Source organism: Oncorhynchus keta, chromosome 6 (genome assembly GCF_023373465.1).
Source record: "Oncorhynchus keta strain PuntledgeMale-10-30-2019 chromosome 6, Oket_V2, whole genome shotgun sequence".
Lineage (NCBI taxonomy): Eukaryota > Metazoa > Chordata > Actinopteri > Salmoniformes > Salmonidae > Oncorhynchus > Oncorhynchus keta.
This window is the reverse complement of record NC_068426.1, coordinates 15,914,010-16,058,188: the sequence shown is the minus strand read 5'-3', so window position 1 is coordinate 16,058,188 and position 144,179 is coordinate 15,914,010. Positions and strand designations below refer to the sequence as shown.

Sequence of the window (144,179 nt, the reverse complement as noted above, 5' to 3'; positions counted from 1 at the left end):
AGAGAGAGAAAGACACAGAGAAAGACAGACAGAGGGACACGTGAAGATAGAGACAGGAGGGGAAACATAATCACACAGAGAGAGAGAGAGACACAGAATAACACTAAAAGAGAATAGAAACACAGAGAGATAGACATGGACGGTATTTAATAAATATGAATATATTATCAATGTGTGGTGAGTACTGAGAAAGATTGGACAGGGGTGACCCAGTTGGGTGTGGCAGGGCGGGGCAGGGTTGCGTCCCCGGATTAGCACAGGATAAATGATCTACCATCTCTCCCTCTGCTTCTCTCTGTCTCATTGGCTGCCTTTGACATCCCCGCCGACAAGGTGGCAAAACCATCAGCATCCATCTGATCCTTCCTTTTTTATATCCCTTAGCCTTCTCTCCTCCTCCTGTCTCCCCTCTCCTTTCAGGACATGAAAAGGAGGGAGAGAGAGAGAGAGAAAAGGAGAGTGCATAGACTATGGAAGGACATACAGATCCTATTGGGTCCCTCTAATCCAGAGGAGGCTCTTTTCTAGTGAAGAGGCTTTGCTCTATGAACAACATCCCACTAACCAAGACAGGCATTTGCTCAATCACCCACGAAAAGCATTGCAAGAACATTTTTAAAAAGCAGCACAAATGAAAACTCAGAAGTTGAACTTGTGCATGGGTCCTCAGAGGACTCAGAGATGGGAGTTGAGGAAAATGACGGATATTATGAAGACCCTATAGAGAAAAAGAAGAACAAGAAGAATGGCCACCCGTCTTTCTGTTTTTCCCTCCTTTTTGATGGAGGGAGGTTTTTAGCATGTCTCTACAGAGAGAGGAGCAGAGCGGTGCAGACAGGGAAAGAGGGGGGTGTCTTTTCTTGTGTGCAAACTCACTATGTGCATTGACAATGGAAGACCTCACAGTATAACCACTGGGTCTCTTCTGTACCGCACACACAGTCAGCCGTACAGTAGTACCATTCTAATCCACCTGGCTGTTCTCCAAAAGCACTGGTTGTTCTGCCTGTTTACAACAGGCAGGTAGATCCCAGGCTGAATGTTCTCTTAATGCACAACAGCAGAATTCTTATGTTCAGCTCTTTAGTGTGAAGAGCACCGCAGCCAATTCTCTGATCACTCTTCCAAAAAGACCCCTCAACAACCCACACACATTGTTCTCACTGGCCGCTCTGAGCAGTGGTGTGTGTGTGTGTATGCGTGTGTGTGTGTGTGTGTGTCTCTTCCTCCCGACCACTCTTTCTCTGCCTCTTTCTTTCTTTCTCTCGCTCTATGTTTCGTCACACATGAAGGCTACTTATATATAACATGTTTAACAGACAAAATGGCCTATATAAATATATATTTTTAATGATGATTTCTAACAGGAGATGGAGACTGTAACATGTAAATCTCTTCAACAATTTCCCATTGCTTTCTTTGGGTAATGTTTCTCTTGTGTTTGGTGATTTGTTTTGGTCATTGACTTTGCTTGATTTCCCCCTCCACACAACACAGTCCTGACAAACAAACACACAAAGAAACACATAATACCTGAGATATACCTGAACTATAACTGAACTATACCTGAGATATACCTGAGAAATACCTGAGATATACCTGAACTATAACTGAACTATACCTGAGATATACCTGAGATATACCTGAGAAATACCTGAACTATAACTGAACTATACCTGAGATATACCTGAGATATACCTGAGATATACCTGAGCTATACCTGAGCTATACCTGAACTATAACTGAACTATACCTGAACTATAACTGAACTATACCTGAGATATACCTGAGATATACCTGAGATATACCTGAACTATAACTGAACTATAACTGGACTATACCTGAGATATACCTGAGATATACCTGAGATATACCTGAACTATAACTGAACTATACCTGAGATATACCTGAGATATACCTGAGATATACCTGACCTATACCTGACCTATACCTGAACTATAACTGAACTATAACTGAGCTATACCTGAGCTATACCTGAACTATAACTGAACTATAACTGAACTATAACTGAACTATAACTGAACTATAACTAGACTATACCTGAGATATACCTGAGCTATACCTGAGCTATACCTGAGATATACCTGAACTATAACTGAACTAAAACTGGACTATACCTGAGATATACCTGAGCTATACTTGAGCTATACCTGAGATATACCTGAGATATACCTGAGCTATACCTGAGATATACCTAAGCTATACCTGAGAAATACCTGAGCTATAACTGAACTATAACTGGACTATACCTGAGATATACCTGAGATATACCTGAGATATACCTGAGAAATACCTGAGCTATAACTGAACTATAACTGGACTATAACTGGACTATACCTGAGATATACCTGAGCTATACCTGAGCTATACCTGAACTATAACTGGACTATGACTGGACTATACCTGAGATATACCTGAGCTATACCTGAGATATACCTGAGATATACCAGGACTATACCCGAGATATACCTGAGCTGTACCTGAGATATACCTGAGACATACATGAGCTATACCTGAGCTATACCTGAGATATAGCTGAGATATACCTGAGAAATACCTGAGCTATAACTGAACTATAACTGAACTATAACTGGACTATAACTGGACTATAACTGAACTATAACTGAGATATACCTGAGATATACCTGAGATATACCTGAGAAATACCTGAACTATAACTGAACTATAACTGGACTATACCTGAGATATACCTGAGCTGTACCTGAGATATACCTGAGCTGTACCTGAGATATACCTGAGCTATACCTGAGCTATACCTGAGCTATACCTGAGCTATACCTGAGATATACCTGAGATATACCTGAGCTATACCTGAGCTATACCTGAGCTATACCTGAGCTATACCTGAGATATACCTGAGATATACCTGAGATATACCTGAGCTATAACTGAACTATAACTGAACTATAACTGGACTATAACAGAGATGTAACTGAGATATAACTGAACTATAACTGAGATGTAACTGAGCTATAACTGGACTATAACAGAGATGTAACTGAACTATAACTGAACTATAACTGGACTATAACAGAGATATAACTGAGATATAACTGAACTATAACTGAGATGTAACCGAGCTATAACTGGACTATAACAGAGATGTAACTGAACTATAACAGGGATATAACTGAACTATAACTGAGATATAACTGAGCTATAACTGGACTATAACAGAGATGTGACTGACCTATAACTGAGATGTAACTGAACTATAACTGAGATGTAACTGAGCTATAACTGGACTATAACAGAGATGTAACTGACCTATAACTGAGATGTAACTGGACTATAACAGAGATGTAACTGAACTATAACAGGGATATAACTGAACTATAACTGAGATGTAACTGAGCTATAACTGGACTATAATAGGGATATAACTGAACTATAACTGGACTATAACAGAGATATAACTGAGATGTTACTGAACACTAACTGAGATATAACTGAACTATAACTGGACTATAACAGAAATATAACAGAGATGTAACTGAGATATAACTGAGATCTGAGATATAACTGAGATATAACTGGACTATAACTGAGATATAACTGAGATCTGAGATATAACTGAGATATAACTGGACTATAACTGAGATATAACTGGACTATAACTGAGATATAACTGAGATCTGAGATATAACTGAGATATAACTGGACTATAACTGAGATATAACTAGACTATAACTGAGATATAACTGGACTATAACTGAACTATAACTGAGATATAACTGGACTATAACTGAGATATAACTGGACTATAACTGAGATATAACTGGACTATAACTGAACTATAACTGAGATATAACTGGACTATAACTGAACTATAACTGAACTGTAACTGAAATGTAACTGAGATGTAACTGAACTGTAACTGAAATGTAACTGAGCTGTAACTGAGATATAACTGGACTATAACTGAACTATAACTGAGCTATAACTGGACTATAACTGAACTATAACTGAGATATAACTGGACTATAACTGAACTGTAACTGAACTGTAACTGAAATGTAACTGAAATGTAACTGAGATGTAACTGAACTGTAACTGAAATGTAACTGAGATGTAACTGAGCTGTAACTGAGATATAACTGAACTATAACTGAACTATAACTAAGATATAACTAGACTATAACTGAACTATAACTGAGCTATAACTGGACTATAACTGAACTGTAACTGAGATATAACTGAGATATAACTGAGATATAACTGAGATATAACTGGACTATAACTGAACTATAACTGAGTTATAACTGAGATATAACTGGACTATAACTGAACTGTAACTGAGATGTAACTGGACTATAACTGAGATGTAACTGAGATATAACTGAGCCTCAATTATTTATCTCCAGTTACACATCTCACTTCCTGGTTGGAGGTGCAGTTTATAATACAGTAATATTGGATGGGATAAAAATGATGGTGTGTGTTGTATGTGGGTGGTTGTGCAACTGTGAGTGTCTGTGTGTGTGAGTGCCAGGCTCTTGAGATTTAGTGCAATGGTGTAATGATGATATGCAATGAGAGTGGGTTTGTGTGTCTTTAAAATATATACAAGCCTAGTAATAATTTGCACTGATAGCATTAATACAGGTATTGAGTGAGAATCAGACAGAATACAACATTAATTCATGCAAACACTAGTTTGCATTTATTTAAACATTGTTTAGAACTTTTGATTTGATGTTTAAAAGAGTGAAGTTACAGGTGGAAATGACCGTTCATATTAATTGTTCCTTTATTTTGGCTCACTTGCTTTCCCCAGTGAGAGATGGAAAGTGTTCATGTTTTGGATTGATTATGTATTGTTAACTGCTCTCGCTCTTTCAGTTTTACTCACTTTGAAGTCTGTATATTTTATTGTATACTTTTTTGTTGTTGCACATTGTCAGTTTTGGGGGACTGGCCAGAACTATTGTAAATACAGAGATGTTGGGGTCGTGTGGGGTGTGTGGGGCGTGGGACTCTGGCCATGCACACTGCTGATTGGACATTAGAGAAACCATCAGAGCCTCAGCACTGGGACCTGAGCCCACAGCCCTGCAACAACCTCTAATACACAGGAACACGTCACTTTGGGTGGGTCTCACACACACACATGCACACACACACACACACATGCACACACACACACACACACACACATGCAGACACACACACAAGAACAAACATTCTACATGAATGGAATAATATGCTATCAATTTGTTTATTTGAAAAATCTAATGTATTTCTTATTCTCTGTTTGTCATCCATATCATAGTGTGATATTCCTAAACAGAATATATATTCATTTTTACTGAAAAGACTGATGATAAATTACGACAGAGTCAACTGATGCTGAAAATATGTTTAAAATTATTTATCTTGCAAAAGATAACAATATCAAGCAAACTAATATGTTTCATTTCAGTGAATTGCTTGTTGTAAATGAGCTATAAAAACAATACAATAATTAAAATAAGCTTTCTGAAAAAAAGCAATGTCATGGCACCTTTTTGGGGAGGGGGGTTGAAGAAGATTCCATGTTGTTATTTGGTACCAAGCCAGAAAGAAACCATGCAAGATAACATTGGTCCTCAGCCTGGGAAGAGGAAAAATACATTTGGCCTCCAGGGGGTGGTCAAATGTCATTTTTGTAAGAACTACTCTGCGGTCTCCAATTTCACCTACTGCAGGCTCTTATCTTCTCCAGTTACACCTACTACAGGCTCTTATCTTCTCCAGTCTTACCTACTACAGGCTCTTATCTTTTCCAGTCTCACCTACTGCAGGCTCTTATCTTCTCCAGTCTTACCTAATGCAGGCTCTTATCTTCTCCAGTTACACCTACTACAGGCTCTTATCTTCTCCAGTCTCACCTGCTGCAGGCTCTTATTTTCTCCAGTTACACCTACTACAGGCTCTTATCTTCTCCAGTTACACCTACTACAGGCTCTTATCTTCTCCAGTTACACCTACTACAGGCTCTTATCTTCTCCAGTCTCACCTACTGCAGGCTCTTATCTTCTCCAGTCTTACCTACTACAGGCTCTTATCTTTTCCAGTCTCACCTACTGCAGGCTCTTATCTTCTCCAGTCTTACCTAATGCAGGCTCTTATCTTCTCCAGTTACACCTACTACAGGCTCTTATCTTCTCCAGTCTCACCTGCTGCAGGCTCTTATCTTCTCCAGTTACACCTACTACAGGCTCTTATCTTCTCCAGTTACACCTACTACAGGCTCTTATCTTCTCCAGTTACACCTACTACAGGCTCTTATCTTCTCCAGTCTCACCTACTACAGGCTCTTATCTTCTCCAGTTACACCTACTACAGGCTCTTATCTTCTCCAGTTACACCTACTACAGGCTCTTATCTTCTCCAGTCTCACCTACTACAGGCTCTTATCTTCTCCAGTTACACCTACTACAGGCTCTTATCTTCTCCAGTTACACCTACTACAGGCTCTTATCTTCTCCAGTCTCACCTACTACAGGCTCTTATCTTCTCCAGTCTCACCTGCTGCAGGCTCTTATCTTCTCCAGTTACACCTACTACAGGCTCTTATCTTCTCCAGTCTCACCTACTACAGGCTCTTATCTTCTCCAGTTACACCTACTACAGGCTCTTATCTTCTCCAGTTACACCTACTACAGGCTCTTATCTTCTCCAGTTACACCTACTACAGGCTCTTATCTTCTCCAGTCTCACCTACTGCAGGCTCTTATCTTCTCCAGTCTCACCTACTGCAGGCTCTTATCTTCTCCAGTTACACCTACTGCAGGCTCTTATCTTCTCCAGTTTCTCCTGTGTGTGTGTGTGTGTGTGTGTGTGTGTGTGTGTGTGTGTGTGTGTGTGTGTGTGTGTGTGTGTGTGTGTGTGTGTGTGTGTGTGTGTGTGTGTGCGTTCAGTGAAGCCAGAACACATGGCACTGCAATGTGTGAGAGGATGAGGTGAACCCCCCCACCTCCTTACATTGTAAACCACTTTGAGCTGGAAAATCACTATTCAACAAGTCCTTCACGTGTGTGTGGCCTGTGAGTATGGGTGTGTGTGAATGCTCTGGCAGGTCCCTTCACCTGCGCTCTGTGCTGATGTTCCACCCCACCCTCATGGTGTACAGCCTTTGTTTCATCCACATGTTCCTCACTGTGGCTCAGCACTTCAGGTCACAACAACAGTATTCCATTACTGTTTGATTTATGAGCACATGATACCGTCTGAACTGGCTCCTCATAGGGTGGTTTAGCGCAATGAGATTTGAAATCCCAGGACAACGGATGGATACCTCTGTTAAAGGGATGGGATTACATAAGAATTTACAATAATACTAACATTATCATAGGTATTAACCACAATACCTGGGTTTCCTCCCTTTAAGTCCGTGTTTAACATCGCTGCTCCTCCACTACCCCCAACAGAACACATTTATATTGTTACCCTGGTCCTCCACTACCCCCAACAGTACACATTTATATTGTTACCCTGGTCCTCCACTACCCCCAACAGTACACATTTATATTGTTACCCTGGTCCTCTAGTACCCCCAACAGTACACATTTATATTGTTACCCTGGTCCTTCACTACCCCCAACAGTACACATTTATATTGTTACCCTGGTCCTCCACTACCCCCAACAGTACACATTTATATTGTTACCCTGGTCCTTCACTACCCCCAACAGTACACATTTATATTGTTACCCTGGTCCTCCACTACCCCCAACAGTACACATTTATATTGTTACCCTGGTCCTCCACTACCCCCAACAGTACACATTTATATTGTTACCCTGGTCCTCCACTACCCCCAACAGTACACATTTATATTGTTACCCTGGTCCTCCACTACCCCCAACAGTACACATTTATATTGTTACCCTGGTCCTCCACTACCCCCAACAGTACACATTTATATTGTTACCCTGGTCCTCTAGTACCCCCAACAGTACACATTTATATTGTTACCCTGGTCCTCTAGTACCCCCAACAGTACACATTTATATTGTTACCCTGGTCCTCCACTACCCCCAACAGTACACATTTATATTGTTACCCTGGTCCTCCACTACCCCCAACAGTACACATTTATATTGTTACCCTGGTCCTCCACTACCCCCAACAGTACACATTTATACTGTTACCCTGGTCCTCCACTACCCCCAACAGTACACATTTATATTGTTACCCTGGTCCTCTAGTACCCCCAACAGTACACATTTATATTGTTACCCTGGTCCTCTAGTACCCCCAACAGTACACATTTATATTGTATCCCTGGTCCTCTAGTACCCCCAACAGAACACATTTATATTGTATCCCTGGTCATCCAGTACCCCCAACAGTACACATTTATATTGTTACCCTGGTCCTCTAGTACCCCCAACAGTACACATTTATATTGTTACCCTGGTCCTCTAGTACCCCCAACAGAACACATTTATATTGTATCCCTGGTCATCCAGTACCCCCAACAGTACACATTTATATTGTTACCCTGGTCCTCCACTACCCCCAACAGTACACATTTATATTGTTACCCTGGTCCTCCACTACCCCCAACAGTACACATTTATATTGTTACCCTGGTCCTCCACTACCCCCAACAGTACACATTTATATTGTTACCCTGGTCCTCCACTACCCCCAACAGTACACATTTATATTGTTACCCTGGTCCTCTAGTACCCCCAACAGTACACATTTATATTGTTATCCCTGGTCCTCTAGTACCCCCAACAGAACACATTTATATTGTATCCCTGGTCATCCAGTACCCCCAACAGTACACATTTATATTGTTACCCTGGTCCTCTAGTACCCCCAACAGTACACATTTATATTGTTACCCTGGTCCTCTAGTACCCTCAACAGAACACATTTATATTGTATCCCTGGTCATCCAGTACCCCCAACAGTACACATTTATATTGTTACCCTGGTCCTCCACTACCCCCAACAGTACACATTTATATTGTTACCCTGGTCCTCCACTACCCCCAACAGTACACATTTATATTGTTACCCTGGTCCTCCACTACCCCCAACAGTACACATTTATATTGTTACCCTGGTCCTCTAGTACCCCCAACAGTACACATTTATATTGTTACCCTGGTCCTCCACTACCCCCAACAGTACACATTTATATTGTTACCCTGGTCCTCCACTACCCCCAACAGTACACATTTATATTGTTACCCTGGTCCTCCACTACCCCCAACAGTACACATTTATATTGTTACCCTGGTCCTCCACTACCCCCAACAGTACACATTTATATTGTTACCCTGGTCCTCTACCCCCAACAGTACACATTTATATTGTTACCCTGGTCCTCTAGTACCCCCAACAGTACACATTTATATTGTTCCCTGGTCCTCCACTACCCCCAACAGAACACATTTATATTGTTACCCTGGTCATCCAGTACCCCCAACAGTACACATTTATATTGTTACCCTGGTCCTCTAGTACCCCCAACAGTACACATTTATATTGTTACCCTGGTCCTCTAGTACCCCCAACAGAACACATTTATATTGTATCCCTGGTCATCCAGTACCCCCAACAGTACACATTTATATTGTTACCCTGGTCCTCCACTACCCCCAACAGTACACATTTATATTGTTACCCTGGTCCTCCACTACCCCCAACAGTACACATTTATATTGTTACCCTGGTCCTCCACTACCCCCAACAGTACACATTTATATTGTTACCCTGGTCCTCTAGTACCCCCAACAGTACACATTTATATTGTTACCCTGGTCCTCTAGTACCCCCAACACTACACATTTATATTGTATCCCTGGTCCTCTAGTACCCCCAACAGAACACATTTATATTGTATCCCTGGTCATCCAGTACCCCCAACAGTACACATTTATATTGTTACCCTGGTCCTCTAGTACCCCCAACAGTACACATTTATATTGTTACCCTGGTCCTCTAGTACCCTCAACAGAACACATTTATATTGTATCCCTGGTCATCCAGTACCCCCAACAGTACACATTTATATTGTTACCCTGGTCCTCCACTACCCCCAACAGTACACATTTATATTGTTACCCTGGTCCTCCACTACCCCCAACAGTACACATTTATATTGTTACCCTGGTCCTCCACTACCCCCAACAGTACACATTTATATTGTTACCCTGGTCCTCTAGTACCCCCAACAGTACACATTTATATTGTTACCCTGGTCCTCTAGTACCCCCAACAGTACACATTTATATTGTTACCCTGGTCCTCCACTACCCCCAACAGTACACATTTATATTGTTACCCTGGTCCTCCACTACCCCCAACAGTACACATTTATATTGTTACCCTGGTCCTCTAGTACCCCCAACAGTACACATTTATATTGTTACCCTGGTCCTCCACTACCCCCAACAGTACACATTTATATTGTTACCCTGGTCCTCCACTACCCCCAACAGTACACATTTATATTGTTACCCTGGTCCTCCACTACCCCCAACAGTACACATTTATATTGTTACCCTGGTCCTCCACTACCCCCAACAGTACACATTTATATTGTTACCCTGGTCCTCCACTACCCCCAACAGTACACATTTATATTGTTACCCTGGTCCTCTAGTACCCCCAACAGAACACATTTATATTGTTACCCTGGTCCTCTAGTACCCCCAACAGTACACATTTATATTGTATCCCTGGTCCTCTAGTACCCCCAACAGAACACATTTATATTGTATCCCTGGTCATCCAGTACCCCCAACAGTACACATTTATATTGTTACCCTGGTCCTCTAGTACCCCCAACAGTACACATTTATATTGTTACCCTGGTCCTCTAGTACCCTCAACAGAACACATTTATATTGTATCCCTGGTCATCCAGTACCCCCAACAGTACACATTTATATTGTTACCCTGGTCCTCCACTACCCCCAACAGTACACATTTATATTGTTACCCTGGTCCTCCACTACCCCCAACAGTACACATTTATATTGTTACCCTGGTCCTCCACTACCCCCAACAGTACACATTTATATTGTTACCCTGGTCCTCTAGTACCCCCAACAGTACACATTTATATTGTTACCCTGGTCCTCTAGTACCCCCAACAGTACACATTTATATTGTTACCCTGGTCCTCCACTACCCCCAACAGTACACATTTATATTGTTACCCTGGTCCTCTAGTACCCCCAACAGTACACATTTATATTGTTACCCTGGTCCTCTAGTACCCCCAACAGTACACATTTATATTGTTACCCTGGTCCTCCACTACCCCCAACAGTACACATTTATATTGTTACCCTGGTCCTCTAGTACCCCAACAGTACACATTTATATTGTTACCCTGGTCCTCTAGTACCCCCAACAGTACACATTTATATTGTTACCCTGGTCCTCCACTACCCCCAACAGTACACATTTATATTGTTACCCTGGTCCTCCACTACCCCCAACAGTACACATTTATATTGTTACCCTGGTCCTCCACTACCCCCAACAGTACACATTTATACTGTTACCCTGGTCCTCCACTACCCCCAACAGTACACATTTATATTGTTACCCTGGTCCTCTAGTACCCCCAACAGTACACATTTATATTGTTACCCTGGTCCTCTAGTACCCCCAACAGTACACATTTATATTGTATCCCTGGTCCTCTAGTACCCCCAACAGAACACATTTATATTGTATCCCTGGTCATCCAGTACCCCCAACAGTACACATTTATATTGTTACCCTGGTCCTCTAGTACCCCCAACAGTACACATTTATATTGTTACCCTGGTCCTCTAGTACCCCCAACAGAACACATTTATATTGTATCCCTGGTCATCCAGTACCCCCAACAGTACACATTTATATTGTTACCCTGGTCCTCCACTACCCCCAACAGTACACATTTATATTGTTACCCTGGTCCTCCACTACCCCCAACAGTACACATTTATATTGTTACCCTGGTCCTCCACTACCCCCAACAGTACACATTTATATTGTTACCCTGGTCCTCCACTACCCCCAACAGTACACATTTATATTGTTACCCTGGTCCTCTAGTACCCCCAACAGTACACATTTATATTGTTACCCTGGTCCTCTAGTACCCCCAACAGTACACATTTATATTGTATCCCTGGTCCTCTAGTACCCCCAACAGAACACATTTATATTGTATCCTGGTCATCCAGTACCCCCAACAGTACACATTTATATTGTTACCCTGGTCCTCTAGTACCCCCAACAGTACACATTTATATTGTTACCCTGGTCCTCTAGTACCCTCAACAGAACACATTTATATTGTATCCCTGGTCATCCAGTACCCCCAACAGTACACATTTATATTGTTACCCTGGTCCTCCACTACCCCCAACAGTACACATTTATATTGTTACCCTGGTCCTCCACTACCCCCAACAGTACACATTTATATTGTTACCCTGGTCCTCCACTACCCCCAACAGTACACATTTATATTGTTACCCTGGTCCTCCACTACCCCCAACAGTACACATTTATATTGTTACCCTGGTTACCTGGTCCTTACCCTGGTCCACTGGTCCCCCAACAGTACACATTTATATTGTTACCCTGGTCCTCCACTACCCCCAACAGTACACATTTATATTGTTACATTTATACACATTTATATTGTTACCCTGGTCCTCTAGTACCCCCAACAGTACACATTTATATTGTTACCCTGGTCCTCTAGTACCCCCAACAGAACACATTTATATTGTATCCCTGGTCCTCCAGTACCCCCAACAGTACACATTTATATTGTTACCCTGGTCCTCTAGTACCCCCAACAGTACACATTTATATTGTTACCCTGGTCCTCTAGTACCCTCAACAGAACACATTTATATTGTATCCCTGGTCATCCAGTACCCCAACAGTACACATTTATATTGTTACCCTGGTCCTCCACTACCCCCAACAGTACACATTTATATTGTTACCCTGGTCCTCCACTACCCCCAACAGTACACATTTATATTGTTACCCTGGTCCTCCACTACCCCCAACAGTACACATTTATATTGTTACCCTGGTCCTCTAGTACCCCCAACAGTACACATTTATATTGTTACCCTGGTCCTCTAGTACCCCCAACAGTACACATTTATATTGTTACCCTGGTCCTCCACTACCCCCAACAGTACACATTTATATTGTTACCCTGGTCCTCTAGTACCCCCAACAGTACACATTTATATTGTTACCCTGGTCCTCTAGTACCCCCAACAGTACACATTTATATTGTTACCCTGGTCCTCCACTACCCCCAACAGTACACATTTATATTGTTACCCTGGTCCTCCACTACCCCCCAACAGTACACATTTATATTGTTACCCTGGTCCTCTAGTACCCCCAACAGTACACATTTATATTGTTACCCTGGTCCTCCACTACCCCCAACAGTACACATTTATATTGTTACCCTGGTCCTCCACTACCCCCAACAGTACACATTTATATTGTTACCCTGGTCCTCCACTACCCCCAACAGTACACATTTATATTGTTACCCTGGTCCTCCACTTCCCCCAACAGTACACATTTATATTGTTACCCTGGTCCTCCACTACCCCCAACAGTACACATTTATATTGTTACCCTGGTCCTCTAGTACCCCCAACAGTACACATTTATATTGTTACCCTGGTCCTCTAGTACCCCCAACAGTACACATTTATATTGTATCCCTGGTCCTCTAGTACCCCCAACAGAACACATTTATATTGTATCCCTGGTCATCCAGTACCCCCAACAGTACACATTTATATTGTTACCCTGGTCCTCTAGTACCCCCAACAGTACACATTTATATTGTTACCCTGGTCCTCTAGTACCCTCAACAGAACACATTTATATTGTATCCCTGGTCATCCAGTACCCCCAACAGTACACATTTATATTGTTACCCTGGTCCTCCACTACCCCCAACAGTACACATTTATATTGTTACCCTGGTCCTCCACTACCCCCAACAGTACACATTTATATTGTTACCCTGGTCCTCCACTACCCCCAACAGTACACATTTATATTGTTACCCTGGTCCTCTAGTACCCCCAACAGTACACATTTATATTGTTACCCTGGTCCTCTAGTACCCCCAACAGTACACATTTATATTGTTACCCTGGTCCTCCACTACCCCCAACAGTACACATTTATATTGTTACCCTGGTCCTCCACTACCCCCAACAGTACACATTTATATTGTTACCCTGGTCCTCTAGTACCCCCAACAGTACACATTTATATTGTTACCCTGGTCCTCCACTACCCCCAACAGTACACATTTATATTGTTACCCTGGTCCTCCACTACCCCCAACAGTACACATTTATATTGTTACCCTGGTCCTCCACTACCCCCAACAGTACACATTTATATTGTTACCCTGGTCCTCTAGTACCCCCAACAGTACACATTTATATTGTTACCCTGGTCCTCCACTACCCCCAACAGTACACATTTATATTGTTACCCTGGTCCTCCAGTACCCCCAACAGTACACATTTATATTGTTACCCTGGTCCTCCACTACCCCCAACAGTACACATTTATATTGTTACCCTGGTCCTCTAGTACCCCCAACAGTACTCATTTATATTGTTACCCTGGTCCTCCACTACCCCCAACAGTACACATTTATATTGTTACCCTGGTCCTCTAGTACCCCCAACAGAACACATTTATATTGTTACCCTGGTCCTCCACTACCCCCAACAGTACACATTTATATTGTATCCCTGGTCCTCTAGTACCCCCAACAGTACACATTTATATTGTTACCCTGGTCCTCCACTACCCCCAACAGTACTCATTTATATTGTTAGCCTGGTCCTCCACTACCCCCAACAGTACACATTTATATTGTTACCCTGGTCCTCCACTACCCCCAACAGTACACATTTATATTGTTACCCTGGTCCTCTAGTACCCCCAACAGTACACATTTATATTGTTACCCTGGTCCTCTAGTAACCCCAACAGTACACATTTATATTGTTACCCTGGTCCTCTAGTACCCCCAACAGTACTCATTTATATTGTTACCCTGGTCCTCCACTACCCCCAACAGTACACATTTATATTGTTACCCTGGTCCTCTAGTACCCCCAACAGAACACATTTATATTGTTACCCTGGTCCTCCACTACCCCAACAGTACACATTTATATTGTATCCCTGGTCCTCTAGTACCCCCAACAGTACACATTTATATTGTTACCCTGGTCCTCCACTACCCCCAACAGTACTCATTTATATTGTTAGCCTGGTCCTCCACTACCCCCAACAGTACACATTTATATTGTTACCCTGGTCCTCCACTACCCCCAACAGTACACATTTATATTGTTACCCTGGTCCTCTAGTACCCCCAACAGTACACATTTATATTGTTACCCTGGTCCTCTAGTAACCCCAACAGTACACATTTATATTGTTACCCTGGTCCTCCACTACCCCCAACAGTACACATTTATATTGTTACCCTGGTCCTCTAGTACCCCCAACAGTACACATTTATATTGTTACCCTGGTCCTCTAGTACCCCCAACAGAACACATTTATATTGTTACCCTGGTCCTCTAGTACCCCCAACAGTACACATTTATATTGTTACCCTGGTCCTCCACTACCCCCAACAGTACACATTTATATTGTTACCCTGGTCCTCTAGTACCCCCAACAGTACACATTTATATTGTTACCCTGGTCATCCAGTACCCCCAACAGTACACATTTATATTGTTACCCTGGTCATCCAGTACCCCCAACAGTACACATTTATATTGTTACCCTGGTCCTCTAGTACCCCCAACAGTACACATTTATATTGTTACCCTGGTCATCCAGTACCCCCAACAGTACACATTTATATTGTTACCCTGGTCCTCTAGTACCCCCAACAGTGCACATTTATATTGTTACCCTGGTCATCCAGTACCCCCAACAGTACACATGTATATTGTTACCCTGGTCCTCTAGTACCCCCAACAGTACACATTTATATTGTTACCCTGGTCCTCTAGTACCCCCAACAGAACACATTTATATTGTCACCCTGGTCCTCTAGTACCCCCAACAGTACACATTTATATTGTTACCCTGGTCCTCTAGTACCCCCAACAGTACACATTTATATTGTTACCCTGGTCCTCCACTACCCCCAACAGTACACATTTATATTGTTACCCTGGTCCTCTAGTACCCCCAACAGTACACATTTATATTGTTACCCTGGTCCTCTAGTACCCCCAACAGTACACATTTATATTGTTACCCTGGTCCTCTAGTACCCCCAACAGTACACATTTATATTGTGACCCTGGTCCTCTAGTACCCCCAACAGTACACATTTATATTGTTACCCTGGTCATCCAGTACCCCCAACAGTACACATGTATATTGTTACCCTGGTCCTCTAGTACCCCCGACAGTACACATTTATATTGTTACCCTGGTCCTCTAGTACCCCCAACAGAACACATTTATATTGTTACCCTGGTCCTCTAGTACCCCCAACAGTACACATTTATATTGTTACCCTGGTCCTCTAGTACCCCCAACAGAACACATTTATATTGTTACCCTGGTCCTCTAGTACCCCCAACAGTACACATTTATATTGTTACCCTGGTCCTCCACTACCCCCAACAGTACTCATTTATATTGTTACCCTGGTCCTCCACTACCCCCAACAGTACACATTTATATTGTTACCCTGGTCCTCCACTACCCCCAACAGTACACATTTATATTGTTACCCTGGTCCTCTAGTACCCCCAACAGTACACATTTATATTGTTACCCTGGTCCTCTAGTAACCCCAACAGTACACATTTATATTGTTACCCTGGTCCTCCACTACCCCCAACAGTACACATTTATATTGTTACCCTGGTCCTCTAGTACCCCCAACAGTACACATTTATATTGTTACCCTGGTCCTCTAGTACCCCCAACAGAACACATTTATATTGTATCCCTGGTCCTCTAGTACCCCCAACAGTACAAATTTATATTGTTACCCTGGTCATCCACTACCCCAACAGTACACATTTATATTGTATCCCTGGACAAACACACCTCATTCAGCTCATTGAGGGTTTGATGATTAGGAGACAAGTAGAGGACCAGGGTAACAATATAAATGTGTACTGTTGGGGGTAGTAGAGGACCAGGGTAACAATATAAATGTGTACTGTTGGGGGTACTAGAGGACCAGGGATACAATATAAATGTGTACTGTTGGGGGTACTAGAGGACCAGGGATACAATATAAATGTGTACTGTTGGGGGTACTAGAGGACCAGGGTAACAATATACATGTGTACTGTTGGGGGTACTGGATGACCAGGGTAACAATATAAATGTGTACTGTTGGGGGTACTAGAGGACCAGGGTCACAATATAAATGTGTACTGTTGGGGGTACTAGAGGACCAGGGTAACAATATAAATGTGTTCTGTTGGGGGTACTAGAGGACCAGGGTAACAATATAAATGTGTACTGTTGGGGGTACTAGAGGACCAGGGTTACAATATAAATGAGTACTGTTGGGGGTAGTGGAGGACCAGGGTAACAATATAAATGTGTACTGTTGGGGGTAGTGGAGGACCAGGGTTACAATATAAATGTGTACTGTTGGGGGTACTAGAGGACCAGGGTAACAATATAAATGTGTACTGTTGGGGGTACTAGAGGACCAGGGATACAATATAAATGTGTACTGTTGGGGGTACTAGAGGACCAGGGATACAATATAAATGTGTACTGTTGGGGGTACTAGAGGACCAGGGTAACAATATAAATGTGTACTGTTGGGGGTAGTGGAGGACCAGGGTAACAATATAAATGTGTACTGTTGGGGGAAGTGGAGGACCAGGGTAACAATATAAATGTGTACTGTTGGGGGTAGTGGAGGACCAGGGTTACAATATAAATGTGTACTGTTGGGGGTACTAGAGGACCAGGGATACAATATAAATGTGTACTGTTGGGGGTACTAGAGGACCAGGGTAACAATATAAATGTGTACTGTTGGGGGTAGTGGAGGACCAGGGTAACAATATAAATGTGTACTGTTGGAGGTACTAGATGACCAGGGTAACAATATAAATGTGTACTGTTGGGGGTACTAGAGGACCAGGGATACAGATAAATGTGTACTGTTGGGGGTACTAGAGGACCAGGGATACAGATAAATGTGTACTGTTGGAGGTACTAGATGACCAGGGTAACAATATAAATGTGTACTGTTGGGGGTACTAGAGGACCAGGGTAACAATATAAATGTGTACTGTTGGGGGTACTAGAGGACCAGGGATACAATATAAATGTGTTCTGTTGGGGGCACTAGAGGACCAGGGATACAATATAAATGTGTACTGTTGGGGGCACTAGAGGACCAGGGATACAATATAAATGTGTACTGTTGGGGGTACTAGAGGACCAGGGTAACAATATAAATGTGTACTGTTGGGGGTACTAGAGGACCAGGGATACAATATAAATGTGTACTGTTGGGGGTACTAGAGGACCAGGGATACAATATAAATGTGTACCTTTCGGGGTACTAGAGGACCAGGGATACAATATAAATGTGTACTGTTGGGGGTAGTGGAGGACCAGGGTAACAATATAAATGTGTACTGTTGGGGGTAGTGGAGGACCAGGGTAACAATATAAATGTGTACTGTTGGGGGTAGTGGAGGACCAGGGTAACAATATAAATGTGTACTGTTGGGGGTAGTGGAGGACCAGGGTAACAATATAAATGTGTACTGTTGGGGGTAGTGGAGGACCAGGGTAACAATATAAATGTGTACTGTTGGGGGTACTAGAGGACCAGGGATACAGATAAATGTGTACTGTTGGGGGTAGTGCTGGACCAGGGTAACAATATAAATGTGTACTGTTGGGGGTACTAGAGGACCAGGGATACAATATAAACGTGTACTGTTGGGGGTAGTGGAGGACCAGGGTAACAATATAAATGTGTACTGTTGGGGGTACTAGAGGACCAGGGATACAGATAAATGTGTACTGTTGGGGGTACTAGAGGACCAGGGATACAATATAAACGTGTACTGTTGGGGGTAGTGGAGGACCAGGGTAACAATATAAATGTGTACTGTTGGGGGTACTAGAGGACCAGGGATACAGATAAATGTGTACTGTTGGGGGTACTAGAGGACCATGGTAACAATATAAATGTGTACTGTTGGGGGTAGTGCTGGACCAGGGTAACAATATAAATGTGTTCTGTTGGGGGTAGTGGAGGACCAGGGATACAATATAAATGTGTACTGTTGGGGGTACTAGAGGACCAGGGATACAATATAAATGTGTACTGTTGGGGTAGTGGAGGACCAGGTTAGCAATATAAATGTGTACTGTTGGGGGTACTAGAGGACCAGGGATACAATATAAACGTGTACTGTTGGGGGTAGTGGAGGACCAGGGTAACAATATAAATGTGTACTGTTGGGGGTACTAGAGGACCAGGGATACAGATAAATGTGTACTGTTGGGGGTAGTGGAGGACCAGGGTGGGGTTACTAGTTGTATGAATAGGGTGTCACAAGGATATGGGGTAAAGTGTGGGGTTAACAGACACACACTGGAGGTAAGAGGCAGAACTGGTCTGTGTTTGGTAACGTTGTTACATCCATCTCAAACATTTGGCGGTGTTAGGAAATATTAGGATATATGGGTGTTTGGATTGTGGTGGGCTGTATTTCGATGGGTGGGGCTAAAGGTTTGTAGGGAGGGGTTGTAGTGAAGGGGGGTGGGGTGTGTTTATGTTATGTTGGGATGGGATAGGGGTAGAACCTGGTATGGCATCACAGTGTATGTTGTAAGTCGCTCTGGATAAGAGCGTCTGCTAAATGACTTAAATGTAATGTAAAATGTATGGTCTGCAAGACTCAGAGTGTCTGGTTCTGTTCAATTTGACTTATTGCTGTGTTCTGCTGAAAGTCTCCCTGGTTGCCAAACACGAGACCATGAGCCATGAAACAGTCCTTTCACAGCTCTCTCACCTCTCTCTCCTCTCCCCTCTCTCTCACCTCTCTCTCCCTCTCCCCTCCCTTCCTTCTCCTCTCCTTCTCCCTTCTCTCTCCCCTCTCTCGCCTCCATATCGGCTACCCCCCTCTCCCCTTCCTCTCCCTTTCCTCTCCCTTTCCCCTCACACACCCACCCACACACTCTCTCTATGTGTCCTTCATGTCCTTCTCCTCTCCCCCTCCTCTACCTGACAGGCTCACTCTCTCTTCCTGTATCCTCGGTGTCTTTCTCATCTCCCCCTCCTCTACCTGACAGGCTCACTCTCTCTTCCTGTATCCTCGGTGTCTTTCTCATCTCCCCCTCCTCTACCTGACAGGCTCACTCTCTCTTCCTGTATCCTCGGTGTCCTTCTCCTCTCCCCCTCCTCTACCTGACACGCTCACTCTCTCTTCCTGTATCCTCGGTGTCCTTCTCCTCTCCCCCTCCTCTACCTGACAGGCTCACTCTCTCTTCCTGTATCCTCTGTGTCCTTCTCCTCTCCCCCTGCTCTACCTGACAGGCTCACTCTCTCTTCCTGTATCCTCTGTGTCCTTCTCCTCTCCCCCTGCTCTACCTGACACGCTCACTCTCTCTTCCTGTATCCTCGGTGTCCTTCTCCTCTACCCCTGCTCTACCTGACAGGCTCACTCTCTCTTCCTGTATCCTCGGTGTCCTTCTCCTCTCCCCCTCCTCTACCTGACAGGCTCACTCTCTCTTCCTGTATCCTCTGTGTCCTTCTCCTCTCCCCCTGCTCTACCTGACAGGCTCACTCTCTCTTCCTGTATCCTCGGTGTCCTTCTCCTCTCCCCCTGCTCTACCTGACAGGCTCACTCTCTCTTCCTGTATCCTCGGTGTCCTTCTCCTCTCCCCCTCCTCTACCTGACAGGCTCACTCTCTCTTCCTGTATCCTCGGTGTCCTTCTCCTCTCCCCCTCCTCTACCTGACAGGCTCACTCTCTCTTCCTGTATCCTCTGTGTCCTTCTCCTCTCCCCCTGCTCTACCTGACACGCTCACTCTCTCTTCCTGTATCCTCGGTGTCCTTCTCCTCTCCCCCTCCTCTACCTGACAGGCTCACTCTCTCTTCCTGTATCCTCGGTGTCCTTCTCCTCTCCCCCTGCTCTACCTGACAGGCTCACTCTCTCTTCCTGTATCCTCGGTGTCCTTCTCCTCTCCCCCTCCTCTACCTGACAGGCTCACTCTCTCTTCCTGTATCCTCTGTGTCCTTCTCCTCTCCCCCTGCTCTACCTGACACGCTCACTCTCTCTTCCTGTATCCTCTGTGTCCTTCTCCTCTCCCCCTGCTCTACCTGACACGCTCACACTCTCTTCCTGTATCCTCTGTGTCCTTCTCCTCTCCCCCTCCTCTACCTGACACGCTCACTCTCTCTTCCTGTATCCTCTGTGTCTTTCTCATCTCCCCCTCCTCTCTCATTCCCATCCTATCCCGCTCTCTTTTGCGTAATGAACTATTTGGTGTCTGCGTTATTATTTTAATCATGCATTCCACAGCACAATTTACTACCCTCCCCACACCTTTCTACCCTCCCTGGTCACCATGGCAATGCCATATTTTCAAGTTGTTTCCATTTTGATATCCCAATTACAGATGTGATCATGGTGGGAAGAGGGGGGCTGAGGAGGATTGCAGATGAAAGCATTGGGGGGAATTACAGAGACTGTGCAGTCATAAATTAGTCATCAATATTATGGATGGGAAGAATATTATGGATGGTATTGTGTGGTGCAGTTGGTAGAGCATGGCACTTGCAATGCCGAGGTTGTGGGTTCTATTCCCCTATGGGACCAGTCCGAAAAATTTATGCACACGCTGTATGCACACGCTGTATGCACACGCTGTATGCACACTTTCAGTCGCTTTGCATAAGAACGCCTGGTAAATGACTTAAATGTTGGGATGAGTGTCAGAAGCAGAGGGATATCTGAAAGTAGCTATAAACCTTTGGTCATTGCTACCTCACACCTGCTCCACTGTCGGGGGCTAGATAGATGATGGAAGTGTTTTGGCCCGGACATAAAAGTAGCATCAAATGCCCTGAAGCCATGGTAGAACAGTGGCTGCTTGATGGCCTTCCCTCCCCATTCACACCACACATGGACTGACGTTGAACCACAGCAGACTTCACACCTCTGTGGCACTGTGCCAGTCTCAGCTCTTCCCGATGTGTCTTTCTTTCACTTATTATTGTGGTTTCCTCTGTTCTGACCTCCACCATGTCTCACCTCCACCGTGTCAGTCTCACCCCAGAGAGAAAAGTCTCACCCAACACCCTCCGAGCTTTTACCATTATATGCGAGGGAACATGGGGTTTATGGCTCACTATGGATGCAGGCCTTCTCTGAGAAACTTGCTGATCCAACCTTATTCCGGGCCAACTTCTTCCTTGAATTCACATTAACACAGTGGCAGATAGGGTGTTTTCCTGCTGCTGTTGTGTTGTGGGTTGGCAGCGGGGGGTGTTTGTTTTTTAAGGAACTCAGTCCGACTTACTCGTGGAAGTTGTAATAGTAGAATGCACAAGGTGACATTTCTATATTGGGAAGTGCATCATCAGTTCCTCTTGTCATGTCAGTCATTTCATACCTTAGAGAGCTATTTATATACTAAACAAAAATCTAAACGCAACATGCAACAATTTCAAAGATTTTACTGAGGAAATCAGTCAATTGAAATATATTTATCAGGCCCTAATTTATGGATTTCACATGACTGGGAATACAGATATGCATCTGTTGGTCACAAAAAAAGTAGGTGCATAGATCAGATACACTCAGTATCTGGTGTGACCACCGTTTACCTCGTGCAGCACGACACACTTCCTTCGCATAGAGTCGACCAGACTGTTGATTGTGGCCTACGGTACATTTTCCCACTCCTCTTCAATGGCTGTGTGAAGTTGCAGATATTGGTAGGAACTGGACCACACTGTTGTACACATCAATTCAGAGCATCCCAAACATTCTCAATGAGTGACATGTCTGGTGAGTATGCAGCCCATGGATATTTTTAGCTTCTAGGAATTGTGTACAGATCCTTGCAACATGGGGCTATGCATGATCATGAATTTAGTTTTATTTAACCCTTATTTTACCAGGTAAGTTGACTGAGAACGCCTTCTAATTTACAGCAATAACCTGGGGAATAGTTACAGGAGAGGGGATGAATGAGCCAATTGTAAGCTGGGGATGATTAGATGACCATTATGGTATGAGGGCCAGATTGGGAATTTAGGCAGGACACCGGGGTTAACACCACTACTCTTACAATTAAGTGCCATGGGATCTTTTATTGACCACAGGAAGTCAGAACGTATAACATCCCATCTGAAAAACAGCAACCTACACTGGGCAATGTCCCCAATCATTGCCCTGGGGTATTGGGATATGTTTTTAGACCAGAGGAAAGGGTGCCTCCTACTGGCCCTCCAACACCACTTCCAGTAGCATCTAGTCTACCATCCAGGGACTGACCAGGACCAACCCTGCTTTGCTTCAGAAGCAAGCCAGCAGGTGGGAAGCACGATGGTATGCTGGCATACCAGCAGCATGAAACATGAGGTGATGACGGCGGACGAATTGCACGAAAACGGGCCTCAGGATCTCATCACGATATCGCCGTGCCTTCAGATTGCCATCGATAAAATACAGTTGTTTTGGTTGTCCGTAGCTTCTGCCTGCCCATACCATAACCCCACTTCCACCACGGGGCACTCTGTTCACAGCGTTGACATCAGCAAACCGCTTGCCCAGTTGGTAGAGCATGGCGCTTGTAACGCCAGGGTAGTGGGTTCGATTCCCGGGACCACCCATACGTAGAATGTATGCACACATGACTGTAAGTCGCTTTGGATAAAAGCGTCAGCTAAATGGCATATATTATATTATTATAAAATGACATTGGAGATGGCTTATGACAGAGAAATTAACATTCAATTATCTGGCTACAGCTCTGGTGGACATTCCTGCAGTCAGCATGCCAATTCCATGCTCTCTCAAAAATTGAGACATCTGTGGTATTGTGTTGTGTGACAAAACAGCACATTTTAAAGTGGCCTTTTATTGTCCCCAGGGATGTATACAAATTTGTCCACAAAATTTAAGAGAAATAAGCTTTTTGTGCATGTTGGAAATTTCTCAGATTTTTTAATTTAATCTCATGAAACATGGGACCAACACTTTACAAGTTGCATTTATTTGTTCAGTATATCTTGTCAGAAATGTCCAGATCAAAACACAGTTTTTTTCCCTAGGTTTTTTAGCCCATTTTGTAGTATTGTTCGAGTCACTCAAATATCACATGAATACATATTAGACATGGCAAAATGTATAGAATTTCAAGGAGATTTGCTTTAAAAGTGCAACATTTTCTCTGCACCCCATGACAAAATGTGTAGAATTGCAGGAAATAAGCTTTAAACCTGCAATCAAAATGTCTCTCCGCTAACAAGGTTTGTGTCATGAACAGTGCTTGTGCCCATTGAAGTACTGTACACGTGGCATGCTCGGGATGTTGGCCAGAGTGAAACGTTTTGGAACCCCTGTAGTGTCTGAACGGAATCGTGCCCAGGAGTGTGTGTCACAGGATACCATGTGCTTACAGCCGTAAGACAGGCCCGGGATTAAAGCCCAGTCAGACCTGACCCCATTAAGCACATTCCTTTGACCCAGTTTATCCATGGGCCGAGGCTTTTTTTGGGCCACCTTGGACTCAAGAGCACAACCGAGTACACTTCTCACTGCAACACACAGCTGCCTACACCATCTGCACAATGAGCATAATAGGTAGGTAGAGGCAGGTAGCCTAGTGGTGAATAATCTGTCGATGTGCTCTTGAGCAAGGCACTTAACCCTAATTACTCATTTATGTCGATCTGGAGAAGTGTCTTCTAAATGACTCAAATGTAGGTATGGTTGTGTGCATACCATTCATATAATATTATTTGTTTAGTTATTTAACCAGGCAAGTCAGTTAAGAACAAATTCTTATTTACAATGATGGCCTGTCCCAGCCGAACCCTAACGACGCTGGGCCAATTGTGCGCAGCCCATGGTACCCCCAATCACAGCCAGTTGTGATACAGCCTGGAATTGTACCAGGGTCTGTAGTGACACCTCTAGCACTGAGATGCAGCACCTTAGACCACCGTGCCACTCGGGAGCCCATTTGTGACATATAAGTGTTTCGGGCAAAGTACAAAGTACAGAGCAAATAGCTCAAATCAACACCATTGCTTATGATTCCTTTATTATACACAGTCGATTTATAAGATTATTATCACATTTAGCAAGGTACATTAACTTACATTACAGCATTTTCTGTGTAGGACAATGAGTTTTAACTCACCTAATGCCTCAAGAGGAAATGCCTGAGAGATATGTGTATGTTAAGTCGTCTATGTGTGGTGTGAAAACATTTGTAGAACATTACAAACCATGAAGAAATTAATACAAAATAACTTAGAACACAGGAAATGTCCGTTGTGTGTCCTGCAGACCAATTCCGTAATAAAGGCCAATCATAGTATAGCAAATGTGTATCATAATAAGCATTGTTTATACTTTCAGATACATAGTTTAGACCAAATGAATTCTCAAGCTTTCTCGTTCTCAGCCTGCACTGGCAGTCTTTCGCTGCGACTAATTGTTTTCCACCGTGGGTCTTCCAGATCATTTACATAAGAAAAGGACCAACCGCTCCATAACTTTAATGAAGTCACTGCGGAGGAAATAACAGGCCAATCCACAAGGGCATTTGCATGGGAATGACATGAAACCAACAACATTCAGGTTTCTTTTCCATGGATATTGTAGTAGCATGTATTTTTTTTTTATATAACTTGGCAAGTCAGATAAGAACATGTTCTTATTTACAATGACGGCCTACCCCGGCCAGACCCTAACGACGCTGGGTCAATTGTGCGCCGCCCTATGGCACTCCCGGTTACGGCCGGTTGTGATACAGCCTGGAATCGAATCAGGGTCTGTAGTGACGCCTCTAGCACTGAGATGCAGTGCCTTAGAACGCTGCACCACTTGGGAGGTCGAGTATGTATCGCTTACAGAGCTGACTGGAATGAAACTAAATATCATAAAAGAGAACACTGCAAAAGTATATCAAATACCTGTTGGCTATTTCAATTTGTGTGTCATGAATGAAACATGATAACTCTCTGGTATGAACAATATCACTCCCGGCACATAGGCTACCGAAGCTCGCAACAACGAAAAGGAAGTAACAGCTCTCCCCTCTTACATACACAATTGCAAAAAAATATCACAAAAATGGGTCGGGCGAATGCGTTGATTTTCATATGATTTTGACTTACAGCTCGAATTGGCCTATGGTTGGCCGAAACTGTGTGCGCGGAGGCGGGGCGTAAGCAGTGTTTGTTAGTGCTATTCGGCTCTGAATGTGTTGAAATATCCCTAGTGAGAGGTTACTTAGTGGACGGGGATAAGTGCATAACTTTTTGTTTCTAGTTTATTTTTCTTGAGAGTGATTTCTCGTAAAAAAAATATTTCAGCTCTGTGATTTGTACATCGTTCTACATCATTGGGAACAGCCTAAAGACAAGGGCAGAGACACGCAGTTGTTCCCGACCAGCTATCCACTTCATTTTTGGGGAGGAATTTACAGAAATATCAATACAATTTTGGATCTGGTCGTTTGTAAAGAAACTAACAGAACACAGCAGTAACATGATTTTCATTCATCTCGACAATTGAGTTTTTTCCAAGTGCCTTGACTGCAGACATCGAATTGAGAAGAGATTTGGGAGAAGTCGTCGAGGGTTCATGGACAAAGAGTGGAACGAATACAGCCAATGATACGATAAGTTTTATCTACATGCGTCCCCCTTCTTGAATGTGACAGGGGGGACATGGGACAAGATCATAGGACAACTCCGCTATATAATTGTATAGCCACTATATGCAATATGTTCTAGTGCTATAAAGCAAAGTTTTTCTTAGTATGAGAGTTAATACTTTATTGACTATTCTAGATTTTAAAAAACTGGTGTTTTTTTATTTGTATCGACTTATTCCATGAGACATTGACTTCCCACCGTCAGTCAAAGCGAGGTTTTCCTTGTAATATTGTGACCACATTTTTTTCACTCCTTCCCCAGTGAAACTGGTGTTTTGAACTGTTGTCCGTGTCAGATGTGGTCAGTGTTGCGGCCAATGGGTACACGGCCCAGTTGACGGTGCCAGTAAATCACCAGTTTAACCTTTTTGACACACACAACCGAAGGAGTTCGTTTATATTACGGATATTCTGGATGCCATTATGGAGTTCATATCCAGTCGCATTGCCCCACTTTGGCTGGTCCTGCTGGAGTGTTTGCTTCTGTCGACAGCAGAGGAAGGTAGGTCGGATTGGTTCATATGACCTCCTCTACAACGTTCTCAATTAAAAGGCTTCATGTACTGCTTATTGTCGACGAAACATGTACGGTGGCGTTATTAGGCCACCTAATAGCTTATTGAAAATATGATTTAGTCCAATTTTGCCTTCAACTTCAGATTGTTGTTACATTGAAACAGCATCACATATTACATTGTAACAACTGCACGTGCTTGTTACAATGTAACATGCTGGTTGTAAATCATCACGATGGTTAATCAATCCTACACTCCTACATTTTTACTGTGTCATATTTTTATTTGTATGAAGAATCATAAGCCTCCACTATTTAACTATTGCAATTAAACTCTGAGTGAGACTTCGCCATTATTGAAGATTCACTTGTTACAGTGTCTTTATATATATATATACAGTACACCGTACCAATCAAAAGTTTTAGAACACCTACTCATTCAAGGGTTTGTCTTTATTTGTACTATTTTCTACATTGTACAATAATAGTGACATAATAAGACATCAAAACTATGAAATAACACAAATGGAATAATGTAGGAACCAAAAAAGTGTTAAACAAATCTAAATATATTTGAGATTCTCCAAAGTAGCCAACCATTGCCATGATGACAGATTTGCACACTGGCATTCTCTCAACCAGCTTCATGAGGTAGTCACCTGGATTGCATTTCAATTAACAGGTGTGCCTTGTTAATTTGTGGAATTTATTTCCTTAATGAGTTTGAGCAAATCAGTTGTGTTGTGGTAGGAGGTAGGAGTGGTATACAAAAGATAGCTCTAGTTGGTAAAAGACCAAGTCCATATTATGGCAAGAACAGCTCAAATAAGCAAAGAGAAATGACATTCCTTCATTACTTTAAGTCATGAAGGTCAGTCAATATGGAACATTTCATTAACTTTAAAAGTTTATTCAAGTGTAGTCGCTATAAAAGATCAAGTCCTATGATGAAACCGTCTCTCATGAGGACCGCCACAGGAAAGGAAGAGCCAGAGTTACCTCTGCTGCAGAGGATACGTTCATTACAGTTACCAGCCCTAAGAAATGCATCTCACATCTCAACATCAACTGTTTAGTGACTGCATGAATCAGACCTTCATGGTCGAATTGCTGCAAAGAAACCACTACTAAAGGACACCAATAAGAAGAAGAGACTTGCTTGGGCCAAGAAACATGAGCAATGGACATTAGACCAGTGGAAATCTGTCCTTTGGTCTGATGAGTCCAAATTTGAGATTTTTGGTTCCAACCGCAGTGTCTTTGTGAGACGCAGAGTAGGTGAACGGATGATCTCCACATGTGTGGTTCTCACCGTGAAGCATGGAGGAGGAGGTGTGATGGTTTCGGGGGTGCTTTGCTGGTGACACTGTCAGTGATTTATTTAGAATTCAAAGCACACTTAACCAGCATGGCTACCACAGCATTCTGCAGCGATACGTGATCACATCTGGTTTGCACTTAGTGGGACTATCATTTCTTTTTCAACAGGACAATGACCCAACGCACCTCCAGGCTGTGTAAGGGCTATTTGACCAAAAAGGCTAGTGATGGAGTGCTGCATCAAATGACTGGGCATCCACAATCACCCGACCTCAACCCAATTGAGATGGTTTGGGATGAGTTGGACCGCAGAGTGAAGGAAAAGCAGACAACACATGCTCAGCATATGTGGGAACTCCTTCAAAACTGTTGGAAAAGCGTTCCAGGAGAAGCTGGTTGAGAGAATGTGTGCAAGCAGATATCAAGGCAAACTGTGGCTACTTTGAAGAATGTCAAATCTAAACCATATTTTGATTTGTTTAACACTTTTTTGGTTACTACATTATTCCATGTGTTATTTCATAGTTTTGATGTCTTCACTATTATTCTACAATGTAGAAAATAGTAAAAATAAAGAAAATACGTTGTATGTATAGGTGTTAAAAATGTTGACTGGTACTGGAAATATATATTTATGTATATACAGTTGAAGTCGGAAGTTTACATACACTTAGGTTGGAGTCATTAAAACTGTTTTTTCAACCACTCCACAAATTTCTTGTTAACAAACTATAGTTTTGGCAAGTTGGTTAGGACATCTACTTTGTGCATGGCACAAGTAATTGTTCCAACAATTGTTTACAGACAGATTATTTCACTTATACTTCACTGTATCACAATTCTAGTGGGTCAGAAGTTTACATACACTAAGTTGACTGTGCCTTTAAACAGCTTGGAAAATTCCAGAAAATGATGTCATGGCTTTAGAAGCTTCTGATAGGCTAATTGACATCATTTGAGTCAATTGGAGGTGTACCTGTGGATGTATTTCAAGGCCTACCTTCACACTCAGTGCCTCTTTGCTTGACATCATGGGAAAATCAAAAGAAATCAGTCAAGACTGGTTCATCCTTGGAAGCAATTTCCAAATGCCTGAAGGTACCACGTTCATCTGTACAAACAATAGCACCTAAGTATAAACACCATGGGACCACGCAGCCGTCATACTGCTCAGGAAGGAGACGCGTTCTGTCTCCTAGAAATGAACATACTTTGGTGTGAAAAGTGCAAATCAATCCCAGAATAAGAGCAAAGGACCTTGTGAAGTTGCTGGAGGAAACAGGTACAAAAGTATCTATATCCACAGTAAACAGAGTCCTATATCGACATAACCTGAAAGGCCGCTCAGCAAGGGAGAAGCCACTGCTCCAAAACCGCCAGAAAATAGCCAGACTACGGTTTGCAACTGCACATGGGGACAAAGATCGTACTTTTTGGAGAAATGTCCTCTGGTCTGATGAAATGAAAATAGGACTGTTTGGCCATAATGACCATCGTAATGTTTGGAGGAAAAAGGGGGAGGCTTGCCGAAGGACACCATCCCAACCGTGAAGCACGGGGGGGGGCAGCATCATGTTGTGTGGGTGTTTTGCTGCAGGAGGGACTCGTGCACTTCACATAATAGATGGCATCACGATGTAGGAAAATTAGGTGGATATATTGAAGCAACATCTCAAGACAAAAGCTTAGTCACAAATGGTTCTTTCAAATGGACAATGACCCCAAGCATACTTCCAAAGTTGTGGCAAAATGGCTTAAGGACAACAAAGTCAAGGTATTGGAGTGGCCATCACAAATCCCTGACCTCAATCCTATAGAAAATGTGTGGGCAGAACTGAAGAAGCGTGTGCGAGCAAGGAGGCCTACAAACCTGACTCAGTTACACCACCTCTGTCAGGAGGAATGGGCCAAAATTCACCCAATTTATTGTGGGAAGCTTGTGGAAGGCTACCTGAAATGTTTGACCCAAGTTTAAACTATTTAAAGGCAATGCTACCAAATACTAATTGAGTGAATGTAAACTTCTGACCCACTGGGAATGTGATGAAAGAAATAAAAGCTGAAATAAATGATTCTCTCTACTATTATTCTGACATTTCACATTCTTAAAATAAAGTGGTGATTCTAACTGACCTAAAACAGGGAATATTTATTAGGATTAAATGTCAGAAATGGTGAAAAACTGAGTTTAAATATATGTGGCTAAGGTGTATGTAAACTTCTGACTTCAACTGTATACACACTACCGTTCAAAAGTTTGGGGTCACTTAGAAATGTCCTTGAATTTGAAAGAAAAGCAAAGTTTTTGTCCATTAAAAGAACATCAAATTGATCAGAAATACACTGTAGACATTGTTAACATTGTAAATTCCTATTGCAGCTAAAAAGGGCTGTATTCTTATGGCGTACAAAGGCCCATTATCAGCAACCATCACCCCTGTGTTCCAATGGCACGTTGTGTTAGCTAATCCAAGTTTATCACTTTAAAAGGCTATTTGATCATTACAAAACCCAATTATGTTAGCACAGCTGAAAACTGTTGTCCTGTTTAAAGAAGCAATAAAACTGGCCTTCATTAGACTAGTTGAGTATCTGAAGCATCAGCATTTGTGGGTTTGATTACACAAAATGGCCAGAAACAAATAACTTTTTTCTGAAACACGTCTGTCTAGTCTTGTTCTGAGAAATGAAGGCTATTCCATGTGAGAAATTGCCAAGAAACTGAAGATCTCATGCAACGCTGTGTACTACTCCCTTCACAGAACAGATCAAACTGGCTCTAACCAGAAAAGAAAGAGGAGTGAGAAGCTCCGGTGCACAACTGAGCAAGAGGACAAGTACATTAGAGTGTCTAGTTTGAGAAACAGACGGCTCACAATTCCTCAAATGGCAGCTTCATTAAATAGTACCTGCAAAGCACCAGTCTCAACATCAACAGTGAAGAGGCAACTCCGGAATGCATGGAATAGCCTTCATTTCTCAGAACAAAAATAGACTGACAAGTTTCAGAAGAAACTTCTTTGTTTCTGGCCATTTTGAGCGTGTAATCGAACAACTAGTCTAAAGAAGGCCAGCTTTATTGCTTCTTTAATTAGCACAACAGTTTTCAGCTGTGCTAACATAATTGCAAAAGGGTTTTGTCAAATAGCCTTTTAAAGTGATAAACTTGGATTAGCTAACACAACGTGCCATTGGAACACAGGAGTGATGGTTGCTGATAATGGGCCTCTTTACACCTATGTAGATATTCCATTAAAAATCAGCAGTTTCCAGCTACAATAGTCATTTACAACATTAACAATGTCTGCACTGTATTTCTGATCAATTCAATGTTATTTTAATAGCCCAAAAATGTGCTTTTCTTCACAAAACTATGACATTTCTATGTGACCCCAAACTTTTGAACGGTAGTGTGTGTATATATATATAAATATGTATGTATATATTTGTATGTCTTTTAAAAACAGTCTAAGACAACATACCTACATGGATTCATTAAAGATAGAGGGGTGATAATAAATTAGGTGTGTGTGTGTGTGTGTGTGTGTGTGTGTGTGTGTGTGTGTGTGTGTGTGTGTGTGTGTGTGTGTGTGTGTGTGTGTGTGTGTGTGTGTGTGTGTGTGTGTGTGTGTGTGTGTGTGTGTGCGTGTGTGCACATTGTTGAATTTGTGCTTGTCTGTGTGTGTGGGAGCATGTGCGTTTTGGAAAGGTGACCCCGCCAGTCCACAGCCTGTATATATGCACCCTGCCCAGTTCTGTGGTGTTCCACTACCAATCAATCCTGAACGGCATGGCTCCGATTAGTTCCACACTGCATGCTGAAATGGAGACACCTGGTCCCTTCTATCTACAAACAATTAACATGGTGCTGTTTGACAGGCATCGATAACATCCGAGCACGGCTATGGCATTACAGTAGACTTGAAGGGATTAGTTTGGTATGCCTACTACAAGGTCACTAATTAGCCACAGTAACACCACAATCAATTCATGATTATGTTTCATTTTAAAAATTTCAGTTCGGGTCATTTTAGAGGTCTTGTTGTTCCCTGCCTCAATACGTTTTTGAACTATTACGATTCCCTCTGCATCTTAGCCCACAACGATACTCTGTAGGCTCGCTTCACTTACCGTTGAGAAGAGTTTTGAGGATCTAGGCTTAGACTGTAGAAAACCCACCTCTAACATCTGCTCTCTACTTTCCTTCTCGACTCACAACAGAAGGAGTAGAAAGAGAATCCGTGAGCTCGGAGTTAGGCTAATCTATTGAATGTGACCACTTTCCCTTAACTGTGTTAGGGTTTGAACAAACAGGGTAAAAACTGAAACGGGCGACTAGAAAAAGCTCAAACCAAGTTTATTCAACACACTGGGTGCCTCAGCTGCAAGCACAACTTATAAGTCACACTAGCACATATTTATACTTTCCGAATTTTTTTTATTTGAACCTTTACTTAACTAGTGACAGCCTACCCTGGACAAACCCTCACCCAATTGTGCTCCACCCTATGGGAATCCCAATCACGGCAGGATGTGATACAGCCTGGAATCAAACCAGGGTCTGTAGTGACGCCTCTAGCACTGAGATGCAGTACCTTAGACCACTGCGCCACTTGGGTCTAGGCGGAGTCTTCTCCTTGCATGTCTAAGATAAACAATCCTTCTCTGTTGCTAGGCAGAAACTCAGTTGGTTCCTCTTACTGGTATTGTCATGGCCCTGCCTAAGTCCAGGACCCTCATGGGCATGGAAGTGAGTGTGTATGGGACATGACTGTAGTCTGATGGTCTTCGGTGTGGCCCCTATGGCCCCCCTCCCAGCAGTGTCTTCTCTCTTCAACTGTTGACATTCTTTAGAGTTGAGTTCCACATCCCTCATTGTCCAAGTTCCACATCCCTCATTGTCCAAGTTCCACATCCCTCATTGTCCAAGTTCCACATCCCTCATTGTCCAAGTTCCACATCCCTCATTGTCCTAGTTCCACATCCCTCATTGTCCAAGTTCCACATCCCTCATTGTCCAAGTTCCACATCCCTCATTGTCCTAGTTCCACATCCCTCATTGTCCAAGTTCCACATCCCTCATTGTCCAAGTTCCACATCCCTCATTGTCCAAGTTCCACATCCCTCATTGTCCAAGTTCCACATCCCTCATTGTCCTAGTTCCACATCCCTCATTGTCCTAGTTCCACATCCCTCATTGTCCTAGTTCCACATCCCTCATTGTCCTAGTTCCACATCCCTCATTGTCCTAGTTCCACATCCCTCATTGTCCTCGTTCCACATCCCTCATTGTCCTAGTTCCACATCCCTCATTGTCCTAGTTCCACATCCCTCATTGTCCTAGTTCCACATCCCTCATTGTCCTAGTTCCACATCCCTCATTGTCCAAGTTCCACATCCCTCATTGTCCTAGTTCCACATCCCTCATTGTCCTAGTTCCACATCCCTCATTGTCCTAATTCCACATCCCTCATTGTCCTAGTTCCACATCCCTCATTGTCCTCGTTCCACATCCCTCATTGTCCTAGTTCCACATCCCTCATTGTCCTAGTTCCACATCCCTCATTGTCCTAGTTCCACATCCCTCATTGTCCTAGTTCCACATCCCTCATTGTCCAAGTTCCACATCCCTCATTGTCCTAGTTCCACATCCCTCATTGTCCAAGTTCCACATCCCTCATTGTCCTAGTTCCACATCCCTCATTGTCCTAGTTCCACAGCAACTTGCCTGCCCTATCAGCAACTGAAACTAGACTGTTGCTCTTGGCCTCTTTCCTTAGAAATATGAATATTCAGCAATAACATGTTTGAACAGAATATGACCTTTCGTCACTTTCCCTTGTCTTACTTAATAACTTTCCATACACAGAGTTCCTATTCACCCTTCATTGACCCCAACATATACATTCCTTATACATGTAAAGTCATCAATAAGTTGTAGCCATGGTAACATGAATAGGTATATTTCAAGTCAGAATCCAACAACTGTTAAAGATATATATATTAAATAATATTCAAACAGCATGTGATCATTTTTTAAGCGTTACATGCATGTGGTCCCTGGAGGGCTGTGAAGGTATTAAAAAGAGCAATGCTGGTAATTATTCATTTGGCCAAGTTAAGCTAGGCGTCCGTGGGGTACATTGGATTCGGTCCACAGGGTAAAATCCTCAAAAGGGCCCTAAACCCTCTGAGATTAGTGTGTGTGTGTGCGCGCGCGTGCGTGTGTGTGTGTAAATTATTAAACAAAGGTTGATCCCTGCGCATATCGTATAACAGATATTTAGTGCTCTTTGTTGAGAAGAGTTTGAAGAAAAAACAGACTTCCATCCCAGTGAGCCATTGAGCCAGTGAGCCTTCACAATCAGCCTCCATGATGAGCTAAACCTCAAAAAAACACCATCCTCTCTGTTGCTTTTCCTCCACCTCCTCTTTTCTCTCATCACCCCCTCGCTCTTTCTCTCTCTTCATCCCTTCTCTGTGGATAGAGCGCCGCGATGAGTGACATTCTGCTTCACAGCCCATAAACTCAGTGTCTAAAACCAGCAAACGCTGAAAGAATGTTTTTTATTCAGAATACAAGAGGCCCTATGTGAAAGAGTTAGGGCCTCGTCGCCCCTCCCCTGCACTCTTTTATTTTGTTACTCTTTCCATCGCCCCTCTCTCTGCTGTGTGAGCGAGTCAGTGCAGTCAGGACTTGCCGACTGTCTCCCCTGCCGCGGAAATGCGGATCTCTTCCCAGAAATCCTATTAAATGGAACCGATTTTTATAAGAAAAGGATTTGCATTTTAAGCAATCCTCCCCCCTCACTGACACCCCCAGACATCATCCTCTGTGGCTTAATCCCACGATTAGCCCCTTGAAGAGTTAAACAGGCATCCGAGTGACGCAGCTGTAATCTACAGGCCAATCGGCCTCTACTCCAGAAACACTTGTTCTCTCTCTCTCTCTCTCTCTCTCTCTCTCTCTCTCTCTCTCTCTCTCTCTCTCTCTCTCTCTCTCTCTCTCTTTCTCTCTCACACTCTCTCTCTCTCTTTCTGTTTCTTCACTCTCTCTCTCACACTCTCTCTCTCTGATGAAGTTGCCTCTGCAGACTGTGGCCTCGTCCTGGAATGGAAATGTGTCTGGTGGAAGGTAGTCTGGTGGAAGGTAGTCTGGTGGAAGGTAGTCTGGTGGAAGGCAGTCTGGTGGAAGGTAGTCTGGTGGATGGTAGTCTGGTGGAAGGTAGTCTGGTGGAAGGCAGTCTGGTGGATGGTAGTCTGGTGGAAGGTAGTCTGGTGGAAGGTAGTCTGGTGGACGGTAAGTCTGGTGGACAGTAGTCTGGTGGAAGGTAGTCTGGTGGAATGTAGTCTGGTGGAAGGTAGTCTGGTGGACGCTAGTCTGGTGGAAGGTAGTCTGGTGGAAGGTAGTCTGGTGGACGGTAGTCTGGTGGAAGGTAGTCTGGTGGAAGGTAGTCTGGTGGAAGGTAGTCTGGTGGATGGTAGTCTGGTGGAAGGTAGTCTGGTGGAAGGCAGGCTGGTGGAAGGCAGTCTGGTGGAAGGCAGTCTGGTGGAAGGCAGTCTGGTGGAAGGCAGTCTGGTGGAAGGTAGTCTGGTGGAAGGTAGTCTGGTGGACGGTAGTCTGGTGGAAGGTAGTCTGGTGGATGGTAGTCTGGTGGAAGGTAGTCTGGTGGATGGTAGTCTGGTGGAAGGTAGTCTGGTGGATGGTAGTCTGGTGGAAGGCAGTCTGGTGGAAGGCAGTCTGGTGGAAGGTAGTCTGGTGGAAGGCAGTCTGGTGGAAGGTAGTCTTGTTCGAAGGCAGTCTGGTGGAAGGCAGTCTGGTGGAAGGTAGTCTGGTAGAAGGCAGTCTGGTGGAAGGCAGTCTGGTGGAAGGTAGTCTGGTGGAAGGTAGTCTGGTGGATGGTAGTCTGGTGGAAGGTAGTCTGGTGGATGGTAGTCTGGTGGAAGGTAGTCTGGTGGACGGTAGTCTGGTGGAAGGCAGTCTGGTGGACGGCAGTCTGGTGGAAGGTAGTCTGGTGGAAGGCAGTCTGGTGGAAGGTAGTCTGGTGGACGGTAGTCTGGTGGACGGTAGTCTGGTGGAAGGTAGTCTGGTGGAAGGTAGTCTGGTGGAAGGCAGGCTGGTGGACGGCAGTCTGGTGGAAGGTAGTCTGGTGGAAGGTAGTCTGGTGGAAGGTAGTCTGGTGGAAGGCAGTTTGGTGGACGGCAGTCTGGTGGAAGGTAGTCTGGTGGAAGGTAGTCTGGTGGAAGGTAGTCTGGTGGACGGTAGTCTGGTGGAAGGTAGTCTGGTGGAAGGTAGTCTGGTGGACGGTAGTCTGGTGGACGGTAGTCTGGTGGACGGTAGTCTGGTGGAAGGTAGTCTGGTGGACGGTAGTCTGGTGGAAGGTAGTCTGGTGGACGGTAGTCTGGTGGACGGTAGTCTGGTGGAAGGTAGTCTGGTGGAAGGTAGTCTGGTGGACGGTAGTCTGGTGGACGGTAGTCTGGTGGACGGTAGTCTGGTGGAAGGTAGTCTGGTGGAAGATAGTCTGGTGGAAGGCAGTCTGGTGGAAGGTAGTCTGGTGGAAGGCAGTCTGGTGGAAGGTAGTCTGGTGGACGGCAGTCTGGTGGAAGGCAGTCTGGTGGACGGCAGTCTGGTGGACGGCAGTCTGGTGGAAGGTAGTCTGGTGGATGGTAGTCTGGTGGAAGGTAGTCTGGTGGAAGGTAGTCTGGTGGAAGGTAGTCTGGTGGAAGGTAGTCTGGTGGACGGTAGTCTGGTGGAAGGTAGTCTGGTGGAAGGTAGTCTGGTGGACGGTAGTCTGGTGGACGGTAGTCTGGTGGACGGTAGTCTGGTGGAAGGTAGTCTGGTGGAAGGTAGTCTGGTGGACGGTAGTCTGGTGGAAGGTAGCCTGGTGGAAGGTAGTCTGGTGGACGGTAGTCTGGTGGACGGTAGTCTGGTGGAAGGTAGTCTGGTGGAAGGTAGTCTGGTGGAAGGTAGTCTGGTGGAAGGTAGTCTGGTGGAAGGTAGTCTGGTGGACGGTAGTCTGGTGGAAGGTAGTCTGGTGGACGGTAGTCTGGTGGACGGTAGTCTGGTGGAAGGTAGTCTGGTGGAAGGTAGTCTGGTGGATGGTAGTCTGGTGGAAGGTAGTCTGGTGGACGGTAGTCTGGTGGACGGTAGTCTGGTGGAAGGTAGTCTGGTGGAAGGTAGTCTGGTGGACGGTAGTCTGGTGGAAGGTAGTCTGGTGGAAGGTAGTCTGGTGGAAGGTAGTCTGGTGGAAGGTAGTCTGGTGGAAGGTAGTCTGGTGGACGGTAGTCTGGTGGAAGGTAGTCTGGTGGACGGTAGTCTGGTGGACGGTAGTCTGGTGGAAGGTAGTCTGGTGGACGGTAGTCTGGTGGAAGGCAGTCTGGTGGAAGGTAGTCTGGTGGAAGGTAGTCTGGTGGACGGTAGTCTGGTGGAAGGTAGTCTGGTGGAAGGTAGTCTGGTGGAAGGTAGTCTGGTGGACGGTAGTCTGGTGGAAGGTAGTCTGGTGGACGGTAGTCTGGTGGACGGTAGTCTGGTGGAAGGTAGTCTGGTGGAAGGTAGTCTGGTGGACGGTAGTCTGGTGGAAGGTAGTCTGGTGGACGGTAGTCTGGTGGAAGGTAGTCTGGTGGAAGGTAGTCTGGTGGAAGGTAGTCTGGTGGAAGGTAGTCTGGTGGACGGTAGTCTGGTGGAAGGTAGTCTGGTGGACGGTAGTCTGGTGGACGGTAGTCTGGTGGAAGGTAGTCTGGTGGACGGTAGTCTGGTGGAAGGTAGTCTGGTGGAAGGCAGTCTGGTGGAAGGTAGTCTGGTGGAAGGTAGTCTGGTGGACGGTAGTCTGGTGGAAGGTAGTCTGGTGGAAGGTAGTCTGGTGGACGGCAGTCTGGTGGAAGGTAGTCTGGTGGACGGCAGTCTGGTGGAAGGCAGTCTGGTGGACGGCAGTCTGGTGGACGGCAGTCTGGTGGAAGGTAGTCTGGTGGATGGTAGTCTGGTGGAAGGTAGTCTGGTGGAAGGTAGTCTGGTGGAAGGTAGTCTGGTGGAAGGTAGTCTGGTGGACGGTAGTCTGGTGGAAGGTAGTCTGGTGGAAGGTAGTCTGGTGGACGGTAGTCTGGTGGACGGTAGTCTGGTGGAAGGTAGTCTGGTGGAAGGTAGTCTGGTGGAAGGTAGTCTGGTGGAAGGTAGTCTGGTGGAAGGTAGTCTGGTGGATGGTAGTCTGGTGGAAGGTAGTCTGGTGGACGGTAGTCTGGTGGACGGTAGTCTGGTGGAAGGTAGTCTGGTGGAAGGTAGTCTGGTGGACGGTAGTCTGGTGGAAGGTAGTCTGGTGGACGGTAGTCTGGTGGAAGGTAGTCTGGTGGAAGGTAGTCTGGTGGAAGGTAGTCTGGTGGACGGTAGTCTGGTGGAAGGTAGTCTGGTGGACGGTAGTCTGGTGGACGGTAGTCTGGTGGAAGGTAGTCTGGTGGACGGTAGTCTGGTGGAAGGTAGTCTGGTGGAAGGCAGTCTGGTGGAAGGTAGTCTGGTGGAAGGTAGTCTGGTGGACGGTAGTCTGGTGGAAGGTAGTCTGGTGGAAGGTAGTCTGGTGGAAGGTAGTCTGGTGGACGGTAGTCTGGTGGAAGGTAGTCTGGTGGATGGCAGTCTGGTGGAAGGTAGTCTGGTGGAAGGTAGTCTGGTGGAAGGTAGTCTGGTGGACGGTAGTCTGGTGGAAGGCAGTCTGGTGGATGATGGGAATGAAACAGCCACCCAGCCCACCACCACCACCCCTCCAAGCCATGCATCAATGTCAGTGACACGCTGACAGGCTGGCATGGGGCGAGGCAGGCGACCCTAGTGCTCTCCCCTGCTCCTCCACCCACATGCCACTCAATGTGAGAGGGAGCACACAGAGGAGAGGGAATGAGGCCACAGCCTATCAAATAGGACAGAGCAAGAGAATGACTCTTATGGAGAGGGTCATTTCTGTCAGAGGGTGTCGAGGAGAGACTGTTATCATGTCAAGTAGAAATTACAAATGGGCTGACAAAAAGTGAGAGGGTGTGTGTGTGTTTTAATGTGTGTGTGCAGTAGGTTCCCAACCTTTTCCAGTTACTGTACCACCAATTTAATTTTGCTCTGCCGGGAGTACCCGTGAAGTACCCACTCATGTACATTATACCAGTGAGCCTATGGTCTCATGAGTCTTCTCAAGTACTCAAGTCCTAATATCCCTGGTTGGGAACCACTGCAGTAGGTGATCTGCACCTGGCTGTGAGACAGATGTGTGCTGTGTGCTGTGATTCATACAAACACTCACACACACACAGAGCATACACACACACACACACACACACACAGAGCATACACACACACACACACACACACACACACACACACACACACACACACACACACACACACACACACACACACACACACACAAACACACACACACACACACACACACACACAGAGCATACACACACACACACACACACACACACACAGAGCATACACACACACACACACACACACACACACACAGAGCATACACACACACACACACACACACACACACACACACACACACACACACACAGAGCATACACACACACACACACACACACACACACACACACACAGAGCATACACACACACACACACACACACACATCACACACACACACACACACACACACACACACACACACACACACACACACACACAGAGCATACACACACACACACACACACACACACACACACACACACACAGCATACACACACACACACACATACACACACACACACACACACAGAGCATACACACACACACACACACACACACACACACAGAGCATACACATTACATGTTCACACTAGTAATTTCATCCATCATCATACAAGGTTTCGTACAAGGCCTTATTTCAATGTGGAACCTAAAAACCTTCCAAAAGTGTTTAGTGCTTCAAACCCCCCTGTCTTAAGCCTCTAAGAACAGAGAACATTGGAAGGAAGATCTTGAGCTGAAGATCTTGAGGAGGTGTCAAATGAAAGAGGAGACCCATGGAAGTACTCTGTTGTATCAGGGCTTGGATGTGCAGATCTTTCAATGGTTTATTTAGCCTGAGTCTGTTGTGCCATTCAGACCGACTGTCCTCCAGCGTCAAGCTGTCCACCTCCCACTGCGGATTAGTCACTGTGTGTGTGTGTGTGTGTGTGTGTGTGTGTGTGTGTGTGTGTGTGTGTGTGTGTGTGTGTGTGTGTGTGTGTGTGTGTGTGTGTGTGTGTGTGTGTGTGTGTGTGTGTGTGTGTGTGAGTGAGGTATATCTGTATGTTTTCTCTTGTGAAAATATCTATATACAGCTGTAATACAGTTTGTATTACTCTATAACCAATGAGGACCCCAACGTTGATATGGTTAGTATGGCAGACGCTAGCGAGTGGAACCTGACAGTAGATGTTGGTCATATTATTTCTGCAGTCGATGTGAGTACTTTTGCGTCAGAGCTACATAAGTGCGTATGTAGAAGTGTGTGTGAGAGCTGACCTTTTCTTTGGTTTATGTCTCGGTATTTAGTGTGCTGGAGAATCTCCCAGTCGGTCTGACATGGGTGGGTGGGGGGGGTCAAGCTTGAACAACAGAACCACAAAAAGGAAAAGAACCACTAAAACACACTACAGTCAACATGCTGACAGCATATGGAGATTGTGCACACTTTGAAAACAGTCCTGTGTGTCCCCTTCAACACACGATGATAATCGTGAACTACTCTTTATAAACTTGTTATAAACCCTTATAAACATAATGAGTTATCTCTGTCACGTTTCTTACCATTGAGTCCCTATCAGTTAAACTTAAACAATTACAGAGAAGCAAGGCTCCCTTTGATTTGAGGTTGACTTAATCCTAAACCCTTTGTTCTAAACATCAACAGTGACTCTGGTTTAGTTGCGATGCCTATCAAACCATGCCAACTGTACCACTGTCTTCCTCAGTAGTCGGTGAGGCTCCTTGATCATGTAGAAAGCTGTTCCACTGTGTGTCTCTCTCTAGGGAAGGGAGGGAGCTTCTTTGTTCCACTCCAGCTCTCCTTAATTGGTCTTTTATGAAGTTTAATCTCACCCATAGCTCAGTGTCTTTTGTTAGCCAGGGAGGGAGATGTGGGAAGTCATCTGGACTCTTTCAGATCCCCCCCTTTGGTGTGAGATTAGCTACAGAACTAAAATCCAACCAGGGAGAAGAAAAAGCCCAGAACATTACTACTGTCAACTCTTGAACAATCTCAGCAATTAGCTCACTGCAACGTGACATAAATGTTGAGTTAAAGCTGCAATATGTAACTTTTGGGGTGACCCGACCAAATTCATGTAGAAATTGGAGTTATAAATATGTTATTCTCATTGAACGCAAGTCTAAGAAGTGGTATATCTGTTCTATGTGTGCTATTTCTATGCTTCACATTCATACATTTAGTTTTGCGTCTTTTACTTTAGGTTTTGCCAAATATAATGAACAGTGGTTTAGATGGTACATTGATTCTCTACACTATACTTGCTTGTTTTGTCACATAAACTGAAATTAGGCAAACTATTCTAATTTTAGCAACCAGGAAATGGCAGAGCAATTTCTGCATAGTGCACCTTTAATATTTTCCAATGTTCTGCAGACAACAGTCTATGAATGTTTAAAACTGTTGTCTGTTGTGTGGAAATTCTGCTGTTTCTACTTGAATAAGTTCTGCTGTGGCACTGACATTTCAGCCACCATATTACAACGTTACCCAACATTCCAGGCATTGAGTCAATTGTAACTTGCACATTTCTGAGCCCAAATGAATGCCAGACATGTAGGGTAGGTTTAATACACTTAATCCCCACTGCTAAGGTCAGCCATTTTGGTTCACAGCTGTGTTATTCAACTCTGGCTGAACACCCACACAGAACGGACCCTGTCCAGTAGCCAGCTCCCTACAGTAACTGGGTCAGGTGATGTCCTGGGAGAGGAGAGAACAAGGACAGTAGTACCACCGGGCTGTTTGACATCCCTGAAGAGGAATAGATGAGTTGGAGTAGGAATAAAGGAGGAAATCTCTCTCTCTCTCTCTCTCTCTCTCTCTCTCTCTCCCTCTCCCTCCCTCCCTCCCTCCCTCCCTCCCTCCCTCCCTCCCTCCCTCCCTCCCTCCCTCCCTCCCTCCCTCCCTCCCTCTCTCTCTCTCTCTCTCTCTCTCTCTCTCTCTCTCTCTCTCTCTCTCTCTCTCTCTCTCTCTAACACATGTAGACAGTCACACAGGTCCATGCGCTATCATCTTATGATAAGATTAGAGAGTGAAGTGTTATGTTTTTGTCAGAGGGCCTCTCACTCGGCCTGCTGAATGCACTGTGAGGATGTCAGTCCATCACTCCTCAGCTCCCTTCAGACCAGGAGAGAAGCAGGAAACGGGAAGGAGGGGAGTGGGATTATAGGAGAGGGGGAGACCTAATCTCACAGGCTCAACTCTATGGCAAACACACATAAACAGACACACATCAGGTTTTGAACATACACTACAGATGTAGGATCTTAATTTGAGACAGTTTGCTACAGCAGAAGAAAAATCCTGCAGCAACAGGAAATGTGAATTATTATGTGGATTATAATGAATGGACATTTGTAGGGATTGATACATTTTTCATTACGGCAAATCAAGTCTGAAATTTCTACGTGGAAATCACAAACTTTAAAACCCTTTTAAAAACTCAAATACACTGCAAGTTTTCATTTCCTGCTGTGAAGGACAATTCTCAGCAACAAAAGTGTGATCAAATTAAGATCTTACATCTGTATTGTGATATATGACGCACACTCTTGTGCTTGAAGACACACACACACACACACACACACACACACACACACACACACACACACACACACACACACACACACACACACACACACACACACACACACACACACACACACACACACACGAAGACTGCAAGGTGGTGTCTTAGTGGCCAAATGCCCTGATAAGCTCCACTAGTCTTTTTTCATCTCTCCTTCTCTGCCTTCATCTGTTTCTGTCTGTTTCTCCCTCCCAGCACTCCCATACATCCTTAACCCAGGTCAGCGCTGTCCAACACTCCTGCACTCTTCTCCTCACCCCTGACTTTCTCTTTCCCTCTCCTCTTAGCATGTTCTCCCATCCTACCCTAACCAGAATCTCTGTTCTCTCCTTCTCAGCCACCTTCCCACTTTATCTCTTCTCTATCTCTCCTCGCTCCTTCTCTCTCTAGGCGTGTAGGGGGTAATTGGCACTCTGGTTTTCCTTAATTAAAGCATGGGTCTAATTGTAGCCAATGCAGAGTGAAGGCTCACAGGCCTATCATTTCCTTATGACACTCCAGAGCAGCCAGAGAGAGAGAGAAAGAGAGGAAAAGCGAGAAAGTGGAAGACCAAGTAGCAGAGAGGTAGAGAGGAAAGTGAAGAAGTCGGTCTGTAATTAAAGAGAGGGTTTGTGTTCCAACTCTGAATAGGTTGGGTCATGCAGCAGCTATCATATTCAAGGTCACTTATTTAAAGACTGGAGACGTGGGTTTATTCACCTGCTGTGTGGAGTGGATGGAGTTGGAGTCTTTGGAACAGAGCTGGTAGTATGGTAGGGTTCTTCTACAGTAGGGAGAGCCCTGTCCGGAGTCTTTACTGCTCTTTGAGGTCGTGGAAGGTTCGGAGTCTTTACTGATCTCTAGGGATGTGGAAGTTCAGGAGTATTTACTGCTCTCTAGGGATGTCAAAGTTCAGGAGTCTTTACTGATCTCTAGGGATGTGGAAGTTCAGGAGTCTTTACTGCTCTCTGAGGTGGTGGAAGGTCAGGAGTCTTTACTGCTCTCTAGGGAGGTGGAAGGTCAGGAGTCTTTACTGATCTCTAGGGAGGTGGAAGTTCAGGAGTCTGTACTGCTCTCTGAGGTGGTGGAAGGTCAGGAGTCTTTACTGCTCTCTGAGGTGGTGGAAGGTCAGGAGTCTTTACTGCTCTCTGAGGTGGTGGAAGGACAGGAGTCTTTACTGCTCTCTGAGGTGGTGGAAGGTCAAGAGTCTTTACTGCTCTCTGATGTGGTGGAAGGTCAAGAGTCTTTACTGCTCTCTGAGGTGGTGGAAGGTCAAGAGTCTTTACTGCTCTCTGATGTGGTGGAAGGTCAGGAGTCTGTACTGATCTCTGAGGTGGTGGAAGGTCAGGAGTCTTTACTGCTCTCTGGAGTGGTGGAAGAACAGGAGTCTTTACTGCTCTCTGAGGTGGTGGAAGGTCAGGAGTCTTTACTGCTCTCTGGAGTGGTGGAAGGTCAGGAGTCTTTACTGATCTCTAGGGAGGTGGAGGATCAGGAGTCTTTACTGATCTCTAGGGAGGTGGAAGTTCAGGAGTCTTTACTGATCTCTAGGGAGGTGGAGGATCAGGAGTCTTTACTGATCTCTAGGGATGTGGAAGTTCAGGAGTCTTTACTGCTCTCTGAGGTGGTGGAAGGTCAGGAGTCTTTACTGCTCTCTAGGGAGGTGGAAGGTCAGGAGTCTTTACTGATCTCTAGGGATGTGGAAGTTCAGGAGTCTTTACTCCTCTCTGAGGTGGTGGAAGGTCAGGAGTCTTCACTGCTCTCTAGGGAGGTGGAAGGTCAGGAGTCTGTACTGCTCTCTGAGGTGGTGGAAGGTCAGGAGTCTTTACTGCTCTCTGAGGTGGTGGAAGGACAGGAGTCTTTACTGATATCTAGGGAGGTGGAGGATCAGGAGTCTTTACTGCTCTCTAGGGAGGTGGAGGATCAGGAGTCTTTACTGATCTCTGGAGTGGTGGAAGGTAAGGAGTCTTTACTGCTCTCTAGGGAGGTGGAGGATCAGGAGTCTTTACTGATCTCTAGGGAGGTGGAGGATCAGGAGTCTTTACTGCTCTCTAGGGAGGTGGAGGATCAGGAGTCTTTACTGATCTCTGGAGTGGTGGAAGGTAAGGAGTCTTTACTGCTCTCTAGGGAGGTGGAGGATCAGGAGTCTTTACTGATCTCTAGGGAGGTGGAGGATCAGGAGTCTTTACTGATCTCTGGAGTGGTGGAAGGTAAGGAGTCTTTACTGCTCCATCTCCAAAATCGAATTTGAATGAAAGGAAATATAATTGAATTCAGTGAGATTAAATTAAATTAAATTCAAAGGCCTATTCTATTCTATATTAGATGTAGTCTATACAAATATACATCTTGTACATAAAACATCAAACATGTTGTTAATTACATGCATACAAAATATTGTTGAAATAATTGTTTTTCCCTGATGAAGGAAAATGAAACCTGTATGTGAATACTCTAATTTCAATTATATTTAGTTTCACCCTCAAGTTGACCCCAAAGCCTTCAAAAAGAATCCAATCAAAAGAAATGGTTGGTGGAAATATACTGTAACTGGCTATTCTAAGCACAAAGGTTAAAATAGTTTATGAACATTGTTCCCAGAGAAATGGTATCTGGAAGTGTGACCTGTCAGATATAATTCAACTCTCATGTTATATGACTGACTGGAATTAATTTGAATTGTACTCAGTTAAATCTTCTTCCTGTCACTCAAACTCAAATTCTATATCCTGTGAGGTGTGGCCAAATCAGTTTCAATTTCAACTCATGAGTTGGATGGGAGTCAATTCCAATATTCTGAATTGATCCCAACCCTGCACGGTGCTATCTAGAACCTAAAAGGGTTCTTTGGTCGTCCCCATAGGAGCATCATTTGAAGAACCCTTTTTGGTTCCAGGTAGAACCCTTTTGGGTTCCATGAAAAACCCGTCCCACAGAGGGTTCTACCTGGAACCAACAAGGGTTCTCCAATGGGGACAGCCAAAGAACCCCTTTGGAACCCTTTTTTCTAAGAGTGTGGTGTGTGTTTGTGTGTGTGTGTGTCTGTGTGTGTCTGTGTGTGTGTGTGTCTGTGCATGTGTGTGTGTGTTCAGTCAGCCCCAGTGTGTTCAGTCGGTCCCAGTGTGTTCAGTCGGTCCCAGTGTGTTCATTCAGTCCCAGTGTGTTCAGTCGGTCCCAGTGTGTTCAGTCGGTCCCAGTGTGTTCATTCAGTCCCAGTGTGTTCATTCAGTTCCAGTGTGTTCAGTCGGCCCCAGTGTGTTCAGTCGGCCCCAGTGTGTTCAGTCGGCCCCAGTGTGTTCAGTCGGCCCCAGTGTGTTCAGTCGGCCCCAGTGTGTTCAGTCAGTCCCAGTGTGTTCAGTCGGCCCCAGTGTGTTCAGTCGGCCCCAGTGTGTTCAGTCGGCCCCAGTGTGTTCAGTCAGTCCCAGTGTGTTCAGTCGGCCCCAGTGTGTTCAGTCGGCCCCAGTGTGTTCAGTCGGTCCCAGGGTGTTCAGTCAGTCCCATCTCAATGATATCCTCCATTTACTGTTGGATGGGCTGTACTGTATTATATAGTTTTACATGTCTGTACATGCATCTATATAAACCCTCAGACAAACACACACATGCATCCTGTCTCATAAAACATAATGATAGAGCAGTGATAAACACTGATTACACACACACCTCATACACCCGGCTGCCGTACCAGGCTGTGCCTGGAGGGGGTGACTGCTTTGCTTCTGCTGCTCCTTATAAATGATCATCATAGGACATCAGCAGGAGCAGGTGAGGAATGGCACAGTGTGTATATGGGTGCGCACGTGACTCAATTCTAAAGTGGTGCACCAGTTACCACCATGAAGACGCTGTATAATTTGTTTTCCTGTGAACTTGAGGCAGAACACAAACTGGGGAAACACCTCACCACCATACCTTCCCATTCCTCCATTCCCCAAGGATGGAGTTACACTTTACACTCCTGTCTAAAGCTGAGAGCGACCCTGCCGCTCCCTACATCAGCCCTCATCCTCCTCAACCCTTCACCCCTCATCCTCCTCAATCCTTCACCCCTCATCCTCCTCAACCCTTCACCCCTCATCCTCCTCAACCCTTCACCCTCATCCTCCTCAACCCTTCACCCCTCATCCTCCTCAACCCTTCACCCCTCATCCTCCTCAACCCTTCATCCCTCATCCTCCTCAACCCTTCACCCCTCATCCTCCTCAACCCTTCACCCCTCATCCTCCTCAACCCTTCACCCCTCATCTCCTCAACCCTTCACCCCTCATCCTCCCCTCAACCCTTCACCCCTCATCCTCCTCAACCCTTCACCCCTCATCCTCCTCAACCCTTCACCCCTCATCCTCCTCAACCCTTCACCCCTCATCCTCCTCAACCCATCATCCCTCATCCTCCTCAACCCTTCACCCCTCATCCTCCTCAACCCATCATCCCTCATCCTCCTCAACCCTTCACCCCTCATCCTCCTTACCCTTCATCCTCCTCCCCCCTTCACCCCTCATCCTCCTTACCCTTCATCCTCCTCAACCCTTCCCCCTCTTCCTCCTCTCCCCTTCATCCCTCATCCTCCTCAACCCTTCACCCTTCATCCTCCTCAACCTCCTCACTCATGATCCTCCTCAACCTCCTCACTCATCATCCTCCTCTACCTCCTCACTCATCATCCTCCTCTACCTCCTCACCCATCATCCTCCTCTACCTCCTCACTCATCATCCTCCTCTACTTCCTCACCCATCATCCTCCTCTACCTCCTCACTCATCATCTTCCTCTACCTCCTCACTCATCATCCTCCTCTACCTCCTCACTCATCATCCTCCTCTACCTCCTCACCCATCATCCTCCTCTACCTCCTCACTCATCATCCTCCTCTACCTCCTCACCCATCATCCTCCTCTACCTCCTCACCCATCATCCTCCTCCATCTCCTCACCCCCCCCCAACTCAACTCTCCTTGCCTCCCGGGTGTCCATCTCTTTATTCAGGGTGTTGGACTGTGGTTATCAGCCCTCTGCAGCCTGCTAGTCCCAGGGAAGGATGGGAGAAGAGTGTAGTTGAGAGACGGAGGGAAGGAGGGAGAAAGAGAGGGACGGAGATGTCAGGGCTCTCAGGGACTGTCAATGGAGAAAGCGAGAGATATGGAGAGAGAGAGAGAGAGAGAGAGAGAGAGAGAGAGAGAGAGAGAGAGGAAGTGTTTAGCCTGTCAGAGACAGGGAGGGAAGACTGTTAAATCCAGGCACAGGTATCAAATGAGCCTCAGTGTAACGACAATCTGTCAAACCTGCAGGATTCTTATCAAATTGGAATTATTGATGGCATGATTCTGCTGTGTTCTAAAGACAGCTCACCCAGAGACACACACGTGATAGAAACCTTTCATTCTATCTTTCCAAAAGCAGACTGTGCCAGAGAGTGTACCAAGATAGATACAAGTAATTCCCTTTTGAGACAAAGGCAGGGTGGGGTGAGAGAGAGGAAGGAAGGAATTGAAGAGATAAAGAGAGATGTTGTTATTTGTGCACGGTGCTCTGAGGAGGTGTAATCATAGATCAAAGGAAGCCTGGTAGTGGGGGAGACGGCGTGGGCACGGCTGGGGATGGTCAGGTGACTGGCTTACCTGCAGACAGCCTGACCCCTGCAGGGAAACCCCTTAGGGATGGACAAACAGGACATGGTTTTAAACACACCACTGAGCTTCAGATGGAAGGAAACCTCATCCCATCAATAACTAATGGTCAGCTCACAATACAGGAGCGAGCCAGTCTACTGAGGAACAGCTGGGGGAAGAGACATTTTCACAGGAAAAGAAATCATTTCAGTTCCGCTTGCCTGTGATATTTCTGCATTGTTCCTCTTCCGTTCTCAATCCGTATTGAATTACTCAATCATAGCAGAAATGTTCTGGCTGTAAGAGAGCTGGTACTCGGCCGACGCTTCAGGAGATTACACAAAATCATTTCATTTTTAATCACAGCTCACGGCTGGAGGGGTGTGCATGTTGTTCAGTAGGTGTAGGCGCTATACAATCGTGTTTGTGTGTGCACTGTGAATACATGAGAGTGAGCTTGAGTGTTGTGTGTCTGTTGTGTTGTGTATGTGCAATTGGAATATCCCCTTGTTCCCACAGCTAGTCCCAATGTCCCCCTCTCCCCCTGAGGACAGAGAGGTTTCTCAGCAGGTTATTTTTCATCTAGAAACAAGGGGGAGGCATTAAGCCAGACCTGTATGATTCTGACCACAGACATGGAGGAGGGGAGGGAGGGTGGGAGGGAGGGAGGAGCGGGAGGGAGGGAGGAGCGGGAGGGAGGGAGGGGGGGGTGGGAGGGAGGGAGGGAGGGAGTGGGAAAGAACAGGGTCTATTTGGCACAGAACTCTGTTTTTCACTGTCTAATGTCTCTCTCAGTAGTGACGTATCATCAACCCCCCGGTACATTGAAGCAGTGGGTATAGCTAGAGCTACTTGATTTATACATGACACAGTTCTACTGCCTCAACCGGTGTGTATATCTGTATTAAAATGTCTCTGAGTCTACTGTTGAAGTGTGTGTGTCCTTAGCATGTTGTTACATGTCTGTCTTCACAGAGGTCCTGATGAACACTAAGACAGAGACGTCAGATCTCAGATGGACCGTCTACTCCCATGACAACCCTCAGGTGTGTATACTGACCCCCAAAATGGATCCTCTCATTATCTTCTAATTTCTTTCTGGGAGATTCTCAATTGGAAAAAAGTCTGTCCTCTCCTCAGCTCCTCTGATCCTCCTGGACCCGGAAACCGAGGTCGAGTGTCAATTCGTTAGTAGGTGAACGGAGGGCTATGCTCCCCTCCTCGATTACCTACTTCTGCAGAGGATTCACAAGAGCAAAACGAGTTGCGATTCTTCCTACACTCACAAAAGTTCCTTAATAATAAAGACATTTCAATTGAAAAGTTCCAAAATAATAAAGACATTTCAAGTCATATTAGGTCCTATATACAGTATTGTAATGATGTGCAAATAGTTAAAGTACAAAAGGGAAAATAAATAAGCATGAATATAGATTGGATTTACAATGGTGTTTGTTCTTCACTGGTTGCCCTTTTCTTGTGGCAACAGGTCACACATCTTGCTGCTAGATATGGGAGTTTATTTGTTTTCAAATTCTTTGTGGTTCTGTGTAGTCTGAGGAAAATACAGTTGAAGTCGGAAGTTTACATACACCTTAGCCAAATACATTTAAACTCAGTTTTTCACAATTCCTGACATTTAATGATAGTAAAAAAATCCCTGTCTTAGGTCAGTTCGGATCACCACTTTATTTTCGGAATCTGAAATGTCAGAATAATAGAGAATAATAGTAGAGAGGATGATTTATTTCCGCTTTTATTTCTTTCATCACATTCCCAGTTGGTCAGATGTTCACATACACTCAATTAGTATTTGGTAGCATTGCCTTTAAGTTGTTTAACTTGGGACAAACGTTTCGGGTAGCCTTCCACAAGCTTCCCACAATAAGTTGGGTGAATTTTGGCCCATTCCTCCTGACAGAGCTGGTGTAACTGAGTCAGGTTTGTAGGCCTCCTTGTTCGCACACGCTTCTTCAGTTCTGCCCACACATTTTCTATAGGATTGAGGTCAGGGATTTGTGATGGCCACTCCAATACCTTGACTTTGTTGTCCTTAAGCCATTTTGCCACAACTTTGGAAGTATGCTTGGGGTCATTGTCCATTTGGAAGACCCATTTGCGACCAAGCTTTAACTTCTTGACTGATGTCTTGAGATGTTGCTTCAATATATCCACGTAATTTTCCTACCTCGTGATGCCATCTATTATGTGAAGTGCACCAGTCCCTCCTGCAGCAAAGCACCCCCACAACATGATGCTGCCACCCCCGTGCTTCACGGTTGGGATGGTGTTCTTCGGCAAGCCTCACCCTTTTTCCTCCAAACATTACGATGGTCATTATGGCCAAACAGTCCTATTTTCATTTCATCAGACCAGAGGACATTTCTGCCAAAAATTTCTCCAAAAAGTACGATCTTTGTCCCCATGTGCAGTTGAAAACCGTAGTCTGGCTTTTTTTCTGGCGGTTTTGGAGCAGTGGCTTCTCCCTTGCAGGTACCTCTGTACCTGTTTCCTCCAGCATCTTTACAATGTCCTTTGCTGTTGTTTTTGGGGTTAATTTGCACTTTTCACGCCTCTCCTTTCTGAGCGGTATGACGACTGCATGGTGTTTATACTTGCGTACTATTGTGTGTACAGATGAACGTGGTACCTTCAGGTGCTTGGAAATTGGATGAACCAGACTTGTGGAGGTCTACCATTTTTTTCTGAGGTCTTGGCTGATTACTTTTGATTTACCCATGATGTCAATACGATTATGATTTTTCAATGCCAATACCGATACCGATTATTCTGATTAATTGGCCGATTTTTATACATATATATTTGTGAAAATGACAATGACAACAATACTGAATGAACAATAAACTTAATATAATACATCAATAAAATCTATTTAGTCTCAAATAAATAATGAAACATGTTCAATTTGGTTTAAATAATGCAAAAACAAAGTGTTGGAGAAGAAAGTAAAAGAGGAATATGTGCCATGTAAAAAAGCTAACGTTTAAGTTCCTTGCTCAGAACATATGAAAGCTGGTGGTTCTTTTTAACATGAGTCTTCAATATTCCCAGATAAGAAGTTTTAGGTTGTAGTTATTATAGGAATTATAGGACTATTTCTCTCTATACTGTTTGTATTTCATATACTTTGACTATTGGATGTTCTAATAGGTACTTTTGTATTGCCAGCCTAATCTCGGGAGTTGATAGGCTTGAAGTCATAAACAGCGCAATGAAGAGCTGCTGGCAAACGCAGTAACGTGCTGTTTGAATGAATGCTTACGAACCTGCTGCTGCCTACCACCGCTCAGTCAGACTGCTCTATCAAATATCAAATCATAGACTTAATTATAACATAATAACACACAGAAATACGAGCCTTTGGTCATTAATATGGTCAAATCCGGAAACTATCATTTCGAAAACAAAGTGTTTATTCTTTCAGTGAAATACGGAACTGTTCCGTATTTTATCTAACGGGTGGCATCCATCAGTCTAAATATTCCTGTTACATTGCACAACCTTCAATGTTGTGTCATAATTATGTAAAATTCTGGCAAATTAGTTTGCAAAGAGCCAGGCGGCCCAAACTGTTGCATATAACCTGACTCTGCAATGAACGCAAGAGAAGTGACATAATTTCCCTAGTTTAATATTGCATGCTAACCTGATTAACTAAATATGCAGGTTAAAAAAAATATACTTCTGTGTGTTGATTTAAAGAAAGGCATTGATGTTTATGGTTAGGTACATTTGTGCAACGATTGTGGTTTTTTCGCAAATGCGCTTTTGTTAAATCATCCCCCATTTGGCGAAGTTGGCTGTCTTTGTTAGGAAGAAATACTCAGAACACAGTTCGCAACGAGCCAGGCGGCCCAAACTGCTGCATATACCCTGACTCTGTTGCACAGAACGCAAGAGAAGTGACACAATTTCCCTAGTTCAAAGAAATTCATGTTAGCAGGCAATATTAACGAAATATGTAGGTTTAAAAATATATACTTGTATATTGATTTTAAGAAAGGCGTTGATGTTTATGGTTCGGTACACATTGGTGCAACTACAGTGCTTTTTTCGCGAACGCGCTTGTTAAATCACCCGTTTGGCGAAGTAGGCTATGATTCAATGATAAATTAACCATGCACCGCATCGATTATATGTAACGCAGGACAAGATAGATAAACTAGTAATATAATCAACCATGTGTAGTTAACTAGTGATTATGTTAAGATTGATTGTTTTTTATAAGATACGTTTAATGCTAGCAGCACCTTACCTTGGCTCCTTGCTGCACTCGCATAACAGGTAGTCAGCCTGCCACGCAGTCTCCTCGTGGAGTGCAATGTAATCGGCCATGATCGGTGTCCATAAACGCCGATTACCGATTGTTATGAAAACTTGAAGTCGACCCTAATTAATCCGCCATTCCGATTAATCGGTCGACCTCTACCCTCCAATTGACTCAAATTAGGTCAATTAGCTTATCAGAAGCTTCTAAAGCCATGACATCATTTTATGGAATTTTCCAAGCTGTTTAAAGGCACAGTCAACTTAGTGTATGTAAACTTCTGACCCACTAGAATTGTGATACAGTGAATTATAAGTTAAATAATCTGTCTGTAAACAATTGTTGGAACAATTACTTGTGTCATGCACAAAGTAGATGTCCTAACTGACTAGCCAAAACTATAGTTTGTTAACAAGAAATTTGTGGAGTGATTGGAAAACGAGTTTTAATGACTCCAACCTAAGTGTTTGTAAACTTCCGACTTCAACTGTATGTGTCTCTAATCTGGTCATACATTTGGCGGGAGGTTAAAGATGCAGCTCAGTTTCCATCTCATTTGGTGGGCAGTGTGCACATAGCCTGTCTTCTCTTGAGAGCCACTCTCTCTCTGTAGACCTTGGGTCCATCCAATCCTGGGTCCATCCTCCTACCTTTGAACTCTCTTTATACCCTGCATACCTACTATATAATGATGTGTCATTGATGGTATTGCTATCGAACCATCTCTTCTCCTCACTTCCTGCCCCTTGTCTCAGTGGGAGGAGGTGAGTGGTCTGGACGAGGAGAACAATAGCGTGAGGACCTATCAGATCTGCCAGATGGATGGCGCCTCCAGCCATTGGCTGCGCAGCGGGCTGATCCAGCGTCGGGGAGCGTCCCAGGTGTACGTGGAGCTGCGCTTCACCATGATCGAGTGTTCATCCAGAGTCACACACCACCGCAGCTGCAAGGAGACCTTCAACCTCTTCTACTACCAGGCCGACTCTGACGAGGCTACACCCACTCACCCATCCTGGATGGAGAACCCCTATACTAAGGTACACAGCTACTGTACACACACACACACATCAACAGTCAACGACAAAACCCTCCTCGATGGGGAGAACCCCTACATCACGGTGAACAGCTGTACACATGCTGACATACACACCTACACTGAACACACACGGACCCACTGGAATGGGAGCTCTTCAAGTAGACTTTTGGGATGTTGGATTCCATGTAGAGATATTACTTCCTGTGTTTGTGTTGACCGCCTCCCTCCTGTCATCCTGTAGGTGGACACAGTGGCTGCAGACTTCCTGCTGAGGAAGGGCGGGGAGCGTAAGTTCAATGTGAAGACGTTGCGACTGGGGCCTCTGTCTAAGAGGGGCTTCTACCTGGCCTTCCAGGCCCAGGGAGCCTGCATGGCCCTGCTGTCTGCCAGGGTGTTCTTCAAGAAGTGTCCCGCCCTGGCCAGCTCCCTGTCCTCCTTCCCTGAGACCGTGCCCCGTACCCTGGTGCAGGAGGCCCAGGGGGTGTGTGTGGACAACGCTGCCCAGCAGGGGCCCCGGCCACGCCCACCTAAACTCTTTTGTGGAGAGGACGGCCAATGGGTGGGCCAGCCCACTACCTCCTGTGGCTGTCTGCCCGGGTACGAGCCCGCCGACGGACACACCCGTTGCTCAGGTAAAGGGGGGTTTGAAGACAAGAGAGGATAATATGCTGTCTCATCTGTTTAGATGGGAAGCTATTCTCTCTGTCCTTTTACTCACTCACTCACTCACTCTCTCTCTCACGCTCTCACACTCACTCACTCATTCTCACCCTCTCTCTCCCTCTCTCTCACTCATTCTCACTCTCCCCCTCTCTCACGCTCTCTCACACTCACTCACTCATTCTCACCTCTCTCTCACTCTCTCTCTCTCTCTCTCTCTCTCTCTCGCTCTCTCACACTCACTCACTCACTCACTCATTCTCACCCTCTCTCTCACTCTCGCTCTCTCTCTCTCTCTCTCTCTCTCTCTCTCTCTCTCTCTCTCTCCCTCTCTCTCTCTCTCTCTCTCTCTCCTCTCTCTCTCTCTCTCTCTCTCTCTCTCTCTCTCTCTCTCTCTCTCTCTCTCTCTCTCTCTCTCTCTCTCACGCTCTCTCACGCTCACTCACTCATTCTCACTGTCTCTCTCTCTCACTCACTCACTCATTCTCACCCTCTCTCTCTCTCACCCTCTCTCACACTCACTCACCCATTCTCACCCTCTCTCTCTCTCTCTCACACTCTCATTCTCTCTCTCTCTCTCTCTCTCTCTCTCTCTCTCTCTCACGCTCTCTCACACTCACTCACTCATTCTCACTGTCTCTCTCTCTCACACACTCACTCATTCTCACCCTCTCTCTCTCTCACCCTCTCTCACACTCACTCACCCATTCTCACCCTCTCTCTCACGCTCTCTCACACTCACTCACTCTCTCCCCTCTCTCTCTCTCTCTCTCTCTCTCTCTCTCTCTCATTCTCACTCTCCCTCTCTCACGCTCTCTCACACTCACTCTCTTCTCACCCTCTCTCTCCCACTCTCTCTCTCTCTCTCTCATGCTCTCTCACACTCACTCACTCTCACCCCCTATCTCTCTCTCTCATGCTCTCTCACACTCACTCACTCATTCTCACCCCTTCTTTTTCTCTCTCTCTCTCTCTCTCTCTCTCTCTCTCTCTCTCTCTCTCTCTCTCTCTCTCTCTCTCTCTCTCTCCCCCCCCCTCTCTCTCTCTCTCACCCCCCCTCTCTCTCTCTCTCTCTGAACCCCCCCCCTCTCTCTCTCTATCTCTTACTCATACAGAGAGAGCTGAGGCTTAAACAATGAAACAATGGAGGCGCAGGGTGGGGATGGAGGGCAGGCGAGCGGGGGACAGAAGAGAAGAGGCTTACATAAGCAGTATTATACCAGTGAGAGTGATGGGGCTGGGCCTGGAATATTGAGGGGACTGAGAGAGGTCAGGGGGCGCAGGGCAGAGGGTAGAGATGAGGGCAGTGTCACAGGGCTAGGTGGCTTAGGGCGGCGTTTAGGACATTGTAGGACTGTTTGTCAGTCAGACCCAGTGAATCAGTCATTAATGGAGGGAGGAGAAGAGAGGAGAAGAGGGAGGAGAAGAGAGGAGAAGAGAGGAGAAGAGAGGAGGGAGGAGTAGACAAGAGGGAGGAGAAGAGGGAGGAGAAGAGAGGAGAAGAGGGAGGAGAAGAGAGGAGGAGGGAGGAGAAGAGAGGAGGAGGGAGGAGAAGAGAGGAGGGAGGAGAAGAGAAGAGGGATGAGAAGAGAAGAGGGAGGAGCAGAGAAGAGGGTGAAGATGAGAAGAGGGAGGAGAAGAGAGGAGGGAGGAGAAGAGAAGAGGGAGGAGAAGAGCGGAGGGAGGAGAAGAGGGAGGAAAAGAAGGGGGGGAAGAGAAGAGGGTGGGGAAGGGAGGAGAAGAGAGGAGAGGAGGGAGGAGAAGAGAGGAGGGAGGAGCAGAGAAGAGGGAGGAGAAGGGTGGAGAAGAGAGGAGGGAGGAGAAGAGAAGAGGAGGGAGGAGCAAAGAAGAGGGAGGAGAAGAGAAGAGGGAGGAGCAAAGAAGAGGGAGGAGAAGAGAAGATGGAGGAGAAGAGAGGAGGGCGGGGAAGGGAGGAGAAGAGAGGAGAGGAGAAGAGAGGAGGGAGGAGAAGAGAAGAAGAGGGAGGAGCAAAGAAGAGGGAGGAGGGAGAAGAGAAGAGGGAGGAGAAGAGAAGAGGGAGGAGAAGAGAAGGGGAGGGAGGAGCAAAGAAGAGGGAAGAGAAGAGAAGAGGGAGGAGAAGAGAAGAGGGAGGAGGGAGAAGAGAAGAGGGAGGAGAAGAGAAGAGGGAGGGAGGAGAAGAGAAGAGGGAGGAGAAGAGAAGAGGGAGGAGAAGAGAAGAGGGAGGAGAAGAGAAGAGGGAGGAGGGAGAAGAGAAGAAGATGGAGGAAAAGAAAGGAGGGAGAGTGAAGGCAAAGCATCTACTGTTAGTGGTACATCAAAGCCAATCTGACAACAGAGAGAGAAGCAGGGGGGTGCCCCTTGGGCACTACAACTCCCATAATGAGATGAATTATCCATGTACAGCCACACACACACACACAGGTGGAGAGGGACAGATGGACAGAAATGCAGATACAATGAACAATTCCATGGTGTTCTATCTTCCCCTCCTCCATGTCAGTGGTTAGATGTGGTATGATGCTGCTCTGACAGGTCCCTCTCAGCAGGTCGCTACTGGAACACAACAGCAGATGACTGAAAATGGAAGATAAGAGCACGATAAGGAAATACATCTCTGCCATTCTAACACACTCACACACACACACACACACACACACACACACACACACACACACACACACACACACACACACACACACACACACACACACACACACACACACACACACACACGCGCACACACACAATGCCACAGGCAGTGGGTTGCCTCTGTCTAGCTAATTAAAATTATGTGAACTTTCAATAAATTTCAATTTTTTTCCCGAAATCCCGGTTGGAAAATTCCCAGATTCAGGAAGGAATATGCAGGAAATCCGGAATCCTCCAACCAGGATTCTGTAAAACCAAGGAATTTTTTTGAAAGTTCCTGGAATTTTGCAACCCTAGTCACACACACACACTCTATCTCCTCCGCCTCTCTCTCTCCTCTCTCTCTCCTCCTCTCTCACCTCCTCTCGCTCACCCTCTCGCTCACCCTCTCTGTTTCTGTCTCTTAGCTCATCAGAATAAACACACAGCCATGCATATCATTCAGCAGACAGTGTTTTAGCTAACTTCTATTGCTGTCTTCTTGTTTTAATGTGTCTCTCCACCAGAGAAGAGGGAAGTGGGTGGTAAAAGGCAGTGTGTTTGTTGCTGTATTGAGAGTGTGCCATCAGCGGGAGGGGGGATAGGTCATAAAGCTCTTTAAGTGGCCCAGCTCGAGCCTATCTGTTAGCTATAAACCTCTCCCCCCTGCAGCATCCCACCAGCAGCCAGCCAGTTAGAGGGTATTTATGAACAGCACTCTGATGTCTCTGTCTCTGGGTGGCTGTGTTGCTCCCTGTGCTCTGGTCACAGAGGTTGGGCTTGTTAGGGGAAACTACAGATGTAGGATCTTCATTTGATCAGTCTTTTGTTGCAACAAAAAAGATCATGCAAAGCAGGAACTGCGAACTTGTAGTGTATTTGAGTTTTAGAAGGCTTTTAATGTTTGTAATTTCCACTTAGACATTTCAGACTTGATTTTCCCCACATAAAAAATGTATCAATCCCTATAAAAATGTCCATGAACTATAATCCACATAATAATGCACAGTTCATGTTGCTGCAGGTTTATTTTCCTGCTGTAGCAAACTGGCTCAAATGAAGATCCCACATCTATCAGTATGACCCTAAGAGCAGTTCCACTCTCTGTCAACGCCTTTCATTAAGATACATTGTAGACTATGCAATATCCAGGTACGATTTATTTGATGATTCTTTTGTGATTCTGTAGAGATAATTTTGTGTTGCACTCCGTAGCTGTTTGCACATGGTTTTAACCCCTGCACTGCTTGGGTACATGGGTTTTTACACAAAGGACCAGCTCAGACACAATAGGGAGAGAGGGAAAGAGAGAGAGAGGTATACAGGTATAGAGAAAGAGAGAGAGAGGTAGACAGAAAGAGAGAGAGACAGGTAGAGAGAGAGAGAGAGAGACGGGTAGAGGGAAAGAGAGAGACGGGTAGAGGGAAAGAGAGAGAGACAGGTAGAGAGAAAGAGAGAGAGACAGGTAGAGAGAAAGAGAGAGAGAGAGAGAGAGAGAGAGAGAGAGAGGTAGAGAGAAAGAGAGAGAGAGGGTAGACAGAAAGAGAGAGAGACAGGTAGAGAGAAAGAGAGAGAGACGGGTAGAGGGAAAGAGAGAGAGACAGGTAGAGAGACAGGTAGAGAGATAGAGAGAGAGAGGTAGACAGAAAGAGAGAGAGACCGGTAGAGAGAGAGAGAGAGAGAGAGAGAGAGAGAGAGAGAGAGAGAGATGGGTAGAGGGAAAGAGAGAGAGAGGTATACAAGTATAGAGAAAGATAGAGAGGTAGACAGAAAGAGAGAGAGACAGGTAGAGAGAGAGAGACGGGTAGAGAGAAAGAGAGAGAGACAGGTAGAGAGAAAGAGAGAGAGACAGGTAGAGAGAGAGAGACGGGTAGAGGGAAAGAGAGAGAGACAGGTAGAGAGAGAGAGAGACGGGTAGAGGGAAAGAGAGAGAGACAGGTAGAGAGAAAGAGAGAGAGAGAGGTAGACAGAAAGAGAGAGAGACAGGTAGAGAGAGAGAGAGACGGGTAGAGGGAAAGAGAGAGAGACAGGTAGAGAGAAGGAGAGAGAGACAGGTAGAGAGAGAGTGACGGGTAGAGGGAAAGAGAGAGAGACAGGTAGAGAGAAAGAGAGAGAGACAGGTAGAGAGAAAGAGAGAGAGACAGGTAGAGAGAAAGAGAGAGAGAGGTAGACAGAAAGAGAGAGAGACAGGTAGAGAGAGAGAGAGACGGGTAGAGGGAAAGAGAGAGAGACAGGTAGAGAGAAAGAGAGAGAGACAGGTAGAGAGAGAGAGAGGTAGAGAGAAAGAGAGAGAGACAGGTAGAGAGAGAGAGAGAGGTAGAGAGAGAGAGAGAGGTAGAGTGAAAGAGAGAAAGAGAGAGACAGGTAGAGAGAGAGAGAGGTAGAGAGAGAGAGAGTAGGGAGAGAGAGAGAGACAGGTAGAGAGAAAGAGAGAGAGAGAGGTAGGGAGAGAGAGAAGTAGGGAGAAAGAGAGCGGTAGGGGGAGAGAGAGAGAGAGATGTAGGGGGAGAGAGAGAGGGAGGGAGAGGGAGAGAGAGAGAGAGACAGGTAGAGAGAAAGAGAGAGAGACAGGTAGAGAGAAAGAGAGCAGTAGGGAGAGAGAGAGAGAGGTAGGGAGAGAGAGATAGAGGTAGGGAGAGAGAGAGGGAGGGAGAGAGAGAGAGAGGGACAGGTAGATAGAGAGAGAGGTAGGGAGAGAGAGAGAGAGACAGGTAGGGAGAAAGAGAGAGAGAGAGAGGGAGAGAGGTAGGGAGAGAGAGAGACAGGTAGAGAGAGAGAGAGACAGGTAGAGAGAAAGAGAGAGAGAGGTAGGGAGAGAGAGACAGGTAGAGAGAGAGAGAGAGAGAGAGGTAGGGAGAGAGAGAGGTAGGGAGAAAGAGAGCAGTAGGTAGAGAGAGATAGAGAGAGGGAGGGAGAAAGATAGGTAGAGAGAGAGAGAGACGGGTAGAGAGAAAGAGAGAGACAGGTAGGGAGAGAGAGGAGAGAGACAGGTAGAGAGAGAGAGGGGAGAGGGAAAGAGAGAGAGACAGAAAGGGAGAGAGAGAGGGTAGAGGAAAGAGAGAGAGACAGGTAGAGAGAAAGAGAGAGAGGTAGACAGAAAGAGAGAGAGAGGTAGAGAGAGAGAGAGACAGGTAGAGAGGAATGAGAGAGAGACAGGTAGAGGGAGGGAGAAGAGATATAGGGAGAGAGTGAGAGGTAGAGGGAAAGGGAGAGAGAGAGAGGTAGAGAGAAGAGAGAGACAGGTAGGAGAAGAGAGAGACAGGTAGAGAGAGAGAGAGAGGTAGAGAGAAGAGAGAGACAGGTAGAGAGAGAGAGAGAGGACAGGTAGGGAGAGAGAGACAGGTAGGGAGAGAGAGAGAGAGACAGGTAGAGAGAGAGAGAGTAGAGAGAAAGAGAGAGACAGGTAGAGAGAGAGAGAGAGAGAGAGAGAGAGGAGAGTGAGAGAGAAGAGAGAGAGAGACAGGTGGGGAGAGAGAGAGAGGTAGAGAGAGAGAGAGAGGGAGAGAGACAGACAGGTAGAGAGAGAGAGAGAGAGACAGGTAGTCAGAGAGAGAGAGAAGAGAAACAGGTAGGGGGAGAGAGAGAGAGAGATGAGGGGGGGAGAGAAAGAGAGAGAGAGGGAGAGAGAGAGATAGGTAGGAGAGAGAGAGAGACAGGTAGAGAGAGAGACAGGTAGGGAGAGAGGAGGTAGGGGGAGAGAGAGAGGATGGAGAAAGGGAGAGAGGTAGAGAGAGAGAGAGAGAGACAGGTAGATAGAGAGGAGGAGAGAGAGAGAGAGGGAGGGAGACAGGTAGGGAGAAAGAGAGGTAGGAGCGAGGGAGGGAGAGATAGGGAGAGAGAGACAGGTAGAGAGAGAGAGAGACAGGTAGGAGAAAGAGAGAGGGTAGGGAGAGAGAGACAGGTAGAGAGAGAGAGAGAGAGAGAGAGGTAGGGAGAGAGAGAGGTAGGGAGAAAGAGAGCAGTAGGTAGAGAGAGAGAGAGAGAGGGAGGGAGAAAGATAGGTAGAGAGAGAGACAGGTAGAGAGAAGAGAGAGATAGGTAGGGAGAGAGAGACAGGTAGGGAGAGAGAGAGACAGGTAGGGAGAGAGAGAGGTAGGGAGAAGAGGGTAGTAGGTAGAGAGAGATAGAGAGAGGGAGGGAGAAAGATAGGTAGGGAGAGAGAGAGACAGGTAGAGAGAGAGACAGGTAGGGAGAGAGACAGGTAGGGAGAGAGGGAGGTAGGGAGCGAGAGAGAGAGAGGGAGAAAGGAGAGAGAGAGAGAGAGAGAGAGAGACAGGTAGAGAGAGAGGTATGGAGAGCGAGAGAGAGGGAGGGAGAAAGAGATATAGGGAGAGAGAGAGGTAGGGAGCGAGGGAGGGAGAGAGAGGTAGAGAGAGAGAGAGACGGTAGAGAGAGAGAGAGACGGGTAGGGAGAGAGAGAGACAGGTAGGAGAGAGAGACAGGTAGGGAGAGAGAGAGAGCGTAGAGGTAGGAGAGAGAGACAGGTAGGGAGAGAGAGACAGGTAGAGAGAGAGAGAGAGTACAGAGAAGAGAGAGACAGAGAGAGAGAGGTAGATAGAGAGAGAGAGAGAGAGAGAGAGAGAGAGAGAGAGAGAGAGAGAGAGAGAGGTGGGGAGAGAGAGAGAGAGGGAGGGAGAGAGAGAGAGAGAGAGAGAGAGAGAGACAGACAGGTAGAGGAGAGAGAGAGAGAGACAGGTAGTCAGAGAGAGAGAGAGAGAGAGAGAGAACAGGTAGGGAGAGAGAGAGAGAGAGAGAGAGAGAGAGAGAGAGAGAGAGGGAGGGAGAAAGATAGGTAGGGAGAGAGAGAGACAGGTAGGGAGAGAGACAGGTAGGGAGAGAGGGAGGTAGGGAGCGAGAGAGAGAGAGGGGATGGAGAAAGGGAGAGAGAGAGACAGACAGGTAGAGAGAGAGAGAGAGAGAGGTAGAGAGAGAGGTAGAGAGCGAGAGAGAGGGAGAGAAAGAGATATAGGGAGAGAGAGAGGTAGGGAGCGAGGGAGGGAGAGATAGGTAGAGAGAGAGAGGTAGAGAGAGAGAGAGACAGGTAGGGAGAGAGAGAGACAGTTAGGGAGAGAGAGAGACAGGTAGAGAGAGAGTAAGAGAGAGAGAGAGCGACAGGTAGGGAGAGAGAGACAGGTAGGGAGGAGAGAGAGAGAGACAGGTAGAGAGAGAGAGAGGTAGAGAGAGAGAGAGAGACAGGTAGAGAGAGAGAGAGAGAGGTAGATAGAGAGAGAGAGAGAGAGAGAGAGTGAGAGACAGGTGGGGAGAGAGAGAGAGACAGGTAGGGAGAGAGAGAGAGAGACAGACAGGTAGAGGGAGAGAGAGAGAGACAGGTAGGGAGAGAGAGAGAGACAGGTAGGAGAGAGAGAGAGAGAGAGAGAGAGAGAGAGAGAGAGAGAGAGAGAGACAGGTAGGGAGAGAGAGAGAGACAGGTAGAGAGAGAGGTAGGGAGAGTGAGAGAGAGAGAGAGAGAGAGAGAGAGAGAGAGAGTGAAAGTTATATCCTGTACATGGATAACAAAGAGACAGTATATTTACACTGTCTGGGAAAGGAAGGCCAGGGCCACTTGAATTGTAATGATGTCATCTTATTCAGCGATTAGGCTGACGTGGAGCTTTTTTCTGCCGACATGTTGCTTCCTGCCTGGCAGAGTTAGCGCCTTAACTGTTTAGCCTCTCTATTTGGTTAATGATAACTCGTAGGAGTCGTAAAGTCCTCAACTGTTAGGCAACCTGGCTTAGTATTAACCCTACAACTACCCATTAAACAAGTAGAATAACAACCAAACTGTAGCCCTACCTCACTGCTGATGAATACAGTAACCATGTTATTCAGTACAATAAAATACAACTTAATTGTCCCTCATGGGGAAATACAGTTCTTAGATAACAACTAGAACAATGTTCCCACCCGACTGTTCCTACAACCTAATGAAACATTCTGGGAACCTTTATAGAACAGATAAACTATGTTCTGGAAATGTTCTTGTTACATCAGGTGAATGTTTATTGCACCCTAAAAGAAACATTGTAAAATATGTTTTGGTGTTTTGGGAACTTATCTTTTGTGATGTTCCCACAATGTTCTCACCAGACTGTTCCCACAATGTTCTCACCAGACTGTCCCCACAATGTTCCCACCAGACTGTTCCCACACTGTTCCCACCAGACTGTCCCCACAATGTTCTCACCAGACTGTTCCCACAATGTTCCCACCAGACTGTTCCCACAATGTTCCCACCAGACTGTTCCCACAATGTTCCCACCAGACTGTTCCCACAATGTTCCCACCAGACTGTACCCACAATGTTCCCACCAGACTGTCCCCACAATGTTCTCACCAGACTGTCCCCACAATGTTCTCAGACTGTCCCCCCCCACCAGACTGTCCCCACAATGTTCCCACCAGACTGTTCCCACCAGACTGTCCCCACAATGTTCTCACCAGACTGTCCCCACAATGTTCTCACCAGACTGTTCCCACAATGTTCCCACCAGACTGTTCCCACAATATTCTCACCAGACTGTTCCCACCAGACTGTCCCCACAATGTTCTCACCAGACTGTCCCCACAATGTTCTCACCAGACTGTCCCCACAATGTTCCCACCAGACTGTTCCCACAATGTTCTCACCAGACTGTCCCCACAATGTTCCCACCAGACTGTCCCCACAATGTTCCCACCAGACTGTTCTCACCAGACTGTCCCCACAATGTTCTCAACAGACTGTTCCCACAATGTTCCCACCAGACTGTTCCCACAATGTTCCCACCAGACTGTTCCCACCAGACTGTCCCCACAATGTTCTCACCAGACTGTCCCCACAATGTTCCCACTAGACTGTCCCCACAATGTTCTCACCAGACTGTCCCCACCATGTTCCCACCAGACTGTCCCCACAATGTTCCCACTAGACTGTTCCCACAATGTTCCCACCAGACTGTCCCCACAATGTTCCCACTAGACTGTTCCCACAATGTTCCCACTAGACTGTCCCCACAATGTTCTCACCAGACTGTTCCCACAATGTTCCCACCAGACTGTTCCCACAATGTTCCCACCAGACTGTTCCCACAATGTTCCCACCAGACTGTTTCCACAATGTTCCCACCAGACTGTTCCCACAATGTTCCCACCAGACTGTCCCCACAATGTTCTCACCAGACTGTCCCCACCATGTTCCCACCAGACTGTCCCCACAATGTTCCCACTAGACTGTTCCCACAATGTTCCCACCAGACTGTCCCCACAATGTTCCCACTAGACTGTTCCCACAATGTTCCCACTAGACTGTCCCCACAATGTTCTCACCAGACTGTCCCCACAATGTTCCCACCAGACTGTCCCCACAATGTTCCCACTAGACTGTCCCCACAATGTTCTCACCAGACTGTCCCCACAATGTTCTCACCAGACTGTCCCCACAATGTTCTCACCAGACTGTCCCCACAATGTTCTCACCAGACTGTCCCCACAGTGTTCTCACCAGACTGTCCCCACAATGTTCTCACCAGACTGTCCCCACAATGTTCCCACCAGACTGTCCCCACAATGTACTCACCAGACTGTCCCCACAATGTTCTCACCAGACTGTCCCCACAGTGTTCTCACCAGACTGTCCCCACAATGTTCTCACCAGACTGTCCCCACAATGTTCCCACCAGACTGTTCCCACAATGTTCTCACCAGACTGTCCCCACAATGTTCCCACCAGACTGTCCCCACAATGTTCCCACCAGACTGTTCTCACCAGACTGTCCCCACAATGTTCTCAACAGACTGTTCCCACAATGTTCCCACCAGACTGTTCCCACAATGTTCCCACCAGACTGTTCCCACCAGACTGTCCCCACAATGTTCTCACCAGACTGTCCCCACAATGTTCTCACCAGACTGTCCCCACAATGTTCCCACTAGACTGTCCCCACAATGTTCTCACCAGACTGTCCCCACCATGTTCCCACCAGACTGTCCCCACAATGTTCCCACTAGACTGTTCCCACAATGTTCCCACCAGACTGTCCCCACAATGTTCCCACTAGACTGTTCCCACAATGTTCCCACTAGACTGTCCCCACAATGTTCTCACCAGACTGTTCCCACAATGTTCCCACCAGACTGTTCCCACAATGTTCCCACCAGACTGTTCCAATGATCCCACCAGACTGTTTCCCCAAATGTTCCCACCAGACTGTTCCCACAATGTTCCCCACTGTCCCCAAATGTTCTCACCAGACTGTCCCCACCATGTTCCCACCAGACTGTCCCCTCCCACTAGACTGTCCCCACAATGTTCTCACCAGACTGTCCCCACAATGTTCCCACTAGACTGTCCCCACAATGTTCCCACTAGACTGTCCCCACAATGTTCCCACTAGACTGTTCCCACAATGTTCCCACCAGACTGTCCCCACAATGTTCCCACTAGACTGTTCCCACAATGTTCCCACTAGACTGTCCCCACAATGTTCTCACCAGACTGTCCCCACAATGTTCCCACCAGACTGTCCCCACAATGTTCCCACTAGACTGTCCCCACAATGTTCTCACCAGACTGTCCCCACATTGTTCTCACCAGACTGTCCCCACAATGTTCTCACCAGACTGTCCCCACAATGTTCTCACCAGACTGTCCCCACAGTGTTCTCACCAGACTGTCCCCACAATGTTCTCACCAGACTGTCCCCACAATGTTCCCACCAGACTGTCCCCACAATGTACTCACCAGACTGTCCCCACAATGTTCTCACCAGACTGTCCCCACAATGTTCTCACCAGACTGTTCCCACCAGACTGTTCCCACAATGTTCTCACCAGACTGTCCCCACAATGTTCTCACCAGACTGTTCCCACCAGACTGTCCCCACAATGTTCTCACCAGACTGTCCCCACAATGTTCTCACCAGACTGTCCCCACAATGTTCCCACCAGACTGTCCCCACAATGTTCCCACCAGACGGTCCCCACAATGTTCTCACCAGACTGTCCCCACAATGTTCTCACCAGACTGTCCCCACAATGTTCTCACCAGACTGTCCCCACAATGTTCTCACCAGACTGTTCCCACAATGTTCCCACCAGACTGTCCCCACAATGTTCCCACCAGACTGTCCCCACAATGTTCCCACCAGACTGTCCCCACAGTGTTCTCACCAGACTGTCCCCACAATGTTCCCACCAGACTGTTCCCACAATGTTCCCACCAGACTGTTCTCACCAGACTGTCCCCACAATGTTCTCACCAGACTGTCCCCACAATGTTCTCACCAGACTGTCCCCACAATGTTCTCACCAGACTGTTCCCACAATGTTCCCACCAGACTGTCCCCACAATGTTCCCACTAGACTGTCCCCACAATGTTCCCACTAGACTGTTCCCACAATGTTCCCACCAGACTGTCCCCACAATGTTCCCACTAGACTGTTCCCACAATGTTCCCACTAGACTGTCCCCACAATGTTCTCACCAGACTGTCCCCACAATGTTCCCACCAGACTGTCCCCACAATGTTCCCACTAGACTGTCCCCACAATGTTCTCACCAGACTGTCCCCACAATGTTCTCACCAGACTGTCCCCACAATGTTCTCACCAGACTGTCCCCACAATGTTCTCACCAGACTGTCCCCACAGTGTTCTCACCAGACTGTCCCCACAATGTTCTCACCAGACTGTCCCCACAATGTTCCCACCAGACTGTCCCCACAATGTACTCACCAGACTGTCCCCACAATGTTCTCACCAGACTGTCCCCACAATGTTCTCACCAGACTGTTCCCACCAGACTGTTCCCACAATGTTCTCACCAGACTGTCCCCACAATGTTCTCACCAGACTGTTCCCACCAGACTGTCCCCACAATGTTCTCACCAGACTGTCCCCACAATGTTCTCACCAGACTGTCCCCACAATGTTCCCACCAGACTGTCCCCACAATGTTCCCACCAGACTGTCCCCACAATGTTCTCACCAGACTGTCCCCACAATGTTCTCACCAGACTGTCCCCACAATGTTCTCACCAGACTGTCCCCACAATGTTCTCACCAGACTGTTCCCACAATGTTCCCACCAGACTGTCCCCACAATGTTCCCACCAGACTGTCCCCACAATGTTCCCACCAGACTGTCCCCACAGTGTTCTCACCAGACTGTCCCCACAATGTTCCCACCAGACTGTTCCCACAATGTTCCCACCAGACTGTTCTCACCAGACTGTCCCCACAATGTTCTCACCAGACTGTTCCCACAATGTTCCCACCAGACTGTCCCCACAATGTTCCCACCAGACTGTTCCCACAACCTAATGAAACATTCTGGGAACCTTGAAACAACAGACTAAATATGTTCTGGGAATGTTTTATCCAAACATGATATAATCATCAGCATGACTGGACAGTTACTGAGTCATGACTGGACAGTTACTGAGTTATGACTGGACAGTTACTGAGTTATGACTGGACAGTTACTGTGTTATGACTGGACAGTTACTGTGTTATGACTGGACAGTTACTGAGTCATGACTGGACAGTTACTGAGTCATGACTGGACAGTTACTGAGTTATGACTGGACAGTTACTGAGTTATGACTGGACAGTTACTGTGTTATGACTGGACAGTTACTGTGTTATGACTGGACAGTTACTGTGTTATGACTGGACAGTTACTGTGTTATGACTGGACAGTTACTGTGTTATGACTGGACAGTTACTGTGTTATGACTGGACAGTTACTGAGTTATGAGAACATTTACCACAACCCAACTAATGTTCTGGGAAGTTTAACATATCAAATGTTGGTTTGCTCAGAAACATGACTGGTACGTTGTGTTATTACATGACCTGGAAACCTAATGAGAACGTTTGGGGAATGTTCTGTGATGGTTGTTACAGATGTTAGTTTTAGTGAATGTTAGGAGAACATTCCAAGGATATTTCATTTAAAAATATATATACATATATATATATTTTTTCTTATCAAAAACATTATTTGAATGTTTTTAGGATGTTATCATCCTAATGTTAGATACAACCCTCACTACAACTTAATGGGTACCTCAGCTAATGTTCTGGGAATGGTTTGCTTGGTCAGAGGTCTGTCTGTTATTATTACTCCATACGGCACAGAAAATTAGACCTTCAATATCCACTATTGAATACTTATGTCCAGTCATATATTAGATGTATCTGAGTAGACTTTTATTCAACAGAAAGTGAACAGAACAGATATTGCAGCACCACACACACCCTGGCTGAATGAGGCCGGTGGGTCAGGGAGCAGGCTCCATTCAAAGGCTGTTTACACGTGTCCTGACCTGACGCACCACGACGGGATGCTGTGCTGCTTTGTGGTGATGTTCAGGGCCATGCTTACTTTCCTTCTCCCCCTCTTCCCCCTCCCTCCCCCTCCCTCCCTCCCTCCCCCCCCCCCTCCCTCCCTCCCTCCCTCCCTCCACACAGCCTGTTCTGTGGGTCAGTTTAGGTCTGGCTCGGGGGGCCAGTGCCAGGCTTGTCCAGGGTTCAGCCATGCTGTGGTGACAGGTTCACCTGTGTGTCAGTGTCGTCCAGGATACCTCCGCGCTGACTCTGACACTCCAGACACCCCATGTACCAGTGAGTACACACATTATTATCTACATACTCTATCCTCTATTTACTTTCCCATGATTCTCTCTCTCTCAACGCAAACATTTACATTTACATTTAAGTCATTTAGCAGACGCTCTTATCCAGAGCGACTTACAGAGCGGCAAACGCCGTGGAGAACCAACACAATTCCACGTAGACTCTGCTAACCTCTCTCTCTCTCTCTGTTTCTGTCCTAGTTCCACTTTCAACATGTGTATCTTATTTCCCCTCCTCCTTTGTTGTCCCTTGCCATTTCTCTTCTCCTCTGGTGTTGCTGTGCTCAGCCCCTGTCACCTGCTCTGTGGTCTTTGTCCCAGGGCTGAGGGTATTGAGGTGCAGCTCCTTTGTGACTGTGTAGAGGGGGCAGGGCAAAACCTGGTGGTCACTCCCAGTAAGGGACGCATTGATTGCCCTGAGTGACACCTCCATGTGGATTCAGGAATTTCAATTCAGCCACGTGCGTGAAAGGGGAGGCATTTTTAATTGGGCACACTCACTCAGAACGGCCATGAAAAGACTTCGCAACTAACAGCAATCTGAAACTCTGTTCCTTGTAGTGGCAGAAGACGGACACCCCGTGGAGGACCAACACGATTCCCTGTAGACTCTGATAACCTCTTACACCACTTCATTTATTTCAATCACTCCTGATTGTTTTGCTCATCACAGGCCCCCCAACCCCCACAGGCCCCCCAAATATAGACTTTTTGAATTTGACGTAAATTGAACCTAAATTAATGTAGGGTTATGTGATGGTAGTCAACTGCCTCCTACTTGTGGCCAGCCCAACCTCCCAGAGAGCATTGTGCCTGATATTACGAAGCATTTTACAGTAGCTGTAAATGGCCTAGCCACACAGCCTCCTTGGCAGGAACAGGAACTCATTCACACTGGCTGAGTGGCATTGCAATTGTGGCAGCAATCACAATCCCCCTAGTACAATCTTCAGCTGCTGATCATTATCGGAATGTAGACGCGTGTAATTGGAGCACCAATTCAATCCTGCATCTCAATGTTGTTTCCTGCTGTGCCCCTCCTCCCCGGCGGCTCCTCCAAACGCTTTCTGAACATGTGTCGGGAGCATAACAAATGGCAAATAAAATGCAAGTGATTTAATTGACAATGTAAATGTGAAACAGAGGAATGGTAATGATACACATCGCTCCAGTGAATTGCCTTGAAATGGAAAATGTCTTTGTACTTGTGGCTGATGAAGTATTTATGACTGCTGATTACCTGATGAGGAGGTGTGTGACCCTCTCCTCTCCCCCGTCCTCCAGGACCCCCCTCTGCCCCACGCAGCATCGTGACCCAGATCAACGACACCACGGTGACTCTAGAGTGGAGCGAGCCCATGGACAGCGGTGGCAGGACTGATCTGAGCTACTCTGTGGAGTGTTCCCTGTGTGGGTCCCCTAGGGGTCCGTGCTCACCCTGCGGGGACAGTGTCAGCTACAGACCCTCTCAGCGAGGCCTGCAGGGCCGCAGGGTGGTGGTCTGGGGCCTCATGCCTCACACCACATACACCTTCTCTATCCAGGCCCTCAACGGGGTCTCCCCTTCCAATGGCAAGGGGGCCCCCAGCGATAGAGTTAACATCACCACCAGTCACGAGGGTGAGAGAGGGATGTTTGGGTTGGTGTTGCCTGGTTAGAAGAGGAAGTTGAATGTTGTTCTATCTTTTAAAGTCGTTTCTTTGTGTTGATCTGAGTGCAGTTCCAGTGCTGCTGTCTGTGATCAGGAAGAGTATTTCTACAGAGAGCAGTCTGACTCTCCACTGGTCCGTTCCAGCCCAGCCCCACTACACCATCCTGCAGTACCAGCTACGTTACTGTGAGACGGTGAGGAGAACCAGATCTCTCCTCTCCCACTGACTCACCTCAGGTCTTAGGGAGTTGACTGTTCTATCTCTGTCCATCACTCTGACCTCTCACCCACTGGCTCAACCCATTGTTCTTATCTGCTTTTGTTCAACCCCATCCCTTTCTCCCTTCATCGTCTCTCTCTCTCTCCCTTCATCGTCTCTCTCTCTCTCCCTCCATCGTCTCTCTCTCCCTCCATCGTCTCTCTCTCCCTTCATCGTCTCTCTCTCTCTCCCTTCATCGTCTCTCTCTCTCTCCCTTCATCGTCTCTCTCTCCCTTCATCGTCTCTCTCTCCCTTCATCGTCTCTCTCTCTCTCCCTTCATCGTCTCTCTCTCTCTCCCTTCATCGTCTCTCTCTCTCTCCCTTCATCGTCTCTCTCTCCCTTCATCGTCTCTCTCTCCCTCCATTGTCTCTCTCTCCCTTCATCGTCTCTCTCTCCCTTCATCGTCTCTCTCTCCCTTCATCGTCTCTCTCTCCCTTCATCGTCTCTCTCTCCCTCCATTGTCTCTCTCTCCCTTCATCGTCTCTCTCTCTCTTCATCCTCTCTCTCTCCCTCCATCGTCTCTCTCTCCCTTCATCGTCTCTCTCTCTCTTCATCCTCTCTCTCTCCCTTCATCGTCTCTCTCTCCCTCCATTGTCTCTCTCTCCCTTCATCGTCTCTCTCTCCCTCCATTGTCTCTCTCTCCCTTCATCGTCTCTCTCTCCCTTCATCGTCTCTCTCTCCCTTCATCGTCTCTCTCTCCCTTCATCGTCTCTCTCTCCCTCCATTGTCTCTCTCTCCCTTCATCGTCTCTCTCTCTCTTCATCCTCTCTCTCTCCCTCCATCGTCTCTCTCTCCCTTCATCGTCTCTCTCTCTCCCTTCATCGTCTCTCTCTCCCTTCATCGTCTCTCTCTCCCTTCATCGTCTCTCTCTCCCTTCATCGTCTCTCTCTCTCTTCATCGTCTCTCTCTCCCTCCATCGTCTCTCTCTCCCTTCATCATCTCTCTCTCCCTTCATCGTCTCTCTCTCTCTTCATCGTCTCTCTCTCTCTTCATCGTCTCTCTCTCCCTTCATCGTCTCTCTCTCCCTCCATCGTCTCTCTCTCCCTTCATCGTCTCTCTCTCTCTTCATCGTCTCTCTCTCCCTTCATCGTCTCTCTCTCCCTTCATCGTCTCTCTCTCCCTCCATCGTCTCTCTCTCCCTCCATCGTCTCTCTCTCCCTCCATCGTCTCTCTCTCCCTCCATTGTCTCTCTCTCCCTGCATCGTCTCTCTCTCCCTTCATCGTCTCTCTCTCCCTTCATCGTCTCTCTCTCTCTCCCTTCATCGTCTCTCTCTCCCTTCATCGTCTCTCTCTCCCTTCATCGTCTCTCTCTCCCTTCATCGTCTCTCTCTCTCTTCATCGTCTCTCTCTCCCTCCATCGTCTCTCTCTCCCTTCATCATCTCTCTCTCCCTTCATCGTCTCTCTCTCTCTTCATCGTCTCTCTCTCTCTTCATCGTCTCTCTCTCCCTTCATCGTCTCTCTCTCCCTCCATCGTCTCTCTCTCCCTTCATCGTCTCTCTCTCTCTTCATCGTCTCTCTCTCCCTTCATCGTCTCTCTCTCCCTTCATCGTCTCTCTCTCCCTCCATCGTCTCTCTCTCCCTCCATCGTCTCTCTCTCCCTTCATCGTCTCTCTCTCCCTTCATCGTCTCTCTCTCCCTTCATCGTCTCTCTCTCCCTCCATCGTCTCTCTCTCCCTCCATCGTCTCTCTCTCCCTCCATCGTCTCTCTCTCCCTTCATTGTCTCTCTCTCCCTCCATCGTCTCTCTCTCCCTCCATCGTCTCTCTCTCCCTGCATCGTCTCTCTCTCCCTCCATCGTCTCTCTCTCCCTCCATCGTCTCTCTCTCCCTGCATCGTCTCTCTCTCCCTCCATCGTCTCTCTCTCCCTCCATTGTCTCTCTCTCCCTCCATCGTCTCTCTCTCCCTCCATCGTCTCTCTCTCCCTGCATCGTCTCTCTCTCCCTCCATCGTCTCTCTCTCCCTCCATTGTCTCTCTCTCCCTCCATCGTCTCTCTCTCCCTCCATTGTCTCTCTCTCCCTCCATTGTCTCTCTCTCCCTCCATCGTCTCTCTCTCCCTTCATCGTCTCTCTCTCCCTCCATCGTCTCTCTCTCCCTCCATCGTCTCTCTCTCCCTCCATCGTCTCTCTCTCCCTCCATCGTCTCTCTCTCCCTCCATCGTCTCTCTCTCCCTCCATCGTCTCTCTCTCTCCCTCCATCGTCTCTCTCTCCCTCCATCGTCTCTCTCTCCCTCCCTCCCTTCATCGTCTCTCTCTCCCTTCATCGTCTCTCTCTCCCTCCATCGTCTCTCTCTCCCTCCATCGTCTCTCTCTCCCTTCATCGTCTTTCTCTCCCTCCATCGTCTCTCTCTCCCTTCATTCGTCTCTCTCTCCCCCTATTTTCTCCCTCCATCATCTCTCTCTCCCTTCATCGTCTCTTTCTCCCTCCATCATCTCTCTCTCCCTTCATCGTCTCTCTCTCCCCCATCATCTCTCCCTCCATCATCCCTCTCTCCCTTCATCGTCTCTCTCTCCCTCCATCCCTCTCCCTTCATCGTCTCTCTCTCCCTCCATTGTCTCTCTCTCCCTCCATCGTCTCTCTCTCCCTTCAACGTCTCTCTCTCTCCCTCCATCGTCCCTCTCTCCCTTCATGGTCTCTCTCTCCCTGCATCCCTCTCCCTTCATCGTCTCTCTCTCCCTCCATTGTCTCTCTCTCCCTCCATCGTCTCTCTCTCCCTTCATCGTCTCTCTCTCCCTCCATCGTCTCTCTCTCCCTTCACCGTCTCTCTCTCCCTCCATTGTCTCTCTCTCCCTCCATCGTCTCTCTCTCCCTTCAACGTCTCTCTCTCTCCCTCCATCGTCCCTCTCTCCCTTCATGGTCTCTCTCTCCCTGCATCCCTCTCCCTTCATCGTCTCTCTCTCCCTCCATTGTCTCTCTCTCCCTCCATCGTCTCTCTCTCCCTTCATCGTCTCTCTCTCCCTCCATCGTCTCTCTCTCCCTTCATCGTCTCTCTCTCCCTCCATTGTCTCTCTCTCCCTCCATCGTCTCTCTCTCCCTTCATCGTCTCTCTCTCCCTTCATCGTCTCTCTCTCCCTCCATCGTCTCTCTCTCCCTTCATCGTCTCTCTCTCCCTCCATTGTCTCTCTCTCCCTCCATCGATCCCTCTCTCCCTTCATCGTCTCTCTCTCCCTGCATCCCTCTCCCTTCATCGTCTCTCTCTCCCTCCATTGTCTCTCTCTCCCTCCATTGTCTCTCTCTCCCTCCATCGTCTCTCTCTCCCTTCATCGTCTCTCTCTCCCTCCATTGTCTCTCTCTCCCTCCATCGTCTCTCTCTCCCTTCATCGTCTCTCTCTCCCTCCATCGTCTCTCTCTCCCTTCATCGTCTCTCTCCGCCCCGCAGGAGCGTCGAGGTGAGGAGCAGTTGTGTAGCTACAGGGAGAGTGACAGTAACCAGGTGGTGCTGAGTGATCTCCGCAGGGCCACTCAGTATGAGGTGCAGGTTCGGGCCCGCACCATGGCCGGCTACGGCAGCTTCAGCCCAGCAGCCTCCTTCAGAACACTGCCTGACGGTAAGGAAAGGCCCAGGCTTCACTCTCTGAGAGGGGCCTGTCAATATGGCCTGTCCATATCAGAGAGGCCAACAAAGTCTTCTTGGTTTCTTCTAGTTTTGTGTGTGTTAGGTCCGCCCTGTTCTTCTAGTTTATTACCCAGAATACATCAGTTCATTATTTATAAGGTTTGTTTTGGTGTATTTTTGACATTTCCTTGTTACTAATTGTTTTATTTTTCCTTTGCACTCCCCCCTCCTTTTCATCCTTTATTCAGGGGACGACTCTCCTAACCAGCTTCTGATGACCGGTGTCCTTATCGCCATGGGGATGCTTCTGCTCATCACTGTCGTCACTGTGGCTGTTTTCTGCATACGGTGAGAACCAGGAAGAGGGGAGAGGGGGAGAAGACAGGGACATCAATTCTGTAATGTGCATTTTACAAAAAGGAAACATTAATCTTATCTTAACATTTGACATGTTGTGTTTTTGTAACCTGCACTAATCATATCTTATATCTTAGATAATAACTCTGCTATATACAAACACTATGTCATATTTCAGCAAACCTCTCAGTAAACCAAATACATTTTCTTTGTGACTTTGTGCTTACGAGGCTAGAAGTTATTCCACTCATTATAACCCTCATTGTTTCAGCAAATAGCCCCACATGCCCTCAGAAAAAAGGTTCTGGGAACTAGAGAGAGTGAGGGGGGAGGGAGGGAGAGAGAGAGAGGGGGACGGGGAGAGAGGGAAAGAGAGGGATGGATATATATATATAGAGAGGGAGGGATGGAGAGATAGAGAGAGGGGGGATAGAGCAATAGAGATAGAGGGAGGGGGGAGAGAGAGATGGATATATATATATATATATATATATATAGAGAGAGAGAGAGAGAGAGAGAGAGAGAGAGAGAGAGAGAGAGAGAGAGAGAGAGAGAGAGAGAGAGAGAGGGAGGGAGAGATGGAGGGAGGGAGGCGGTCAGAGACAGGATGCAGCCGTCCCAACCCTGTCTCCACAGGACAGGAGAACAATAGTTCTGACCTTGGGGCACACACCATACACACACATACAGAGTTGTGCACACGCATACATGCGTTACACTAATACGAACACATTCAGTACACAGACATTGCACATACTCTGAGAAATACACAGATGTGTGCAATCACATTTAAACACACACGCATGCACACAAACACACACTCACAGTAGAGGTCTGGACCAACCGCCAGCTGAGGGTGGGGACAGTATTGCTATTTTGGGCCTGTGAGAAAGGAGAGAGAGAGAGAGAGAGAGAGAGAGAGAGAGAGAGAGAGAGAGAGAGAGAGAGAGAGAGAGAGAGAGAGAGGCAGGTGCCCAGTAGCTACAGGGCTGTACAGTCCCACTAGGATGGGGCCAAAGTCTCACTAATGGAGGCCTCCAGCCCAGTGCAGCAGACACACAGTCAGTGACACAGAGCATAGTGTCTCCTGAATGGGGGAGAACAGTAGAGGAGGGCCCAGGGTCAAGACATTACAATATTTAACAGTCATGTATTGTGTCTGAGACAGATACCAAATGAGCTTGTTTGTGAGAGACAGGGAGAGAGAGAGACAGGGAGAGAACGACAGGGAGAGTGAGAGACAGGGAGAGAGAGAGACAGGGAGAGAGAGAGACAGGGAGAGTGAGAGACAAGGAGAGAGAGAGACAGGGAGAGAGAGAGACAGGGAGAGAGAGAGACAGGGAGAGTGAGAGAGAGAGAGAGAGAGAGAGAGAGACAGGGAGAGAGAGACAGGGAGAGAGAGAGACAGGGAGAGAGAGAGACAGGGAGATACAGTGTTTTGTCACCGGGCTAACCACATCTTTCTTCCCTCTATCGCTCTTTCTCTGACACCTTGGCCCTTTTCTCTCTTTCCCCCTCTCCCTCCTTCCTCTCCCACACTCGGTTCTTTTCCACAGCAGACACAGTAGAATGAAGGACCCAGAGCTGAGTGATAAACATGGACAGTACCTTCTGGGCCAAGGTGAGTACACACACACACGCATGCAAATAGTGCATACAGATTTGTTAAAAGTCATGTTATTCATATTTTAGTCAGTATATGACCATGACTGGTTCGTCGTTTAATTCCCTCACTCCCCCCTCCTCTCCTCAGGAGTCAAGGTCTATATTGACCCCTTTACCTACGAGGACCCTAACGAAGCCGTACGGGAGTTTGCCAAGGAGATCGATGTTTCCTTTGTCAAGATCGAGGAGGTCATTGGTGCCGGTGGGTCTCAGGCTGTCTCTCTGTGATATTATTAAACAGACTGGTGGATAGGCTGTCTCTCTGTGATATTATTAAACAGACTGGTGGATAGGCTGTCTCTCTGTGATATTATTAAACAGACTGGTGGATAGGCTGTCTCTCTGTGATATTATTAAACAGACTGGTGGATAGGCTGTCTCTCTGTGATATTATTAAACAGACTGGTGGATAGGCTGTCACTCTGTGATACTATTAAACAGACTGGTGGATAGGCTGTCTCTCTGTGATATTATTAAACAGACTGGTGGATAGGCTGTCTCTCTGTGATATTATTAAACAGACTGGTGGATAGGCTGTCTCTCTGTGATACTATTAAACAGACTGGTGGATAGGCTGTCTCTCTGTGATATTATTAAACAGACTGGTGGATAGGCTGTCTCTCTGTGATACTATTAAACAGACTGGTGGATAGGCTGTCTCTCTGTGATACTATTAAACAGACTGGTGGATAGGCTGTCTCTCTGTGATATTATTAAACAGACTGGTGGATAGGCTGTCTCTCTGTGATATTATTAAACAGACTGGTGGATAGGCTGTTTCTCTGTGATATTATTAAACAGACTGGTGGATAGGCTGTCTCTCTGTGATATTATTAAACCGACTGGTGGATAGGCTGTCTCTCTGTGATATTATTAAACAGACTGGTGGATAGGCTGTCTCTCTGTGATACTATTAAACAGACTGGTGGATAGGCTGTCTCTCTGTGATATTATTAAACAGACTGGTGGATAGGCTGTCTCTCTGTGGTATTATTAAACAGACTGGTGGATAGGCTGTCTCTCTGTGATACTATTAAACAGACTGGTGGATAGGCTGTCTCTCTGTGATATTATTAAACAGACTGGTGGATAGGCTGTCTCTCTGTGATACTATTAAACAGACTGGTGGATAGGCTGTCTCTCTGTGATACTATTAAACAGACTGGTGGATAGGCTGTCTCTCTGTGATATTATTAAACAGACTGGTGGATAGGCTGTCTCTCTGTGATATTATTAAACAGACTGGTGGATAGGCTGTCTCTCTGTGATATTATTAAACAGACTGGTGGATATGCTGTCTCTCTGTGATATTATTAAACAGACTGGTGGATAGGCTGTCTCTGTGATATTATTAAACAGACTGGTGGATAGGCTGTCTCTCTGTGATATTATTAAACAGACTGGTGGATAGGCTGTCTCTCTGTGATATTATTAAACAGACTGGTGGATAGGCTGTCTCTCTGTGATACTATTAAACAGACTGGTGGATAGGCTGTCTCTCTGTGATATTATTAAACAGACTGGTGGATAGGCTGTCTCTCTGTGATATTATTAAACAGACTGGTGGATAGGCTGTCTCTCTGTGATACTGTTAAACAGACTGGTGGATAGACTGTCTCTCTGTGATATTATTAAACAGACTGGTGGATAGGCTGTCTCTCTGTGATACTATTAAACAGACTGGTGGATAGGCTGTCTCTCTGTGATATTATTAAACAGACTGGTGGATAGGCTGTCTCTCTGTGATATTATTAAACAGACTGGTGGATAGGCTGTCTCTCTGTGATATTATTAAACAGACTGGTGGATAGGCTGTCTCTCTGTGATATTATAAAACAGACTGGTGGATAGGCTGTCTCTCTGTGATACTATTAAACAGACTGGTGGATAGGCTGTCTCTCTGTGATATTATTAAACAGACTGGTGGATAGGCTGTCTCTCTGTGATATTATTAAACAGACTGGTGGATAGGCTGTCTCTGTGATATTATTAAACAGACTGGTGGATAGGCTGTCTCTCTGTGATATTATTAAACAGACTGGTGGATAGGCTGTCTCTCTGTGATAGTATTAAACAGACTGGTGGATAGGCTGTCTCTCTGTGATATTATTAAACAGACTGGTGGATAGGCTGTCTCTCTGTGATATTATTAAACAGACTGGTGGATAGGCTGTCTCTCTGTGATATTATTAAACAGACTGGTGGATAGGCTGTCTCTCTGTGATATTATTAAACAGACTGGTGGATAGGCTGTCTCTCTGTGATATTATAAAACAGACTGGTGGATAGGCTGTCTCTCTGTGATACTATTAAACAGACTGGTGGATAGGCTGTCTCTCTGTGATATTATTAAACAGACTGGTGGATAGGCTGTCTCTCTGTGATATTATTAAACAGACTGGTGGATAGGCTGTCTCTCTGTGATATTATTAAACAGACTGGTGGATAGGCTGTCTCTCTGTGATATTATTAAACAGACTGGTGGATAGGCTGTCTCTCTGTGATATTATTAAACAGACTGGTGGATAGGCTGTCTCTCTGTGATATTATTAAACAGACTGGTGGATAGGCTGTCTCTCTGTGATATTATTAAACAGACTGGTGGATAGGCTGTCTCTCTGTGATATTATTAAACAGACTGGTGGATAGGCTGTCTCTCTGTGATATTATTAAACAGACTGGTGGATAGGCTGTCTCTCTGTGATATTATTAAACAGACTGGTGGATAGGCTGTCTCTCTGTGATATTATTAAACAGACTGGTGGATAGGCTGTCTCTCTGTGATATTATTAAACAGACTGGTGGATAGGCTGTCTCTCTGTGATATTATTAAACAGACTGGTGGATAGGCTGTCTCTGTGATATTATTAAACAGACTGGTGGATAGGCTCGTCTCTCTGTGATATTATTAAACAGACTGGTGGATAGGCTGTCTCTCTGTGATATTATTAAACAGACTGGTGGATAGGCTGTCTCTCTGTGATATTATTAAACAGACTGGTGGATAGGCTGTCTCTCTGTGATATTATTAAACAGACTGGTGGATAGGCTGTCTCTCTGTGATATTATTAAACAGACTGGTGGATAGGCTGTCTCTCTGTGATATTATTAAACAGACTGGTGGATAGGCTGTCTCTCTGTGATATTATTAAACAGACTGGTGGATAGGCTGTCTCTCTGTGATACTATTAAACAGACTGGTGGATAGGCTGTCTCTCTGTGATATTATTAAACAGACTGGTGGATAGGCTGTCTCTCTGTGATATTATTAAACAGACTGGTGGATAGGCTGTCTCTCTGTGATATTATTAAACAGACTGGTGGATAGGCTGTCTCTCTGTGATATTATAAAACAGACTGGTGGATAGGCTGTCTCTCTGTGATACTATTAAACAGACTGGTGGATAGGCTGTCTCTCTGTGATATTATTAAACAGACTGGTGGATAGGCTGTCTCTCTGTGATATTATTAAACAGACTGGTGGATAGGCTGTCTCTGTGATATTATTAAACAGACTGGTGGATAGGCTGTCTCTCTGTGATACTATTAAACAGACTGGTGGATAGGCTGTCTCTCTGTGATAGTATTAAACAGACTGGTGGATAGGCTGTCTCTCTGTGATATTATTAAACAGACTGGTGGATAGGCTGTCTCTCTGTGATATTATTAAACAGACTGGTGGATAGGCTGTCTCTCTGTGATATTATTAAACAGACTGGTGGATAGGCTGTCTCTCTGTGATATTATTAAACAGACTGGTGGATAGGCTGTCTCTCTGTGATATTATAAAACAGACTGGTGGATAGGCTGTCTCTCTGTGATACTATTAAACAGACTGGTGGATAGGCTGTCTCTCTGTGATATTATTAAACAGACTGGTGGATAGGCTGTCTCTCTGTGATATTATTAAACAGACTGGTGGATAGGCTGTCTCTCTGTGATATTATTAAACAGACTGGTGGATAGGCTGTCTCTCTGTGATATTATTAAACAGACTGGTGGATAGGCTGTCTCTCTGTGATATTATTAAACAGACTGATGGATAGGCTGTCTCTCTGTGATAGTATTAAACAGACTGGTGGATAGGCTGTCTCTCTGTGATATTATTAAACAGACTGGTGGATAGGCTGTCTCTCTGTGATATTATTAAACAGACTGGTGGATAGGCTGTCTCTCTGTGATATTATTAAACAGACTGGTGGATAGGCTGTCTCTCTGTGATATTATTAAACAGACTGGTGGATAGGCTGTCTCTCTGTGATATTATTAAACAGACTGGTGGATAGGCTGTCTCTGTGATATTATTAAACAGACTGGTGGATAGGCTGTCTCTCTGTGATATTATTAAACCGACTGGTGGATAGGCTGTCTCTCTGTGATATTATTAAACAGACTGGTGGATAGGCTGTCTCTCTGTGATATTATTGATATTATTAAACAGACTGGTGGATAGGCTGTCTCTGTGATACTATTAAACAGACTGGTGGATAGGCTGTCTCTCTGTGATATTATTAAACATACTGGTGGATAGGCTGTCTCTGTGATATTATTAAACAGACTGGTGGATAGGCTGTCTCTGTGATATTATTAAACAGACTGGTGGATAGGCTGTCTCTCTGTGATATTATTAAACAGACTGGTGGATAGGCTGTCTCTCTGTGATATTATTAAACAGACTGGTGGATAGGCTGTCTCTCTGTGATATTATTAAACAGACTGGTGGATAGGCTGTCTCTCTGTGATATTATTAAACAGACTGGTGGATAGGCTGTCTCTCTGTGATATTATTAAACAGACTGGTGGATAGGCTGTCTCTGTGATATTATTAAACAGACTGGTGGATAGGCTGTCTCTCTGTGATATTATTAAACAGACTGGTGGATAGGCTGTCTCTCTCTGTGATATTATTAAACAGACTGGTGGATAGGCTGTCTCTCTGTGATATTATTGAATTATTAAACAGACTGGTGGATAGGCTGTCTCTGTGATATTATTAAACAGACTGGTGGATAGGCTGTCTCTCTGTGATATTATTAAACATACTGGTGGATAGGCTGTCTCTGTGATATTATTAAACAGACTGGTGGATAGGCTGTCTCTGTGATATTATTAAACAGACTGGTGGATAGGCTGTCTCTCTGTGATATTATTAAACCGACTGGTGGATAGGCTGTCTCTCTGTGATATTATTAAACAGACTGGTGGATAGGCTGTCTCTCTGTGATATTATTAAACAGACTGGTGGATAGGCTGTCTCTCTGTGATATTATTAAACAGACTGGTGGATAGGCTGTCTCTCTGTGATATTATTAAACAGACTGGTGGATAGGCTGTCTCTCTGTGATATTATTAAACAGACTGGTGGATAGGCTGTCTCTCTGTGATATTATTAAACAGACTGGTGGATAGGCTGTCTATCTGTGATATTATTAAACAGACTGGTGGATAGGCTGTCTCTCTGTGATATATTAAACAGACTGGTGGATAGGCTGTCTCTCTGTGATATTATTAAACAGACTGGTGGATAGGCTGTCTCTCTGTGATATTATTAAACAGACTGGTGGATAGGCTGTCTCTCTGTGATATTATTAAACAGACTGGTGGATAGGCTGTCTCTCTGTGATACTATTAAACAGACTGGTGGATAGGCTGTCTCTCTGTGATATTATTAAACAGACTGGTGGATAGGCTGTCTCTGTGATATTATTAAACAGACTGGTGGATAGGCTGTCTCTCTGTGATATTATTAAACAGACTGGTGGATAGGCTGTCTCTCTGTGATATTATTAAACAGACTGGTGGATAGGCTGTCTCTCTGTGATATTATTAAACAGACTGGTGGATAGGCTGTCTCTCTGTGATATTATTAAACAGACTGGTGGATAGGCTGTCTCTCTGTGATATTATTAAACAGACTGGTGGATAGGCTGTCTCTCTGTGATATTATTAAACAGACTGGTGGATAGGCTGTCTCTCTGTGATATTATTAAACAGACTGGTGGATAGGCTGTCTCTCTGTGATATTATTAAACAGACTGGTGGATAGGCTGTCTCTCTGTGATATTATTAAACAGACTGGTGGATAGGCTGTCTCTGTGATACTATTAAACAGACTGGTGGATAGGCTGTCTCTCTGTGATATTATTAAACAGACTGGTGGATAGGCTGTCTCTGTGATACTATTAAACAGACTGGTGGATAGGCTGTCTCTGTGATATTATTAAACAGACTGGTGGATAGGCTGTCTCTGTGATATTATTAAACAGACTGGTGGATAGGCTGTCTCTCTGTGATATTATTAAACCGACTGGTGGATAGGCTGTCTCTCTGTGATATTATTAAACAGACTGGTGGATAGGCTGTCTCTCTGTGATATTATTAAACAGACTGGTGATTAGGATGTCTCTCTGTGATATCTGTGATATTATTAAACAGACTGGTGGATAGGCTGTCTCTGTGATATTATTAAACAGACTGGTGGATAGGCTGTCTCTCTGTGATATTATTAAACAGACTGGTGGATAGGCTGTCTCTCTGTGATATTATTAAACAGACTGGTGGATAGGCTGTCTCTCTGTGATATTATTAAACATACTGGTGGATAGAATGTCTCTCTGTGATATTATTAAACAGACTGGTGGATAGGCTGTCTCTCTGTGATAATATTAAACCATACTGGTGGATAGGCTGTCTCTGTGATATTATTAAACAGACTGGTGGATAGGCTGTCTCTCTGTGATACTATTAAATAGACTGGTGGATAGGCTGTCTCTCTGTGATATTATTAAACAGACTGGTGGATAGGCTGTCTCTCTGTGATACTATTAAACAGACTGGTGGATAAGCTGTCTCTCTGTGATATTATTAAACAGACTGGTGGATAGGCTGTCTCTGTGATATTATTAAACAGACTGGTGGATAGGCTGTCTCTCTGTGATATTATTAAACAGACTGGTGGATAGGCTGTCTCTCTGTGATATTATTAAACAGACTGGTGGATAGGCTGTCTCTCTGTGATATTATTAAACAGACTGGTGGATAGGCTGTCTCTGTGATACTATTAAACAGACTGGTGGATAGGCTGTCTCTGTGATATTATTAAACAGACTGGTGGATAGGCTGTCTCTGTGATATTATTAAACAGACTGGTGGATAGGCTGTCTCTCTGTGATATTATTAAACCGACTGGTGGATAGGCTGTCTCTCTGTGATATTATTAAACAGACTGGTGGATAGGCTGTCTCTCTGTGATATTATTAAACAGACTGGTGATTAGGATGTCTCTCTGTGATATCTGTGATATTATTAAACAGACTGGTGGATAGGCTGTCTCTCTGTGATATTATTAAACAGACTGGTGGATAGGCTGTCTCTCTGTGATATTATTAAACAGACTGGTGGATAGGCTGTCTCTGTGATATTATTAAACAGACTGGTGGATAGGCTGTCTCTCTGTGATACTATTAAACAGACTGGTGGATAGGCTGTCTCTCTGTGATAGTATTAAACAGACTGGTGGATAGGCTGTCTCTCTGTGATATTATTAAACAGACTGGTGGATAGGCTGTCTCTCTGTGATATTATTAAACAGACTGGTGGATAGGCTGTCTCTCTGTGATATTATTAAACAGACTGGTGGATAGGCTGTCTCTCTGTGATATTATTAAACAAACTGGTGGATAGGATGTCTCTCTGTGATATTATAAAACAGACTGGTGGATAGGCTGTCTCTCTGTGATACTATTAAACAGACTGGTGGATAGGCTGTCTCTCTGTGATATTATTAAACAGACTGGTGGATAGGCTGTCTCTCTGTGATATTATTAAACAGACTGGTGGATAGGCTGTCTCTGTGATATTATTAAACAGACTGGTGGATAGGCTGTCTCTCTGTGATAGTATTAAACAGACTGGTGGATAGGCTGTCTCTCTGTGATATTATTAAACAGACTGGTGGATAGGCTGTCTCTCTGTGATATTATTAAACAGACTGGTGGATAGGCTGTCTCTCTGTGATATTATTAAACAGACTGGTGGATAGGCTGTCTCTCTGTGATATTATTAAACAGACTGGTGGATAGGCTGTCTCTCTGTGATATTATTAAACAGACTGGTGGATAGGCTGTCTCTCTGTGATATTATTAAACAGACTGGTGGATAGGCTGTCTCTCTGTGATATTATTAAACAGACTGGTGGATAGGCTGTCTCTCTGTGATATTATTAAACAGACTGGTGGATAGGCTGTCTCTGTGATACTATTAAACAGACTGGTGGATAGGCTGTCTCTCTGTGATATTATTAAACCGACTGGTGGATAGGCTGTCTCTGTGATACTATTAAACAGACTGGTGGATAGGCTGTCTCTGTGATATTATTAAACAGACTGGTGGATAGGCTGTCTCTGTGATATTATTAAACAGACTGGTGGATAGGCTGTCTCTCTGTGATATTATTAAACCGACTGGTGGATAGGCTGTCTCTCTGTGATATTATTAAACAGACTGGTGGATAGGCTGTCTCTCTGTGATATTATTAAACAGACTGGTGATTAGGATGTCTCTCTGTGATATCTGTGATATTATTAAACAGACTGGTGGATAGGCTGTCTCTGTGATATTATTAAACAGACTGGTGGATAGGCTGTCTCTCTGTGATATTATTAAACAGACTGGTGGATAGGCTGTCTCTCTGTGATATTATTAAACAGACTGGTGGATAGGCTGTCTCTCTGTGATATTATTAAACATACTGGTGGATAGAATGTCTCTCTGTGATATTATTAAACAGACTGGTGGATAGGCTGTCTCTCTGTGATAATATTAAATCATACTGGTGGATAGGCTGTCTCTGTGATATTATTAAACAGACTGGTGGATAGGCTGTCTCTCTGTGATACTATTAAATAGACTGGTGGATAGGCTGTCTCTCTGTGATACTATTAAACAGACTGGTGGATAGGCTGTCTCTCTGTGATACTATTAAACAGACTGGTGGATAGGCTGTCTCTCTGTGATATTATTAAACAGACTGGTGGATAGGCTGTCTCTGTGATATTATTAAACAGACTGGTGGACAGGCTGTCTCTCTGTGATATTATTAAACAGACTGGTGGATAGGCTGTCTCTCTGTGATATTATTAAACAGACTGGTGGATAGGCTGTCTCTCTGTGATATTATTAAAAGACTGGTGGATAGGCTGTCTCTCTGTGATATTATTAAACAGACTGGTGGATAGGCTGTCTCTCTGTGATATTATTAAACAGACTGGTGGATAGTCTGTCTCTCTGTGATACTATTAAACAGACTGGTGGATAGGCTGTCTCTGTGATATTATTAAACAGACTGGTGGATAGGCTGTCTCTGTGATATTATTAAACAGACTGGTGGATAGGCTGTCTCTCTGTGATATTATTAAACAGACTGGTGGATAGGCTGTCTCTCTGTGATATTATTAAACAGACTGGTGGATAGGCTGTCTCTCTGTGATATTATTAAACATACTGGTGGATAGAATGTCTCTCTGTGATATTATTAAACAGACTGGTGGATAGGCTGTCTCTCTGTGATAATATTAAACCATACTGGTGGATAGGCTGTCTCTGTGATATTATTAAACAGACTGGTGGATAGGCTGTCTCTCTGTGATACTATTAAATAGACTGGTGGATAGGCTGTCTCTCTGTGATATTATTAAACAGACTGGTGGATAGGCTGTCTCTCTGTGATACTATTAAACAGACTGGTGGATAGGCTGTCTCTCTGTGATATTATTAAACAGACTGGTGGATAGGCTGTCTCTGTGATATTATTAAACAGACTGGTGGACAGGCTGTCTCTCTGTGATATTATTAAACAGACTGGTGGATAGGCTGTCTCTCTGTGATATCTGTGATATTATTAAACAGACTGGTGGATAGGCTGTCTCTCTGTGATATTATTAAAAGACTGGTGGATAGGCTGTCTCTCTGTGATATTATTAAACAGACTGGTGGATAGGCTGTCTCTCTGTGATATTATTAAACAGACTGGTGGATAGGCTGTCTCTCTGTGATATTATTAAACCGACTGGTGGATAGGCTGTCTCTCTGTGATATTATTAAACAGACTGGTGGATAGGCTGTCTCTCTGTGATACTATTAAACAGACTGGTGGATAGGCTGTCTCTCTGTGATACTATTAAACAGACTGGTGGATAGGCTGTCTCTCTGTGATATTATTAAACAGACTGGTGGATAGGCTGTCTCTCTGTGATATTATTAAACAGACTGGTGGATAGGCTGTCTCTCTGTGATATTATTAAACAGACTGGTGGATATGCTGTCTCTCTGTGATATTATTAAACAGACTGGTGGATAGGCTGTCTCTCTGTGATATTATTAAACAGACTGGTGGATATGCTGTCTCTCTGTGATACTATTAAACAGACTGGTGGATAGGCTGTCTCTCTGTGATATTATTAAACAGACTGGTGGATAGGCTGTCTCTCTGTGATATTATTAAACAGACTGGTGGATAGGCTGTCTCTCTGTGATACTATTAAACAGACTGGTGGATAGGCTGTCTCTCTGTGATATTATTAAACAGACTGGTGGATAGGCTGTCTCTCTGTGATACTATTAAACAGACTGGTGGATAGGCTGTCTCTCTGTGATACTATTAAACAGACTGGTGGATAGGCTGTCTCTCTGTGATATTATTAAACAGACTGGTGGATAGGCTGTCTCTCTGTGATATTATTAAACAGACTGGTGGATAGGCTGTCTCTCTGTGATATTATTAAACAGACTGGTGGATATGCTGTCTCTCTGTGATCTTATTAAACAGACTGGTGGATAGGCTGTCTCTGTGATATTATTAAACAGACTGGTGGATAGGCTGTCTCTCTGTGATATTATTAAACAGACTGGTGGATAGGCTGTCTCTCTGTGATATTATTAAACAGACTGGTGGATAGGCTGTCTCTCTGTGATACTATTAAACAGACTGGTGGATAGGCTGTCTCTCTGTGATATTATTAAACAGACTGGTGGATAGGCTGTCTCTCTGTGATACTATTAAACAGACTGGTGGATAGGCTGTCTCTCTGTGATATTATTAAACAGACTGGTGGATAGGCTGTCTCTCTGTGATACTATTAAACAGACTGGTGGATAGGCTGTCTCTCTGTGATATTATTAAACAGACTGGTGGATAGGCTGTCTCTCTGTGATACTGTTAAACAGACTGGTGGATAGACTGTCTCTCTGTGATATTATTAAACAGACTGGTGGATAGGCTGTCTCTCTGTGATACTATTAAACAGACTGGTGGATAGGCTGTCTCTCTGTGATATTATTAAACAGACTGGTGGATAGGCTGTCTCTCTGTGATATTATTAAACAGACTGGTGGATAGGCTGTCTCTCTGTGATATTATTAAACAGACTGGTGGATAGGCTGTCTCTCTGTGATATTATAAAACAGACTGGTGGATAGGCTGTCTCTCTGTGATACTATTAAACAGACTGGTGGATAGGCTGTCTCTCTGTGATATTATTAAACAGACTGGTGGATAGGCTGTCTCTCTGTGATATTATTAAACAGACTGGTGGATAGGCTGTCTCTCTGTGATATTATTAAACAGACTGGTGGATAGGCTGTCTCTCTGTGATATTATTAAACAGACTGGTGGATAGGCTGTCTCTCTGTGATATTATTAAACAGACTGGTGGATAGGCTGTCTCTCTGTGATATTATAAAACAGACTGGTGGATAGGCTGTCTCTCTGTGATAGTATTAAACAGACTGGTGGATAGGCTGTCTCTCTGTGATATTATAAAACAGACTGGTGGATAGGCTGTCTCTCTGTGATACTATTAAACAGACTGGTGGATAGGCTGTCTCTCTGTGATAGTATTAAACAGACTGGTGGATAGGCTGTCTCTCTGTGATATTATTAAACAGACTGGTGGATAGGCTGTCTCTCTGTGATATTATTAAACAGACTGGTGGATAGGCTGTCTCTCTGTGATATTATTAAACAGACTGGTGGATAGGCTGTCTCTCTGTGATATTATTAAACAGACTGGTGGATAGGCTGTCTCTCTGTGATATTATAAAACAGACTGGTGGATAGGCTGTCTCTCTGTGATATTATTAAACAGACTGGTGGATAGGCTGTCTCTCTGTGATATTATTAAACAGACTGGTGGATAGGCTGTCTCTCTGTGATATTATTAAACAGACTGGTGGATAGGCTGTCTCTCTGTGATATTATTAAACAGACTGGTGGATAGGCTGTCTCTCTGTGATATTATTAAACAGACTGGTGGATAGGCTGTCTCTCTGTGATATTATTAAACAGACTGATGGATAGGCTGTCTCTCTGTGATAGTATTAAACAGACTGGTGGATAGGCTGTCTCTCTGTGATATTATTAAACCGACTGGTGGATAGGCTGTCTCTCTGTGATATTATTAAACAGACTGGTGGATAGGCTGTCTCTCTGTGATATTATTAAACAGACTGGTGGATAGGCTGTCTCTCTGTGATATTATTAAACAGACTGGTGGATAGGCTGTCTCTCTGTGATATTATTAAACAGACTGGTGGATAGGCTGTCTCTGTGATATTATTAAACAGACTGGTGGATAGGCTGTCTCTCTGTGATATTATTAAACCGACTGGTGGATAGGCTGTCTCTCTGTGATATTATTAAACAGACTGGTGGATAGGCTGTCTCTCTGTGATATTATTAAACAGACTGGTGGATAGGCTGTCTCTCTGTGATATTATTAAACAGACTGGTGATTAGGATGTCTCTCTGTGATATCTGTGATATTATTAAACAGACTGGTGGATAGGCTGTCTCTCTGTGATATTATTAAACAGACTGGTGGATAGGCTGTCTCTCTGTGATATTATTGATATTATTAAACAGACTGGTGGATAGGCTGTCTCTGTGATACTATTAAACAGACTGGTGGATAGGCTGTCTCTCTGTGATATTATTAAACATACTGGTGGATAGGCTGTCTCTGTGATATTATTAAACAGACTGGTGGATAGGCTGTCTCTGTGATATTATTAAACAGACTGGTGGATAGGCTGTCTCTCTGTGATATTATTAAACCGACTGGTGGATAGGCTGTCTCTCTGTGATATTATTAAACAGACTGGTGGATAGGCTGTCTCTCTGTGATATTATTAAACAGACTGGTGGATAGGCTGTCTCTCTGTGATATTATTAAACAGACTGGTGGATAGGCTGTCTCTCTGTGATATTATTAAACAGACTGGTGGATAGGCTGTCTCTCTGTGATATTATTAAACAGACTGGTGGATAGGCTGTCTATCTGTGATATTATTAAACAGACTGATGGATAGGCTGTCTCTCTGTGATAGTATTAAACAGACTGGTGGATAGGCTGTCTCTCTGTGATATTATTAAACAGACTGGTGGATAGGCTGTCTCTCTGTGATATTATTAAACAGACTGGTGGATAGGCTGTCTCTCTGTGATATTATTAAACAGACTGGTGGATAGGCTGTCTCTCTGTGATATTATTAAACAGACTGGTGGATAGGCTGTCTCTCTGTGATATTATAAAACAGACTGGTGGATAGGCTGTCTCTCTGTGATACTATTAAACAGACTGGTGGATAGGCTGTCTCTCTGTGATATTATTAAACAGACTGGTGGATAGGCTGTCTCTCTGTGATATTATTAAACAGACTGGTGGATAGGCTGTCTCTGTGATATTATTAAACAGACTGGTGGATAGGCTGTCTCTCTGTGATACTATTAAACAGACTGGTGGATAGGCTGTCTCTCTGTGATATTATTAAACAGACTGGTGGATAGGCTGTCTCTCTGTGATATTATTAAACAGACTGGTGGATAGGCTGTCTCTCTGTGATATTATTAAACAGACTGGTGGATAGGCTGTCTCTCTGTGATATTATTAAACAGACTGGTGGATAGGCTGTCTCTCTGTGATATTATTAAACAGACTGGTGGATAGGCTGTCTCTCTGTGATATTATTAAACAGACTGGTGGATAGGCTGTCTCTCTGTGATATTATTAAACAGACTGGTGGATAGGCTGTCTCTCTGTGATATTATTAAACAGACTGGTGGATAGGCTGTCTCTGTGATACTATTAAACAGACTGGTGGATAGGCTGTCTCTCTGTGATATTATTAAACCGACTGGTGGATAGGCTGTCTCTGTGATACTATTAAACAGACTGGTGGATAGGCTGTCTCTGTGATATTATTAAACAGACTGGTGGATAGGCTGTCTCTGTGATATTATTAAACAGACTGGTGGATAGGCTGTCTCTCTGTGATATTATTAAACCGACTGGTGGATAGGCTGTCTCTCTGTGATATTATTAAACAGACTGGTGGATAGGCTGTCTCTCTGTGATATTATTAAACAGACTGGTGATTAGGATGTCTCTCTGTGATATCTGTGATATTATTAAACAGACTGGTGGATAGGCTGTCTCTGTGATATTATTAAACAGACTGATGGATAGGCTGTCTCTCTGTGATATTATTAAACAGACTGGTGGATAGGCTGTCTCTCTGTGATATTATTAAACAGACTGGTGGATAGGCTGTCTCTCTGTGATATTATTAAACATACTGGTGGATAGAATGTCTCTCTGTGATATTATTAAACAGACTGGTGGATAGGCTGTCTCTCTGTGATAATATTAAACCATACTGGTGGATAGGCTGTCTCTGTGATATTATTAAACAGACTGGTGGATAGGCTGTCTCTCTGTGATACTATTAAATAGACTGGTGGATAGGCTGTCTCTCTGTGATATTATTAAACAGACTGGTGGATAGGCTGTCTCTCTGTGATACTATTAAACAGACTGGTGGATAGGCTGTCTCTCTGTGATATTATTAAACAGACTGGTGGATAGGCTGTCTCTGTGATATTATTAAACAGACTGGTGGATAGGCTGTCTCTCTGTGATATTATTAAACAGACTGGTGGATAGGCTGTCTCTCTGTGATATTATTAAACAGACTGGTGGATAGGCTGTCTCTCTGTGATATTATTAAACAGACTGGTGGATAGGCTGTCTCTCTGTGATATTATTAAACAGACTGGTGGATAGGCTGTCTCTCTGTGATACTATTAAACAGACTGGTGGATAGGCTGTCTCTCTGTGATATTATTAAACAGACTGGTGGATAGGCTGTCTCTCTGTGATATTATTAAACAGACTGGTGGATAGGCTGTCTCTGTGATATTATTAAACAGACTGGTGGATAGGCTGTCTCTCTGTGATATTATTAAACAGACTGGTGGATAGGCTGTCTCTCTGTGATATTATTAAACAGACTGGTGGATAGGCTGTCTCTCTGTGATATTATTAAACAGACTGGTGGATAGGCTGTCTCTCTGTGATATTATTAAACAGACTGGTGGATAGGCTGTCTCTCTGTGATATTATAAAACAGACTGGTGGATAGGCTGTCTCTCTGTGATACTATTAAACAGACTGGTGGATAGGCTGTCTCTCTGTGATATTATTAAACAGACTGGTGGATAGGCTGTCTCTCTGTGATATTATTAAACAGACTGGTGGATAGGCTGTCTCTGTGATATTATTAAACAGACTGGTGGATAGGCTGTCTCTCTGTGATACTATTAAACAGACTGGTGGATAGGCTGTCTCTCTGTGATATTATTAAACAGACTGGTGGATAGGCTGTCTCTCTGTGATATTATTAAACAGACTGGTGGATAGGCTGTCTCTCTGTGATATTATTAAACAGACTGGTGGATAGGCTGTCTCTCTGTGATATTATTAAACAGACTGGTGGATAGGCTGTCTCTCTGTGATATTATTAAACAGACTGGTGGATAGGCTGTCTCTCTGTGATATTATAAAACAGACTGGTGGATAGGCTGTCTCTCTCTGTGATACTATTAAACAGACTGGTGGATAGGCTGTCTCTCTGTGATATTATTAAACAGACTGGTGGATAGGCTGTCTCTCTGTGATATTATTAAACAGACTGGTGGATAGGCTGTCTCTCTGTGATATTATTAAACAGACTGGTGGATAGGCTGTCTCTCTGTGATACTATTAAACAGACTGGTGGATAGGCTGTCTCTCTGTGATATTATTAAACAGACTGGTGGATAGGCTGTCTCTCTGTGATATTATTAAACAGACTGGTGGATAGGCTGTCTCTCTGTGATATTATTAAACAGACTGGTGGATAGGCTGTCTCTCTGTGATATTATTAAACAGACTGGTGGATAGGCTGTCTCTCTGTGATATTATTAAACAGACTGGTGGATAGGCTGTCTCTCTGTGATATTATTAAACAGACTGGTGGATAGGCTGTCTCTCTGTGATATTATTAAACAGACTGGTGGATAGGCTGTCTCTCTGTGATATTATTAAACAGACTGGTGGATAGGCTGTCTCTGTGATACTATTAAACAGACTGGTGGATAGGCTGTCTCTCTGTGATATTATTAAACCGACTGGTGGATAGGCTGTCTCTGTGATACTATTAAACAGACTGGTGGATAGGCTGTCTCTGTGATATTATTAAACAGACTGGTGGATAGGCTGTCTCTCTGTGATATTATTAAACAGACTGGTGGATAGGCTGTCTCTCTGTGATATTATTAAACATACTGGTGGATAGAATGTCTCTCTGTGATATTATTAAACAGACTGGTGGATAGGCTGTCTCTCTGTGATAATATTAAACCATACTGGTGGATAGGCTGTCTCTGTGATATTATTAAAAAGACTGGTGGATAGGCTGTCTCTCTGTGATACTATTAAATAGACTGGTGGATAGGCTGTCTCTCTGTGATATTATTAAACAGACTGGTGGATAGGCTGTCTCTCTGTGATACTATTAAACAGACTGGTGGATAGGCTGTCTCTCTGTGATATTATTAAACAGACTGGTGGATAGGCTGTCTCTGTGATATTATTAAACAGACTGGTGGATAGGCTGTCTCTCTGTGATATTATTAAACAGACTGGTGGATAGGCTGTCTCTCTGTGATATTATTAAACAGACTGGTGGATAGGCTGTCTCTCTGTGATATTATTAAACAGACTGGTGGATAGGCTGTCTCTCTGTGATATTATAAAACAGACTGGTGGATAGGCTGTCTCTCTGTGATACTATTAAACAGACTGGTGGATAGGCTGTCTCTCTGTGATATTATTAAACAGACTGGTGGATAGGCTGTCTCTGTGATATTATTAAACAGACTGGTGGATAGGCTGTCTCTGTGATATTATTAAACAGACTGGTGGATAGGCTGTCTCTCTGTGATATTATTAAACAGACTGGTGGATAGGCTGTCTCTCTGTGATATTATTAAACAGACTGGTGGATAGGCTGTCTCTCTGTGATATTATTAAACAGACTGGTGGATAGGCTGTCTCTCTGTGATATTATTAAACAGACTGGTGGATAGGATGTCTCTCTGTGATATTATAAAACAGACTGGTGGATAGGCTGTCTCTCTGTGATACTATTAAACAGACTGGTGGATAGGCTGTCTCTCTGTGATATTATTAAACAGACTGGTGGATAGGCTGTCTCTCTGTGATATTATTAAACAGACTGGTGGATAGGCTGTCTCTGTGATATTATTAAACAGACTGGTGGATAGGCTGTCTCTCTGTGATACTATTAAACAGACTGGTGGATAGGCTGTCTCTCTGTGATATTATTAAACAGACTGGTGGATAGGCTGTCTCTCTGTGATATTATTAAACAGACTGGTGGATAGGCTGTCTCTCTGTGATATTATTAAACAGACTGGTGGATAGGCTGTCTCTCTGTGATATTATTAAACAGACTGGTGGATAGGCTGTCTCTCTGTGATATTATTAAACAGACTGGTGGATAGGATGTCTCTCTGTGATATTATAAAACAGACTGGTGGATAGGCTGTCTCTCTGTGATACTATTAAACAGACTGGTGGATAGGCTGTCTCTCTGTGATATTATTAAACAGACTGGTGGATAGGCTGTCTCTCTGTGATATTATTAAACAGACTGGTGGATAGGCTGTCTCTGTGATATTATTAAACAGACTGGTGGATAGGCTGTCTCTCTGTGATACTATTAAACAGACTGGTGGATAGGCTGTCTCTCTGTGATATTATTAAACAGACTGGTGGATAGGCTGTCTCTCTGTGATATTATTAAACAGACTGGTGGATAGGCTGTCTCTCTGTGATATTATTAAACAGACTGGTGGATAGGCTGTCTCTCTGTGATATTATTAAACAGACTGGTGGATAGGCTGTCTCTCTGTGATATTATTAAACAGACTGGTGGATAGGCTGTCTCTCTGTGATATTATTAAACAGACTGGTGGATAGGCTGTCTCTCTGTGATATTATTAAACAGACTGGTGGATAGGCTGTCTCTCTGTGATATTATTAAACAGACTGGTGGATAGGCTGTCTCTGTGATACTATTAAACAGACTGGTGGATAGGCTGTCTCTCTGTGATATTATTAAACCGACTGGTGGATAGGCTGTCTCTGTGATACTATTAAACAGACTGGTGGATAGGCTGTCTCTGTGATATTATTAAACAGACTGGTGGATAGGCTGTCTCTGTGATATTATTAAACAGACTGGTGGATAGGCTGTCTCTCTGTGATATTATTAAACCGACTGGTGGATAGGCTGTCTCTCTGTGATATTATTAAACAGACTGGTGGATAGGCTGTCTCTCTGTGATATTATTAAACAGACTGGTGATTAGGATGTCTCTCTGTGATATCTGTGATATTATTAAACAGACTGGTGGATAGGCTGTCTCTGTGATATTATTAAACAGACTGGTGGATAGGCTGTCTCTCTGTGATATTATTAAACAGACTGGTGGATAGGCTGTCTCTCTGTGATATTATTAAACAGACTGGTGGATAGGCTGTCTCTCTGTGATATTATTAAACATACTGGTGGATAGAATGTCTCTGTGATATTATTAAACAGACTGGTGGATAGGCTGTCTCTCTGTGATAATATTAAACCATACTGGTGGATAGGCTGTCTCTGTGATATTATTAAACAGACTGGTGGATAGGCTGTCTCTCTGTGATACTATTAAATAGACTGGTGGATAGGCTGTCTCTCTGTGATATTATTAAACAGACTGGTGGATAGGCTGTCTCTCTGTGATACTATTAAACAGACTGGTGGATAGGCTGTCTCTCTGTGATATTATTAAACAGACTGGTGGATAGGCTGTCTCTGTGATATTATTAAACAGACTGGTGGACAGGCTGTCTCTCTGTGATATTATTAAACAGACTGGTGGATAGGCTGTCTCTCTGTGATATCTGTGATATTATTAAACAGACTGGTGGATAGGCTGTCTCTCTGTGATATTATTAAAAGACTGGTGGATAGGCTGTCTCTCTGTGATATTATTAAACAGACTGGTGGATAGGCTGTCTCTCTGTGATATTATTAAACAGACTGGTGGATAGGCTGTCTCTCTGTGATACTATTAAACAGACTGGTGGATAGGCTGTCTCTGTGATATTATTAAACAGACTGGTGGATAGGCTGTCTCTGTGATATTATTAAACAGACTGGTGGATAGGCTGCTGTACTATCATGTATGTACTGTACTGACTCATGTTTCACTTGCTTGTCTCTAGGGGAGTTTGGGGAGGTGTGTCGGGGGAGGCTGAAGGTCCCAGGGAAGAAGGAGAACTACGTGGCCATCAAGACCCTGAAGAGTGGCTACACAGACAAACAGAGGCGGGACTTCCTGTCGGAGGCTAGCATCATGGGCCAGTTCCAGCACCCCAACATCATCCACCTGGAGGGCATCATCACTGCTTCCTGTCCCGTCATGATCCTCACTGAGTTCATGGAGAACGGAGCGCTTGACTCCTTCCTTAGGGTCAGTCTATATACCGTCTCTGAGCCTTCCACACACACAGAAACGCACACAGACACACACACACAAACACAGACACACACAAACAAACACAAACACACACACAACCCCTTCCTTATGCATCATTATTTCACTATGTCACTTCTGGTCTCTGACTCTCCCTCAACCCATCCCTCTTACACACATATTGAATTGTTTCTTCCAGATCTCTAACTCTCTCGTCTCTCTCTCTGTAGTTGAACGATGGTCAGTTCACTCCCATCCAACTGGTGGGCATGCTGCGTGGCATCGCGTCGGGCATGAAGTACCTGTCTGAGATGAGCTACGTCCACAGAGACCTGGCCGCCCGCAACATCCTGGTCAACAGCAACCTGGTGTGTAAGGTGTCTGACTTCGGCCTGTCCCGTTTCCTCCAGGAGAACTCCTCAGACCCCACCTACACCAGCTCTCTGGTGAGACTACTGCACCCTGTTCTTCCTCAACACCAAGCCCTTTGTGTGTGTGTGCATATGGTCATGGTGTGTGGTTGTTGAATACAGATGGTCATGGTGTGTGGTTGTTGAATACAGATGGTCATGGTGTATGGTTGTTGACTACAGATGGTCATGGTGTGTGGTTGTTGACTACATATGGTCATGGTGTGTGGTTGTTGACTACATATGGTCATGGTGTGTGGTTGTTGACTACAGATGGTCATGGTGTGTGTTTGTTTACTACATATGGTCATGGTGTGTGGTTGTTGACTACAGATGATCATGGTGTGTGGTTGTTGACTACATATGGTCACGGTGTGTGGTTGTTGACTACATATGGTCATGGTGTATGGTTGTTGACTACATATGGTCATGGTGTGTGGTTGTTGACTACAGATGGTCATGGTGTGTGGTTGTTGACTACATATGGTCATGGTGTGTGGTTGTTGACTACATATGGTCATGGTGTGTGGTTGTTGACTACAGATGGTCATGGTGTATGGTTGTTGACTACAGATGGTCATGGTGTGTGGTTGTTGACTACAGATGGTCATGGTGTGTGGTTGTTGACTACAGATGGTCATGGTGTGTGGTTGTTGACTACAGATGGTCATGGTGTATGGTTGTTGACTACAGATGGTCATGGTGTGTGGTTGTTGACTACAGATGGTCATGGTGTATGGTTGTTGACTACATATGGTCATGGTGTGTGGTTGTTGACTACATATGGTCATGGTGTATGGTTGTTGACTACATATGGTCATGGTGTGTGGTTGTTGACTACAGATGATCATGGTGTGTGTTTGTTGACTACAGATGGTCATGGTGTGTGGTTGTTGACTACAGATGATCATGGTGTGTGTTTGTTGACTACATATGGTCATGGTGTGTGTTTGTTGACTACATATGGTCATGGTGTGTGTTTGTTGACTACAGATGGTCATGGTGTATGGTTGTTGACTACAGATGGTCATGGTGTGTGGTTGTTGACTACAGATGGTCATGGTGTATGGTTGTTGACTACATATGGTCATGGTGTGTGGTTGTTGACTACATATGGTCATGGTGTGTGGTTGTTGACTACAGATGGTCATGGTGTGTGGTTGTTGACTACAGATGGTCATGGTGTGTGGTTGTTGACTACAGATGGTCATGGTGTGTGGTTGTTGACTACAGATGGTCATGGTGTATGGTTGTTGACTACAGATGGTCATGGTGTGTGGTTGTTGACTACAGATGGTCATGGTGTGTGGTTGTTGACTACAGATGGTCATGGTGTGTGGTTGTTGACTACAGATGGTCATGGTGTGTGGTTGTTGACTACAGATGGTCATGGTGTGTGGTTGTTGACTACAGATGGTCATGGTGTATGGTTGTTGACTACAGATGGTCATGGTGTGTGGTTGTTGACTACAGATGGTCATGGTGTGTGGTTGTTGACTACAGATGGTCATGGTGTGTGGTTGTTGACTACAGATGGTCATGGTGTGTGGTTGTTGACTACAGATGGTCATGGTGTATGGTTGTTGACTACAGATGGTCATGGTGTGTGGTTGTTGACTACATATGGTCATGGTGTATGGTTGTTGACTACAGATGGTCATGGTGTGTGGTTGTTGACTACAGATGGTCATGGTATGTGGTTGTTGACTACAGATGGTCATGGTGTGTGGTTGTTGACTCCTGTCTTCTATCAGGGTGGTAAGATCCCCATCCGCTGGACCGCCCCAGAGGCCATCGCCTTCAGGAAGTTCACCTCAGCCTCCGACGCCTGGAGCTACGGCATCGTCATGTGGGAGGTCATGTCGTTCGGAGAGAGGCCCTACTGGGACATGAGCAACCAGGACGTGATCAACGCCATAGAGCAGGACTACCGCCTACCCCCGCCCCCTGACTGCCCCACCCACCTCCACCAGCTGATGCTGGACTGCTGGCAGAAGGAGCGCTCGGCCCGCCCTCGCTTTGCCGCCATCGTTAGCGCCCTGGACAAGCTGATCCGCAACCCTGCCTCGCTCAAGATCATGGCCCAGGATGGTGCAGGGTGAGTGGGCACAGATCTATAGGCGAGAGGGGTGGGTGTGGAGGGTGTGTGGGAGAGTCAGATAAGGTAATGTGGGTTTAAACACAAAGCCTGAGGTAAATACAGGGAAATGACTGTCTAACCAGCTGGAGTACTGTATATCCTGTCCCCTAATAGAGCCCCAGTCTCCACTACTTCATTCCTAGAATACAGTCCTGTCTTTCAGAGTCAGTCTACTGTCCCTCCTCTGTCCTGCTGTGACCTGTCAGGCTCTAGCTGTGCCTATCCTCTCCCCCTCTCCCACCCCAAATACTGACCTGTCACTCACAGCCTGGCCCATGCCCCCTCCCCTCCAGCAGCCATTGTTGTTGCCTGTCACTTATGCAGCCTTAGATCCCGCCCCTACTCCGTAGACATGCCTGTGAGGCCCCTGGTGTGTGTGTGACGTGTCCCTGTGTGTGTCCCCTGTCCCCAGGCCATCCCACCCACTGCTGGACCAGCGGGCCCCCCCGGCCCCCTCAGCGTGTGGCTCCGTGGGGGAGTGGCTGAGGGCCATCAAGATGGAGCGCTACGAGGACAGCTTCCTCCAGGCTGGATTCACCTCTGTAGACCTGTTGGCCCAGATCACTGCTGAGTGAGTTCATACCTACAACAATGTAGCTGTCTGTCTGTCTGTCTGTCTGTCTGTCTGTCTGTCTGTCTGTCTCTGGGTGTCTTTCAGACTTTCAAACCTCTTGAAGTTGAGTCACTCTCAAAGTCCACAGCTGTCTGTCTGTATATCTGTCTGCCTATCTGTCTGCCTGTCTGTCTGTCTGCCTATCTGTCTGTTTGTTTATCTAATAGTATGTCCTTCTTCTCAGGGACCTGCTGCGTCTGGGAGTGATCCTGGCTGGACACCAGAGGAAGATCCTGTCCAGCATCCAGACTCTGACCATGACCAAGAGCCCTGGAACCATACGCTTCTAACCCCAGCACAACTCAACTTGACCCCTGACCTCTTGCCCTGACCCAACACAGACACCAGCACGCACATACCACACAGAACATCGCACACCCATGGACCTATCCAGCACCCTGTGGTGCTGCACCCACGCAGTTCCTCACCCTGGTACCAGTCCCTTCTTAGACATGAAGTCCATCAGTGTCGCGACAGAGCCTCAATACGAACTTATTATAGACGACCTTCCCTCCAACCTGTTCAACCTGTCCTTATTGACCACTGAGCGGTCAGTCAGGTCTGGTGCTGGGGTCTGTTGGGAGACTGCCTCACTGGCCAGTTCACCCTCACTACTCCTCCTCTGCTTCACTGCCTGAATGTTTACCTGTGGTCCTGAACACACTGGTGATACTAGTGGAAGCACAGATCAACGTCAACCTAAGGACTATAGCTTTTCTATTGGTGTATTTCATGATGCAGAATATGAACTAGCCAGTAGCGGACGACGCTACTGCAACATGGTGACACTTTCACAAATGTTGTGTCTTGGATTATTCATCCATGTGGATTATATGATGATGTGATTACAGCTCTTTCAACGGACTGGAAAATGTGTGTTTGGACTCTTACCGGATGGACGTTTTCTTTTGGTTTCAAAATGCCTTGCCTTTCCTCAGGTGTTATGGTTAATGTCGGCATTTAGACCAGAACAGACTGTAGTCATACAAGCCTTCCTCTCCTCATCTTCCTCAGTGACTGTGCATGACTCTCCTGGGTCAGCTGTGTGGGAGGAGAGCAGGACTGAGATCAGCACTTTTCTAGGCTGAACAGAGAAGTTGGGTTTTTTAGTCAGAGATAGAGATCTCTCTGTCTGACTACACCTCTGCTCCTCTCAGAAGCTGCAGTATTTCCTGTGTTTCTCTTGGGGTATGGCTGGCTGGGCATTTCCACTTCCTGTTGCTGCTGGACTGGGCAGCTCACTTCCACACACTCAGACTGAAGGAGGTCCCTGGCCGTGGTTAACGAGACTAAGAGAACACTGCTTAAGTATTTTCTAATTGGACGACTTGACCTGGACAGACATCAGCCTCTCATTACTTGATTGATATTACTGTTGGTGTGTTTCCGTCTTGCTCGAGTGCCATTTGATATTCTATGTGATTTGAAATCAAAATGCCTTTTCTATAAAGCGGAAAGCCCTCCCAGGGTGATAGTTAGATCTACCATACAAAGTCCCTTCAGATGCCAACAGTTTCACATGTTTATGTTTGGGGAGATTGTGTGCTTCCTTGTTAACTAAAGGATTGTGGGTAAGTGGTCTTCACATTGAGGATCTGTTATGAAAACAGGGACCTATCTTTTATAAAGTTGCCTTTTAAAATATTGTGTAGATAAGTATGTTCTGATTCCTCCTCCTTTCTGTGTGTAATGTGTATTCAGTCACAATAAAGACACACACCAGTGTTTATCACCTAGGACTCCTGCTCCTCTTTTAACAGGCAACTGAGCTTGTTATTACACACACATTACACACACTCCCTTTAGAGTTCTCAAATGGACACACATGAATGCATACACACACACACACACACACACACACACACACACACACACACACACACACACACACACACACACACACACATACAAAGTGAAACACAAGTAAGCACACACACTCTCATGCATACGAAGTGAAGCATCCCAAAAATGGGAGTACACACACACATTCACACATATACACAGCCAACTTCAGTATATCATCCATATTCCTAATCGTTTTAAGGTGATCCGTTTCTTTGGCAGCTCTTGTTTCCAAACATTCCTCCCCACAGATACTGTGACCTCCACAGTGAGGGAGGGGGAGGGGGGTTGTGGTTTGGGAATTGAGCCTACACCCCCCCCCCCCACCCACCCACCCACCCACCCCCTCCCAACCCTCACCCATTTCAGTTTATCTCCCTCACGGACATTCCTCTCTCTCCTGCTCCTTCCTTCAGAGAGACAACCCGTACCCCAGAGACCTCTCAGCTTGTCCTTGACTCTGTTCACTGACCCTCTCCTGTGTGTTCTCCCCCCTGCTCCTGGAGTAGTGCTCTGCTCTCACCCTGCTACGGACGACCCTGTTAACAGCACGTCCACTGCCCCATCTCAGAGCAGCCCACAGAGAGCTCACCACAGAGCAGCCCACAGAGAGCTCACCACAGAGCAGCCCACAGAGCTCACCACAGAGCTCACCACAGAGCAGCCCACAGAGAGCTCACCACAGAGCTCACCACAGAACAGCCCACAGAGCTCACCACAGAGCTCACCACAGAGCAGCCCACAGAGAGCTCACCACAGAGCTCACCACAGAGCAGCCCACAGAGCTCACCACAGAGCTCACCACAGAGCAGCCCACAGAGAGCTCACCACAGAGCAGCCCACAGGAGCTCACCACAGAGCAGCCCACAGAGAGCTCACCATAGAGCAGCCCACAGAGAGCTCACCACAGACTGTTTTCTGCTGTTTTCGACTCTCTCTCTCTCCACCTGCTGTCTCGACCTCTGAATGCTTTACATTGAAAAGCCAACTGAAATGTACTCTTGAGGCACTGACATGTTGCACCCTCTACAACCACTGTGATTATTATTTGACCCTGCTGGTCATCTTGAAGAATATATGAACAATCTGGCCTTAATGGCCATGTACTCTTATCATTTCCACCCGGCACAGACAAAACAGGACTGGCCACCCCTCAGAGCCTGGTTCCTCTCTACCCAGTACAGACAGAAGAGGACTGGCCACCCCTCAGAGCCTGGTTCTTCTCTACCCAGTACAGACAGAACAGGACTGGCCACCCCTCAGAGCCTGGTTCCTCTCTACCCAGTACAGACAGAAGAGGACTGGCCACCCCTCAGAGCCTGGTTCCTCTATACCCAGTACAGACAGAAGAGGACTGGCCACCCCTCAGAGCCTGGTTCCTCTCTACCCAGTACAGCCAGAACAGGACTGGCCACCCCTCAGAGCCTGGTTCCTCTCTACCCAGTGCAGACAGAAGAGGACTGGCCACCCCTCAGAGCTTGGTTCTTCTCTACCCAGTACAGACAGAAGAGGACTGGCCACCCCTCAGAGCCTGGTTCCTCTCTACCCAGTACCGACAGAAGAGGACTGGCCACCCCTCAGAGCCTGGTTCCTCTCTACCCAGTACAGACAGAACAGGACTGGCCACCCCTCAGAGCCTGGTTCCTCTCTACCCAGTACAGACAGAAGAGGACTGGCCACCCCTCAGAGCCTGGTTCCTCTCTACCCAGTACAGACAGAAGAGGACTGGCCACCCCTCAGAGCCTGGTTCCTCTCTACCCAGTACAGACAGAAGAGGACTGGCCACCCCTCAGAGCCAGCTTCCTCTCTACCCAGTACCGACAGAAGAGGACTGGCCACCCCTCAGAGCCAGCTTCCTCTCTATCCAGTACAGCCAGAAGAGGACTGGCCACCCCTCAGAGCCTGCTTCCTCTCAACCCAGTACAGACAGAAGAGGACTGGCCACCCCTCAGAGCCTGGTTCCTCTCTACCCAGTACAGCCAGAAGAGGACTGGCCACCCCTCAGAGCCTGATTCCTCTCTACCCAGTACAGACAGAAGAGGACTGGCCACCCCTCAGAGCCTGGTTCCTCTCTACCCAGTACAGACAGAAGAGGACTGGCCACCCCTCAGAGCCAGCTTCCTCTCTACCCAGTACAGCCAGAAGAGGACTGGCCACCCCTCAGAGCCTGGTTCCTCTCTACCCAGTACAGACAGAAGAGGACTGGCCACCCCTCAGAGCCTGGTTCCTCTCTACCCAGTACAGACAGAAGAGGACTGGCCACCCCTCAGAGCCAGCTTCCTCTCTACCCAGTACAGCCATAAGAGGACTGGCCACCCCTCAGAGCCTGGTTCCTCTCTACCCAGTAGACAGAAGAGGACTGGCCACCCCTCAGAGCCAGCTTCCTCTCTACCCAGTATAGACAGAAGAGGACTGGCCACCCGTCAGAGCCTGGTTCCTCTCTACCCAGTACAGACAGAAGAGGACTGGCCACCACTCAGAGCCTGGTTCTTCTCTACCCAGTACAGACAGAAGAGGACTGGCCACCCCTCAGAGCCTGGTTCCTCTCTACCCAGTACAGACAGAAGAGGACTGGCCACCCCTCAGAGCCAGCGTCCTCTCTACCCAGTACAGACAGAACAGGACTGGCCACCCCTCAGAGCCTGGTTCCTCTCTACCCAGTACAGACAGAACAGGACTGGCCACCCCTCAGAGCCTGGTTCCTCTCTACCCAGTACAGCCAGAAGAGACTGGCCACCCCTCAGAGCCTGGTTCCTCTCTACCCAGTACAGACAGAACAGGACTGGCCACCCCTCAGAGCCTGGTTCCTCTCTACCCAGTACAGACAGAAGAGGACTGGCCACCCCTCAGAGCCTGGTTCCTCTCTACCCAGTACAGACAGAAGAGGACTGGCCACCCCTCAGAGCCTGGTTCCTCTCTACCCAGTACAGACAAAAGAGACTGGCCACCCCTCAGAGCCTGGTTCCTCTCTACCCAGTACAGACAGAAGAGACTGGCCACCCCTCAGAGCCTGGTTCCTCTACCCAGTACCGACAGAAGAGGACTGGCCACCCCTCAGAGCCTGGTTCCTCTCTACCCAGTACAGACAGAAGAGACTGGCCACCCCTCAGAGCCTGGTTCCTCTCTACCCAGTACCGACAGAACAGGACTGGCCACCCCTCAGAGCCTGGTTCCTCTCTACCCAGTACAGACAGAAGAGGACTGGCCACCCCTCAGAGCCTGGTTCCTCTCTACCCAGTACCGACAGAACAGGACTGGCCACCCCTCAGAGCCTGGTTCCTCTCTACCCAGTACAGACAGAAGAGACTGGCCACCCCTCAGAGCCTGGTTCCTCTCTACCCAGTACAGCCAGAAGAGGACTGGCCACCCCTCAGAGCCTGGTTCCTCTCTACCCAGTACAGACAGAAGAGGACTGGCCACCCCTCAGAGCCTGGTTCCTCTCTACCCAGTACAGACAGAAGAGACTGGCCACCCCTCAGAGCCTGGTTCCTCTCTACCCAGTACAGACAGAAGAGGACTGGCCACCCCTCAGAGCCTGGTTCCTCTCTACCCAGTACAGACAGAAGAGACTGGCCACCCCTCAGAGCCTGGTTCCTCTCTACCCAGTACAGACAGAAGAGGACTGGCCACCCCTCAGAGCCTGGTTCCTCTCTACCCAGTACAGACAGAAGAGACTGGCCACCCCTCAGAGCCTGGTTCCTCTCTACCCAGTACAGACAGAAGAGACTGGCCACCCCTCAGAGCCTGGTTCCTCTCTAGGATTCTTCTTCATTTTCTAGGGAGTTTTTCCTAGCCACTGTGCTTCTACATCTGCATTGCTTGCTGTTTGGTGTTTTAGGCTGGGTTTCTGTATAGCACATCTGCTGATTTAAAAATGTATTTATAAATACATTTGATTGATTTATTGAGTTACTGACACAGACTATAATCTTAATCTGGCTGTTGGGTTTTTCAAATCATTAAAGATAATGTATGTGCTTCTGTTATCTGTGTTGTTGCTGAGTCAGTCCCAGGTCCCATGGCCCTCCCATGCCCTCCACTATGCTGTTTTAGAGGAAGTGTGTCACAGAGGCTTTCATGTGCTGCAAATAAACAATGAGAGGATGACCCCTCCAAGCCCACTGACCTCTGACCCTTCCCCCAATGTAAAACAATAAATGCCCCCTCCAGACCCACACTTCGAATCAAATCAACGTTTATTGGGGGTTGCTGTAGAAATGTGCCATTCAGTCCTGCTGTTAAATCCCTCGCAAACAAAAGAGTTGGAGTGTCCCAGTTTGAAATGGTTTTATAATTGGATATTTTCAACATAGGCAGTCCCAGGCGGTGTGCGTGCATATGGGTGTGTGTGTGTGTGATAGATGGGTGTGTGTGAGAGATAGATGGGTAGTGAGCTAGCTCTGGTTCCTAGTGTCTGTCTGCGTGACCTTTAACCCCTATCTGAATGCCTATCCATTAGGGCTGTTGTTGAAGAGATAAAAGACTGGCCCAATCAGGTTTCAGCACTTAAAGGATTGTGTCATTCCCCTTACATTCCTGTGTGCACTCAAGTGTGGAGCCACAGGGTGGTGGGGGCCTAGGGAGAGACAGAGCAGAAAGACAGGTGTGTGTGTGTGAGAGAGTCTGTGTATACAGTGGAGGTTGTTAAGAACTGTCTGCTTACTTTATAACAATCATTCCATATAGACTTCTTCTTCTGGGCAGACTCGAAGGAAAGTACCTCTTGGTAGTTGGGGACTGACGTTACAACATTTAGTTTTATCTATTCAACTATAAGTATGTCCATCCATCTCTCTGTCAACCAGTCTGTCTTGTGTCCACGACCAGTCTTTACTCAAGCTTACGTTTGTGTTTATATAGTCATCATCACATATCCCTCATCCCCCTTGTCTGTCAATAACTTCCTCTATCCATCTTTCCCCCCTGTCCACACATCCACGCCATCCCATCTTTCCCCCGTCCACACATCCACGCCATCCCATCTTGTCCCCTGTTTATCTCTCATCCAGATCTTCCCCCACCATCTGAGGAGGAAACAAAGGGGCCTTCCTGCACAACCTGGACTCAAGGCTAGAAGTAACGTAGTAAATGTACATCTGGGACTCTCCAATTAGTATGGTGTGTTACGAATTGCAATTCGTACAATATGTTACGAATTTGCTAACGTTAGCTAGGCTAGGGGTTAGGGTTAAGGTTTGGGTTAGGTTTAGGAGTTAGATCAAAGGGTTAAAGTTAGGGGAAGGGTTAGCTAATATGCCGAGTAGTTACAAATTAGCTAAAAAGTAGTAAGTAGTTGCTAATTAGCTAAAATGCTAAAGTTGTCTGTGATGAGATTCGACCATGCAACCTTTGGGTTGCTAAATGTTCAGGTTATACACCCACCAATCACCGTACTTTTGTTTATGCCTTCAGTAACCTTGTCTTATGTAAACATACCAAACCTAACACAGTAATTTGGTGTCCCGGATTTACTAGTATATGAGACTAGGCTGTCCTGCCACACATACCCTGCCTCCCCTCCCAAGTCTGCACTGTGCTGAAACTCAAGCCCCAGGCTTCTAGGCCCCTCTGGCTCGTCTGGGAACAGGGGAGTAGTGAACGGGAAAACACTAGTTATTCCAAGAAAAATCTAAAAAGAGTCAGAATCAATGAAAAGTTGAGAGGAGTCATATGACGTGATATATTTATGTGTGTGTGTGTCTGTAAATGTGGCCATGGTCGAAAGCTGAGTGCCTGTGATGACCTCATAACTTCCTTATCAAGGTGTGTTCGGTTTTAAGGATGAACTTGGCCAGGGTCCCAACTGCTGCTCTTAATTCTCACCAAACTGTTAGACAGGGGGATTTCTTCACTCCTTCTGCACCTTTTAATCCCACTTCATGACTGACAACTCCAGCTGAACTCTCTGATCCCATGACAGTATTTCACAGGCCTCTGCACCTTCATTGTATAGGTATACAAACCTCGTTCAGAGAGAACATCTGACCTCTTCCATTTGACCTTCTCCAAAGATTGAAGTTGGGCAGGATACAGAGTATGTGAGCGGAGTTGAGTGGTTGGAAATCCCGCTCATCGCTCACCACTCCATGTCCTTTCCAACTGCTCTTTTCTCACAAGAAGAAAGAAACTGCAGCTCCTTAAATGAATTCGTTAAAATCATCATCAACATTTTAGCCAACAACCCGTCTATTATGGTGACGACCTGGACCAACTATTTGGTTTGGAAGTATTGAAACTAAACCATATGATTTGAATGAAAAGTATTTCAATAAACAACTTGAAAAGGTGACTGTATGAAGCCCTCGTCAATTCAAATAGTGCAATTGTACCGGATATAAACACACACTGTAAATAGGTCAGGAGCCAGACAGGTAGCCCAATGAAAAGGGATTATTTAGGCTGTATTACTAGCCTATTATTTTAAGGTTATAGCCTACAAATAAATACATTGTGAAGCATTTGCAAGTGTGACACACCAGGCTGGCAGGAACAATACGCTCTCAGTATTTAAAATACAAATCATCAGTATAGTCTTTAAACTGTTCACATAGGCTGTGACTTAGAATTGAATAAAAATGTACCTAAAAATGCCCCAGTCTTCAGTGCCTTTGAATTCCCTTTCAGAAACTCAAGTTTGGCCAGAGTCTGTGTCTTCAGGCTCATGCGATGGTGTCTGGAAGGGGGGAGGTCGATGACATCATAACTTCCCATCAAACCAACCGCTTGAATACCCTACATTATTGTGCTCCAAACATAGTTTTTGACTCTTTAGTGTGTGTACTTAGCACCTTAACACACATGCACTCATTCATACACACACACACACACACACACACACACACACACACACACACACACACACACACACACACACACACACACACACACACACACACACACACACACACACACACAGACATAAACACATCCACACACATCCACACACACACCGACACAGACATAAACACATACACACACATACACACACACAGCTGACCACGACTCCATTTTGTTGATCCCTGCCTACAGACAGAAACTTAAACAAGAGGCTCCCACGCTGAGGTCTGTCCAACGCTGGTCCGACCAAGCTGACTCCACACTCCAAGACTGCTTCCATCACGTGGACTGGGACATGTTTCGTATTGCGTCAGTTAAAAATATTGACGAATATGCTGATTCGGTGTGCGAGTTCATTAGAACGTGCGTTGAAGATGTCGTTCCCATAGCAACGATAAAAACATTCCCTAACCAGAAACCGTGGATTGATGGCAGCATTCGAGTGAAACTGAATGCGCGAACCACTGCTTTTAATCAGGGCAAGGTGTCTGGTAACATGTCCGAATATAAACAATGCAGCTATTCCCTCCGCAAGGCGATCAAACAAGCTAAGCGTCAGTACAGAGACAAAGTAGAATCTCAATTCAACGGCTCAGACACAAGAGGCATGTGGCAGGGTCTACAGTCAATCACGGACTACAAGAAGAAACCCAGCCCAGTCACGGACCAGGATGTCTTGCTCCCAGGCAGACTAAATAACTTTTTTGCCCGCTTTGAGGACAATACAGTGCCACTGACACGGCCTGCAACGAAAACATGCGGTCTCTCCTTCACTGCAGCTGAGGTGAGTAAGACATTTAAACGTGTTAACCCTCGCAAGGCTGCAGGCCCAGACGGCATCCCCAGCCGCGCCCTCAGAGCATGCGCAGACCAGCTGGCCGGTGTGTTTACGGACATATTCAATCAATCCCTATACCAGTCTGCTGTTCCCACATGCTTCAAGAGGGCCACCATTGTTCCTGTTCCCAAGAAAGCTAAGGTAACTGAGCTAAACGACTACCGCCCGTAGCACTCACTTCCGTCATCATGAAGTGCTTTGAGAGACTAGTCAAAGACCATATCACCTCCACCCTACCTGACACCCTAGACCCACTCCAATTTGCTTACCGCCCAAATAGGTCCACAGACGACGCAATCTCAACCACACTGCACACTGCCCTAACCCACCTGGACAAGAGGAATACCTATGTGAGAATGCTGTTCATCGACTACAGCTCGGCATTCAACACCATAGTACCCTCCAAGCTCGTCATCAAGCTCGAGACCCTGGGTCTCGACCCCGCCCTGTGCAACTGGGTACTGGACTTCCTGACGGGCCACCCCCAGGTGGTGAGGGTAGGCAACAACATCTCCTCCCCGCTGATCCTCAACACGGGGCCCCACAAGGGTGCGTTCTGAGCCCTCTCCTGTACTCCCTGTTCACCCACGACTGCGTGGCCACGCACGCCTCCAACTCAATCATCAAGTTTGCGGACGACACAACAGTGGTAGGCTTGATTACCAACAACGACGAGACGGCCTACAGGGAGGAGGTGAGGGCCCTCGGAGTGTGGTGTCAGGAAAATAACCTCACACTCAACGTCAACAAAACTAAGGAGATGATTGTGGACTTCAGGAAACAGCAGAGGGAACACCCCCTATCCACATCGATGGAACAGTAGTGGAGAGGGTAGCAAGTTTTAAGTTCCTCGGCATACACATCACAGACAAACTGAATTGGTCCACTCACACTGACAGCGTCGTGAAGAAGGCGCAGCAGCGCCTCTTCAACCTCAGGAGGCTGAAGAAATTCGGCTTGTCACCAAAAGCACTCACAAACTTCTACAGATGCACAATCGAGAGCATCCTGGCGGGCTGTATCACCGCCTGGTACGGCAACTGCTCCGCCCTCAACCGTAAGGCTCTCCAGAGGGTAGTGAGGTCTGCACAACACATCACCGGGGGCAAATTACCTGCCCTCCAGGACACCAACACCACCCGATGTTACAGGAAGGCCATAAAGATCATCAAGGACATCAACCACCCGAGCCACTGCCTGTTCACCCCGCTATCATCCAGAAGGCGAGGTCAGTACAGGTGCATCAAAGCTGGGACCGAGAGACTGAAAAACAGCTTCTATCCCAAGGCCATCAGACTGTTAAACAGCCACCACTAACATTGAGTGGCTGCTGCCAACACACTGTCATTGACACTGACCCAACTCCAGCCACTTTAATAATGGGAATTGATGGGAAATGATGTAAATATATCACTAGCCACTTTAAACAATGCTACCTTATATAATGTTACTTACCCTACATTATTCACCTCACATGCATACGTATATACTGTACTCTATATCATCGACTGCATCCTTATGTAATACATGTATCACTAGCCACTTTAACTATGCCACTTTGTTTACTTTGTCTACATACTCATCTCATATGTATATACTGTACTCGATACCATCTACTGTATGCTGCCCTGTACCATCACTCATTCATATATCCTTATGTACATATTCTTTATCCCCTTACACTGTGTATAAGACAGTAGTTTTGGAATTGTTAGTTAGATTACTTGTTGGTTATCACTGCATTGTAAGAACTAGAAGGACAAGCATTTCGCTACACTCGCATTAACATCTGCTAACCATGTGTATGTGACAAATAAAATTGGATTTGATTTGATTTGACAGACACAGACCTAAACACATCCACACACATCCACACACACACCCACACAGACATAAACACATCCACACACATACACACACACCCACACAGACATAAACACATCCACACACACCCACACAGACATAAACACATCCACACACACCCACACAGACATAAACACATCCACCCACACCCACACAGACATAATCACACACACACACACACACACACACACACACACACACACACACACACACACACACACACACACACATAAACACACCACACACACATAAACACAACCACACACAGACATAAACACATCCACACACACACACACACACACACACACACACACACACACACACACACACACACACACACACACACACACACACACACACACACACACACACACACACACACATAAACACATCCACACACACACACACACACACACACACACACACACACACACACACACACACACACACACACACAGACATAAACACATCCACACACACACACACACACACACACACACACACACACACACACACACACACACACAGACATAAACACATCCACACACACACACAAACACACACACACACACACACACACACACACACACACACACACACACACACACACACACACACACACACCCACGACATAAACACATCCACACACACACACACACACACACACACACACACACACACACACACACAGACATAAACACACACACACACACACACACACACACACACACACACACACACACACACACACACACACACACACACAGACATAAACACATCACACACACACACACACACACACACACACACACACACACACACACACACACACACACAGACATAAACACATCCACACACACACACACACACACACACACACACACACACACACACACACACACACACACACACACACACACACACACACACACACACAGACATAAACACATCCACACACATCTACACACACACACACACATCTACACACACACACACACACACACACACAGACATAAACACATCCACACACATCACACACACACACAGACATAAACACATCACACACACACACACACACACACACACACACACACACACACACACACACACACACACACACACACACACACACACAAACACATCACACACACACACACACACACACACACACAGACACACACACACACACACACACACACACACACACACACACACACACATCTACACACACCACACACACAGACATAAACACACCCACACACACACACACACACACACACACACACACACACACACACACACACACACACACACACACACACACACACACACACACACACAGACATAAACACATCCACACACACACACACACACACACACACACACACACACACACACACACACACACACACACACACACACACACACACACACACACACACAGACAGGCATAAACACACACACACACATAGACACACACACACACAGACATAAACACATCCACACACATAGACACACACACACACACACACAAACACACAACACACACACACACACACACACACACACACACACACACACACACACACACACACACACACACACACACACACACACACACACACATAGACACACACCCACACAGACATAAACACATCCACACACATCCACACACACCCACACAGACTTAAACACATCCACACACACACACACAGACATAAACACATCCACACACACACACACAGACATAAACACATTCACACACACACACACAGACATAAACACACACACACACACACACACACACACACACACACACACACACACACACACACACACACACACACACACACACACACACACACACACACACACACACACACACACACACACACACACACCCACACAGACTTAAACACATCCACACACATATACTTACAGAATCTTCATGCTTCAGAAAAAACACAACTTTTATTTATTTATTTTACCTTTATTTAACTAGGCAAGTCAGTTAAAAACAAATTTTTATTTTCAATGACGGCCTAGGAACAGTGGGTTAACTGCCTGTTCAGGGGCAGAACGACAGATTTGTACCTTGTCAGCTCGGGGATTCGAACTTGCAACCTTTCGGTTACTAGTCCAACGCTCTAACCTCTAGGCTACCCTGCCGCCCCATAGCTACCTTGCCGCCCCACTGCTGATACCAGACTCTTATTATGATTGCTAAATACTGCAAAATTAAAAACTTGTTCCCTAATCCCCCAATCCCTAAAATACGTAAATATTGGACTATAAATTGTGCCTTCCTGTATTATACTTATGCCCAGGGGCACAACTTTGGTTTTAGAAATGTGGGGGGGCATAATTAAATATTTTTTTTTTATCCAGATGGGTAAACATTACCAACAGCCTACCCGACAGCTTGGAGGCGTCCGCATGGTCCTAAAGACCACTGTTGCCTCGTTTTGTATCACATTCCAATTATAAAATGGGGAGACAAAAATACAGCTTTCATTGTCCCCAGTGAAAGTTGCGCCCCTGCTTATGCTAAAACGTTTATACTATTCTACTGAGCCTTTTACTTTGTTCTTTTATCTTTTATTATTTATTATTGTTGTTGCATTGTCGAGAAGAAACCTGCAAGTAAACATTTCATTGGACAATGTATACCATGAGTATCCTGTACATACAACTAATATAACTTGAAATTCAACTGAAACTATATCACTGTATTTATACTTGGGATATCACTTTTCAACAGGAAAACTTCAAAAATCACTGGAGGATGTCTTTAACCTTTCACACAGGCCCCAGCTTAATCTCTCCTCTTAACTCCAACCCCTCCTCACCTCTGACCAACCTCTCCTCACCTCTGACCAACCCCTCCTCACCTCTGACCAACCCCTCCTCACCTCTGACCAACCCCTCCTCACCTCTGACCAACCCCTCCTCACCTCTTAACTCCAACCCCTCCTCACCTCTGACCAACCCCTCCTCACCTCTGACCAACCCCTCCTCACCTCTGACCAACCCCTCCTCACCTCTGACCAACCCCTCCTCACCTCTGACCAACCTCTCCTCACCTCTGACCAACCCCTCCTCACCTCTGACCAACCCCTCCTCACCTCTGACCAACCCCTCCTCACCTCTTAACTCCAACCCCTCCTCACCTCTGACCAACCTCTCCTCACCTCTGACCAACCCCTCCTCACCTCTGACCAACCCCTCCTCACCTCTTAACTCCAACCCCTCCTCACCTCTGACCAACCCCTCCTCACCTCTGACCAACCCCTCCTCACCTCTTAACTCCAACCCCTCCTCACCTCTGACCAACCCCTCCTCACCTCTGACCAACCCCTCCTCACCTCTTAACTCCAACCCCTCCTCACCTCTGACCAACCCCTCCTCACCTCTGACCAACCCCTCCTCACCTCTGACCAACCCCTCCCCACCTCTTAACTCCAACCCCTCCTCACCTCTGACCAACCCCTCCTCACCTCTGACCAACCTCTCCTCACCTCTGACCAACCCCTCCTCACCTCTGACCAACCCCTCCTCACCTCTGACCAACCCCTCCTCACCTCTGACCAACCTCTCCTCACCTCTGACCAACCCCTCCTCACCTCTGACCAACCCCTCCTCACCTCTGACCAACCCCTCCTCACCTCTTAACTCCAACCCCTCCTCACCTCTGACCAACCTCTCCTCACCTCTGACCAACCTCTCCTCACCTCTGACCAACCCCTCCTCACCTCTGACCAACCCCTCCTCACCTCTGACCAACCCCTCCTCACCTCTGACCAACCTCTCCTCACCTCTGACCAACCCCTCCTCACCTCTGACCAACCCCTCCTCACCTCTGACCAACCCCTCCTCACCTCTTAACTCCAACCCCTCCTCACCTCTGACCAACCTCTCCTCACCTCTGACCAACCCCTCCTCACCTCTGACCAACCCCTCCTCACCTCTTAACTCCAACCCCTCCTCACCTCTGACCAACCCCTCCTCACCTCTGACCAACCCCTCCTCACCTCTTAACTCCAACCCCTCCTCACCTCTGACCAACCCCTCCTCACCTCTGACCAACCCCTCCTCACCTCTGACCAACCCCTCCTCACCTCTTAACTCCAACCCCTCCTCACCTCTGACCAACCCCTCCTCACCTCTGACCAACCCCTCCCCACCTCTTAACTCAACCCCTCCTCACCTCTGACCAACCCCTCCTCACCTCTGACCAACCCCTCCTCACCTCTGACCAACCCCTCCTCACCTCTGACCAACCCCTCCTCACCTCTGACCAACCCCTCCTCACCTCTGACCAACCCCTCCTCACCTCTGACCAACCCCTCCTCACCTCTGACCAAACCCTCCTCACCTCTGACCCCCACAAGCATAAATCCCTTTAGCCAATCCCCCTTTTCTGTGCTGCTACATGCTGTGTTTCTCATCTTTTTCTTCTGATGTTGTCTCCTCTAGTAAGCTCTGTTCTTTCTGAGGTCTGGCTGTCCTTCCTCCTAACAGGGTCTGGTCCTTGTCCTATCCTGGCTTACTCTCTAGCCTATCTGGGTGTGTTATCTTTACTACTGTCTGTTCTTTAGACCACTCAACCCAGGACCACATAAATAACTGTTATATGTCGTCAAGCAAGTCTGGCTCTTCATAGAAGTGCCCAATAGATTGCCGATTCAACAGATTGGGTCAGAATTAGCAGAATGATGATGCCTGTCAGTATTCAATCGAGAGCTCTATTTTAACTTACTGGCTAAACTCAACTCCATGATTTACAATGGAGTTGAGCAGCGACAAGTGTGAGCGGACTGCAGCTCTGACGTCACAATAAAATTATGTTTTTATTTGAAAAAACAATGTATTTCAGCACCCAAAGAATAGCTCACAATCACACAGAACAATGCTGTGTGTACTTGCAGGCTATTCATTGGGTGCTGAAATCAGTCGTTTTTGATAAAAACACAATTTTATGTGACGTCAGAGCTGCAGTCTGCATTGTAAGAAGCCTAATTGCATGGATTCAATATCTAAATATATTGTTAAACACAGCATTCGCCCTGACATACAGTAGGAGCCAGGCCTACTGTAAATTGCATTATGTCTGCCATGTCTGAGCCATGGACATGCCAAATGTTTTCAATAAGCAAGTAATAAATTCACTATTGATAAGGCTTAAAAAGAGAGTGAATAATTCAAATCAAATTCGAATCGAAACAGCAGCTTGTTTTAAAGAGGATAAATACGGATAGAGATACCATAGTTGCACAGTCTGCGCATTATAATATTAAGGCAATGCAGAAAATGAAGGCTTTTATGAAAACTTTTCACAGAAGTTGGACAAATATCAAAAATAAAGAGACTGTCCGCTCACTGTTATACTGCTCCCAAATATAATGCTTTATAAACATAGTGGAACCCCTTTACAGATGGCATTCATACTTCTCCAGAGATTGCAGATGGCATTCATACTTCTCCAGAGATTGCAGATGGCATTCATACTTCTCCAGAGATTGCAGATGGCATTCATACTTCTCCAGAGATTGCAGATGGCATTCATACTTCTCCAGAGATTGCAGATGGCATTCATACTTCTCCAGAGATTGCAGATGGCATTCATACTTCTCCAGAGATTGCAGATGGCATTCATACTTCTCCAGAGATTGCAGATGGCATTCATACTTCTCCAGAGATTGCAGATGGCATTCATACTTCTCAGAGATTGCAGATGGCATTCATACTTCTCCAGAGATTGCAGATGGCATTCATACTTCTCCAGAGATTGCAGATGGCATTCATACTTCTCCAGAGATTGCAGATGGCATTCATACTTCTCCAGAGATTGCAGATGGCATTCATACTTCTCCAGAGATTGCAGATGGCATTCATACTTCTCCAGAGATTGCAGATGGCATTCATACTTCTCCAGAGATTGCAGATGGCATTCATACTTCTCCAGAGATTGCAGATGGCATTCATACTTCTCCAGAGATTGCAGATGGCATTCATACTTCTCCAGAGATTGCAGATGGCATTCATACTTCTCCAGAGATTGCAGATGGCCTTCATACTTCTCCAGAGATTGCAGATGGCATTCATACTTCTCCAGAGATTGCAGATGGCATTCATACTTCTCCAGAGATTGCAGATGGCATTCATACTTCTCCAGAGATTGCAGATGGCATTCATACTTCTCCAGAGATTGCAGATGGCATTCATACTTCTCCAGAGATTGCAGATGGCCTTCATACTTCTCCAGAAATTGCAGATGGCACCTAAATTGCACCGCATGCAAGCTGGACCACGAGCCAGGACGGTGAATCATTCATATAAGTTTGCTTTTTCAAATCAAACCCCCCCCCAAAATAACTGTTGTTTTTCGTAAACAACAACAAGAGTTGTAAACAGGTTCGAGTCGGATGCATGATATCGTAAAATCAACAGGATGAAAAAGGAAACTTGTTGTTGTTAAAAATGTCTGTTGAACCAGCCTTCGTAATAGTCTGTAGACCAGGGTCAGGGTAGTCTACGGAGGGCTTGGTTTAAAAATGTCTGTTGAACCAGCCTTCGTAATAGTCTGTAGACCAGGGTCAGGGTAGTCTACGGAGGGCTTGGTTTAAAAATGACCAGGGTCAGGGTAGTCTACGGAGGGCTTGGTTTAAAAATGTCTTGAACCAGCCTTCGTAATTTAAAAAGGGTAGTCTACGGAGGGCTTGGTTTAAAAATGTCTGTTGAACCAGCCTTCGTAATAGTCTGTAGACCAGGGTCAGGGTAGTCTACGGAGGGCTTGGTTTAAAAATGTCTGTTGAACCAGCCTTCGTAATAGTCTGTAGACCAGGGTCAGGGTAGTCTACGGAGGGCTTGGTTTAAAAATGTCTGTTGAACCAGCCTTCGTAATAGTCTGTAGACCAGGGTCAGGGTAGTCTGTTGAACCAGGAGGGCTTGGTTTAAAAATGTCTGTTGAACCAGCCTTCGTAATAGCCTATAGACCAGGGTCAGGGTAGTCTACGGAGGGCTTGGTTTAAAAATGTCTGTTGAACCAGCCTTCGTAATAGTCTGTAGACCAGGGTCAGGGTAGTCTACGGAGGGCTTGGTTTAAAAATGTCTGTTGAACCAGCCTTCGTAATAGCCTATAGACCAGGGTCAGGGTAGTCTACGGAGGGCTTGGTTTAAAAATGTCTGTTGAACCAGCCTTCATAATAGTCTGTAGACCAGGGTCAGGGTAGTCTACGGAGGGTTTGGTTTAAAAATGTCTGTTGAACCAGCCTTCGTAATAGCCTGTAGACCAGGGTCAGGGTAGTCTACGGAGGGCTTGGTTTAAAAATGTCTGTTGAACCAGCCTTCGTAATAGTCTATAGACCAGGGTCAGGGTAGTCTACGGAGGGCTTGGTTTAAAAATGTCTGTTGAACCAGCCTTCGTAATAGCCTATAGACCAGGGTCAGGGTAGTCTACGGAGGGCTTGGTTTAAAAATGTCTGTTGAACCAGCCTTCGTAATAGCCTATAGACCAGGGTCAGGGTAGTCTACGGAGGGCTTGGTTTAAAAATGTCTGTTGAACCAGCCTTCTGTAGATCTACGGAGGGCTTGGTTTAAAAATGTCTGTTGAACCAGCCTTCGTAATAGTCTGTAGACCAGGGTCAGGGTAGTCTACGGAGGGCTTGGTTTAAAAATGTCTGTTGAACCAGCCTTCGTAATAGTCTGTAGACCAGGGTCAGGGTAGTCTACGGAGGGCTTGGTTTAAAAATGTCTGTTGAACCAGCCTTCGTAATAGCCTATAGACCAGGGTCAGGGTAGTCTACGGAGGGCTTGGTTTAAAAATGTCTGTTGAACCAGCCTTCGTAATAGTCTGTAGACCAGGGTCAGGGTAGTCTACGGAGGGCTTGGTTTAAAAATGTCTGTTGAACCAGCCTTCGTAATAGTCTGTAGACCAGGGTCAGGGTAGTCTACGGAGGGCTTGGTTTAAAAATGTCTGTTGAACCAGCCTTCGTAATAGCCTATAGACCAGGGTCAGGGTAGTCTACGGAGGGCTTGGTTTAAAAATGTCTGTTGAACCAGCCTTCGTAATAGCCTGTAGACCAGGGTCAGGGTAGTCTACGGAGGGCTTGGTTTAAAAATGTCTGTTGAACCAGCCTTCGTAATAGTCTATAGACCAGGGTCAGGGTAGTCTACGGAGGGCTTGGTTTAAAAATGTCTGTTGAACCAGCCTTCGTAATAGTCTGTAGACCAGGGTCAGGGTAGTCTACGGAGGGCTTGGTTTAAAAATGTCTGTTGAACCAGCCTTCGTAATAGCCTATAGACCAGGGTCAGGGTAGTCTACGGAGGGCTTGGTTTAAAAATGTCTGTTGAACCAGCCTTCGTAATAGCCTATAGACCAGGGTCAGGGTAGTCTACGGAGGGCTTGGTTTAAAAATGTCTGTTGAACCAGCCTTCGTAATAGTCTGTAGACCAGGGTCAGGGTAGTCTACGGAGGGCTTGGTTTAAAAATGTCTGTTGAACCAGCCTTCGTAATAGCCTGTAGACCAGGGTCAGGGTAGTCTACGGAGGGCTTGGTTTAAAAATGTCTGTTGAACCAGCCTTCGTAATAGTCTGGTAGACCAGGGTCAGGGTAGTCTACGGAGGGCTTGGTTTTAATAGTCTAAAAATGTCTGTTGAACCAGCCTTCGTAATAGTCTGTAGACCAGGGTCAGGGTAGTCTACCAGGAGGGCTTGGTTTAAAAATGTCTGTTGAACCAGCCTTCGTAATAGCCTAGCCTATAGACCAGGGTCAGGGTAGTCTACGGAGGGCTTGGTTTAAAAATGTCTGTTGAACCAGCCTTCGTAATAGTCTGTAGACCAGGGTCAGGGTAGTCTACGGAGGGCTTGGTTTAAAAATGTCTGTTGAACCAGCCTTCGTAATAGCCTATAGACCAGGGTCAGGGTAGTCTACGGAGGGCTTGGTTTAAAAATGTCTGTTGAACCAGCCTTCGTAATAGCCTACGGAGGGCTAAAAATGACCAGGGTCAGGGTCAGGGTAGTCTACGGAGGGCTTGGTTTAAAAATGTCTGTTGAACCAGCCTTCGTAATAGTCTGTAGACCAGGGTCAGGGTAGTCTACGGAGGGCTTGGTTTAAAAATGTCTGTTGAACCAGCCTTCGTAATAGTCTGTAGACCAGGGTCTGGGGGCTAGACCAGGGTCAGGGTAGTCTACGGAGGGCTTGGTTTAAAAATGTCTGTTGAACCAGCCTTCGTAATAGTCTGTAGACCAGGGTCAGGGTAGTCTACGGAGGGCTTGGTTTAAAAATGTCTGTTGAACCAGCCTTCGTAATAGCCTATAGACCAGGGTCAGGGTAGTCTACGGTTTAAAAATGAGGGCTTGGTTTAAAAAAATGTCTGTTGAACCAGCCTTCGTAATAGCCTATAGACCAGGGTCAGGGTAGTCTACGGAGGGCTTGGTTTAAAAATGTCTGTTGAACCAGCCTTCGTAATAGTCTGTAGACCAGGGTCAGGGTAGTCTACGGAGGGCTTGGTTTAAAAATGTCTGTTGAACCAGCCTTCGTAATAGTCTGTAGACCAGGGTCAGGGTAGTCTACGGAGGGCTTGGTTTAAAAATGTCTGTTGAACCAGCCTTCGTAATAGTCTGTAGACCAGGGTCAGGGTAGTCTACGGAGGGCTTGGTTTAAAAATGTCTGTTGAACCAGCCTTCGTAATAGCCTATAGACCAGGGTCAGGGTAGTCTACGGAGGGCTTGGTTTAAAAATGTCTGTTGAACCAGCCTTCGTAATAGCCTATAGACCAGGGTCAGGGTAGTCTACGGAGGGCTTGGTTTAAAAATGTCTGTTGAACCAGCCTTCGTAATAGCCTATAGACCAGGGTCAGGGTAGTCTACGGAGGGCTTGGTTTAAAAATGTCTGTTGAACCAGCCTTCGTAATAGCCTATAGACCAGGGTCAGGGTAGTCTACGGAGGGCTTGGTTTAAAAATGTCTGTTGAACCAGCCTTCGTAATAGCCTATAGACCAGGGTCAGGGTAGTCTACGGAGGGCTTGGTTTAAAAATGTCTGTTGAACCAGCCTTCGTAATAGTCTGTAGACCAGGGTCAGGGTAGTCTACGGAGGGCTTGGTTTAAAAATGATATGAAACAGAAATCAAGCAATTGTTACAGGAAAATAAGCATCCTCATATCTCTTGTTTCATGTTGGGCATATAAATCTAGCCGACATGAAGATGTTTTACACACAACCAAAACAGGAGCTGGCTAAAAATGATGTTTTACACACAACCAAAACAGGAGCTGGCTAAAAATGATGTTTTACACACAACCAAAACAGGAGCTGGCTAAAAATGATGTTTACAGATCATTTCCTGCAATTCTACACATTTTGCCATAGGGTGGAGAGGAATGTTTGCAGTTTTTAATATGATATTTTTAGTGAGACTGACTAACAAAATCAATGAGGCCCCCGGCTGGTAATTGGACCATGATTACTAAGTTTAGATAGCGGGCCACTAGACTAACCTACCAATCTAAAAAATGTTATGGCTAATTGAGTGACAGTGACTGATATAACAAGAGAAATACTGCTGAAACACAACCACATTTCAAAATGACATCTCGTGTATTCTACTATGCAGTAAGTTGAGACCAAAACTGAGTTCCTGTAAAAAGCCTTTTTCTTAGTTTGTATTGATCCAAGGGCTTTCTATGTATTTCCCTTCCCTGCCAAACAGATGTCCGCTCACTGTCCTGCTACCCTCAAACGTGATCTTTTAAGTTTCAGTGATTAAGATTTGTTTCAAAGCAGTCTGAAGAACCAAAAGTAGGCTTGATTACTTGCCGAACGCATTGGGCAGGACATTAAAAACTGCCTTTGTTGAGGGGAGGGGAGACTATATGCTGGGTTCTGAATCAGATGAAACCAAATGGAAAAACACATTTATTTTTTATGTTTATTAATACGAACAGCTATCATCAGTGACGTCTTTAGTTGATAAGATCCATTTACAGTGAGTGAATGAGAATCTCCTCCCTGGGCTGACATCCCACTCCAAGTCCCTCAGCCCGCTGCACTCCCCAACTCCACCATGAGCCCCCATCACCTCCCCCTGAGGCCCACCCCCCCCCGAGCCCCCCACCACCTCCCCCTGACTCTCCCCCATCTCCCCCCTGAGGCCCCCCACCTCCCCCTGAGCCCCCCACCCCCCACATACGCCCTGAGTCCCCCCTCACCTCACCCCTGAACCCCCACTTACCTCCTTTTCCTTTCAGACCCATGTGGATGATTTACAGCCCCTCATAATCACTCATTCATTAGACTGAAAACACATGCTCACTCACGCTCATTACTGACCTGTTCTACAAACCGCCAGCATGGTTTATGGGAACTCCCATCATGACGGTCTGCAGGGAACTCAATCCTTTATGCATGTGTGCTTCTTTCAATCCCTGTATCTTTGAATCCCTGTATCTTTGTTCACCATGCAGATACTTAGAAACTGGAGGACAGAGCATATGGCTTGATTTATCCAGCATCTGGTGTCAATATGCATGTTTTTGAGAGGTTGTGTGTGTGTGTGTGTGTGTGTGTGTGTGTGTGTGTGTGTGTGTGTGTGTGTGTGTGTGTGTGTGTGTGTGTGTGTGTGTGTGTGTGTGTGTGTGTGTGTGTGTGTGTGTGTGTGTGTGTGTGTGTGTGTGTGTGTGTGTTGTTGGTTAGGGGACCACTGAATTCCTCCAGCAGATCAGAGCACTCAGTATTAGAAGCATGTCTGAGGAAAGCTACTGCAGAAGTTCAATACTTATTTGTCTCAGGCTGCAATGAAATGTAGACAAACATATTCAATAGCCATAATTGTGTTTATTCTCAAATTACAATGTATAACTACAGGTGACAGTTCATAAAGATCTGTCATCACCTTCTAAAAAGCAGATTTGTTATGTTCAGGGAAGTTTTGAAGATAATGGAAGGTGTTGGTACACAAAATGGCTGCAGTAAATCATCCTGTGGATGCCTCAGTAAAATGGAGGTCAACTACCTCATCTTTTCTCTGTTTAGTCCCACATTAGAGACAGAATATGCATGATGTCACCTTGTAGTGTACCTCACAATACCTGTGTATGTGTGTGTGTGTATGTGTGTGTGTGTATGTGTGTGCGCACGCATGTGTGTGTGTGTGTGTGTGTGTGTGTGTGTGTGTGTGTGTGTGTGTGTGTGTGTGTGTGTGTGTGTGTGTGTGTGTGTGTGTGTGTGTGTGTGTGTGTGTGTGTGTGTGTGTGTGTGTGTGTGTATGTGTGTGTGTGAGATCACAGAAATGCGTATGTAACAGAGAACAGAACCTACCCTCTCCTTGAACCCCTGGCCCTTCTCTCTGCTGGTAATGAAAGGCAGGTTTCTCTGCTCACCTCTGTAACCAGCAGCAGACCCCTCCCCCAAGGCCCCTGCTCTTCTAGTGGTAAACATGCAAAGGGTAGGAAGAGGGTAGGTAGCTAATCAAGCTGGTCACGTGCCTGCGAGGGTGATGCAGAGGGAACATTTAAGGTCAATTTGGGCTCATTTTGATGAAACCCTATCTGTGCTTTATGCTAGGTGCTAGGGCTCAGAATGTATAGATATGTAGGAAAGGTTAGAAGTTAGCTTAGCATCAAACTGTTTTTGCTCATCTTTCTCTAAAATCCTAGATCCATTCAGACCCCCCCCCTCCCCATCTATAAGGTTACATAGCTGGCCTTACTCTCTCTAGGGGGCTGGACCAATGTGATATTGCATATGCTACTTTGCCATTCTCTACAGTTCGTTCACTCTTTTTCATGCTCAGTTCTTTTTCAGTTTCTCTCCACTATTGCTTTTGCTTGCACATTGTAGGTCAGGCTCCACACACGTGGTTTGGGACATTGTTTCATATCTTACTTCATTTCAGAGGCTTCCTAGTACAGATGTAGAGTCTTAAGTTGATCACCCTGTTGCAGGAGAACTTTCTTGTGTAACAGTTTAAATTTAGTCCGTCCCCTCGCCCCTACCCGGGCTCGAACCAGGGACCCTCTGCACACATAGACAACTGACACCCACGAAGCATCATTACCCATAGCTCCACAAAAGCCGCTGCCCTTGCAGAGCAAGGGGACCAACTACTTCAATGTCTCAGGGCGAGTGATGTCACCGATTCAAACGCTATTAGCGCGCACCACCGCTAACTAGCGAGCCATTTCACATCGGTTACACTTGCAACGCAGGAAATGTAAAACTTGTGCTGTACTTGACTTCTCAAGTTTGTCATTTCCACTTTGACATTTCAGACTTGATTTTCCCTTATTAAATGTATCAACTTCTACAAAAGTGTCCATTAATTATAATCCACATAATAATTCACATTTCCTGTTTCTGTTTGATTCAGCGCACTTAGATAATCTTCTGTGACTCAGAGTCCCAAGGGTTCAGGCTGGCATTAATATCGGTTGTTTTATGAGGTGACAGTGAGTCCCTGCTCTAACTGAGGTACCTGAAGTTCTGTGTCTCTGCTAACAACAGTAACTCACTTTCTCCATCACTGATTTCCCTTGTGGTTTTCAAAATTAGAGGCTAATCCATCAAACACGCTGTCACAATATTATGCCACCAATTATCCCCTGCTTCTTCCACATTCCCAGACACAGTTCAGCCCGACCACTGCCTTTTCCCTACACTACCCCTAAAGACCATTTTAATGACTGCCATAACTGACTGTAATAACTGTGTGTTCATTTATCTAATTGAGCCTCTTATTCCATGAAAGTCCTCAACTCCCGAAGGATGCACTGTGTGTGTGTATGTGTGTGTGTGTGTGTGTGTGTGTGTGTGTGTGTGTGTGTGTGTGTGTGTGTCCATGTGCTTGTGTGTGGGATGATGCCTAGTCACTTTATCCCTATGTGCATAGCTACCTCAGCGTAGCCTAGTGGTTAGAGCGTTGGACTAGTAACGGGAAGGTTGCGAGTTCAAACCCCCGAGCTGACAAGGTACAAATCTGTCGTTCTGCCCCTGAACAGGCAGTTAACCCAGGCCGTCATTGAAAATAAGAATCTGTTCTTAACTGACTTGCCTGGTTAAATAAAGGTAAAATTTTAAAAAACTCCCTCTTGCACATCTACTCTGTACTGGTACCCCGTGTATATAGCCAAGTTACTGTTACTCATTGTGTATTTGTTCCTTGTGTTGTAATTTTTCTATTATTTTTCTCTGCATTGTTGGAAGGACCCGTAAGTCAGCATTACACTGTTACTCTACACCTGTTGTTTACCAAACATGTGACCAATAACATTTGATTGGATTGAGATTTTCTTCAATGATGTTTGTTTTTGCCTCTGTTTTTATACTGCAAACCTCATCCAACATTCACTAATGACACACACACAAACATGTGTGTTCATATTTTCTCTCTCATGTTCTGTCTCTCCCTGGTCTATCTATATACAACCACTTATTGGCCATTCAGTGACATAGGAGGCTGTTCAGCTGTGATCACCACTACCACATGAATGTACCAACTAGATCACATCCCTCCTCTACACCCCGCAAATCCCACTCACTCATGAACAACTGACATGTTTTCAAAGCTGTCTTCACTCCACAGACTAGAGAGACTATAATTGTCCTGCTATTGAACACAAATATTATTCTAATTGTGTCTCTATGTTTAACTCTTGCAGCAACATTTACTCCTGTCATTCAGGTTGACTGAAACCCACTTTTGAGTTCAATCCTCAAAAGCAATAATTATCTCGTTTTCATTTAAATACTTGTCTTTAAGCATGATATTGATTGTACACACAACTGACTTTAAACAGAGCTCATTCTGAAAAATAGGGATTATCATGTCTTTGTTTGCTTTCAGATGTTGAAGGTGTGAAGAAGAACCAACAGTGTCTTTCAGATGTTGAAGGTGTGAAGAAGAACCAACGGTGTCTTTCAGATGTTGAAGGTAGGAAGAAGAACCAACAGTGTCTTTCAGATGTTGAAGGTGTGAAGGAGAACCAACGGTGTCTTTCAGATGTTGAAGGTAGGAAGAAGAACCAACAGTGTCTTTCAGATGTTGAAGGTAGGAAGAAGAACCAACGGTGTCTTTCAGATGTTAAAGGTGTGAAGAAGAACCAACGGTGTCTTTCAGATGTTGAAGGTGTGAAGAAGAACCAATGGTGTCTTTCAGATGTTGAAGGTAGGAAGAAGAACCAACGGTGTCTTTCAGATGTTGAAGGTGTGAAGGAGAACCAACGGTGTCTTTCAGATGTTGAAGGTAGGAAGAAGAACCAACAGTGTCTTTCAGATGTTGAAGGTGTGAAGAAGAACCAACGGTGTCTTTCAGATGTTGAAGCTAGGAAGAAGAACCAACGGTGTCTTTCAGATGTTGAAGGTAGGAAGAAGAACCAACAGTGTCTTTTCTGCATATACATTCTCAGTTCGATTGAACCCAATGAATGAGGTAAAGTTGCAGAAAGCCCTTTTCTCCAGGTCTTAGCTAACAAAGGTCACAAGCACAACTGGACACACTGCGGCATCTGCCCACAACTTAAAATAGATGTGTGTTTTTGAACCTGGTCACTTGAAGATGACAGGAAAAGTACAGGGAAACATTTTCAGAGGCTCAGTGGTTTGAGAAGGCCAAGGTTCCATAATGATACGTGGCTTTACTTCTTGACCATTTGACCACTGGTCCAGAGAAACGGATGAAGACTGTTTTCAACATGGAGACAGACAATCTAAAACCCTCTATACTTCTGTGGTAGATGATGAGCAGCAAGAGCCAAGAAGCATGACGGAGCCAGGAATTAGTATCTGGTGGTGGTGGTAATACAGGGACTAATTGTGTGGAACCAGAGTGGTGGAACTCATGCCTCTATAGCCCCGTTTATACCTGATAATAACGTGTGTCCTTTGTCCTGATCTTGTCCACATTCTGATTGTGCCCACATTTTTAGACAGGTGTAGACGATTAAAAGAGTCATTGTGATCTGATTGTTAAGTGTAAACGAACAAGATCAGGACAATATCAGGAGGAAGGACGCATGTTACAACCAGGTTTAAATGAGGCTTCTGACAGAGCATAAGAGGCCTCTTCACACAACCTGTCTTCCTAAATGGCCCGAGGGACCAAATACACCCGCTGACTGAAGTGTTGCTCATCTGTGGAGCCCCTCACACGTAGGCTGAGGTGGATGGGTACACCACACTACATAGAAAGCTGTTTGTATGTGTGTTATACTGACTGAAATGCCTGCTTTAACGAATGTGTGCTATGTGAAGGGACTGCGCTGTATTCCAGGAGAGAGTTGAGCTCATTGCCCTGGATTGTATGATCTGAATGTTAGAGCAGTGACTGCACCACACACTCTCGTTAACAGACATCTGACCACCACTTAGTCAACCTCTCGCCTTTGAGCATTAAACGTTTCAATGTGTTTCCCCCTCTATGAGCTTTGATGTCAGGTTGGAAAATGTTCCACAGTGAGTGATTGTGTCGATCACAGTTTCCAGACCTATTGCCCATGACTGGTTTTGGCACGGCAGTGTGTAATCCCAAACTCATTATGTGTCCCAGCTCTTACCCATGGTAAACCAACTGTTTAGTTTACAAAGCCTTTGCAATGTATATGAGCAGTGCTGAGCTTAAGTTTTGTTAAATGTGTGGTCTCTGAGCCTATATAGTGTATACTAGCGTCTATTTGTGTTAGTACTTCCATAAAGTCCCATTTCTAAGTTGATCTTTTTGTTCCTGTTTAAAATGTAGACTCGGGCAATTGCTGATTTGCTCATTTGCATGTATAATTAGCATCGCCTCAACAAAAGACCTGCTCCCTAATTAGCTCTGATCAATTATGAATGAAGTCTCCAGCACAACAAATCCCCAACTATCTGTGATTCTGTGTCCACTGTTTGTCTCTCGGGATGTGATGTGAATCTTTATTGGGGATCGTACCAGCATGCAGTTAACAGGAATAAATGAGCTCCCCCGAAGTACAGCAGCTTAGTCTCCCAGCATGTTGAAGTCCATGTCGGTAAATTATAGCTGCTTCTGAGTTATTAGGATTTAGGGAGAGACTCAGATGTGCGATACAAGAAAGGATGAGCGTGTGGAGGGGAATATAAAAGGGATAGAGAAAATTGTTATGGCGGTATAGTACTGGAAGGAAATACTGAGACCAGAACATCAGGCCATAATGTCAGCCATGGCGGCATGTTTAGTGTAGTGAATTAAAAGCACCAGGACTCGGATGTAGAGACAGAGACTGATAGACGCTAAGTCTGTTTGAGTGTAAACAGGGTTGTGGGCTGTGGTCAGTGAGTGTTTGTGTTCCTCTCCTTGAGCCACTTCCTGAGGAGAGAGAAAGGGAGGACAACAACACAACTGCTGCTCCTGTGGTTACGGTGATAAATCATCAAATCTGCACCGACCATAACAACATCTCTTCCTACAGCTAAAAATGAACCTGATCGCTCTCTCCTTATATACAGCGCATTCGTAAAATATTCAGACAGCTTGACTTCTTCAAAAATGTGTTACTTAACAGCCTTATTCTAAAATGGATTTTTAAAAAAATGTTCTTCTCATCAATCTCCACATCATACCCCAAAATAACAAAGCAAAAACAGGTTTAGAAATTTTTGCAATAAAATACAAAAAATATGACATATATTTCATTTACGTAAGTATTCAGACCCTTTACTCAGTACTTTGTTGAAGCACCTTTGACAGCGATTACAGCCTTGAGTTTTCTTGGGTATGACGCTACAAGCTTGGTACACCTGTATTTGGGGAGTTTATCCTATTCTTCTCTGCAGATCCTCTCAAGCTCTTTCAGGTTGGATGGGGAGCGTTGCTGCACAGCTATGTTCATGTCTCTCCAGAGATGTTCAATCAGGTTCAAGATGTTCAATCTGGGCCACTCAAGGACATTCAGAGACTTGACACAAAGCCACTCCTGCGTTTTCTTGGCTGTGTGCTTAGGGTCGTTGTCCTGTTGGAAGGTGAACCTTTGACCCAGTCTGAGGTCATGAGCGCTCTGGAGTAGGTTTTCATCAAGGATCTCTCTGTACTTTGCTCTGTTCATCTTTCCCTCGATCCTGACTAGTCTCCCAGTCCCTGACGCTGAACAACATTCCAACAGCATGTTGCCACCACCATGCTTCACCGTAGGGATGGAAACAGGTTTCCTCCAGATGTGACGCTTGGCATTCAGGACAAATAGTTCAATCTTGGTTTCATCAGACCAGAGAAACTTGATTATCATGGTCTGAGAGTAATTTAGGTGCCTTTTGGCAAACTCCAAGTGGGCTGTCATGTGCCTTTTACTGAGATGTGGCTTCCGTCTGACCACTATACCATTAAGGCCTGACTGGTGGAGTGCTGCAGAGATGGTTGTCCATCTGGAAGGTTCTCCCATCTCCACAGAACTCTGGAGCTCTGTCAGAGTGGCCATCGGGTTCCTGGTCACATCCCCGACCAAGGCCCTTGTCCCCCGATTGCTCAGGTTTGACCGGGAAGCCAGTTCTAGGAGTCTTGGTGGCTCCAAACATCTTCCATTTGAGAATGATGGAGGCCACTGTGTTCTTTGGGACCTTCAATGCTGCAGATCATTTTATTTTTCCGACAGAAAATTCCTTCGATCTCATGGTTTGGTTTTTGCTCTGGCATGCAGTGTCAACTGTGGGAACGTATATAGACAAGTGTGTTCCTTTCCAAATCAGGTCCAATCAATTGCATTTACCACAGATGGACACCAATCAAGTTGTAGAAACATTTCAAGGATGATCTATGGAAACAGGATGCACCTGAGCTCAATTTCTCATAGCAAAGGGTCTAAATACTTATGTAAATAAGGTAAAACTGTTTTCGCTTTTATGGGTTATTGTGTGTAGATTGATGAGGAATTATTGTATTTAATCCATTTTAGAATAAGGCTGTAACGTAACAAATGGGAAGGGGTTTGAATACTTTCCGAATGCCCTGTAGATGGTTGTGACGGCTGCATCCTGTCTCTGACCGCCTCCCTCCCTCCATATCTCTCCCCACTGCTCCTCCCCCCTCTCTCTCTCTCTCTCTCTCTCTCTCTCTCTCTCTCTCTCTCTCTCTCTCTCTCTCTCTCTCTCTCTCTCTCCTCTCCCCCTCCATCCTCCCTCTCTCTCTCTCTCTCTCTCTCTCTCTCTCTCTCGATCACCCCCACTCTCTGTCTCTCTCCCTGCCTTCCACCGTTGCAAATTCTCTGTAAAACACGAAACACAAAGAATATGAAAGGCTGTAATTAATGTAACAGGAAGGGCACTCCAGTGTGTGTAGATAATTACAGACCTGGATGAGCCTGTAAAATGAGACAGAAACCTCAGGTCTGTAGTCTAGGTATGTAGTAGTAGTAGAAAAAAGTTATGTAGTCTAACAGGTCTGTAGTCTAACAGGTCTGTATAACAGAGGTCTGTAGTCTAACAGGTCTGTATAACAGAGGTCTGTAGCAACAGAGGTCTGTAGTCTAACAGGTCTGTATAACAGAGGTCTGTAGTCTAACGGGTCTGTATAACAGAGGTCTGTAGCAACAGAGGTCTGTAGTCTAACGGGTCTGTATAACAGAGGTCTGTAGCAACAGAGGTCTGTAGTCTAACAGGTCTGTATAACAGACGTCTGTAGTCTAACGGGTCTATATAACAGAGGTCTGTAGCAACAGAGGTCTGTAGTCTAACGGGTCTGTATAACAGAGGTCTGTAGCAACAGAGGTCTGTAGTCTAACAGGTCTGTATAACAGAGGTCTGTAGTCTAACAGGTCTGTATAACAGAGGTCTGTTGCAACAGGATCTCTCAGGATTACTCTGCCTTTCTCCCTTAAAGCAACAATAAACCCAAGGCAGTGGGAGCCTGAGAATCAGTTCAATAAAAAACAAGGCTATACCAGAGGAAGAGAGGAATGTGGGTTTTCGCTGAATGTAAATATTATCTGTGAGCTCTGAGTCAGTTTATATGGTTCTGTCACAAAAAAAGACAGTTGTAGAAACCATGCTTTCAAGCTTATACAATTAGAAATATACAATTAGATAAAACTCCATTATAAAGAGCACAAACCACTTGGAACCCCTTTTCATCTTGCTTGCTTCCTTTCACGTTATCTCTGTTGATTTCACTTTGCTTCATAAACACAGTAAAAACCTCACTTACAGCTAGAGAGACTAGCAGAAAACCTGGGAGGCAAGATATAACGATATGACTATATCTTGTGTATTTAGCTACGTTTACAGTGCCCTCTAGAGTTATATCCAGGACACACGCTATGTAGACCTTCAGACAGCTAGACATGAACCCATTTATGGATATTATCCTATTCTCAAGGTCTCAACTGTGAGAGGTTTTTCAGTGCCAGAGTAGGTGTTGTGTGTTTAGGTATATGCACGCGCTCACGGCTTGTGTGTTTGGTGACCGTTCACCCTGTTCCATTGTATTCATTTCTGCTACGTTGCAGAGTGTGAATAATACCTGTGTGTCTATCCTGACGGTGTACATGGTGGGAAAGGAGCTATCTAGAGATCTGCCTTTGAACACTATCTAGGTCAGGGCGATCGCTTCCACTCCGCCTGGAAACCATGGAAATACAAGACCAACACATTTTTGTCAGTGACCATCTCTCGCTCCAAACTCTACCACCTCTCTGGCCTATTATCAAACCACAGTAGATTTAGCTCGTTAATTTAGCTCGTTTTAGCTCGTTAATTGGTGTGGGTAGAGCAGCTTGCTATGGAACAGGTAAGCCATGCAAAAGTATGTGGACACCCCTTCAAATGAGTGGATTTGTCTATTTCAGCCACACCCGTTGCTGACAACTGTATAAAATTGAGCACAAAGCCATGCAATCTCCACAAATTAAATCAAATTGTATCTGTCACATGCGCCAAATACAACAGGTAGATCTTACCGTGAAATTATGACTTAAGACCTTAACCAACAGTGCAGAGTGAGAAAATATTTGCTAAATAAGCTAAAGTAAAAAAAGTAACACAATAAAATAACAATAACAAGGCCTTATACAGGAGGTACCGAGTCAATGTCCAGGGGTACGGATTAGTCGAGGTAGTAGAGGTCATATGTACAGTATCAGTCAAAAGTATGGACACACTTACTCATTCAAGTTTTCTTCATTTTTACTATTTTCTATATTGTAGAATAATAGTGATGACATCAACACTATGAAATAAAATAAATACACTTTTGACTGGTACTGTAGGTAGGGGTAAAGTGACTATGCATAGATAATAAACATTGAGTAGCAGCAGCTTTAAAAAAAGGGGGTCAATGCAAATAGTCCTGGTGCCCATTTGGTTAACTGTTCAGCAGTCTTATGGCTTGTGGGTAGAAGCTGTTAAGGAGCCTTTTGGACCTAGACTTGGCGATCTCGTACCGCTTGCCGTGCGGTAGTAGAGAGAACAGTCTATGACAAGGGTGGCTAGAGTCTTTGACAATTTTTAGGGCCTTCCCTATACCGCCTGGTATAGAGGTCCTGGATGGCAGGAAGCTTGGCTCCAGTGATGTACTGGGCTGTACACACTACCCTCTGTAGTGCCTTGCGTCGGAGGCTGAGCAGTTGCCATACCAGGCGGTGATGCAACCAGTCAGGATGCTCTCGATGGTGCAGCTGTAGAACCTTTTGAGGATCTAAGGACCCATGCCAAATCTTTTCAGTCTCCTGAGGGGGAATAGGCATTGTCGTGCCCTGTGTTTGGACCATGATAGTTTGTTGTCTCAACCCGCTCCATTACAGCCCCGTCGATTTGAATGGGGGTGTGCTCGGTCCTCCTTTTCCTGTAGTCCACGATCATCTCCTTTGTCTTGATCACGATGCCAGGTCTCTGACCTCCTCCCTATAAGCTGTCTCATCATTTTCGGTGATCAGGCCTACCACTATTGTGTCATTGGCAAACTTAATGATGATGTTGGTGTTCTTGGGCACAGAGACTATGGTGGTCTGCTTGAAACATGTAGGCATTACAAGCTCGGTCAGGGACAGGTTGAAAATGTCAGTGAAGACACATGCGAGTTGGTCAGCGCAGGCTCTGAGTACACGTCCTGGTAATCCATCTGGCCCTGCAGCCTTGTGAATGTTGACCGGTTCAAAAGGTCTCACGTCGGCTACAGAGAGCGTGATCACACAGTTGGAATAGCTGGTGCAATCATGCATGCTTCCGTGTTGCTTGCCTCAAAGCGTGCATGGAAGTCATTTAGCTCGTCTGGTATGCTCGTGTCACCGGGCAGCTCGCGGCTGGGCTTCCCTTTGTAATCTGTAATAGTTTACAGCCCTGCCAGATCCGGTGAGCGTCAGAGCCGGTGTAGTAGGTTTGAATCATTGTCCTGTATTGACCCTTTGCCTGTTTGATGGTTAGTCGGAGGACATAGGGGGATTTCTTATAAGGATCCAGACTACTGTCCTGCTCTTTGAAAGCAGCAGCTCTACTCTTCAGCTCAGTGCGGATGTTGCCTATAATCCATGGCTTCTGGTTGGGATATGTATGTACGGTTACTGTGGGGACAATGTCATCAATGCACTTCTTGAGAAATGATGTGGTGTACTCCTCAATCCTATCTGATGAATCCCGGAGCATGTTCCAGTCTGTGCTAGAAAAACAGTCCTATAGCTCAGCCTCTGCTTCATCTGACCACTTCCGTATTGAACGAGTCACTGGTAGGTTTTGCTTGTAAGCAGGAATCAGGAGGATAGAATGATGGTTTTGGAATGAGATGTTCAACGAGCAGGTGTCCACATACTTATGGTCATGTAGTGTAGTTTAACGTGTTTGATGGACAGGCACGAGAAGAGACACGAGAAGAGACTGAAATGTCACTGGTGGGGAGAGAGCGGGAGAGAGGGGTGGACATGGAGGAGGCTTGGCTTGAAGTGCGAGACATGATCATTACATCTTTTTAGGCTATTACTAGCATCCTAACTTCACCATATTACAGAATTATAGACTTGGAACAAAAAGGAACGTTAGTATCAAGTTCTCAAGAAAAAAAACGAATGGTTCTGTTCCGGATCACTTTCGTTTCCTATTCTGTTTCCCTTACTCAAAATTGCCATCCGTTTTGTCACCATACACTACCCACCATTGCGACCTGTACGCTCTCGTTGGTTGGCCCTCGCTTCATACTCGTCGCCAAACCCACTGGCTACAGGTTATCTACAAGTCTCTGCTAGGTAAAGCCCCGCCTTATCTCAGCTCACTGGTCACCATAGCAGCACCCACTCGTAGCACGCGCCCCCAAAGCTAATTCCTCTTTTGGTCGCCTTTCCTTCCAGTTCTCTGCTGCCAATGATTGGAACGAACTGCAAAAATCACTGAAGCTGGAGACTCATATCTCCCTCACTAGCTTTAAGCACCAGCTGTCAGAGCAGCTCACAGATCACTGCACCTGCACCTGCGCCCATCTGTAAACAGCCCATCTATCTACCTCATCCCCATACTGTATTTATTTATTTATCTTGCTCCTTTGCACCCCGGTATCTCTTCTTGCACATTCATCTTCTGCACATCTACCATTCCAGTGTTTAATTGCTATATTGTAATTACTTCGTCACCATGGCCTATTTATTGCCTTAACTCCCTTATCTCACCTCATTTGCACTCACTGTATATAGACTTTTTGTTTTCTTTTGTTCTACTGTATTATTGCTATGCTTTATCTTGGCCAGGTCGCAGGTCGCAGTTGCAAATGAGAACTTGTTCTCAACTAGCCTACCTGGTTAAATAAAGGTGAAATATATATATATTTAAATATATATATATATATATATATATATTTCTGTGACAAGCTGTCCAGTGCTGCATTTCAGGCTCAGCTCAGCTCCTTCATGCATAGATGTGTATTTTTGCCACTTGTTTGCCATTCCTCCTTCATAAAAATAGCCTTTATTCCAATGAATTACATTTATCTGTTCACTTAACATTGTTTGCTTTTGTCAGTCAGCTGTTTAGAGCACCTATTGCTATGTTTTTCAGGAGTGCGCGGGTACTGGTTCTCCCTGCCATCCATGGCCAGAAGTACTAGACCATTTATTTAGCTTTATTACTTTCTATCAATATTTTGTTGTCTTTCCTGAATCAGATGATGGTTGACAATATCACTAGACAACAATGCACATCCAGTCCATCCAACAAGTATATGTTAATGACAGTAGGCCTATAGTTACATAGGCATAGTTACACTTACTGTGCATTTTCCGAGATTTCCAAGATCCATGATTCGTACAGGGTTTAAGTTCAATGTTCGAATTAAATTGTTAAATGCTTAATAATGACAAATAACACTGTCATTTATGTTATTAATGTAAGGAAAGAGGGTATTTTAAGTTACACAATCTGTGAAAACTCTAAGCATTAACTCATGAATTATGGACAACTCATAAGCTTGGGTGTAAAACATGTTTTGAGTCAACTCATGTATTATATTGAATGTAGGATTCCTATTCTGCGTGTGTTCATTTGTTTCAAATTGCCTTGACTGAGATGGTAGGCTACCGGCAGGGGTTTAGGCCTAGTAGAGGGTAAACGCAAGTAAATGCAGTTTACCCACCTTAAAAAAAATGGTCATTCTTTTTTTTCACTGCGACCAGCAAACAGAGTTTATCCACCTATTTTTTTTAAACACTACATCACTGGGTATAGGTCTATTAGAAGTTGGTAATACACATTGTAGTGAGTTTAGTAAGTTGACAGGGTGACCATCCTGTTTTCTTAACTTTTTAGAGTGATTTGTTTGACAATCAGATGAAACTATAATGACTGGTTGTGTTCATGCCCCATTAAAAGGTCATTCCTTTTTACCGTTGAAATGACGTCTTTATTACTAGGGCCAATTATTAGGGCAAGCGTGTGCACTCAATTAGGGGGTCCAGCCTTTCTAACCCCTGCCAAGACATCTTTTGCTTTGCAACTCTGCCTAGAAGCCCAGCATCCCGGAGTCGCCTCTTCACTGTTGACATTGAGACTGGTGTTTTGCGGGTACTATTTAATGAAGCTGCCAGTTGAGGACTTGTGAGGCGTCTGGTCATATGTAATAACTAACTGATAACTAATTATGAGCAGATAAGCAATGAAACTGTTTGTTGCGCAATACAGCCCACAACTAACCTGCCAGCTTCTAAGAAATACACACAGATTGTTAAAGGGTTTCTGCATTAAAACATTCACCCGTTCGGTGAAACGCCAATTGAGCAATGTTTGTTGTCCCCTCCAGAGATTGGACAGCTTAATGACCCCTCTCTGTTCACGTCTGCCCTGGCCTGTCTCCCCCTGTCTGGTACAGGTACCTCCACCACACTCCCCCCTCTCTGTTCACGTCTGCCCTGGCCTGTCTCCCCCTGTCTGGTACAGGTACCTCCACCACACTCACCCCTCTCTGTTCACTGTCTGCCCTGGCCTGTCTCCCCCTGTCTGGTACAGGTACCTCCACCACACTCCCCCCTCTCTGTTCACGTCTGCCCTGGCCTGTCTCCCCCTGTCTGGTACAGGTACCTCCACCACACTCACCCCTCTCTGTTCACGTCTGCCCTGGCCTGTCTCCCCCTGTCTGGTACAGGTACCTCCACCACACTCACCCCTCTCTGTTCACCGTCTGCCCTGGCCTGTCTCCCCCTGTCTGGTACAGGTACCTCCACCACACTCCCCCCTCTCTGTTCACCGTCTGCCCTGGCCTGTCTCCCCCTGTCTGGTACAGGTACCTCCACCACACTCACCCCTCTCTGTTCACTGTCTGCCCTGGCCTGTCTCCCTCTGTCTGGTACAGGTACCTCCACCACACTCACCCCTCTCTGTTCACGTCTGCCCTGGCCTGTCTCCCCCTGTCTGGTACAGGTACCTCCACCACACTCACCCCTCTCTGTTCACCGTCTGCCCTGGCCTGTCTCCCCCTGTCTGGTACAGGTACCTCCACCACACTCCCCCCTCTCTGTTCACCGTCTGCCCTGGCCTGTCTCCCCCTGTCTGGTACAGGTACCTCCACCACACTCACCCCTCTCTGTTCACTGTCTGCCCTGGCCTGTCTCCCCCTGTCTGGTACAGGTACCTCCACCACACTCACCCCTCTCTGTTCACGTCTGCCCTGGCCTGTCTCCCCCTGTCTGGTACAGGTACCTCCACCACACTCACCCCTCTCTGTTCACGTCTGCCCTGGCCTGTCTCCCCCTGTCTGGTACAGGTACCTCCACCACACTCACCCCTCTCTGTTCACGTCTGCCCTGGCCTGTCTCCCCCTGTCTGGTATAGGTACCTCCACCACACTCACCCCTCTCTGTTCACGTCTGCCCTGGCCTGTCTCCCCCTGTCTGGTACAGGTACCTCCACCACACTCCTCCCTCTCTGTTCACCGTCTGCCCTGGCCTGTCTCCCCCTGTCTGGTACAGGTACCTCCACCACACTCACCCCTCTCTGTTCACTGTCTGCCCTGGCCTGTCTCCCTCTGTCTGGTACAGGTACCTCCACCACACTCACCCCTCTCTGTTCACCGTCTGCCCTGGCCTGTCTCCCCCTGTCTGGTATAGGTACCTCCACCACACTCACCCCTCTCTGTTCACCGTCTGCCCTGGCCTGACTCCCCCTGTCTGGTACAGGTACCTCCACCACACTCACCCCTCTCTGTTCACTGTCTGCCCTGGCCTGTCTCCCCCTGTCTGGTATAGGTACCCCTGTTGGGACGAGTGACTCTGAACTTGCAATGGCTAGCCCTAAGTCATTATATATTTTTTCTTGTACTCCTATCTGGCTAATTTCCTCATGACTCCTGCATGCTTTGTTGATTATTAACTTTCTTGTTTACCGTGGAACAGACTATGTTTGTTCCCACACTCGGGACTCTGACTCTATTGGTTACACAGGCTTTTGGCCTCCCATCCAATTCTAACCACTTCTCGCTGGCTTTGTATTCTTGTTACCTGAGGAAATTGCAGTACAATATGATCTAACGCACATTCAAATGTTATAAATGAACACTGCAGAGCTCTCCCTGTCCTCTGCCATGCCTTGAATGTATTACTGCTGATTATATCTGGTAATGTGCATGTACAGTCGTGAACAAAAGTTTTGAGAATGACACAAATATACATTTTCGCAAAGTCTGCTGCCTCAGATTGTATGATGGCAATTTGCATATACTCCAGAATGTTATGAAGAGTGATCAGATGAATTGCAATTAATTGCCAAGTCCCTCTTTGCCATGCAAATGAACTGAATCTCCAGAAAACATTTCCACTGCATTTCAGCCCTGCCACAAAAGGACCAGCTGACATCATGTCAATGATTCTCTCGTTAACACAGGTGTGAGTGTTGACGAGGACAAGGCTGGAGATCACTCAGTCATGCTGATTGAGTTCGAATAACAGACTGGAAGCTTCAAGAGGAGGGTGGTGCTTGGAATAATTGTTCTTCCTCTGTCATCCATGGTTACCTGCAAGGAAACACGTGCGTCATCATTGCTATGCACAAAAAGGGCTTCAAAGGCAAGGATATTGCTGCCAATAAGATTGCAACTAAATCAACCATTTATCGGATCATCAAGAACTTCAAGGAGAGTGGTTCAATTGTTGTGAAGAAGGCTTCAGGGCGCCCCAGCAAGCGCCAGGACCGTCTCCTAAAGTCGATTCAGCTGCGGGATCGGGGCACCACCAGTACAGAGCTTGCTCAGGAATGGCAGCAGGCAGGTGCATCTGCACGCACAGTGAGGCGAAGACTTTTGGAGGATGGCCTGGTGTCAAGAAGGGAAGCAAAGAAGCCACTTCTCTCCAGGAAAAACATCAAGGACAGACTGATATTATGCAAAAGGTACAGGGATTGGACTGCTGAGGCCTGGGGTAAAGTAATTTTCTCTGATGAATCCAATTTTGTTTGTTCCGATTGTTTGGGGCATCTGGAAAAAAGCTTGTCCTGAGAAGACCAGGTGAGCACTACCATCAGTCCTGTGTCATGTTAACAGTAAAGCATCCTGAGACCATTCATGTGTGGGGTTGCTTCTCAGCCAAGGGAGTGGGCTAACTCACAATTGTGCCTAAGAACACAGCCATGAATAAAGAATGGTACCAACACATCCTCCCAGAGCAACTTCTCCCAACCATCCAGGAACAGTTTAGTGATGAACAATGCCTTTTCCAGCATGATGCGCCATCACCTTGCCATAAGGCAAAAGTGATAACTAAGTGAACGAAACATTTATATTTTGGGTCTATGGCCAGGAACCTCCCCAGACCTTAATCCCATTGAGAACTTGTGGTCAATCCTCAAGAGGCGGGTGGACAAACAAAAACCCACAAATGGTCCTTTTGTTCGATTAATTCTGTCCATATAGTGGGGCAAAAAAGTATTTAGTCAGCCACCAATTGTGCAAGTTCTCCCACTTAAAAAGATGAGAGAGGCCTGTAATTTTCATCATAGGTACACTTCAACTATGACAGACAAAATGAGGAAAATGATTCTAAGCCCTTGATTCTGTGAGCCCTTGATTCTTTGCTGCTATTTTTATTGACTTGGCCAAAGATTTTGATACGGTAAACCATTCCATTCTTGTGGGACGGCTAAGGAAAATTGGTGTCTCTGTGGGGTCTTTGGCCTGGTTTGCTAACTCTCAAAGAGTGCCGTGTAAAAAGTCAGAACATCTGCTGTCTTAGCCACTGCCTGTCACCAAGGGTGTACCTCAAGGCTCGATCCTAGGCCCCACACTCATCTCAATTTACATCAACAACATAGCTCAGGGAGTAGGAAGCTCTCTCATCCATTTATATGCAGATGATACAGTCTTATACTCAGCTGGCCCCTCCCCGGATTTTATGTTAAACACTGTACAACAAAGCTTTCTTAGTGTCCAACAATCTTCCTCTGCCCTTAACCTTGTTCTGAGCTCCTTCAAAACAAAGTTAATGTGGTTTGGTAAGAATAATAATAATAGTGTGATTTCTGCCTCTGAGGGTTTAGAGGTAGTCACCTCATACAAGTACTTGGGAGAATGGCTAGATATACACTGTCCTTCTCTCAGCACATCTCAAAGCTGCAGGCTAAAGTTAAATCTAGACTTGGTTTCCTCTATCGTAATCGCTCCTCTTTCACCCCAGCTGCCAAACTAACCCTGAAAGAGATGACCATCCTACCCATGCTAGACTATGGAGACGTAATTTATAGATTGGCAGCTGAGGGTGCTCTTGAGTGGATAGATGTTCTTTACCATTCGGCCATCAGATTTGCCACCAATGCTCCTTATAGGACACATCACCGCAGTCTATACTCCTCTGTAAACTTGTCATCTCTGTAGACCCACTGGTTGATGCTTATTCATAAAACCCTTTTAGGCCTCACTCCCCCCTATCTGAGATATCTACTGCAGCCCTCATCCTCCACATACAACACCCAGTCTGCCAGTCACATTCTGTTAATATTGCCCCTAAAGCACACATATCCCTGGATCGCTCGTCTTTTCAGTTCGCTGCAGCTAGTGACTGGAACGAGCTGCAACAAACAGGACAGTTTTATCTCAATCTCTCCATTCAAAGATTCAATCATGGACACTCTTACTGACAGTTGCTTTGTGGGATGTTGTGCTGCCCTTTGTGCTGTTGTCTGTGCCCAATAATGTTTGTACCATGTTTGTACTGCTACCATGTTGTGGTGCTGCCATGTTGTGTTGCTACCATGTTGTTGTCATGTTGTGTTGCTATCATGCTGTGTTGTCATGTGTTGCTGCCATGCCATGTTGTTGTCTTAGGTCTCTCTTTATGTAGTGTTGTGTTGTCTCTCTTGTCATGATGTGTGTTTTGTCCTATATTATTACTTTGTATTATTGTTTTTATCCCAGCCCCCGTCCCCGCAGGAGGCCTTTTGCCTTTTGGGAGGCCGCCATTGTAAATAAGAATGTGTTCTTAACTGACTTGCCTAGTTAAATAAAGGTGAAATAAATCAAATAAAAACAGGAGAGACAGGGGAGAGGAGTGACAGAGAGGACAGGAGAGACAGGGGAGAGGAGGGACAGAGAGGACAGGAGAGGTAGGGGAGAGGAGTGATAGGGGAGAAGTGATAGAGAGGAGAGGAGTGACAGAGAGGACAGGAGAGACAGGGGAGAGGAGTGACAGAGAGGACAGGAGAGGTAGGGGAGAGGAGTGATAGGGGAGAAGTGATAGAGAGGAGAGGAGTGACAGAGAGGACAGGAGAGACAGGGGAGAGGAGTGACAGAGAGGACAGGAGAGGTAGGGTAGAGGAGTGATAGGGGAGAAGTGATAGAGAGGAGAGGAGTGACAGAGAGGACAGGAGAGACAGGGGAGAGGAGTGACAGAGAGGACAGGAGAGGTAGGGTAGAGGAGTGATAGGGGAGAAGTGATAGAGAGGAGAGGAGTGACAGAGAGGACAGGAGAGACAGGGGAGAGGAGTGACAGAGAGGACAGGAGTGACAGGGGAAAGGAGTTGTTGGGTGGTCCTTTGCATGGGGGGATGTAAGTTTCCTTAAGCAATCAGTCTTCCAGATAGATGACACAGGAACCTTGGTATAAAACTCTTTAGTAATAAAATGCAATTGCAGACAGAGATTCACATACAGAATACCTCAGTAGTCAAAAGTAAAGATCTGTGTGGCGAAACAGGAGACAACACTCTTTATACAACATACCATCAATCATATCTCAACATTGTTGCATTGGATTAGATACAAAGTATCTAAGATGAGAAAACATGTCTGGACTGTGGTTTCTCACTCTGCTATCTCGGCCTTGAGGCTGTGTGACTATCAGCAGGTGAAGACAATTCTCATCCTGAAAACTAAAGCAGTACATCTCCATTTACCCAGCACTTTTCCATCATTGCGCATTGCAAGCATACATAGGTTATCACATACAGTTGATGTCATAAGTTTACATACACCTTAGCCAAATACATTTAAACTCAGTTTTTTACAATTCCTGACATTTAATCCACGTAAAAATTCCCTGTTTTAGGTCAGTTAGGATCACCACTTTATTTTAAGAATGTGAAATGTCAGGATAGTAGAGAGAATTATTTATTTCAGCTTTTATTTCTTTCAACACATTCCCAGTGGGTCAGAAGTTTACATACACTCTGTTAGTATTTGGTTGCATTGCCTTTAAATTGTTTAATTTGGGTCAAATTTTGGCCCATTCCTCCTGACGGAGCTGGTGTAACTGAGTCAGGTTTGTAGGCTTCTTTGCCACTCCAATACCTTGACTTTGTTGTCCTTAAGCCATTTTGCCACAACTTTGGAAGTATGCTTGGGGTCATTGTCCATTTGGTAGACCCATTTGCAACCAAGCTTTAACTTCCTGACTGATGTCTTGAGATGTTGCATCAATATATCCACCTAATTATCCTGCCTCGTGATGCCATCTATTTTGTGAAGTGCACCAGTCCCTCCTGCAGCAAAGCACCCCCACAACATGATGCTGCCACCCCCGTGCTTCACGGTTGGGATGGTGCTCTTACGCTTGCAATCCTCCCCCTTTTTCCTCCAAAGATAACAATGGTCATTATGGCCAAACAGTTCGATTTTCATTTCATCAGACCAGAGGATATTTCTCCAAAAAGTTTTGTCCCCATGTGCAGTTGCAAACTGTAGTCTGTCTTTTTTCTGGCGGTTTTGGAGCAGTGGCTTTTTCCTTGCTGAGCTGCCTTTCAGGTTATATCGATATAGGACTTGTTTTACTGTGGATATAGATACTTTTGTACCTGTTTCCTCCAGCATCTTCACAAGGTCCTTTGCTGTTGTTCTGGGATTGATTTGCACTTTTTGCACCAAAGTATGTTCATCTCTAGGAGACAGAACGCGTCTCCTTTCTGAGCGGTATGATGGCTGCATGGTCCCATGGTGTTTATACTTGCATACTATTGTTTGTACAGATGAACGTGGTACCATCAGGCGTTTATAAATTGCTCCCAATGATGAACCAGGTCTACACATTTTTTCTGAGGTCTTGGCTGATTTATTTTGATTTACCCATGATGTCAAGAGGGGCCTTGAGGCCCTGAGTTGGAAGGTAGGCCTTAAAATACATCCACAGGTACACCTCCAGTTGACTCAAATGATGTCAATTAGCAATTGTTAGAAAAATTACTTATGTCATGCACAAAGTTGATGTCCTAACCGACTAGCCAAAACTACAGTTTGTTAACCAGGAATTCCATTTTGTACAGTGCCTTGCGAAAGTATTCGGCCCCCTTGAACTTTGCGACCTTTTGCCACATTTCAGGCTTCAAACATAAAGATATAAAACTGTATATTTTTGTGAAGAATCAACAACAAGTGGGACATAATCATGAAGTGGAACAACATTTATTGGATATTTCAAACTTTTTTAACAAATCAAAAACTGAAAAATTGGGCGTGCAAAATTATTCAGCTCCCTTAAGTTAATACTTTGTAGCGCCACCTTTTGCTGCGATTACAGCTGTAAGTCGCTTGGGGTATGTCTCTTATCAGTTTTGCACATCGAGAGACTGACATTTTTTCCCATTCCTCCTTGCATTTTTCAGTTTTTGATTTGTTAAAAAAGTTTGAAATATCCAATAAATGTCGTTCCACTTCATGATTGTGTCCCACTTGTTGTTGATTCTTCACAAAAAAATACAGTTTTATATCTTTATGTTTGAAGCCTGAAATGTGGCAAAAGGTCGCAAAGTTCAAGGGGGCCGAATACTTTCGCAAGGCACTGTATATAGGCTACATTGTATATATTGTATATCTGTATACAACCCTAACCCTTTTTCTACTCTATTATTGACTGTATGTTTGTTT

General features: G+C 45.6%; 3 protein-coding genes and 1 long non-coding RNA gene across 9 annotated transcripts in view; all 4 read left to right on the top strand.

Moving 5' to 3' along the window:
• The window catches only part of LOC118372037 (disks large homolog 4-like), a 117,329-nt gene extending 111,940 nt beyond the window's left edge, over positions 1–5,389 (top strand). For all 6 annotated transcript variants that reach the window (XM_052520920.1, XM_052520923.1, XM_052520921.1 and 3 more), the window contains one exon: positions 1–5,389. This exon is cut by the window's left edge and continues 185 nt beyond it. The gene's annotated coding sequence lies outside the window, so the exon portion shown is untranslated.
• A 21,135-nt stretch (positions 5,390–26,524) lies between these two features.
• Positions 26,525–101,789, top strand: LOC118381812 (ephrin type-B receptor 4a-like). Its single transcript, XM_052520917.1, has 16 exons — positions 26,525–27,508; positions 50,244–50,314; positions 54,312–54,593; positions 54,834–55,224; positions 69,317–69,469; positions 70,765–71,100; positions 71,201–71,325; positions 74,769–74,937; positions 75,194–75,293; positions 76,859–76,923; positions 77,056–77,169; positions 96,644–96,891; positions 97,125–97,340; positions 99,059–99,402; positions 99,857–100,015; positions 100,242–101,789. Exons 1-16 carry the CDS (start codon positions 27,430–27,432, stop codon positions 100,345–100,347), a joined length of 2,958 nt encoding a protein of 985 aa, XP_052376877.1. The 5' UTR covers positions 26,525–27,429; the 3' UTR covers positions 100,348–101,789.
• On the top strand, positions 35,971–39,975 carry LOC127930725 (uncharacterized). The gene is made up of 2 exons (XM_052520918.1): positions 35,971–37,132; positions 38,333–39,975. Exons 1-2 carry the CDS (start codon positions 36,319–36,321, stop codon positions 39,619–39,621), a joined length of 2,103 nt encoding a protein of 700 aa, XP_052376878.1. The 5' UTR covers positions 35,971–36,318; the 3' UTR covers positions 39,622–39,975.
• LOC127930726 (uncharacterized) lies at positions 59,809–62,085 on the top strand. Its single transcript, XR_008139062.1, has 3 exons — positions 59,809–60,711; positions 61,788–61,827; positions 61,976–62,085. It is a non-coding gene; the product is annotated as an uncharacterized LOC127930726 (long non-coding RNA).
• Positions 101,790–144,179: the final 42,390 nt, after the last annotated feature.

Bases quoted from the DNA above. Each gene is read 5' to 3' on its own strand.
- LOC118381812 (XM_052520917.1), top strand. From the start codon at position 27,430: ATGGAGTTCATATCCAGTCGCATTGCCCCACTTTGGCTGGTCCTGCTG. The intron at 74,938-75,193 runs GTAAGGAAAGGC...TCCTTTATTCAG, and splicing joins CTTCAGAACACTGCCTGACG to GGGACGACTCTCCTAACCAG. The intron at 96,892-97,124 runs GTCAGTCTATAT...CTCTCTCTGTAG, and splicing joins CGCTTGACTCCTTCCTTAGG to TTGAACGATGGTCAGTTCAC.
- LOC127930725 (XM_052520918.1), top strand. From the start codon at position 36,319: ATGGTAGTCTGGTGGAAGGTAGTCTGGTGGAAGGCAGGCTGGTGGAAG. The intron at 37,133-38,332 runs GTAGTCTGGTGG...GTCTGGTGGAAG, and splicing joins GGAAGGTAGTCTGGTGGAAG to GTAGTCTGGTGGACGGTAGT.